We start from the raw sequence: 143,365 nt of genomic DNA on the forward strand, positions 1-143,365 counted from the left end.
GGGCCTTTCCGTCCTTTGGCTGTATCTGTCACTCCACTTCGCATTCTTTCAGCGCCTCGTCCCCGGGGCGCATGCCTTGTCCTCACGGCCCAAGGTGGCTGCTGGAACCTGGCCGTCGTGCTGAAATCCCAGCGCTGGCGGCGGAGGCAGGCAGTTGGGAGGATGTTCCCTCTGCAAGGAACGCCGACTCCCAGAAGCGGCACCTACCACTTACTGTCACGTCGCCTTGCGCAGGACTTAGCGACATGGTCACACCAGCTCCAGGGAGGCCGGGACGGGTGCCTGTGCTGGAGGGGCAGGTGCTGGCGCCGAGGATTTCTATGGGAGGGAGGGAGGCGAGGTACTGGGACATTCGGAGGCAGCGCGTGCCCCCCACGCTGTCCGCAGGAGGGACGCTGCTGCGTGGAGCAGTGGGGCAGGGAGAGGCTGGGACCCCGGCCTGCATGCCCCGTTAGTTATAAGGGTCCCCACAGCTGCAGGTGGAAGGCCTCTGGGGCCACCTGCTCCGGTGCCTTCCGCACCAGGGCGCCGTCAGCAGCTCTCCGGCCGTTGGGTGGCCGCCTCCTGTCTGAAGAGACCCTTGGGCCCTTCGACAGGTCCTCATTACCCTCCAAGGCGGCTGTCATCTCTCTGACTTAGGTGCTTCTTTTTAATTTTAAAAAATTTTTGGATTTCAGAGGGGAGAAGGGAGAGGGAGAGAGAGAAACATCAGTGATGAGTCATTGATGGGCCGCCTCCTGCACGCCCCAGGGGGATCGAGCCCGCAACCCGGGCATGCGCCCTGATGGGAATCAAAGGTGACCTCCTGGATCCTAGGGCGAAGCTCAACTGCTGAGCGACGCCGGTGGGGGCAGGAGTTCCTTCTTTAGCTTGAACTTAAACCTGCTCCCAACTTCTACCCAGGGATATGCAAACGGGAGCCAGGCGGGGGACACGGACCACCGGATTCCGACGTGTGCAGACTCTGACTGAGCTTGAGGGCACAGGAGTGTGCCATGGGCGAGCGGTCGGGCGCCCCGGGGAAGTGAGGGCAGGGCGAGGGCAGGAGATAAGCTAAGGCGCTGCGGCCTTGTCCCCAGGGCCACCACTAGTTTTCAAACACCTCTAGCAATAGATCCCTTTCCCAGCCTGAGTCACCCCAAGCAAGAGCCCAAGGTGGCAGCTCCTCTGTGAGGGGAGGGGCGCCGCAGGGCTCCCTCATCGCCTCCCTAGGCCCCCACACTGCTGTGGGCAGTGGGGATCCCCACACCCCCCGAATGACACGGCCCTTCTGCCACGGCCTGTCTACAGGCCAACCTGACAAAGGCCCAGGGGTCCGGACACCCCACTATCGCTGCCCAGAGGAGGGGGGCCAGCGGCAGGGCAGGCCACGTCCCCCAGCCAGGCCGCACCCCCGGGGTCAGGCGGCCTGCCTGCCCCCGGCTGGCTTTTTCCATATTTACTCCCAAGAGCTCCTTCAAACAATGCTGAGGAAACACTCGAGCCCCAGCTGGCAGGATACACGTGTCTGCGCCTTTCCAGGGCGGGGCCGCGCGGGCTGTCACGGGAAGGAAGCCCGGCCCGCACGGTCACGCAGCAGTAACGCGGCCGCTGGCTTCACACGGCTTCGAGACCCGCGCTGACCCTCCGGGCCGCACAACAGAGCGCTGCACTCACCCTTCCCCGACACCAGGATGCAGCGGTCTGGGGGCTGCGCCCCTCCACCCCCCAGCAAACCAGCCCGGAGAGGGCTGCCCGCCGGCCCTGCGAGGCCCCCGCGCTGACCCCTCGAACGCGCACAGCTCTGCTCAGGCCCACTTAGGGGCTCAGGCCCCTCGCCCGGGGACTGTTTTCCAGCCCAATTGCGAAGCAAGCCTGGATCAGCCTCGACCTTTCCCTCCACTGCCCGAGGGCCTCGCGGAAATTCACAAACCGCCCCGGAGCCCGGGGCGTCCCTGCGAAGCCCTGGTCTCTGTGCCCGTTTGCCAGGGCTGCCCAACAAAGCACCCCAGATTGGGCTGGGCTGGGCTGGCCCGTGGGCATCCTGAGCTCTCTTCTGTATCGAGAGTTGGTCTGCGGGAGGTGCAGCACCCCCGGGGCTTTATCCAGTATTCCTGAAACCCAGATCTCGTATGTGGTGCCCAGCACTCCAGGGAGAGCAGCAGGAAAATTACTCAAAGAGATGGTACGAGAGGCAGTCAGGATGCACCCAGGAGCTGAACCCCACCGCAGCTGAGCGGGTGCTGCACTGCAGTGTCCCTCCAAGGGCCCCATGCGGGGTGACTCACCAGCAGTTAGACAAGGGCGATCAGCAGGACAAGCAGAAGAATTGGGAGAACAGGGTCCCGGGACCCAGGCCTGGTGGCTTAGCTGGCTCAGCCCTGTCCTGCAAACATGGCCAGGCTGAGCAGAGGGGCGGGGCTGGTCTTGGCTCCCCACAGCCACGGAGGCCCCATTGGACCCTTGAGCTGCGCTAAGCACCACCTTCCAGTCTGGGAGCTGGGCCTATCACGTTTGGCTTGCATCTTCCCTCTGATGGGCTGCTCACTACCTCTGGCTTCCCAGTTCCAGTGAAATCTCAGGTGTTAACTCCCAGAAAAGCTCAATTTGGGCAGTGACAACACAGGCCCAAACCCCAGGAGTCTGACTGTGGGTGGCAAAACTTATCAGATGAGGGGTTGGGATGTCTCCACAGTTTGAGGAATCTGACAAACTGGCATGACTAAGAGGGGTGAGCCTCCCGTCTCCTTCAGATGCATCACACTGGTGTCTAACACTGGCGTGGGCTTTGTTTTCCTTTCTCCTAACAATTACCTAATATCCACACTCATTGCTTCCCTGAGTGATAAAACTGCATCCACAGAGACCCACCAAGTGAGCACTGCCCCTGGAGCCGATGGGCGCTGACGGGCACAGGGAGGCATGCAGGAAGGGGCTGACCCAGGTGGGAGGGGGCAACCTGGGCTCACAGGATGGGAGCCGGGGATGTTCCTGAGGGGGCTTAGGAGAGAGGGGCCTGGCGCATGAGCTCGATGGGCAGAGCAAGGCAGGTAGAGACTGTCCGCAGGAGATGGGGCAGCGGCCCTCCCTGGTCACCTGCCTTGGCAGTCACTGCTCAGGCTGAGGACGGGCTCACGGGCTTCAGGCAGGCCATGGAGACAAGGGAAGCCCAGCCCCACCGTGGGGCACTGAGAACAGGGTGCTCCATAACCAACACCCAAAACCGTGGGAGCCGCTTGGGCACTGGGTAAGCAGGAGGTATTACGAGAGTTCTGAGGCGCACGCTAGGAAATGTGGGTGCTAAGGCGAGTCTGGGGAGAGCTCACAAAGGAAACAGGAGCTGAAGAACACGCCAGTCTCCTCGGAGAATCCCTAGGTACCCACGAACCCCTTAGCAGGAGCAGGGACGGTGAAGGCCATTCTGAGGTCTCCATGGAAACGGGGAGCATGTTGCTGGCCCCCGGAGGCCAGGTGGTCCGTGTGACACAGCCTCAAGGAACACGCTGGATTGTGTCTGTGGTCTAGTGTGTGGAAGGCAGAGCTCGGGGGCCATGAGTTCTGAGCAGAGCGCTGAACCAACGGCCTGGCTCTCCCGGTGAAACGCGAGAGAAATGATCTGAACACGGAATCGTTAAGCAAAGAGGAACCAGAACTTAAGGTCTGGAAATTTCTCAGCCTACCCATGTCGTGAAAAATGAAAAAAACACGGATGAAAGAGAACACTAAGAGTGTGGCCAAGCGGCCATTTGGTAAAAAGCGGACTAAGAAATTAAGGCAGATGGGGTCCTCTGGAATGTTCCTTCACGGGTGGAAGGAGGAGGGACTTCTCCAGGGGCTGGCTTTTGTTACGTTTTTGTTTCCGAGCTTTTTACGTGGTGGTGTGACTCAAACACATTGGGATCAAGCTCTGGGAGCAGCCACGGGTACCTGGGACTCCCAGCAAGGAGCTGGAGCTCTGGGCACAGCAGGTCTCCGGAGAACACGGCCTAGGGCGCCGAGGAACGCCCACGTTCAATGCGCAGCCTCCTGTGGTCAGAGCGTCTGTGGATGTGGCCAGCCGCCGATTCTCCAGGGGTCTCCACCTGTCCTCCAGCCACGGAGGGGCCTCCTGCTGCTTGGCCCTGGACCGGGGACCCACTGGGGGTGTGCTGCTGAGGAAAACCAGGTCCTGGCCTTGAGGACTGTGGCAAGACAGAGGAGCATGGCCCTCTGTGAACACGGAGGGCAGAGCTGGCTCCAAGGGGGCCCTTGTCCTCGGCGTCCACCTGACATCCCATCCAGTGACCCCTGAGGTTCAGAACGAGAACCTGGGGCCCAGCCACTTCTACTCCTAGACAGGACTCTTACTCTACTCGTCCAGGTGGAGCACGGAGCTGGCACGACCCATGGTCCGTGCTGGCAATGCTCAGGGAGCTTAGCAGGGACACCTGTTGGCGAGCCTGTGGGCAAGGCTGTGGCAACCAGAAGATGGGAAATGCCAGTGGCTAAGAAACAGCCTTTTCTCCCTCTCACCTAACGGCCTGTGAGGAGCCAGTCTGAGCTGGGAGGGGGCCCCCGTTCCTTCCACCCAGGGCTCTGCCGCTCCTCGGAGGCATGCTCGCAGCTGGGCCCCCACATCTGAACAATGTGATACACTTATCGTCACTGAACTGTGCACTTAAAAAATGGCAAAAGAGAGTAATCCCCTCTGTCCCCGCCCTTGAAGGGTCAGGCCATTTTTACTTATGTAAAGAATGGTGGTTTCAGCTGAGCAACGGCCCGGTTGCAGAGTGGACCCTGCTCAGCATGGGGCCAGTGTCTGGCTCAGGGCAGGCAGGTGCCACGATGGCGCAGAGGCTGGCCGGGCCCCCGTGGTGCCACTCCAGCTTTGTGTGTGCAGATCACGCAAGACGGGGACGGGAGGGAAATCCGACTGAGTCACCTGCAGGATGTGCAAATCTGGGAAGACCTGCACACTTGGCAACCGTGAAGGAAACAGGCTTCATTTTTTCAAGACTCTCAGTAACCAGACGCTCAGCTGGGACTCTTCTTCCTATTTCAGGAGTTTTCCACACAGTTGTGTGTGCAGGACCTTCACAAACACACATCCCGGGGAAGGAACCGGGAGGAGCAGGGCTTCTTGGGGCTGCTGGTCAACTCCCTCAGCTCCCAGTACTCAAGTGTTTTAGCAGGAGCACGGGAGCGGAGGATGACCGGGACAGGGAGGACAGCCGGGGACAGGGAGTGCTGGGGCTCTCGGGACTGTCCTCCTGCAGCTGAAAACAAGCGCAGGAGTGTGAGGCGAGAGGACTTCCGGGGCCTCCAGGCCCCCCTGCACTGAGGGAGAGGCGCGGGGCCTCCACGGGGCAGCCGCCTGGCTTTACGCCATGACTCGTGCTTCTGTCCCAGCCTAGACACAAACACACTTGCTGGTCCCCAAGGGGGCACCCACAGGGCCCTCCTTGAGGCCTGCCTTGGAGCATCCTGGGGGAGGGAGTAGGGGAGTATATTTCATCACACTACTCAGAATGGTACACAATGTAAAATGTATCATGTTTATTCCTGAAATTTTCCATTTAATATTTTTGGAACACAGTTGAGCTGCAGGTAAGTGAAACTGTGGATGGGGGGACAACCGTACTATGACCACAGCTCAGTTTTATACGGCCAACCACCACCAGGAGCTGGGGGTGCCAGGCACTGAGTGCAGTCCAGGCGGAGGGGCGCGCACCTGCAGAAGTGACGCCGTGGTAACAGCCAGCTGCGGGTGCGAGGCTACTGGTAAAGGTTCTTAATTACAACAGAAACCAGCAAAATAAAACGTACTGATTAGTGTGAGATTTGTAACCACGCCCTTCTACATTTTTCAAATAAACCTGTTGTCATGGCAACCCTCTTAAAACGAGTCACAACCTGGCTGAAAGACCCTGAGAACTAATTACGACAGTGCTTTATACTTAGCTGCACTTTCTTCTGAGGGGGTTTAATGGACCTCACTCATTAGGCTCTACAAACATCTTCTGAAGTCTTTAGGGGACAGAGATTATTAAACCCATTTTACAGACAGAGACACCGAGGCACGGATGGGTTAAATGACTTGGCCACTGACGGCAGCTCAGCCACAAGCAAGTCTGGGCCAGACCAGGCCTGCTCCTGTTTCCTTCTGTTGTTTCCACTCATGAGATTCCATCTGGTTCTGAGAGTCCTTTATTCTGAAAGGCTCCGTTTCCCACAGTGCACTCTGGGCCCCAGCTTCTGCAGCCATCTGTATGCAGAAAAGGCTGCCAGGCTGGGAAGCTGCAGGGGTGAGTGGAGGGAAGAGAGGCGAGAAGGCACCCACTGGAGGCCCAGAGGGTGTGACCTGCGGCTCTGGGTGGACTCAGCCCGCAAAGTCAACCCCCACGGCCCCCTTCACTCCCGATTCCCAGCCCTCACAGTCCTTATCACCTTCACCGTTTGTTAGATGGGGTCTGCCTCCCCCATGGAAACGTGAGCCTCATGAAGACAGGGCCCTTGGCTCAGTCACCTGCACTGATCAATAAACATGGGCCAGAACCACGATCTGACTTTGTCACTTGGTGAAGGGTGAGGAGGAACAAGTGTCTGAGGGCCGGGCACAGCCCACAATTTCTGTTTGGGGCACGTGGAACTTGCTTCCGTGGGCCTCTTAGACAGAGGGAAGGTACAAAGGCCGTTTGGGAGGTGGCTCTGGAACACGGGGTGATGGTGGTGGTGGTGACACTAGGTAAGGAAGAGGAATGAAAGATTTAAAGAAGAAATCCTGGTGGACATCAACATCTGCGTGAGTGGGAGGTGAGCAGCCAGCAGCAAGATCCAGGAGGCCAAAGGTAAGACCATGTCCACCATGACCAAGGACTAGAGCAGGGTTGGAAAAGTCTGGTCTCAGAGGTGGCCAAGTTGGGAGATGAGCTTCTCACCTGAGAGCCACAGTATACGAGGGTGTAGGGGGGTGGGTGCCCCAGGGAAGGGGGCTGTGCAGGGGAGATGGAGACAGGGATTGGGGCCACAAGGAGAAGACACTCACCAGGCTCCGCAGAAACCCAGAAGACAGAGGAGGAGTGGGGAGCGAGGCTTCGGCTCCCCACATTGTAAGTCCCAGTTGGAGCGCCCAAAGCGGGAGGAGAAGGCCCCTTGCCAGCTGGGTGCGAGCAGAAGCGGAGTGAGTTCAAAGGGATGGGACGGAAATCCCATCAGGCAGGTGTCCTGCCAGCTGAACTGAAGACCCCCAGGACTCAGGATTCCGTCCTGGATCTGAAAGAATCCCAAGGCTACTAGAGAAACACAGTTGGCCTCCCTCCCGCCCAACAGGAAAGCGCTTAGCCCTACAACTTTGAAGTCCCACCTGGGTTTACAGTCAGGGAGTCTGGAAGCCACCATGGCAGAGTAGCCACTTCCTCCTCCATGGAAGTGTGTGTGTGGGACTCTCACCCAGCAGGAAACCTGCAGCTGAGGGGGTGTTTCCACCCCCACAGAGAGCTAGGCACCAGGAGCCCACACAGGCCCCAGTGCGCTGTGACTCTCCAGGCTCTAGGCCACCATAACTTTAAGGGCAAGGACAGAACATTCTCTAATACATTTCCATTCACCTGTATGTGTACATGGGGATGGTTACATGTTTGAGTGGAAGGCGGCACCCCGACTCCCAAAACCATTCATTCAAATGTAAACAGGTAGGCTTTTTCATGGCACTAATTAATTCTGTAAAGTTTACAAGTCGATAAAAAATAAATTTTAAGACTAAAAATGATTAGGATTGGAAATTTCCCTGCATGTTCAGAAAGACGTGGTGTCCTACATGAAGCTACTATAATATATGCCCAAACATAAGGAAACTCTAAGTAGAAGGCAATTCATATTTCCCCAAGGAGAAAAAAGTAATTTATGCCAACTTGGATATACAAACTTTTGGGGGATGTCGAAGAAATGACCCAGTATCTACTTATAGTATTTATTTGTACATATACTTTTTTTAATACTTTGCTGTCCTCTTTCAAAGTTTTGAGTAGAATTCAGCCACTCTGAGACCCAACACACTGATTTACTTTGGACTTTTCTTGAAACAGAATCTACCTCTCGGACCACAGAAGTGGAAGTGGGACCCACGCTGTCCCCCAATTGGTGGAGCCAGTCTGACAGAAGAACAGACAGGCTGGGAGGTCAGGGAAAGAGAGAGAAGGACCGACGCTGCGCCAGGAGGAAGGGAAGAAAGGACGGACAGGACAGAATCCTGAGCCAGTCCTGTCTTCAGATTCAGATGGCCCCAGGCAGTCACAGGTTCCACAGCCAGGTTATGTTAATTAACACATTCACAGCCTTTCAAGTTCGATTCTATCATTTACAAGCCAAAGAGTTACCATTCCAGTGGTACAAAATCAGAGTAATACCTGAAAAACTAAGGAAACCAAAGTTAATTTTCAAATTAACTCAAGGAATGGGTCTTCTCAAAGGAGCTATTCAAATGAAAGTATTTATTTTTATAAATGTTTTCTCCAGTATGTTTATCTATGCCTTGGGAAACAGAAAAAAGTCTGTACTTAATCTTATGTTGAGTATAAATAATACCCAGTAGCTCTGATCTCTTGTTTGAGGTTATTACCATTAATTTATATTCTCTTGGTATAAAAATATTTAAAAAAAAAAATCCCAAACTGACACACAGACCAGCAGCACACCTACCAGCACACTTACACACACACACATACACACGGACACAAGTGCACGCACACACATGCACATACAACTGAGGCTGCACAGGAGCTGAGACACAGGGTGCTTCTGGGTGGTCCACTCGTGAGTGGTGGCGCCCCGGAACAGAAAGCTCCTGGAATGTGATCAACCTGTTTTGGACGCAGGCGACCCCCCATGTCATGGTACACATTTCCCAATGTTAAGAAACGACCACCTGGTCTACTTGATTAAAACGGGGGAAAGGACGACGTTTAGGGGGAGGGGCAACATCTTTTGCAACCTGGGGATGACGTTCTGACCCGGAAGGCGCAGGGACAAGCTGCTAGATCTTAACCTCTGGAGACATGTCAGGAACTCACGGGGAAGTCCGACATGTGTGCTCCCCATCTGCGTTCAACGTGCTCTAGTGATGACCTGCTTGCAGGAGGCAAGCTCCCTCTGAATCACGTGTTGGGGTCACATCCAGACTTAGTGAAAGGGCCGTCCTCGCTTGTGTCTGGACTTCAGGTGAGCAGCAGGGCGACGCAGGGCTTTCCTTTCCTGTCGGTGCAGTTTCTCAGCCTCCTGTTGCTTCTTCTGCTGTTCAGACTTTTTAAAAGAGAAAATTAAATGAGAGGGAAAGAGATTTGGTAATCTTCAGAATGCCAACAGCACAGACCACCAATCACAGCCCTGCTGCAGGACAAAGCGGCCCATAGGACCCAGGGTACACGGTCTGGCACCTGGCCTCTGCCCTGACCAACGCTGCCTGGCAGCAGCTGCCGCCGCAGCACCAGGACAAGGGCTCACTGTCACTGTCACACAAGAAACTCTACACCCCTGGGCAGGACAAGTACCCTGACAGAGCAGTCAGAACCACCACACAATGCTGCCAGGACGCTCCAAATGGATGGTCCCTCAGAAAAGAGCCAACTCCGAAGACACTAGTGCTCACAAAATGTCATCAACTTCTTAGAGACTATCTTTTATTTATAAGCCAGAACCACTGGTTTATTCACACTGTCTTAAAAACAAAAAAATACTCATGTGCATTAAAGTGTATTATAACCCACCCACGACTAAGCACCGCATTCACCAGAACTGGTTCCAAAGAATTTTTGGCTGTTTTTGAAAAATAAAACTCCCCTTGAAACCCAGAGATCTGCTCCCATCAGACACTGATAGCAGTTCGGCAGATAAGCCACAAGTTGCTGGCTGGCTGCTGAGAAGGCATTTTCTCAACACTCATTTGCTCAGGCCCGCTCCAAACTCTTCACTACTCTCAGCAAAAATTCTTAGAAGAGAATCAACACAGAATCCACGGGAAGGTAACAGCTGAGCAGTTTTACAAACACATCTGATGGTTTTCACAATATATTTTTTGAGCTGGTAGAATTGCAATGAGCTGAGAAAACACTGTCAGGGACACAAGTTTCAAAAGTTGGAAGAAAAGCCTTACAGAGCCCTATGGTGCCTGCTGGACATTGACCAATATTTGCTCTAAATGCAGACAGCTGGACCTGAAAAACTTCTTATACTTGGAATAAAATAATTCTCATGGAGGTGGAGGGAGGGGAACAGGAGGAAGGTGGTCAACAGTACAAACTCTGATTACAAGATAACAGGCCCGAGAGTGCCACGTGCCGTGTGACGGCCACCGCCGCTGCAGGGCGTACGCGGGAGTTGTTGAGAGTGAACCCTAACCGTTCTCACCACCAAGAAAAAGGTTTTGTTTTTTTGCCTTTTCTTTTTATTATACATATATGAGATGAATGCTAACTAAAAAAAAAAAAGTTCTTATCATTTGGCAAGCCTGATGCCATCAGAGAGGACTGCCGAAGAATCAGAGGTAAATGGGCAGAGGAAGTGAACAATATACACATAGCCAATAAGCACATACAAAGATGCTCCACATCACCAGTCATTAGGGAGATGCAAATCAAAACCACAGTGAGATGCCACTTCACAGCTACTAGAGTGACTGCAATGAAACAGACGGACAACAAGTGTTAGTGAGGGTGTGGAAAAAATGGAAGCTTCGTACACTCTGCGGGGAATGTACAGCAGTGCACTTTGGAAAAGTCTGGCAGCTCCTGAAAAAGTTATGACATGACTCAGCAATTCCACTCCTGGGTGTACCCCCAAGAGAAATGAAAACACATGTCCACGCAACACCACATACCTGAAGTTTCACAGCAGCACTATCCATAATAGACAAAAAAGGGGAAACCCAAATATCCATTAATGGGTGGATAAGCAACATGCGGCATTATCCACAGGAAGTATGACTCAGTCATCAGGAGGAAGGAAGTTCTGATCCATGCTACAACGTGGATTAACCTTGAAAATTCCGTGAAATGGAAGAGGCCAGTCGCAAAAGAAAAAACTATATGATTCCATTTATAGGAAATGTCCAAATAGGCAGATCCACAGAGACAGGAAGTAGACTAGTGGTTGCCCAGGGCTGGGAAAATGGGGGTATGGGGTGACTGCCAAGGGTTATGGGGTTTCCTTCTGGGGTGACAAGGATGTTCTAGAATTAGATAATGGTGATGATTAACTTAAATCATGAATTGTATCTTTAAAAGGGTGAATTCTATGGTATGAACTACATCTCAATTTAAAAAAAATCTGAGGTAGAACCTTGGCCATTCTTTCCCACCTGGTAACAATATATATTCAGGGAGATCCACTGAATGAGAAGAATGTTTTTGAAAAATAAAACCATTAGTTTTACTCATTAGTTAATAGCAAATGTTTAAACAGCCTGTCTCTCCTATAACGTGTGCCAGGCCTTAATAAAGCTGGCTAAAGAAATGACTTATAAACCAGTTGCAACAGGACCTACACTGGCAGAGTAATTCGCCTTCTGGACTAGAGATCCCTAGGCAAGCTGCACGTCGCTGCCACGAATGTATCAGACTCACCAGTTCTTTAAAGTCCACATAAGCTTTAGTATTCTCTTGAGGCCTTAGATGGCCAGGACTTCGGCTTTACAAGGCTAACTCTCAGGTGGCCCAGTGACCCAGAAACCAACAGTGACAAATCCTGGGTCATAAGGACACCAGAAAAACGCCTGGCTCTGCCAAACCAAACAGTGTGCTCTCAGCTCATGAAGGGCTCTCTGTCTGCTGGGAAAACGCTCCAACAGGCACAGTTGCCTCAAGAGAAGAGCTTCGGAAGCAGCTTGAGGTCAGACACTCACAGCACTGCCGGAAGCCGAGTTTTGGTTAGTGAATTAAAAAAATAACATTAAAAATCAACTTACCCTCTTTAACGTGAATGTCAACTGCTTGCTGCCAACTGTGGTGTCTGATACACTCAATGTCCCATTTTTTGCCTCAAGTTTCAACCGATCTTCTAGGGTTTTACTGTAAGAAATTTAAGAAAAGGTAAAGTAATTAGCATTATGTCTTGATTCACCATTTGAAACAAGTTTTAATTAGGATTGATGGCACAAAGAAAAACCCTTTACACATGTACATGTAGTGAAGACAGGAAATGGATTCACTTGACACATCGGTGGGAAGAGCTGGGAGCCATTTCTCCTGCTCAATAAGTACACAGTAAAAAAAAAACAAGGGCTGTCCCGAACACCCACTAATTTAATTTTTTTTTTCTTCAAATATATCTTTATTGATTTCAGAGAGAGGAAACGAGAAGGGGAGAGAGAGAGAGAGAAACATCAGTGATGAGAGAGTCACTGATCGAGCCCGCAACCCAGGCATGTGCCCTGACCGGGAATTGTACCCCGATAGCCTGGATCCCAGGCCAACGCTCAATCGCTGAGCCACGCCCAGCCGGGCTAATTTATTTATTTTTTAATATGTCTTTATTGATTTCAGAGAGAGGAAGGTGGAGAGAGAGAGAGGGAGAGAGAGAGAGAAACATCAATGATGAGAGAGTCGTCATTATTGGCTGCCTCCTGCACGCCTCCGACTGGGGATCGAGTCCGCAACCCAGGCATGTCCCCTGACTGGGAATTGAACCGCAATCTCCTGGATCCTAGGTCGATGCTCAACCGCTGAGCCACGCCCAGTCGGGCACTAATTTAACATTTTAAGTGGTGGTTCCAAATATTTCAGTGGTTGCTACTTATCTTACTAAATCATATTTCTGAAGCCTGTAATTTAGCGCCATGGTCAATGGCCCTTATGCCACTGAAGCATTTTGTATCTAAACCAGGCACGAGTTTGGGGTGTGAGTGTTCAGTACCTCATTCCCCTTCCACAAAGGGTGAACACAAACTAAGTCCTGCAGGTCAAGCCACAGAGCAGTGCTAGAATTCTGACTCTCCCTCTCCTGGTCTTAGCCGGGGCCACACTCACCACCCACAGCATGAACAACCTGAACCATGAATTCCATTTATACAGAGAAGCAACTATGCCGACTGTATGCCCCACCCCATTCAGCCCTGGTCACTGCACTTCTCAGGTGCCTTTCACCTTCTCACTTGAATGACCTCCTGACACACTTTACCCCAAACTTAAAGCTCATTCCATTTCCTTATCATGTTCCCCAAACTTCTCTAGGGTCTCTCTGTGTGATCTGTGTCCCTGTTATGGTTTGCTGTGCCCTGCAGTTCACTGTCATCTGCTTAATTAACACCTTCCCATCACCTCTTCACAATCTAGGTTAAATGTGAATTCTATACCAATTATGTAACACTGCATTGCATGCTGTTATAATGTTTTATTGGAAAATCAAAACACTGGCCCTTTTTGTTAACTTGGTTTAGAGGGAGAAAATGGAAATAAACCTAAAGATAGACACTTTGAGTAATTTTTAACATCAGCACGAACCTGTCTGGAAAAGGCTGAAGCAACACCCTCATACCCTGTGATGAAACTGGGAGAGAGGGGAAAAAATGAAAGAATGTGATTCTGTCTTCTATTCTGCTCCCATCTCAAAATAGAGAAAATACACTTCCCTCCTCAACCCTCCTACGAATTTAAAGCTGAACGTACCCTTTTAAAGTTAATCCTGAAAAACTAGACTGAATAAAAAGGGGGTGATTTGTGTGAAAGAGCCTCATTTTTCCTGGAGTCTGACCTCTGACTAATCACTGAGTACAACTCAGCTCCTGAAAGGCCCCTCAGCTGCTCCTCGGACCGTCGAGGCTGGCGTTTGATGTCCGCCCCGTGAGAGTGCTCTCCAGTTTATGGCAACTGTAAGGCACTAAACACACCTCCTTATATAATTTGAGACATAAAGTGGCTCTCTTTTCCAAGCAATAATGTTATTAAGAAGCACTTTTAAAGTACTTTTCATCTTTAAAGTTCTTCACAGACTAACTAATTAATCCTTTCAACATCCCTGAGACAGAAGTATTTATCCTTTACAGATGGCAAAGGGGAGGTAAGACATTAGATGACTTGCCCTGGGCGACACAGGAAGACCCGGATTCAGTGTAAGAACTTCTGGCCTCCAGGCATGTGTCAGACCACACTTGTTTTATCAGTTTTGTTCAGGAAATGTGTCCATTAAGGATTCTAAATGACAAGTTTCCACACGACAACCTGCATGAAATTAAGACTCACTTTGGCTTTTTTAAACCAAGAATTCAAACGTGAGATGCAAAGGGACGCGCCCTGCGTGTGAATTGTCAGCCTAAGCAGATTCCTCGACCTGCTCACTTCCTTTCTGTTCCCTTCAGAGCCATAAACCCTGGAGTTTTAAAGTTAACAGGGATGGTGAATAACTGTGGAGCCACGGAGACAAGGTGGCACACAGAAGACACTAATTTGGGAAGAAAAAGACTTTTAAAGTAAATTGTGGGAAATTACTACTCTTTTAAAAATGACCTACTTCCTCCATGGCAGGCACATAAACCCTGGGTCTCTCTGCGTATTTGGATGCGCACCTGTAAGAACTTGTTCTGTCTGGGCCGCGGGGAGAGACCGACTATGCAGGAGCTGTGGCAGGAGATCAGACACGGGCCGAGTGTGGAGCCTGCTACATGAAAGCCGGTTAGTTCCACTTCCCTCCCTTTGAAAGTCAGTTTACAGATGGGGCTGCTACCAGCAGTTCTGAAGCCTGCTGCTTCAGTGTGAGCCTGGCCAGAGATGACTGGGAAGTAGACAGGCCCCCAAAACTGTCTACTGGAGCAGAATGGAAGAGAACAGAGTGCTGAGAGCCGCCTGCCGGCCTGGCAGAGGACAGTGTCCCCTGCCTTCCCCTCCTGCCTGCCTGCCTGGGTCTGGGTCTGCTGGCCGTGGGCTCCTCTGCAGCTGACAGTAAAGAATTTAGGGAACAATCTCACTGTCACAAGATACACAAAAAACCGCCCAAATTTGTGGGGATTGCCAAGAAGATAGAGACGGGATTCAGAGGGTGGAAAGTGAGAAGAATTACTCAGGACAGGCTGGAGCGGGCATAGGGAAGAACCTACACTCTCAGCAGGGCTGTACTAAAAGAAAAGATTAAAAACGGGCACAAACGACAAGGGAAAAACCCAAGTTAGATACTGACCAGAGGCCCAGGACAGTGCAATGGTTTGCCTGCTTGAGTCTGTACAGCAAACACACTAATATTTAATTAAAACTATCTGATTAACAATAATGCTCAACTGAGAGTCTTTTAAATCACTGCATGAAAATGGACCAGGGGAGTGAAGATTTAGTCTGGCATTTAGAAAGGTGAAATTAACTCAAAATAAAGGAATCACCCTCCATAGTCTACATCACAGGGAATGGAGAAATGGAATCCACAGATATATGGTGAATTTTAAGTATTTGAAAATTTAAGTCCTTGATTTAGATACAGTGTAATGCTGACAGATATTTATATGTGCTGTAAAATCAGTGGCTGCAGTTTGCACACATTGCTTCGAAACCCCCATCTCATAAATCTGACAGCCTGCTGATCAGCGCAGTTAAATCTCTGAAAGATTCCTAATACCCACTGCTCTTGCAAGTGTGGGGAACAGGCCTCTTGTCAGAGTGCCAAGTGCTCCAAGACCTCTAGGAGGGCAATTTGCCCTTACCTATCACACACCCTTCTGACCCAGGAAATTCCATCTCTAGGTAATATATTCTAAAGGAAATTCTAAAAAAAAACACCCAAAGAGGCCCCAAATGGGGCTTGTGCTAAGCCCCACCAAGACTTAACATTTTGGGCCTTACACCTGCTCTCCACTGTGCTCTTCATCTCGATGGCAACACTGCCAGACATTTCAACCTCACCCGGCTACTCCTCTGTCTTCTGATGTGAAATTGGTGAGTGAAGAATGTTGTGGTGGGAGCCTGTTTTCCGTTCCTGTTCTACAGTGAATGCGATGGATCTAAGTTCTTCTCTTCCTCTACCCCATAGTTCAGGCTTTGTCGCTTCCCACCGGGACTAGTGTATGGTTTGTCAGCTCCTCTCAGGTGTCTAGTGGCTCCCTGCATTTTCTCTCTAAAACTGAGATTTCTCATGAACAGTTTCTGGGAAATATGGACTTTTTATGCCTATGTGTTTTTGTTTTTATTTTCTACAACAAACGTGTACTGCTTTTATTATCAAAGTATTTACACAATGGGGGAGGGGTTTCATTACCTTAATTTTGGCTTAAAACACTCCCCTGGCTCTCCAGTGCCTGGGTGGGGCCCAGCATGCCTTTCTGGCCTCATCTGCGGGGGCTGGCTCCATGTCGCCTTGCTCTCGCTGCACAAAAACAGCTGTCCCCTCAACTGTCACACCACTGCCGCTGCCTAAGACGCCACCCCCCCACCCTGCTTTCAGTGCCCATCTTTTTCATCTGTTGAAAGACCAGCTCCAACGCAGCCTCTCTTACGGACTTCCCTAAACCTCCACTGAAGTCCCTTCCTCTCTGGCGCCCCGTTTGCCTGGCTGTTACAGCTCATGAGGATCAGCTAGACCAGGACGGCCGCTGGCGTGTGGGCTGTGCTCCCCTTCCAGCCCTGGATCTCGAGCACTCTGCTCACACCAGGCACTGCGCCAATGCCGGGCTGATGAATGGGGTGGGAGGCTGACAGTGGATGCATGAGCTCACCAGTACCGCAGAGCATACCGTAAGGTAAATAAGTGTGCTGACAGACACATATGTTCATCTAAAGCCATGTTACTAAGCAAAGCAGAGAAGAGAGCTCACTTGAGTATGCATTACAATTCACTATTCACTGTTCCTTTACAGAAGTAGTTTAAAGCTGGGCAAGTCCAAGTGAACATCTAAATATAATACACTCAATTCTGACGTGATTTATTAATTGCCGGTGGTAACTCCCAGAATAAACATAAGGAGCCACTTTAGGTCCCTGGAGGATAATGGGTCACTGCTTGAGTAAATGATATTAAAATACTACAAGTTCAAGATTTGCCACAATAATCTGGTCAAGACTAGAACTCAATAGCAGTTTGTGCCAAGATGCCAGCAAACTGCAGGCTGTCCATACCAAAGGGTAATAACAACGGGATTTTCTTTTAAGCTCATATAAGTATTATTACTTACATAGCTCCTCTTCTCAAAAAATGTTTAATTTATGATGTTTAACTTAGTAAGAAGTTTAAGTGCAGTGTATTAACTTAGCTATTATTTATTCACTAACTACTAAACTTTCATCCCCTTTGCTTTTTACAGTATATCCTGCTAAATCCACAGGCAGAAAAAGAATGTCAGTGAGATCAGCCATGCCCCCTCCCCCAAATCACAGCCCCGTTACCATGGTTACACTACAAACAACTGCTCCCAGATTTCCCCAGTCAATGGGTTGGGGGCAAATAAGTTCCTTTCCAGCAGATACTGAAAAGGGCAACTTCCTGAGCAGGTTGATGTTTGGCCAAGGCCTAGAGGACTCACGCTTTCACAAGACTGACCATGTGCCTGCTCCTGGGTAGGCCCCGACTCAGGAGCCGGGGATGAAGTGAAGGAAGCAGGACGGGAACAGCAGGTAACCTAACAGACTCAACCCACAGCCAGAGTCCCAGGAACAAGCCCTGGACAGGGCTCCAAACAAACGACGGAAGAGTATCGGCCACATGAGGAGCGAGCTGCACACGCTGCTGGTGGGAACGGAGAATGGAGCAGCCCCCTTGGAAAGCAGTTTGGCAGTTTCTCAAAAGGTTAAAATGACGTTCCTGTGTGACCAGCAGCGCTTTCTATCGACCTCTCTCTGTGCCTGGCTGCTCCAGAATGCCACTCGCTCTTACCTCTCAATTCTCCTGCAGGCTTAGCATTGCTGGCAAATTTCCCAAGTGGCCTTTTCAATAACCAGGTAAACTGAGATGGGGGTACACATAACTGAAATTCTAATTGTTAAAAATAACTTGTTGTTAAGAGGCAAAGAATGTTACCTCAGTTGCGACTCTACAGGAGACTACAGGTCTGTAGAGCAGGGAATCTGCAGGCTGGGGGGCCCGGTGGGGAAAACACAAGGACAACACGAGAGTGTGGTTTTGCAGTGTAAATGTGTCCTAAGATACACTCGCCAACACTCAGGCTACACCTTGCATCGTGCTGTACGCAAACACGCTAACTCCACAGACCAGACTGAGGCAAGGCAAGGCCCTGGCACTGAAGGGCGTGTCACTCACTTCATAAGCCTCTGCTTGGTGGCAGAATCTTTGAAGCTCCTGAATTCTTCGCCTGCTTTGATCTCATAAAACTGGGGTTTGAGGACCGTCTGCTGGTCCTCCCTGAGCTGCTGCTGCCGCTTCACTCTTTCTTCCTGCTGCAGGAGTCTGCGCTGCTTCCTGACCTCTTCAACCCAGCCTTTTTCGTCGTCTGAACTCTCAGAACTTTCTGCATCACTTGGTTTTCCTTCCGGTTCTTCCTCCTCTTCCTGAAAATAAAAATAGTGAGACGCAGCTCCTTTCCCCAACCAATCACTGGCCCATTATTTTCTCTTAAATAGCATTAGCCCATGAGACTACGTGACATCGCACGCATCGGGGAAAGTGTCCAGGACTGAACAAGATACACTCCTGAGCTAAAGGCCAAACAAACTCACCTCAGCTCTACTCAAAGGCTCTTCTCACTCAGAGAAGATGTTACACTAAAGAAACAGCAGCAAATTCTGCAGGATAAACAGTACTTACCTTTTCACGATGTTCTTGCTGCTCTAAGAGTCTTAGTTTCTTCTTTCTTTTTTCACTAATTTTTGAAACAAGTGGATTCAAAAGCCTAAATTCTTCACTCTCTTCGTCTACTTGGAAGTCAGGGTTCTCAAACATAACTTTAAATCGATCATCAGTGAGAATATTAGGAAGGCTCTGTAAAAAGAACGTGAAAATTTAAAGTTAACATCTGAATAAAATCTGAGAAGACGGCTTTAAAATGTCTCACTCAATTATAAATTAATAAACTGCATAAGGCGTAGTGCATCAAATTATTATGGCTTTTTTAGAATTAGTTTTCAGAACGTTCTCACTGCCCCAGCCCTATCTCCTGCCTGCACACAAGTTCCATTACTCGGTTTCATAGGTGACAGGCATTACATGGCCAGTACACATAGAAGCTCAGAGCAAGCCTTTCTGGTTAACTCTACACTTAATACATCAGAATTTTCTTCAATAACATTTTTAATGCAAAACCACTTCTCAAGGAAATACATGTTTTTGGAAATGGCTTTTTAAGTGTATAGCTACTGTCCTGAATTAAGTTAGTGAGTCTTTCGACTTCATGTTCCAAAACTGGAAGAGGAAGCAACACTGACAGTAAGTCAAGAGTTAGCCTGGTGGGAGCTGGTGGTGGGAGGTTACTGACTCCAGCTGAGCTACCTGGAAACAGGAATATTTCCATCCCTTCTAGAATAGCCTCACCATTTTCCCTGGCCATTTAATTGTTCTCAAGGATACAGCAGAAGAGTCATTTTGACACAGTAAAACTTTCCTATTGAGACCCATCCGGATAGCACAGAACTGACACTAAATTCCTTTCTATTTGTACAGTTTCTGAACAGAAAGTTTACTAGAATGTGTCGTGAACTTGTACGTTCATGCTAACAGATGGCAATCTCACACCCTCGGGGTTCTGTACTCCTCCTTATCTGCCACAGGCTTGGAAACATGATAAATCAACCTACTTACCATGGTTTATAAGCAGCCTGCCGCACAGGTTGGAAAGGCTCACCTGTGTGGAGGGACTCTAGCTCTACTGGGTGGGCTTTACTTTACTGACTGTTCCTCCACTATTGAGTAAATAAGGCTGTGAGTAGCTGAGCTCTGAATACTGTACTTGCGCAGCACAGCCACACACACACAAACTACTAAATCCCAAGGCATTAAGGAACTTGGGCTGTTTATTACTCCTAGGTACTTGAAATCTGAGAAATCCTTACCTAAAATTCCTATATACTGAATGTATGTTCAAGACCTATCAAACAACGACTAAATATCATTTCCGAGTCAGGTTTAGGTTCAAGGAAGAAACAAAGATAGGTAAGATCTAGTCCTGACCCCAGGGTGCTCACCCACAGTCTAATGGAAAGAAAAGGATCCGAGGTGCCTTATGAAGGAGGCTAAACTCGCCGAGTGCTCTAGGGGCAGAGGTAAAGTAACCCTAACAAGAGATAGCTCAGAAGGGCTCATGGGGATGTGGCATCTGGGGGAAGGCTTGAAACGCGAGTAGGTTTCAGGAGATAGAAATGTGAAGGGCATTTCCAGCCCACGGAGGAGTGAAGAGTCTGATGATGTAAGAACAAGGGCAAAATCTGAAAAAGCATTTTTTTGATGGGACATGACTATAAAGGATTGCAAACACCATGACTTCCATTCTGCAGGTGAGGGATGGAGCAGGGAGAAGAGCACGAGGGGGACGAGCAGGGGACTGAGCCTCAAGACCCAGAAGGTCAGGAGAACTCCGCCTTGAGTCTCGAGCAGCACGTGACGGGCCGGGAGGGAGAAGCCAGGCTCACGGGGAAGACTAAGCGGACCCTGGGAAACCGAGAGAAGAGGAGGGCCCTGGGGATGTAAGGGTGGGAGCCACACGGAGAGGATTAGTAAGGTACGTTTCTAAGTCAGAGTGGATAGATACAGCTGTGGAGGAGACGCGAGGGACAGGAGCAGAAAACGGTTAGAGATTTCTCTCAAGTGTTCAGCTTAAGTGACTAGAAGGCTGGTGATACTGTGAGCTGGGCACCGACACTGGAGATCATCAGAAAAGGAGGTGTGGACTGAAGTGAAGGGCAAGAAACGATGTCCTACGAAAACAAGCTGTCTTCCAGTAAGTGAGTAGATAAGTAAACTGTGGTCCATACAGACCATGGAGTATTATTCAGTGCTAGAAAGAAATAAGCTATCAGGCCACAAAAAGACACGAAGAACCTTGAATGTATATGACTCAGTGAAAGAAGCCCACCTGGAAGGCTACATTCTGTATGAGTCCAACTCTATGAAACTGAGGAAAAGGTAAAACTACCGAGACAGTAAAGAAGAGAGCAGTGGCTGCCAGGGGTTGGGTGGGCCGAGAGATGAACAGGCAGAGCACAGAGGATTTTTTGGGCAGTGAAATGACTGTATGACACTGTCATGGTGGACACATGCCATTATACATTTGTCCCAACCTGTAGAATGTACAGCACCAAGAGTGAGCCCTGATGTAAACTACAGACTTTGGGTGATGATATGTCGATGCAGGTTCACCTCTGGTGGGGGTGTGAAAAGTGAGGGGCTGTACGTGTGTGTGGGGACGGGGGTTACGTGGGAAATCACTGGACCTTCCCCTCAATTTTGCTATGAACCAAGAAGTCCTCTAAAAGATTAAGTCTTTAAAAAAAAATTCAGTGAATGGGAAAAATTAACAAACAAAACTGATATTATGCTCCACTGAAGGCTGGCTACGTCTAGCGTGACGACTCACACACGTCACCTGGATTCTGAGGGATACGGCACCAGGCTCATGCCAAGGGGAGGGGTCAAGTGTGTACATTTTGGACTTATCTGTAAATACAGGATAGGTGGTACTGTCAAAGATCCAAATATTTTCAAACAGCTATTAACCTATTACATATTTTCAGGTAAAAAAAATAAACAGCACCGAAGGGAAATTTTTTCCTTTTCATCTTACTGTATTTATTAAATAACAATATTTAATAAATAACAGAGAAATGTGTTTAAAAGAATATATGTTGCCAGTACTCTTAAGATTTTTTTTCTTCCTTTAAAACAAATAAATTGCTTTGCCTAAAGACAAGCAGGAGTCGGAGGAACAACTATAAAATACTCTTCTGACCCAGCTGTAAAAATATTTCCTGAGGTTTTTCCTAGTCTAGTTGTTTGTTTCCACAGCTGTCTTTTTTTTTTTTTTTTTAAAGTAGGTGAGATGTAGCCAGTGATGTTCTACAGTAGTTTACAAGCGTCTGGCTGGTGATCGCCTATAAATACTCACGTACATATGCTAAACACTTGCCATTCAGATTTGGGAACATCTCTAAGTACTGTTTATATCACAGCCCCACCTCAAAGAAGCATATCTGTAGATCTGAGTAGGATGCTCATTAATATTTTCTCCTGACATAGTAACACACAGGAGGAATGTTTGACATTTAGAACAAGTTAATTCTTCCAGTGCTGTGACAGCTGGGAAATTACGGTGATGCAGGCTGCTGAGTAAAGATGGTGGTTTGAACACAGCATCCCTCCTAATCTCTGCTAAAGCCCTACTCACTAAACAACAGAAAGGAGACTTTCTGAAGCTGCAAACCCGTAAGGACGAAGAAGCCAGGAAAGGGAACAGGAGCAAAGAGATTTTGGGAGCAAGAAAGGAAGCCTAGCACCCGACTCTCCAGCCAGAGGCATCGTCTCTGACGAGGAGGTATAGTCTGGGCTGCAGCAGCCCGAAGGCAAGGGGAGCAGCTGGCATGGAGGGGTGCCACCCGCCCGCACCCTTGCAGTCCTCTAGACTCTAGGGCTTACTTCTTGGGACGCTGGCAGCCAGCTGTCATTATCTAAGCAAGAGCATCTCACCAACCAGAAGAAAGGCCACAGAGAATGCTCTCTGCAGCTTCCCCAGCTTGGTCAGGTCTCCACAGTGATGAGCCAGTGCCATCTGGATGTATCCACTCGGCTCTCTATCCTTCACTCTTAAATATGAACATGACCATGGGTCACAGCAGAAACTACTTCAATTTTTTTCTCCCCAATACAATTTCCCAGCTGAAGAACCTGAGCTCCTGGACTGAAAGGGCTCCCATGGCTGGCACGTCCCCAGACTCTTCCTCCTTCCTGCTCATTCTTGGATTTTGGAGAAAGTCCTAAGGAGCTCCCTGAGGAAAAGAGCATGTGCAGGTAGCTTGGTGTTGTGCAGACATGCAGGTGTGACAGCTCTTCACTCTCCCCTGACTCCACCTGATGCATGTGAGGGCTAGAAACCCCATCCCAGTAGGACACCATGGTCCTCACAGTTCTGTAACCACCACGGGGTGCGGGGAGGGACCCCAGGACAGTGGCTGTGGACCGGGATTCTCAGATGCCCTGGCAGGTGGAGAAGGGCAGGAAGATGCAGAGGAGGCTTCTGGAAAATAAAATTAATCTAACAACTCACCTTCCCATAAACATCTTGAGATGCAATTGAGACAACGGGCAAAGAATTGAGAGCTAAGTAGTGATGACTACAGAGAAACAAACAAGAAATCCATTATTAAGTCCAGGGAAGAGAAGCTGCGCAGGAAGTGTGATCAGGAAGGGTGACTCCCACTGGCCATGATGAACATTTGCATGGTCACAACCACGAAAATGCCAAATACTGACTTACTCAGTGTTACAAAAGAACCTTATTGGGGGGTAAGGTTGTCAGAAGACAATGCCTGACATTAACAGTTACAAAGCAGCACTATGAAGAGACACTGAGGTTTTACGCCAACAGAATCAGCTAAAAAGGCAAAAGGGTTTATCTCAGGAGAGGTGAATATGGGGGTGGAGGAGGGAGGGGGGAGGGGAAGAGGGGGAAGAAAGGGGAAGGGGAGGAGGGACAGGACAGAGGGATGGCCAATGTTCTTAAAAAACCTTGGAGAAATATTTAGGTTTTAAAAATATGTGAGTACTACTGTAATGAAAAAACAAAAACAATTTAAAAATATATATATCTTTATTGATTTCAGACAGGAAGGGAGAGAGAGAGAGAGATAGAAACATCAATGATGAGAGAGTCATTGATTGGCTGCCCCCTGCACACCCCAACTTGAGTCCGCAACCCGGGCATGTGCCCTGACCAGGAATTGAACTGTGATCTCCTGGATCCTAGGCTGACGCTCAACCACTGAGCCATACCCAGCCGGGCAAAAACAATTCTTAATTGGTACTAAAAGACTTTTAAAAATAACATTTTGGATGTTAGAATTAATCTGATGCAACGCAGTGTCTATGCAGGATTATACCTTTTCCCTAGAGAGATGAATTACTCCTTTAACATAAACTCTTAATGAAGATGCCTCTTGCATGATCTCCACGCCACAGGATCACTGGGCTGAGAGGTCATGCATGACAACACCTGACTGAGCTGCTGCAGAATCCGAGAGAAGTACATTCATACAGACCTGAAGGCAACAGCAAAACATGGCAGAAAAGGCAGACAGGAAGAGAATGGTACTTGTAAGAAAAATGGTTCTAACCAAACTCAAATCCTCACAAAACACATGGATGGTGGGAGCTGTGCCCTTCTAGCTGCGTGTGCACACGGAGCTCGGCACACATTTGCTGAAAGGACAGATGAACATTTTTACTAGAACTACCACCACCACACGTCTGTTTGGACAAGGTCCAGTTAATGCTTCATGACATTGTGCGGTGGGTCACTTTCCACAGTAGGTCCAACGTCACCTGACACAAACCTCTCATTAGACTTTCTGTTATCAGTGGCGGCACATTTGAGAACATAGTTCACTGTCTGCCCCTATGAATTTCGGTTGGAGCCAGAGAAGAGCAGACCCACACCTCCCTGACTCTCAAATCAGGAGTTATCAGAGCCAGTAAAGCTCCTGAGGGTTTGAAGAGCCGAGTTCAAAGGCAAGACTAATGAACTGCTGATGGATTTAACAATTCTTTCAAGTATTCTTTACAGTTATAATGAAGGATTCTTCCCTTCGTTCAGGAATGGTTTTAAGGTCTTCATTTCAATTAGATAAGCCTTAAACAACAAATCACACAAGCTTTGTCTAACAGCAGCCTCAGGCTTTCAGAAGGCTCTAAGTATTTCTGAAAAGAAATTGAGCTCTGACAATGGCCTGATTTGGGTCAGCAAGCCACAAAAAGCAAACTAGGGGCACATTTTACAAATCCCACTTTCTGGCAGAAGTCAATCAGGTGACAGCTACAAAGACAATTCCAGCTCCCAGCACCCCGAGAGGAACCGCTGTTTGATGGAGGTAAGGCTGTCTAAGGCTCTTCCTCACACTTGCAGGAGAAAGTACAGAGCCCGGTGCTTCTTACAGGAGGAGCCTATTAATGTTTTAACAAAACATTTTAAAGGCACAGGCAGCCATGCTTTTCCCCACCGATCACCTTGCATGTTCCTAGCTCCCATGCACCCATGCACATAAGGATGACCCTCCTGTGTTATCAATCCCAGGGCTGCCCCAACTTCAAGTCTGTGACAGAATGGTGGAAGATGGGAAAGGGGGCTTTCCACATAAATTCGTAAGCACAAGGGGCTTTTAAAACAGCTCTTGAACTGTGTACCATGCTGCACAAAGGATCAAAACAAATTTTAATTTACGTGTCCTACCCTCTCTAACATTCAATGTAATAAGGACTCCTAAGCATAAAATGCAGCTAGGAATGAGACACTTGCAGCCTAAGTCAGCTCCACTCTTTTCCTACTGAAGCTTCAGGGCCTGGAGATCCAAAAATCACTTCCACTTAGCTTGTAAAATGGCATTAAGGAGCGGAACAGTTACCTCCCTAACCGTCCCAGACAGGGCTAACGAGAAAACCAGCGCGCATCCCGGAGGAGAGTCAGCACGGCAGGAAGCACGGTAAGACGCACACGCATTTCATGCCCTGATGCGAACTGGGGAGGGGCATGGCCACAGCACAGAGAAGTAACTGTTTCAACACTGGTATATTATTCACATAATGACAAGGAAACATAAAAGCCACCTATGTATTTACTTACGGAAACTTCTAGAAATTAAGATTTAAATAATATATTAAAAGAACATAGACCAGGAGGAGAGGCTGCAGAAAGGGTGAGGAAGCGGAAGGAGCAGCGTGTGAATCCACTTAGAAATCACAGCACCAAGAATGCCCCTCTCCGGTCTTATCCTTGCACCTTATGGAAGAAATAACCAAGCCCCCCCAAGCTGAAGGTCACCGGCGACAGCACACTAGTAAGTAAGCAAGGGGACCAAGATCCTCAGTGGCAGTTCCTTGGCATCGCCAAAGAGGGTGGAACAAACATAAACACAGGAAGAGCTCACTTATTTCACGTTCCCTCACCTGGTTAACGACGAGAGAGAACAGAGAGTAAACAAGCAAACAAACCCTGAGCACTCAGCACAGCTGCTCAAAGCCACAGGGCCAGGCCCTTCACTCAGGCACAGGCCCTGCCCCGCAGGCTCCTGCGGAGGGAACGACCTTTACAACTCCTAGTATAAGCGAGCTGGGGTCCCACCGCCTGATCTGCAGATGAGAAAAGAGCACTGGGAGGAAGTCTTCATATAGCTGGGAAATGAGAAAAGCCCCCTCCTGTCTTGACAATATCAGCTAAATAAAGCACTAAATTTGATGACTGGCTTTGTCTATTTTCACATTAGTAAAGGAAGGTGGGCACAGTTAAAGGATAGCGTGCATACGCCCAATATGCCAAGTCTAAAAATTGGCTACTTCTGCAATTATGACCAAACCTAGCTAGTACATTTAAACATTTAACAATCTAAAAATTCAACAATAAAAAGATTAACTACAATACACCCACAACATAGAATATACAGCTCTTCAAAATATTTACAAAGAAATTTTAATAAAATTGGAAGCCACTTGTGTTATTTTATAGAACCAGGACAAAAATTTTATAAATACAATAGTATCTTGCTAGTACAGTTTGTAATTTTAAGAGAAACAAGACAGGAAAGAAACTCACTAAAATATTAATGACGCTTTCCTCTGGGGAGAATGAAATGGGTGACTCTCTCATATTTTCTGTTTTACAAACTTCCCGTCCTGAGCACATACTACCTTACAAGCAGGGGAGGGGAACAAAACACTAAATGTATTTTTAAAGTAAAAATAAACAAGCTTTAAGCTACTATCAAGACAGTGGAGAAGCAGTGTATCAGCATTCTCTCTGCCTTATAACACTGTACCTTAACTTTCTTTTTCCACGTAGACTGTTGCCGCTCCTCCTCCTCCTCGATTAATTTAAGTGCCAGCTCTTTGTTCACTTTTGGCAATTTCTATAGAGGAAAAGACAATCTGCATTAAAATGCCTACATTTTGGCTTTAAAGGTTAAAGCAGAGAGCTGAACAGAAGCATCTCCCCCCCCGCCCCGCCACTGCGCTCTCACTACTCTTCAACACGGGACAGACGACCCGGGGAAAGGAAAACGCAGTCTTTGTACTGAAGGGGGGAGAGGGAGAGGGAGAGAGAGAGAGAGAGAGAGAGAGTGTGTGTGTGCGTGCGTGCGTGCGTGCGTGTGTATATTAACCCGTGTCCAGTGAGGAAGGACTATCCTGCGGTGGGATAACCGTAATTAAGAGGGGCTGCTAGGGGGCCTGGAAGGCAGGAGGGGGGACGGGGCTTGCTCGTCACTGCCTGCTTCTTGCTGAGTTGGCATCACACGACGACACCTCACCATGACAGCAACAGGTGGTTCCAGGAGAGCGGGGGATTCCAGTGTGAAGCTTTCTGATGCTCCCAGTAGCACCTCCTCAGAGGCCTGTTGCCCAGCCCTGGAGTGTTAGCTCCATAAGTAACTCTTCCTGCACCACCGACTTCTCTTATCAATACCTAGTGTTTTTGTATTTTCAGTTCTCAATTACCTGGTTAACCATTCTTTACATTAAAGTCCCTCTATTAATATAACCAGTGGGGTCTGATTGCTATCTGGACCCTGAAATGATCTAATGTCTATTTCCTGTGATCCAAACAGCTAGCCTGAGACTCAGCCTAATGCCAGTAAGAAGCAGAGATTAGCAAAGGCCCAGCACTCTAAAATTTGAATACCCACTGGAAACACCATTGATTTTCTTAGTAGGGCTGACAGTACCAGTCCACCTGGCATTATTTCCCACGATACCATTGCTATAGAGTCCATAATGATAAAACTGTAGAGCATCTACCCTCATGACAAATAAAATATACCAAAGATATTAAAAGATGGAAAATCTCAGAAATGGATGACAGGATTCTTTGGAACAACAAAATGAAAATTAAGTACTTTTCTCTAGTAAAGTCAATGGTGAGCTCAACATTTACCTTTAATTGGACTCTCTGTGCCCGTGTTTCTTCTATCTTCTGTCGGATCTTATCTTTCCTATATTCTTCATAAGCAAATGGATTTACCATCAACTTCACCTTTTCAAAGTAAAAAAAAAATTAAAGAATTGTATTTAGCAGCACGTTTCATATACACCATGACTATTGTGTCAGAGAACAGACAGGTCTCTCACAAATCCTAAGTATGTTTCATGAAAACGTAAGTCAGTAGAGAAGAAATGGCTACAGACTGCTCATTAGTAACAGCACTTCTGTATTTACCTTGTGATAGAGTCTGATGTCCATGAAAAATCCATGCATATATGCCCGGAGAAAAGGTGATCCAATGAGATGTGTGAGCCCTGGGGAAAGTCAATTGGAAGAGGGCAGGTCCTTAGCGAACCTCTTACAACAGTAATTCACATTCACCTAGTATGTTTAGACACTGTACTGAGTACTTTTCAGGCATTATCTGTTCCAGTCGCCAAACAAGTCTAGGGTAGATGCCATTATTATTGCCATTCTACAGATGATGAAATCAAGGCATACTGAGGTTAAGTACATTGGCCAAAGCCATAGTAGAGGTGGGATATGGACCCCTGCCAGTCTGTCTCCAATGCTCACTGCCTTCTTGACAGAAATTTTTTCTAAATATACGTAGCATGCTAAAAAAAGTATTCCTTATTTAAGAACCAAAAAGCTCCAGTAGGTTGAACTTGTTTGAACCTTTCTCTAAGCACAGATTACTCATGTGACAATATACACTATGCTTAGTATCTGATTTGGCAGAGGATAAGACTTGGAAAATCAGATGAATGTGACTCCACCGCTTCTAAAATGTTCAAATCTGCCCCCCAAAACAAAGGAGAACAAACATAATTTTATAATCATTTTATCCTAGTTTCTTTTCTTACCTAAATTCTCAAGGTCTTTCTTGGTGACGAATTTGTAATCATCATAAACAGTGCTCTCTGGGTTCTCCTCCAGCTCCTCCGTCAAGTTGTCTAAGAAGGAGCACCACCTGGGCGCAGGGCCCAACACCTGCCGGGTAGACGGAAAGTTAGCAAATGGACATTCTCACATGTCAACTGAGTTAGTTATGTTACAACCAGACTTCCTTAAATATAGTTTTTAAGCCCTTCATTCTATCCGAAGTACTGAAAATACCTGCAACGTGCAGTCAACAAGCATATAATGGGAGAGAGCGAAAACGGGGGACCAGGCTTGTCAGGAAACCTTTTAGGTTGGGACCGAAGATATTAATGATATTCTCACATCAGACTACAGAAACAGAAACAACTCAGGCACTTATAATAACATCCATCCATTTATCTATCACCTCTTTCATTCAAAACAATACTAGAATCTACAAAAATACATTTGGTATAGCAGATTTTTAAAGTTTGTCATTCACAAAAGAGAAAGGTCCAAAATGAGAATTACCTTTTTCAAGGGTTTTCAACTAATTACTTGATAATTATATCTGCTCTTATATGATCTATTTCATTTAATTCATTAAAAATTAAAACTCTGTATATAAAATTTATCATACTTAACCTAAATTGGGATGCCAGGATCCATGAATTAATCCCAATGAAAGGTTGAGGAACAAAGGACTGAACAGAATTTATAATCAACTAATAAGATCTGAGTAGTCCTTCAGTTTGCAATCCATAAACTACTGATTGCCTTTTGCTTTTGGATCTGATACAGACGCCGCACCCACCGAGGAGAGGCCGAGCCCAGAGGAAACTCCAGTTCAGTGGGAAGCTATGCTGTTGAAATCCTCTCTGAAGTGGGGGCTTTCAGGAGAGAGAACACTGCCTCTGACAAACAGAACTTCCACTGACTACCTGCCTGTGAATTCTGACAGTAATCAATCAATCAGGAAAAAAACAAATCATAACAGAAATGATGAAATCTAGCTTAAACTGTTTGGAGAAGGGAAGGTGGGGAGGAAGAGAGTTATAACAAAGAAAAGTGGCCCCTAATGCCCTCTTCAATAAAAAAAGGATATCAGATATAGCCATATTAATATATATTTTGCCTGATTTGAAAGGATGACTCCACCCCTACCGCCGAAGGCCATGAACATGAAAAACAACTCTCAGTGAGCACAGGAGTCCTATCAAGAAGTTTCATATTACTACAGTCTGTACAATTTTTGAAAACAAGATTATATACATGAAGTGGTTTGACTGTAACCCTAGAAGACAAACTTTCAAGAAATGCAAAGCATCTTTTAAACATTCAATGAAGAACACTTTTTAAAGAAACTGCTAAGATTTTAAGCAATTTTAGGATAGTCGTTGTAGTCACAAGTATTGATACCAAACACTGCCACATTTAAAGCACTGTGCTACATCAGTCCCTGCCCGTGATCTCCCTGAAGGAGCATCAAGTCAGCTGGAGCAGAGAGGCGCGCGCACGCCTGCACACAAGCAGCCGTTTAACGCAATGCACTGAGACTGCGCGGAGTCCACAGGGAAGATAGGCGAGAGCTGCAGAAAACAGGGCTGGCTGGACACTGAGTGAGTATATCCGAAAGGATTTCAAGGTGGAATGAACACATGAGCAAGCTGGGAAACCACGGGGCACCTTCTGAGAGTGAGAGTTCAGGCACCTGCCACTACAGGGGGACCTGCTTCCCATCAGCCTTAAGTCTCCCATGGAAAGCTCCACCCCACGGCGGGTACAACCCGAGAGAGCCATCGTTTCTCAGACAGGAAGGAAGTACCACTATCACTTCTCTAGAATGTAAGGTCCAAGCTCCTACTCTCGGAAGAGCAGGAACTTCATGTGTTTTAAATAGTGAATTGCCAGTACCTAGGACATTACCTGCCAAGCAGCAACTGTTCAATAAATATTTCTTACAAAAATCTACTCAAACACAAAACATGTCCAAATGCATTCATGACTTTCATGTGCATAAGGTACTAAGACTTAAAAGGTCCCATTTGATAATTTTTTTAAATTGTCTAATTGTCCTTATTCAGATAAAAATACTCAGATGCCTCACTATAAAACCACTGGATATGAGAACACTTTTTGGTAAAGTCAGATGGACACTGGTTACTAAAAGACCTCATAATAAAGCAGTTTCACCTCTGAACCTTAAATCAGTCAGACACACGGCTGAAATATCAAAACAGCAGACCAGATCTGATTCACTTTCCCAGTCCTTTTCATAATGTTCCACAACGTGCTTTTTGATCAGTTATCTGGTCCTAATGGAATTGTTTCAAATTGCCTCTCAGGGACAGGTCTGGTTATGGTAAATAACCTCTGCAATCAAATTCATGGTCATTAAATTTTATAGGAGGAAATAGTTCCATCAAAAACAAAATGAAATCTAATGGGCTGATTTTATTAACCACGTTTCCCTAGTTCCTTTTCAGAGAAAATAACACAGAACAACCATAACAAAGTTCAAATGACTGATTTAAGAGGTATTAAACCTCAGGTTTTAACCACAGTAGAGCTTTCCTCAAAGGTCTACCATTAAGGTGCCCAAACAGTGGCCGCTTAGCCAGTAAGGAGGGGCTTACCCATGTGCACGCACCCTGCTGGACCTAGAATGAACCCAACATTAACTAACTGGTAAAAATCCCTGCTGTCTTCATTCATAAAATATATTAAACCTCCAACTAATCCTTTAAAATATATTAACTTATTTCCTAAATTTCAGGCTTTACAACTTCAAGAAAGCATTCTTTAACCAGTGGTATACTATTACTACTATATCAAAAGTTTCTGGGTTTTTCTGTATTGTCATTATATTCCTATATTTATACTTCAGTCAAAACTGATTATTACTTGTTTATCTACATTTTTATGCACCCTAAGAGTTCTGTTTCAGAAAAAGGGTGAGGACTGCTCTATTTAAAACTTCTATTAGCTGTTAATGACCTTCCACTTTTTATTTATAAAAATTTCCTAAAGTCACAAGTCAGTAAAAGTAGTGAACTGGAAACTGATCCATTAAGCTGCTATAAAGGGATATTGTGGGTCCCTTAGCAACTTCCCTATCTTGTCAAGCAATCTAAATGGAAACACTTGCGCCTCCAAAATAGGAAAGACTCTTTATTGACATGTTATGGGAAGGCCTCAACTCAAAGGCAGCCAAGTATCTGCTGGTTCTAACCCATGAGGTGGAAGAACCAATTTTAAAGTACATAAAACTACATGCCACGTGCCCAAGATCACCTGCCTTGATGACTACAATCTGCCTTTAAAATGTTAATTACATGTTTAATTTTAAAACTCAAAATTCTCATAGATTCTGGTAATGCACAAAAATGACTACGGGTGGGGAGGAAAGAGGGTGAATATTAAAATTCTCAGGGAGCTGACAGGGAAGGGTGGCCCTCCCCACTCTACTTCTGAAGAACTACTGTGCCTCAGGAGACTAGGCTGAGGACATTAGATAGATAGTCTTAACAGGTCAAGGGTGATTAAAATAACAACAAAGAAAAGTATTGTTAATGTTATTGGAGACAAAGACCCAAACTATACTAATTTAGTGTAAATGGCTCCATTTTTCCAGTTACTTATAATGTTACTGAGTATGACAAAATAATTTTATTTTCCTATTATTAATATGAAAGAAAATAATAATATAGAACAGCAATTAAATTTGACATTGTCTTGTATTTCTAATGATTAAAAAAAACAATTTAAAAACCTTTAGCAACTAAGAAAATTCTTAATTACTCCAGTAGAACCATACCAACAGACAATAAGTAGCTTAGCACAAAAATGGGCTTATGCATGGGAAAGTTTAACTGAAATACAATTACATCAGAACACACAGAAGCATATAATACATCCAAGTACATGCAGCTGAGTTTTAAAAATCTTCTTCTAAAAAATTTTCAAAATGTATTGCAGCATAGTGTGAAGTGGGACCTATGTTTGAATAACTGGAAAGAGAATGGTGATAGCATCAGAGAGTGTAACTCACACGGCAGAAGGACTTATTTTAAGTTCAGACAATAAAACTTGACCCATTAAATGTAAGGAGGTAGATTTTCAATCATCACATATTTACTGAGTTTATTATGTTCCAGGTACAGTATACTCTATAAAATTAGGTAGCAGAATGAAATCTAACAGGAAAAGAGTTGTTTCACATACAGCAATATATGTGTGGAAGGATTAGAAGATTCTTAATTTTCTTAACTTCACTGTATTCATTCAAAAGCTTAAGTGAGCATTTACTAAAAGCTAAGTGCTAATGATGAAATATAAGTAAAACAAGTTTGGGAAACAATCAAGTGCAATACATTGTGATTAGTGCCACAGAAGAGAAATTTTTAAATGGTTCTGGCAGCCCATTACCTGCTGAGGCAGGAAACTGAGGGAGCATTGAAGGAGACACACTATTATCTTGAAACACTCTAAGAGGTCATGATTTTATACTCAGTAAAACATAGCTGCCACAGTTAGAATTTAATGCCACATAAAATTAATATATATTTTACTCATTAATTATAGAGAAGATGCCTGATTAGAAGAATTGTCAATTTTACCTTTTAGTGATCTAATATTACTATAATGTGAGAAACTCAATTTAAACATTATTTATATTATGGCACCACTGAACAGATAAAGAACTGTACTTAATGACAAGTAACAATGAACAGTTTGACTATAAAATCATTTTACCACCTTGCAACCATGTAAATCATTAAATATTTTGTTAGCAGAAGTGTTTTTTGGGGCAGCCTAAAAGTAGATATTTATATCAGTTCTGGAACTGGAGCAATAACAACAATAAAAATAGCAAAAATATTAGTAGCAATAGCAAAAAAATAATAAAACACTCTAAAAGGTAAGATTTTAACCCTCTATAAGAATTTTAACCCACAGCCAACAGAGATCTGTCACTCTTACTATAAGGCCTTAACTCTATCAGAAACTACTGGGGCCGAAAGGCTTTGAAACTCAGGATTTTTTTTGCATTTTAAAAGGCAAGACAGTCTGTATACTGTGTATTACATAAACTCTCCCGAGGGGTCTAGGTTGGTGGTCCATAATCAAACACATTAGTACCAGTGATCTGGGATAAATACAGCCTAGAAAAGCCTCATCATCATGCTAATGAGCAGGTCAGGTTAGGTTCTGCCACCAATGAGTTACATAAAATTGTTCAGGGCTTTTGGATTTCAGAAGTGCAGATCAGAGACGAGGAAGGCATATTATACTGTAAATGCCACTATTATGATAAATGATAATTTTCCTAATTGCACAGCCTGCAATCTCCAGTAGGATTTTGCCAACTAAGAAAACCATCTCTGCAATATGTACACTCAAAGGAAATTTTCCTTTGCAAATGTTTCCTCCATTATTAACTGAAAGGCATCACCAGCACCAGCATGTATTTTCTGACAGCTGGGGCTTAATAATAACTGATCATAAACCTAAGAGAAGAGAGACAGCTGGGTGAGCCGAGGGCGTGGCCATGCACTTAAGCATGTAATTGCACTGGCCACATAACGAGCTGCCTGATTGCATGCCCACATTTATGTGCATTTCGTGAGTAATTATGAGTCATTTAAAGGTACTCTACTTGTAGTGCTTTGTTCTCTCATTCCTAAAAATCAGATTAGCAGAGAAGCAATTTAATTTCACATTTATTTTAAGAAGGAGAAAAATTAATACCTACTATGATTTCAATTTTTCAGATGAAAAGTAGTTTAGGCACTGAAATGAAATGATAAAAATATAAGGCTAAGTGAAAGAAAAGTAAGATTGCTTATGCCACTATCAGTGAAACTGATAGTTAACCTACGTGGTGGGGCCTCTGTGAGTACAAGCAAGCCTAAGATGGAGTGCCTGCACTAAGGGTCGGGGAGACAGGACACCCCAAGCAAATACTTAAATACAAAAATAAAACTGACAGTGACAACTGTAGAGAATGTTCAGTTAATAATGCCACACTATGTATTTCTGTCTCTTCTCTGTCTCAAGCCTAGTTAAAATGACAGTAAATGAATACAAAAAGGTATTAACCTTTAAGAGCAAAAAGAACAGGAGAAAACACAGTGGTTAAGGAGTTTAAAGGTCGTGTTGGGGGCTCACAGAGGTGAATGAAGAGAAAGGAGAGCACGTTCCTCTTCCTCAGAGTCTTTGAGACCCAGCACCTGCAGGCTCCATGCATCGGGGAAGATGGGCCTGAATAGAGAGGAGCTGATGGCACTGATGAGTACTCAAGTTCCCAGCACCCTAGGAGACCAGAGCATAGCTGGAGAAAGTGGAGGACAGCTGTTCCACACGAGTGTGGGGCTGAAATTAGCACAATTAAACGGCAGTTTACATATCAAACTGTGTGCCCCTTGGCTCTTTTTCTTAGCTCCTAGAATGCCAGAAACCAAGCATATGCTGCTGTGCGTCCACTCCTGCCAGCCTAAACTCCCATAATTCCAGAAAGAAACTGGGGGATTCTCTGCAGGAAACAAAAGATCCCCGAAGACAGACTTCCACGTGTGATATCTGAGAATCCTCCAATAGTCACTAGTTGAAGAGTTAGCATGAAAACGGTAGTAGACAAAACCATCACATACAAAGAATTCCCAACAGGCATTTGAGTGCCTCATTCTTAAGTAAGAAGAGATTGTCCAAGGTCACCATTCACTCACTCATCGGTTATTGTCCAGCAGCTTTCTCTTCACTATACAGACAGCAGTGAAGAAGACGGACAAGCACCTCTACCTTTACAGAGCTTCCCTTCCAGGGAGGAGAGCAATAAGCAAGCTAAGGAAAGACAGTGGAGAGGAGGACAGATGGCGGTAATTTCTGATCTATGGGGAAAATAAAGCTATGAGGGTGATGGAGAACGGGGTACAGGGGAGGAGGAGCGGACAGGGAAGTCCATGCTAAGGTGACAACCGAATAGAGACCTGGAGGAGAGAAAGGGAAGAACCAGGAGAGTATCTGGCAACTGGAGGCCTTGAGGTCAGAATTGCTTGGCATGTTTGGGGATCAGCAAAACCCCCCACCTGGTATGGCTGAAACAGAGGAGTGAGGGAGGGTAGAGGGCTATATCATGTAGGGTCCTGTAGACCATTACAGGACTTTACCTTTTCCTCTGAGTGAGATGGAAGCCACTGGAAGGTTCTGAGCAGGAATGACATGATCTGACTTGTATTTACAGGGGTCACTCTGTAAAGGCTGGGAGACTTACTGGTTCCAGGCATTTAAGGAAATCTCTGTTCAATCATCAGCTGACAATTCCGTGAACCAAGCAGAGACTTTGGTGCTTACAGTTAACAAAGAAATCAGATTTTACAGACTTAGTCCAGGAGAGCCATCAAACAAACACAGCAACAATAACAATGACCCCCTCCGCCTTCCTGGCAGTTCTATAACTGCCAAATTATATTATCTAAAAGTTTTCAACAAAAAATTACAAGACATGAAAGAAAACATGGCCCAAACACCAGCAGTGGGGGGTGGTAGGGGTGAGCAGTCCACAGAACCTATTTTTTGAGCACTGAACTTACAGGCACATACTTTAAATCAGCTATTATAGATAGGCATAAAGAACTAAAAAGAAACCATGTCTAAAGAAATAAAAGAAAGTATAAGAACAAATGTCTCATCGAAAAGAATATCAATAAAGGGACAAACATTATAAAAAAAGAACTAAATAAAAAGTTCTAGAGTTAAAAAAACACAAATGAAATTAAAAATTCAATCGAAGGGCTCAATAACATATATAAATTGGCAGAAGAAAAAATCAGCAAACTTGAAAATGGGTAAATTGAGATGATCTAGTCTGAGAGACAGACAGAAAGAAAAGTGAACAGAGCCTGAGAGCTGTGGGGTGTCATTAAAGAGACCAACACACACATCATAGGAGTCCCAGAAGAAGAGAAACAAAGGGGCAGGAAGACTACCTGAAGAAATAATGGCCAAAATGCCTCAAAATTGGTAATAATAATAATGATAATATGCACATCCAAGAAGCTATACACACATCATAGTCCAACTGTAAAAAAAAGACAGAGATAACCTTGAAAGCATCAGGAGAAAAATGACACCTGATGTAGAAGGAATTCTTAGTAAGACTAGCAGGTGATTTCCCATCGTGTCAAAAACAACTCCATATGCAATAATTATAAATCTAAGTTGATAGGCATACAATGTTTAAAGATATAATTTGAAGCAATAAATGTATAAAATAGGAGGGAAATGACGCTATATAGGAATAAAGTTTTTGTAAAATATTGAAATTAAATTGGTATTAATCTGAACTAAACTGCTATAAATTAAGATGTCAATTTATCCCAGGGCAACCACTAAGAAAATAACTCAAAAAATATAGTAAAACAAACAAAAAGGAATTAAAATGGTATGCTAGAAAATATCTATGTAACACTAAAGCCTGTAATGAAGGAGTTGAGGAACAAAAATGACATAACACATTTAGAAAACAAACAGCAAAAAAAGCAGATATAAATCCTATTTTATCAGTAATGACATTAAATTTAAATGGATCAAAAATGCATGATCCAACTACATACTGTTTACAAGAGACACAGTTTATTTATTTATTTATTTATTTATTTATTTATTTATTTATTTATTTATTTATTTTAATCATATCTTTATTGATTTCAGAGAGATGAAAGGAGGGGGAGAGAGAGAGAGATAGAAACATCAATGATGAGAGAGTCATCGATTGGCTGCCTAGCCTGCAACCCGGGTATGTGCCCTGACGGGGAATAGAACCCTGATCTCCTGGATCCTGGGTCCATGCTCAACCGCTGAGCCATGCTAGTCTGGGCACGAGATACACATTTTAAATTCAATGACACTAACAGGTTGAAAGTAAAAATATATAAGATGAAAAAAACATATACTATGCAAACTACAGTAGCCAAAAGAGAGCAGGAGCGCCTATAATAAGAGTAGACAAAATAGATTTATGATAAAAACTGTTACTAGAGAAAAAAATATTTGATAACATTAAAAGGATGAACCCATCAAGAAGATATGACAATTACAAACATATATGTACCTAAGAGCCCCAAAATACATGCAGCAAAAACTGAGTAAAAGTGAGAAACAGACCACTCAACAATACTGGAGACTTCAATATCCCACTTTCAATAATAAACAGAACTAGACAGAAGACAGCAAAGACACAGAAGACCTGAACAACTGTAACTAGATCTAACAGACATCTAAAGAACCCTCCACAAAGTAAGAGCAGATACACATGCTCCTCAAGTGCACATGGAACACTCTCTAGGACAGACACATGCCAGGCTACAAAACAAGTCTCAGTAAATTTAAAAGGACAGAGATCAAACAAGGTATGTCCTCTGATCACAATTAAATAAAATTAGAAACCAGTAACAGAAGGAAATTTGGAGAATTTATAAATATCCTTTATGTGTATCACAGAAAATCAAACCCAGTAGCACATAAAAAGGATCACCCACAATTTCCAAGTGGGAAAGGCTGGTCCACATATGAATATCAATACAGTACCCCATATAAACAGGATAGAGAGCAAAGCCCACATCATCTCAGAGGCACAGAAAACGTGTTTGACAAAATCCAACCTTGACCTACGATAAAAACATTTAACAAAATAGAAAAGAATGTAATTCTAAAAAAAAAAAAAAAAAAAAAAAAAATCTATGAAAAACCCACCGCCAACACTGTAGTTAATGGTGAAAGACTGAATGCTTTTCCCCTAAAATGACATTTCTGTCTGCTTTTCATGAAAATGACAAATGATGCCATAAAAAGCATGAAAAGACCCTCAGCTTCCATTTTCCTTCAATTCTCAGGGAAAAAGAAAGAGCACCATGCTCGGCCGGGCATGGCTCAGCGGCTGAGCATCGACCTGGGATCCAGGAGATCGAGGTTCGATTCCCGGTCAGGGCACATGCCCGGGTTGTGGACTCAGTCAATGACTCTCTCACCATTGATGTTTCTCTCTCTCTCTCCCTTCCTTTCTCTGAAATCAATAAAGATATATTTTAAAAATAAATAAAGTGATTTGAAGAAAAAAAAAGAGTATCTTAAGATGGCCCCCATCTTTTGCACAGTCCACTGCTAAGTAGGGAAAACACATTTCTTTCAAGGTCTCCCATTCCTTCCTTCCTGAAGAGCCTGGCCTTGAACCTCTGCTACAAATCCCATTTGGTGTTTATCACCATGTTACACTTGAAATCCTATGCAGTTTCCTAGAGGTCGCACCCAGGGTCCACAGTTACAGTAACTCCAAGCAGTGGTAACCTCCTCTCCTTTCAGTCCTTTCCTCTCCCAATGTCCCAACTATGCTAAAAATGCTCAACCTTGACGGCTATGCCTGCACACAGCCCCAAATTCAAAGAAACTACCCCAGGGGGCTAAAGGCGCAAGGCCAATTTTATCACGAGAAAAGTATTTATCTTTTTGATCACACACCTGGCAATGAGCACTCTCCAGGACCTTGTTTTGTCATTTTATTCCTGCCAAGAGTGAAACAGATGGTTCGGTGTGTCATCCTGGTTACCACATCAGTAGTTTCCTGGCCCTAGCCTACTTCCTTGCAGGCAAAGGAATTTACTAATAATTTTTCAGCATATCCTTATGCCTCCTAATTTTTAATTCTGAAGTCTATGTAAAAACTAAGGGTATCCTAATGCAGTATTTAAAAATATCCAGAGATGGGAACTTGGCAGAAACAGAGGAAGAATAAACTGCTTTTAAATGTATGTATACTTTTCCCTCAAGGCCGTGCACCTTAGCAGTGCTCTCCTAGGGGGATCAAAGACATTCAGCAACTCCTGCTTATCTGCAGGGCACCATGCATGGAACTAGGAAATCCTGAAGGATACATTTTAAATTCAAGCAAAATAAGATTCGCCACGGGTTTCCAAAGGCAGCCGAGGCGAGCATTACTGGCTGAGCAAAAGAAGAGGGTCAAGGAACCCAATTTTGACTCACAGCAAATGAAATGTAGCCAACCACTAACTGTTTAAGCGGCTTTCTACAACCCTAGGTAGCATGTCATTTCAGAGCCTTCCCACGGGGGTAAAAGCGTCCTCGTACATGACCATACGTTGTCCTAGGAAGGCACATAATAAGTGCACGCAGGGCTGTGAGGGGCAGTAGTGTGCACAGTACTAATCTGCTCTTGGAGGTGTTTGAGGGCGGATTCCAAACACTTCATGTAAAATCTAACCATTTTCAAAAAGAGAAGAAACACTACATACATAATAAAATCTTTAAATTCAGAATGACTGGAAAGCTGTGTAGTCTGGTGGGAGAAGTGGTGAGAGGTAAAAGACCACCTGCTATGGTTGAACCAAAAATTTAACTCTGGGCTTTCTGGCAGCCAAGGTCAAAAGAGATGTACAGTAAGGTAGAAAGACATTATTTACTTGATAAAGGGAAGTATACAAATATGTCTGAAAGAGAAACTCCTGGAATTAACCTCAAGAAGTACATCACAGATCTTTCTTTAAGGGACTCCAACACTGAGCAGTGTTTCTTTAAAAGAGCTTTATGAAAGAAATGTCACATAACTGTTAAACATCAGAGAAACGCTGTCAAACTGCAATCTATGAAGACCAAAGTAATGAGGTCCAAGAAAGGAGCCCAATGATCTGACTTGGCTCTGGCACAGTTAGAGCTGCACAGTCCAATAAAGCAGATACTAGGCACATGTGGCCATTTAAATTTAAATAAAATAAAATTTAAAACTCAGTTCCTTAGGTGCATTCCAAGTGCTCAACAGTCACACATGGCCATGGCTACCATATCGACAGCAGATCTAGAATGTTCTCATCATCACAGAGAGTTCCATCAACAGCGCTAGCTTACAGAATTCAAAGAAATGGTGATAAACATCCTCGAAGAGAATTCTAGGTAAGCGAATCATGACGTATGCACGTAAAAAAACACTATGCAACAACATGCCTATTATAGTGCCTGAAATACAAAACACAGCACAAATGCTGACCATGGTGTGGCGGACAGGACTCCCCCTCCACACTGCTGCTGGGAACGCACAGCGCTTTGGAAGACAGCCTGGCATTTCTCACAAAACTAAACACACTTATATGACCCAGCAACTGTGCTCCTTGCTATTTACCCAAAGGAGCTGAAAACTTACGTCCACACAAAAACCTGCACAGAACGTTTAACTGCCCAAACGTGAAGCAACACAATACCCTTCAATTGGTGAACAAATAAACAAATTGTGATATTTCCAGACAGTGGAGCAGTACTTAGCAATAAGGAGAAATGAGCTATCGAGCCACAGAAAGCCACAGAGGAACTCAAAGATATGTTACTAAGTGAAAGCCAACCTGAGAAGGCAACAAACTGTGATTCCAAATACATGCCATTCTGGAAAAGGCAAAACAATGGAGACAGTAAAGATCAGTGGTTGCAGGGCCTTGGTGGGAGAGGAAGGGAGGGATGAACAGGTAGAGCACGGAGGATTTTTAGGGCAGTGAAACTATTCTGTACAACACATAATGGTGGATCCATGTCATTATACATTTGTCCAAGCCCACAGAATGTGCAACAGGAATCCTACTGACCCTGCGTGACAATGAGGTGCTGATATAGGTTCATGGAGTGTAACAAATGTACCACTCTGGCGCAGAAAGAATGTGGACGGTAAAGCAGGGTGTGTGTGTGTTGTAAGGAGTATGTGAGAACTCTATATATTCCACTCAGTTGTGTGCTGAACCTAAGTGTCTTCTAAAAAATAGTCAACTGAGTGAGTGAATGTGTGAAACTTTGTGCAGACATGTCAACGATACAGACAGGCAGCTCACTTTCAATATTCCTCACTACCATCACTCATACATTGTTCCTCAGGGTCAATGTATAACCTAATCAAAGGCCTGTGCCAATGTGAAGATCAAGTACTCATTCCCGTTAAACTATTTTCAACAACTACCTTCTCGAACAATTTAAAGTGCTAGTAATATAAGCCTATCCCACCTCCAACCTTCCAAAAAGCATGGGGGGAGAAGCTGATAATATAATACTGAAGTGAAGAGATGGGAAGAAGGGGGTTCATTGTCTTTCTCTTTACTTTTATGTATATTTGAGAATTCTCTGAAAGTTTTTAAAAATGAAGTATAATAATATTCACTCCTTTGAATCAGCATGTATTCAGTGAGAGCCCACGAAGTACCAGACACTGTTTAGGCACCAGGACATGACAAGTGAAACAGGGGTCCTGCCCTCATGGGGCACTCACCCGAGCTTGTGGGCACCAGAGGCAGACGAGCTTTCTTGGAATCTGAGAACATGGAATCAGGTAAAGGCAGTGCAAGTCCAGAACTTTACTATTACTTTTCGGTATAAGTTGGGCCTTTTAAAAGAATGTGGCCCTAGTTTCTTACCTATTTGTATAACCCACATTCTATTTTTAAGGAAAAGACAAAACACAAACAAAAAACCCGAGGAGGCCAGGGCCTATTTATCCACGAATCTGTCACATGAGTCAAGCAGGTAGGCCCACTCTGAAGCTAAAACCCACCCTGGCTGTGAACACTCTGTCCTGCCACCACCTATGTGCACCATTAGAGCACCGGAACACCAGACTTCCCCTCCAGTCGACAGGAAGGAGACCAACACGGCGAGCACCACGATGAAGGGGGCAGCCAGAGCGGGGAGACAGGACCCTGGTCAAAAACGCATTCAAACAGAGTAACTAGAATCAGAACTGAAAGTCATTTATTTTCAAGAAGATGGGCATGCCAGATGTGTAACTGTTTAAACAAAACAAGCATCATCTGATAAATTATAAATGTCATATGCACATCAAACATTTTCATAGGGAAATTACATGTATTTTTACCCAGGCAGAGCTAAATTAACTTCTGAAAATGTGACAGGATGCTCAGAAAATTACTTCCTGAGTGTCACACGTTAATGCTTTCTCTATGTCTGCTATTTTTGTGACCCAATAAACTGTCATGGGAAATGGAGAGGATTTCCTTTGTTGAGAAAAAACACCACGGATACCATGTTGCTGCCTAAAGGTGTTTAAATGAAAATAGGAAGCTCACATTTCCCCTTTCTAAAGACATAAACAACTTGTTTGTATTAGAACAGAATGCTTTATTAGCCACCTGACTTGGGTGCCTTACTTCCCATTTGATAATGATGAATATGTAACTGAAAAATTACAAATAGAACACCAAGCCTTATAAAGCAACTTCACACATAGATAAAATTCAACTACAGCAGATTTGCTGAGCCTGGGTTAGAAAGGAGACTCATAAAAGAAACGCAGTACCCCTCCGCATCAGCTTTGCTCACCATTAGAAAAAGGTGATGGAAATACACCAAGCGTGGAATCTAACTCTTGCACTACCTGCCACACTCTGCCTATAAGTAACTCACATTTTTTCCCTCCATAAATTGGGTCTTCTACCTTTTATAAGATGTCTTATCCTTTCAGATCTTTCTTATAGGCTTGGCTTGATCTTGAAGATTTTTTTTTGGAGAACAAAATTAAGCATATGTCCCATTTGCATTACTGTGAATCAAGACATCTAAGAAATACGCACCTTTGAGCTCAAAGTTGAACTCAATTTAAAATGAATTGTGGTTTTCATTTAAATGTCCTTTTCTTCCTTTCAGGAGTTCTGAAACATCAGTCCTTCCCTCACTCCCACTTCCCGACAGCTCCTCCTGCATCTTCAGTAACGCCAGTTTCCTCCTTCAGCCCAGCGCCCCGGCATTTCCTTCACCTTACATCGGGCGCCTTTCTCTCATGATCTTACTCTTTCCCTATTCTAAAAACACGCCTTCTCAGACGGTGCCTGGTATCATGATTCCTGAACTGTTTTCTGAGCTGTCTCAGACCCTCACCATAGAAAGTATTTCTCAAAGAACATTTACCATGTTAACAGCCCCACGGTCACCCCTCATGGCACCTTGGCCTTCCCCACCCCCACTCACATGTGGCATCACTGCTGCCATTCTGCTTAAAGTTCATGCCTCGCTGAATAAAGCTCACAGACCTTCTTTTCACAGACGCTGCTGTTCAGCCCTAACTCGCTAGCTGTATTTTTAATATTTTCCCCTCCCCTACTCTATCCACTGCAATGAATACTTCTGAAGTTTAATTTCATTGCTTTTTTATATAAAGATCAGGTTCAAAGTCAAGCAGGTAAGACTTAACCACTCCAGGTGCCCTTCAGTGGGTCAAAAGGAGACCATTTTCCTCAGGTGTTGGAACAGGGCCAGGCACAGTGTGTGACCTCCATCTAGTGGCCTTGTCACACCAAAAACTCCAGATCGTAAATGATCAAAACCACACTCACTGTAGTAACACTATGAGAGGTACTGGGTCCAAACACCTTTTGAAGGAAAAAACAGATTCAAGCAGCCTTTTTCAAATGGCGTTCCTCCTCTCAGCCACATAACACAAATAATAAATGAGCGCTTTCTCAGTTTCCCAAGAATGACACATAATAAACCTTCCTGAAGGCAAAGGGGAGAAGGTAACTGGTCACATATAGGTGAAGTGAGGCTTTAGGGAACTGGGACTGATTCTCTTCGTTAGGAAAGGCTCTTCCTCAATTTTAGTCTGTGACATATGCCCACCAAGCGGAATGGGTAGCTGCCTAACTGAAACTGCTCTCATTCTCTTTCCCCCCCAACTTGAAGGGCTTAAAAGTCACTACAATACCAAGAATTACCTAAATACCAAGAAAGTATAACAAAAACATTAGCAAGAATGTCTGACTAGTAAGACTATATAGTTGTTTTATCTCCTTTCCAATATTTAAACATTTAAAACAATAACTATATGTTACTTTTACATTCATGTACAAAACCACTTTTTAATGATCTCCAAGAGTCACAATAACATGGACAACATTAATTGAGTGGGGGAAAAAGCAAGATATGAATGATGTTTCTGATTAAAATGATGAAAAAATATAGCTAAATGTCAATGTGCTTGCCTTTGGGTGGTGGAAAGGTACTCAAGTTTTCTTCTATGTATCTTTATTTGCCATTTTCTATAGTGTGTGCTCTGATGACAATGGGGGAAACGAACTTCACTTTTAAAAGTTTCTTATTTTAGTAATCAGACTGCATCATTGCTTCCAGTCTCAATAATTAACAGCAAACCCAATGGCTTTCAATGGTTCTTTCTCAACCTGTATTTATATGATTTGTAAAAGATTAAACAAACCCATGTTGCATTTCTGAAAGCATTTTCCTTGCTCACACTTAGGATTTTTGTCAGAACCTTTCAGCATATCTTTGTCTTGCTCAGTATCACATTCTCTCTAAAAACTACATAAAGGCTCATGTCCACATAACGCTAAATACTCTTTGCCACTAGAACCCTTAAAATGTGCTCACTGCAAGAAGTATGACAGCAATAATCAGCTGAACATCTGCCATGGATCAGGCACCACGATAACTGATGACAAGGTACATCTACTGCGCACAGCTGCCTAACATCATTCCCCTTTTGTAGTTCCAAGAAACTAAAGCTCAGACAGGGTAAGTAGCTCATTCAAGGTCACAAAATTTGTAGGTGCCAAAGCTGATATTCAAACTCAGGTCAGACTAATTCCAAGATTTAAGCTATTTCCACTGTGCAACGTGGAAGGAAGAAATGTCCTAGATCCAGCTCAGCCACCAACTGATCATTTGACCTTGGACAAATAATTGATTCCTCGGCTATAAATTAAGGGGGTGGACCAGATGACCTCAAATGTCCCCTCCTGCTCTGTGTTTCGAAAGCTTCCCCTGTTCTTTACAGCAGGCTGGGAAATCCTTTAGTGTGGAAACATTTTAGCAACTGGTTATTCTGTTTGTGTTCTGTCTTGTACATCCTCTGTATGCTGCGAAATTCCCCAGGGGGCAGTTTTCTTTGCATCTGGCACCACCTCCCTACACCAGGAGAGTATGTTGCTACAGGCACTGTAACAAAATCTAACAAAATCACTCTGTCACTGTGTCTAACAGCTCTCAGCTTAAACGAGCGTTTTAGATAAAAATGTGATCACCACTCTTAGGGTTCTACATGGATACTAATATATTCAGGGCCATTTCAACATACACTAGTGGGCCAAAGAGCTCTCATATCTGGGGAACTACGCGAATATCAAATTAGTAAATGTATGTGAGCCTTCAGTATTGGCTTTTAAATGAAATGTACCCACCACTGGGTCAATTATGGTCCAGATCAAAACCCAGATCTCAGGAAGGAGCATATACAGTGTTTCCAGCAGCTCCCGCTTAGAAGCACGGTACACACACGGAGAAAAACAAGGAAGTCCTAGGTGCAAAGCCAACTTTTGGACACACTTTAAAGATGATCCAACAAAAGTTAAATGTCCTTACTTTACACTCTCCTTCTGTGTTTTCCTCCGGAAGAGTCTGGCCTCCTAATCATCACCATGAAATCTCCTAGACCAGGCCCTGCTCTGAGAAACCCGTCCGCATTCCCCACACGATGACTGCATCACACCAGGTCCTCAATCCGGCCGATCAGAATGCATTGTCAGAGCACAGGACCTGATCCTTGGCCTACTGTATAAGAATTACCTGCTGGCATGTATGCTATCAGGCAGGCAATCAACTACCCGGTAACAAGTGGCTTCAGGAGCTGGCGGATAAGTGGGGGGCTTGGCTCTTGGAACATTTCCAGCAGAAACTATGCCAACTGTCCTGGCTGGGTTTGGGGTGGGTGCCAAGGGAGACTTGGAGTCCCTCTGGAGTCCACACAGTTGCCAAAGGTGCTAATTATAAAGAACCAACCTTAGATTAAATTACATTTCAGGGGAAAACCAAACTTGAAAAACAATTTCTGGCATTAAGTCTCAGGCTGCAGTTGAATTAGGCCCTAGAATTTAAAAAGCAAACAAACATGTTAACGAATCCTGGTCTTTGAGGAGGCAAAAGAGGAGAATGACTGAGAAAATGGGGGAAAGACCGGAGAAAATCCACTTGAGATCATAAGAGACCAGCTAGCTAGTGGGACAGGTAAGTGACCCCATAAGAGAGTAAGAGAGTAAACCAGGAATTGCATTCAATCTACAAAGAGTTCAAGTATTCAAGAAAGATGGTATCAGACAGAAAGGCAAAAATTAAAACAAGCAAGAAGAACATTAGGTTGTCTTCATTCTTAGCATAACCCCAAAGGGAGGACGTTTCCATAGCTGATATCAACAAAAATCGCAGTCCAAACCTATGCTTGGCATGGATCACGTACGCAATGTCTCTCTGTTCTGTGGGTCTCAAATAAACTTTTGTGCCAAACATCAGCTTGGTAAGTTTGATAAAATCTTATGAAAATGGCAGGCTTTCAGGCCCCTGGGCACTCCTGCTTTGAAGAAGGGTTACTGGTTCCAAGTAAAGGCAGTGGCACTATAGAACCTCTCAGTGCAAGGAGCAGGCTGAAAAGGTAGGTCAGGAAGGAACCCTTGAGGACAAGTTTCAGCACAAAGCTTAGCTAAGCAAGAATAACTATGCTTGCACCGTCCCCACATGCACAGTAGCCTGGGAGTCATCTCTGGATTTTTTTCACAGCTTCCCGTTAAATCTGAGTTAGAAAGTTGAAATTAAAGTCTTATAAGATAAGCTAACACTTGCCAAGAAAGCAGTTTCTCACCGCCTGGCTAGCATCCGGCCCCTCTCACGCATGCTAATGAGGGTCCCCACTACCTGGAACATAAAACCCACCCTGAGAAATAGACCCAGAGAGTGGGAAGTGAAGAACTCCTAGAGTTCTCAGACTCTGTGATGGACACCACTAAACACATCTTAAGTAATTTTAATACCTTACAATATTTCTACAAATACAAACTTTTATATAAACTCTGACTTTGCACCCATAACATTATAACCATAACTGAAAGAGAGTACATCCAAATACTACAGTGCTTACAATATCAAGGGGGAAAGAGTGGCTATTATTTTCTACTTTGTAACACGTGGAATAAATAGGAATATACATACACTGTGGCATAATAAAAAAAGCCGTATGTTTGTTGCATTTAAAGGTCATTTCATAAGAGGTGGAACGTGATGGAGAAGGGAAAGTAATTTGTACTTTCTCTCCCGGACTCGGGGACGCCTTCCTCATCCACATGCTTACCGGGCACGAACCGGGCTGCCACCTTCGGTTCCTCCCTCTTCCTTACTTCCCACATCTGATCGGTTACCAGGCCTATCTCACAACCTTAACAGTCCTTCCAATTCTATCCACACCGCTACCACCTTAGCACAAGCCGGTCAGATGGCCGCACTGCTAAAGCACTCAGGGCTGCCCCGCACCCCAGGGGCTCTCACTGTCAGGCAGCCCCCCAGGGCAGCCCTCGCGCTCTACCTTAGGCTGCGTCGACCTTCCCGCTGGCTGACTGGCCTGCCTTTGACATGGGGAAGGCTCCACACTGAAGACACTGGCTCACGGGCAGTGGCTGAAGATCTAAACACAGTAAGCACTCCGGAGAAGAGGGTGAAGAGACCTCCCCCAGGGCGAGGGGCGTGGGTCAGGGCCACACTGACTTACGCTGCCTCTACTGACAGCGCTCCCACAGGGGCTGACCAGTGAGAAGACCCTGAAATGCTGGGTGAGGGAAGGCAGTCCTGTCGTCTATGCTGGCCCCATCGATGAACACCTTGGGAGTGTGCCAACTGGTCACTCAAGGACAGCGAGCCTCTGAAATTACCACCTTCTCTTAAATTGTACCAGAGCCCCAGGAGCTCCAACTCCCCAAATGGGAGGCCTGGCCCAGGTAATGCAGGTCCCATCACCTGCCAAAGGAGGGCTGCAGCCTGTTCTTGTTGCTTCCGGACGAGATCCTATCTAACCCCTTCTCCTGGTGGCACAGCCAAAGTAGCCTCCCAAATGTAAATCTGATCCTGCCACTCCCACCTGCACCTTTTCCAGGACTGTGTGCCCAGTATCGCCACACCTGGCTTTCCAGAGCTTGGCGACCTGACTGTGAGCGTCTCTTTAGCCTCAGATCTCACCCCATCCCCATTGCTCTCATGCTCAGCCATGTGGACTCCTTCCTCTCTGACTCTGCACACAGTCCCCTCTACTTCCAAGACCTTGCTCCCACTCTGCACCCGCCCTCCCCATCCAGTTCACACAGCCATCCTCAGGTCTCTCCGGAGCAGTCAACTCCTCTGGAAGGTTCCTCTGAGTATCCTCCACACTTCCACCAGTTCCCAGCCCCATCCTGGGCTATGCCTCACCTCTTGGAGGAATGAACCCCTGGATGAAAGGGGAAGTACCCTATTCAGTCATACCACCAGCATATAGCACTGTGCCTGACACAGTTGACGCCATCAATAAACACTGAACAGATGAAGACAAGGAAAGACGATAAACTGACAGGAATGCGAAAGATGCGTCTGTGAGAGTTCAGGCAAAAAGAACAAATAACCTAGGAAAATGGAAAAGCCACTGTTTGAATGGCCTTCATTCTACTAACAACTAAAAGGACCACTGCAAGGTGCTTTCAACAACAAACTGGTTTCCTAAAACCACAGAAAGTCACAGCGACCAGCAAACTTTGTTTTGGAAGTGCACACATGGTTGCGCCATTATAAAAGGCCCACAATAAACATGAAGAATTTTCATAAATGGAGGCTGACTGTGGCTCTAGAGAGCTCACCACTCTAGTTCTGATCTTCAACACCCCTCACCCCTCTCTCTCCTCCCCAAATCTCAGAAATGGGAGGTGTCTGCCAACCATAATCTAACACCAACTTTGTACTATGCGGTGTTCTATTTACGATCGCATTTCCCAAGTTTCTTTCCTATTATAAACTCAAAGGTAAAGGGGTGGGAAAGCTTCCAGCACATGTAGGAGAAAAATTCTTTAAGAAACAAACAAAAGGACAGGACTGCAAACTGCATGTCATTGTTGCTCATGGCAATCTAGAAGTTTCTTTATATGCAACTTATTTTTAAAAGAAACAAATTACAGTGAGGTGACTGGAACAGTACTAGACTTTTATTTCAGAATTTGACCTTGATCACTAATAGCTTAAAGTTTAAGATTATGGCCCAGCCGGGCGTGGCTCAGCGGTTGAGCATCGACCTAGGATCCAGGAGATCAGGGTTCAATTCCCAGTCAAGGCACATGCCCGGGTTGCGGGCTGTAGTGGATCAACGACTCTCTTATCATTGATGTTTCTATCTCTCTCTCTCCCTCTCCCTTCCTCTCTCTGAAATCAATAAAGATAATTAAAAAAAAAAAAGTTCAAGATTATGAATACCTGAAAACAAAAAAACAAATGTAAATATGATGAATACAGACTAATTCCTACTGTCCATTTCAGTGGGATATTAAGCAGCTTCCCATAAAGGAATGGCAAAGCATTGTTTTACTGGCTCCAGGGAGCAAAGTGAACCACAGTGTGTGACTGACATGGTCGCACGCAGACCCAAAGTCCCTCAATCTGTCCAGTTTAAAATAAAGTACCTTTGCATGTCCTATTTTTAGCTTCACTCCTTTTCATACTACTTACTGGAATGTAATAGATGCCCATCTTGGGGGTTTCATTGGCAGTAAGAAGCATTCCTAAAAAAAAAAACCACAATGAGAAGGTAAATACATGGGAAAAGAAACTTGTTTTCTACTTGTTTTCCAGAACACAGTGCACAGCAGCTGGCACCCTAAGCCAGGGCACCCTGAATCAGGGTACCCTGAGTCAGGTCATGGGCTTCTGGACCTGACCATCCCCGATGGGGCTCCTCAAGGCTGAGAGAGAGCACCTGCACTAGCTGGGGAAAGGAGCACTCCCCCATAAAGTGCTCAGGTTGACATACAGTTGCCATCATTTTTAAGGGGAAAGTTTTAAACTTCAGACAGACACACAGGTGAAATGTAGTTTCAATATACTATTCCTTATAAATAAAAATGAGGGAGTTAAGAAGAAAGGCTTCTTTCTGTCAATCAGGAATCAAAGAACTGATGTAAAGTATTCCCCACAAAATGTCACAGCAAAGTCGTTCCTAATATTTCAGGTAAAGTTCACCTAAATGAAAACAAAACCACCTAAGGGGAATGCTATGTGTAGCTACACCTGAAAAGGCCAATATGGAATCTAATAGCCCTATCTGCACACTACCCTTGCCCAGAATATTTAACCTACAGTGCATCGTGCCATTAGATCCAACTTCTATTTTAGAAAAAAAGCACAGGAGCTGGAGGAGCAAGTTTAACATTTGAGACCTTGAAAAACATCACATGAATCTGGGGCAAGGGCCAGTCCACAAAACACTGACCAGATCCTGGAAAAGCCAGTGTCATGGAGAAAGAAAAAAAGATGAGTGCACCACTCTAGACTGAAAGAAACTAAAGACGCACAACCACCGAAGCAATTCACACTCTGACAATATCCTAGTTTTTAACAGAGGGCTGAACAGGCATCTGGGGGACAACTGGGGAAACCTGAAGTGGACCAGATGTGAGATGATACGGAAGCGACATGTGAGGTGGGCCAGCGCACTCCGACTACAGGAAGCACAGAGCAGCTCTCCTCCGACGAGGCCTGTGGGCACTCAGCGGAGGAAGCACCGCCACGCCCGCAGCCGACTTCCAACACCTCGCACCCAATCAGCATCCTCGCTGTTAGGGATGTCTAGGTCTAGACCACCACTGCCCTACACAAATACCACGCAAGGCACGCAGTGATTTTAACATGTTATTAGCCTAGTAAGTCCAAAACATTTTCCTTTTAACATGTAATTGACATAAAAATTAATGATCTTCGCATTCCTTTTTTTATACAATGTCTTTAAAATCTGGTGTCCATTTTACACTTAGAGCCCACCTCAACTCAGAGTAGTACTGCAAGTCCTCAGTGGCCACATGTGGCTGGTGGCACCCAAAAGGACAGTGCCAGTCTACAATTTTCGCATCACTGTCTGCCATTCTCAGACTCTCCTTTAGTCCAGCTAAACCTGTGCATCACCTTTGTTCCACCTTCATTTCCACCTGGTTTTGCTCATCTGAAGACCTACCCAGACCCCATTTTGGACCATTCAACACTGACTAGGACCCCAGCACCCTCATCTGCAGTTTATTCCTGAATCGATCAGAATCTGTCTCGCCCCCCACTATCAGAACAAAATCCTCTGACTACCACAGATGAAAAGCTAACCACAAAGACCCAGCGTTTCTCATCTTTCTCAAGAGTAGCATGTAACTAGAAAGGGCTGGGCTCCAGAATCAGGAAAGGTTGGCTTCACCAAAGCTCTGCCACACACCTGGGTGTGACCAACCCTGGGCAAATCACCCCATTTTCCTTACCTACAGAGATGTAAGAAAGATGGACAGATGGACAGAAAGAGAAGAGAAAAAAACAAAAACTGTGTGCCATTAACTACACAGGGTTTTACAAAGATTAAATACTCAGAAACCTAAGCATATACGTTCTTTTTTACAGGCAAAAGGAAAGAAACCATTATTTGTACAGTTGATCCTGGAAAATATATAGAGTTTGTATGATGCTGTCTTTTAAATGCCGTCTTTTAAACATTAAATGATGAATGAATGTGACAGCACTCAGACTGGTAGCACACGAGCATCTAATAAGTCTCAGCTTTCCATCCTGCCTCAACTTCGGTTACACTTAGGCCTTGCTGGGCAATGCCCACCGAATCGCTCCTAAGCTCCTATTCTACTTCAAAAACCTGGCTCTTTCACTGTCATTCTGCCATAAGAGGTCCTGTTCTCTTCCTGTCTCTCCATCTTCCCAACATTGGCAATCTCACGCACTCCCACTTCTTCTGGGATAACCTCTATGTACGTGTCTTGAAAATGTGCATCTGCACACCTGCTCATCTCAAGACCACACTTTCTCCTGTGACCTGGACGTGGATCCCCATCCAAGGGTGTGGCAGCTGCACCATCACGTGGGAAGCATGTTAAAAACACACATTGCTGGGCCTCCACCCTGGACACTCTCGAGTCAGTACACCTGGGACGGGGCCGAGGAATCTACTTTTTAAAAAGCTCCCCAGGTGATATTGACGGGCAGCCAGGTTTGAGACCCGCTGTCAGACACTGCCACTGTCCCAGCTCGTCCTAATATTCAAACGTTCAAAAAAGAATAATCTTTCTCTCCCAAACTTGTTCTTTCTCTGTGCTCCCAATCTCAGCTCAGAATATCACTTCCTACTCAAATTAGTTCAAAACAGATCTACCCTCCACACGATGGACAGGACTGCCTTCTGAAAGCAGTCTGAGCAGGTCCAGACCACAGAGCCTAAACCTTCCAGCACATCTTCCTGGACCTCCACCACCTGTCCGCCTCCCGCCTTCCAACTTCATTCCTCCTAGGGCCACCACACCCTGGAAAGAGGTGCCTCGCCTTCCCCAAATGGGCCCCAATGTCAAGTCATACTGTATGGTATCATGTCGTAGCATAGCCCATTCTACCCTCCCTTGCCTGACCTGACCCGACCCGACCAAGCCCTAGCCTATGCTCCCCCCCCTCCCCTCCCGTATCCTCACTCATCACTGCACACTCAATGCAGATAAACATCTCCATGCTCTCCTCTAGCTGCCCTGCTGAGTCTCTCTCTAACCCGTTGTCCAAGTGCTATCTACACACAATAGAACTTTGCCTGCTCTGCCTGTATCCCTCTATCAAAATTACCTGTATGTCTGTCCTCAGAGTACAATACTGCTTGAGAAAGGGATCTGTTCTCATTTTCTTTCATACCTCCAAATTCTTCACAAACTGGCCCTGAAGGTATTGTTAGATCCTGAAATCTACCTTGTAATTTGCATACAACACACCAAAACTCTCGGTTTCATAGCCATGTGTATTATCAGGCAACCCTGGCCCTCTCCTAATCCCTAACCTAGATTGCCACACACTATTACTCATCACATAAGAAAGCTGAAGAGCTCAGTAAAGCAGCATCTCACCTGCCACCTGCCTACGTCCTGTTACCAGTTTCTGCTACCAGCCAGGCTGGCTGAGGACTGAGTCACCGAGAGGCTACTTTCTGAATCACCCACACCACTTCCTGCTCTTGATCCTTCAAGTACGTACAGTATCCAAGAACTGTCCTGACGAAGCCAAACCCCGTCTTAGGAAACAAAATTAGTGTAAAACCCAATAGAGCATAGCTTGGATTTGTCTCCCTGCATGGCCCGTGGTCACATGCTGCATACCTGAGTTGGGATAGAGGCAGACATCATTAATGTCATGTTCTGGCTCCAGGGAAGTAAATACTTTTCCCTAAGAGAGTAAGCAAAAAGGAATCATTAAAACAGTTAAAAGAAGACAGCTTTTAGCAATCTCATGTAAAGAAAATATACTGGAGATATAACTCAACCACACACTGGTATGTGAAGAAACAAAATCTCCTAATTGGAATCACAGAATTTAAGTTTAAAAAACATCTTAGAGAATTCATTTGATCAATTTATCAAATGCTTTTCATTTTAGAGACAAAGAAACTGAGGCACAGGGGGGGAGAGGTGAATTATCCAAGAAAATAAATACAAAGTTTTAAAGATAATGTCTAACCAATGTCAGCCCAATAAATTTAATAAATGAATAAATAAATAAATTAAATAAAGATAATGTCTACACAACAGGAAAGGGTAAAGTTTAAAATGAAGTTGCATATCAACGTAAAAAAACTTCTCATAATCTGGAAAATACCCGTTCAACTTGGTGATCAGGGAAACCAAAGGTGGAGAGGTGGTCAGCACAGTAGTAGGAGGACACTACCTGCTGCACCTATGCCACAGGCTCTGAGGGGGACTGACTCAGACAATGGATATAAAATAACTTACAAAATACATACAGCGAGGTTATTACATAGTTAAGCCTAAGACATTTTTATTGTAAATGTGAGGGGAAATGTGCTCTTTTTAAAATATGAAGAGAAAGGAAGCAAGACAAAGAGAGAAGATAAGATGGGTATGGAGAAAGGTGATGAGACACATACACAAGGAAAGCCAGTCAAGCAAAACCAAGACGTCTGGGTGTTGGTCCAGAGGGTGTACTTAGTCATAACAACAATGCCAAAATAAAACTGACTGTAGCAACTACAGCACAATGATGTCAGGAGCTGATGCTGAAAAACTCTGCCAGCTCCTGCATGTTACCTCATCAGCAGAGGCTTCCATGACGGGGCATGTGGGGGGTAAACTGTGGGAAAGTTGGGTATTCCGTGCTCAGTGAAAAACAGCCACCAAGTTCTAATTTAAGACAGTAAAATTCAAACAGCTACCTCCCTTTCCTCTCAAATTCCCACTGAAACAGGAAGGAAAGGGAAGAAAAGGAGGGGAAAGAGAACTTTTAACGGCACGGAACAAGAAAGACAGGAATCCCGCATTAGGGAAAACAAGGCTGCAGGTAATGGGTCTGGGAGGGCACGTCCGAACTGACAACAGTTGTTGCCTTGAACTGGAAATGGAAGCCAGATAAAGGGTAATTTCTACTTGCCTAGTGTCCGATGAATTTTAAAAAATAAAAGGTCTGTATTTGTAGTATTAAAGATAAATACTGTTTTAAAGTACATTAGTTTGGATTACCAGAAAAAGGGCAGAGAAAATTCCACCCTATTACGCCACAAAACTTCCCAAGAAAGCCCTCAAAAGCCTCCCAACTCCAAGCCAAGAAATGTAAGCAGCCTAGTTGGTTCCAGTTGATCTTCAGGTGATCCTTCCAGGAACTGAGACAAGCTGGAAGCCCTTCCTCTCTCCCTAATGTAAGCCGAGTCATAGGAGCTTAGCAGACACCAGGGCCTGAGAGCAGAACACATCCTGGAGGTAACTCTGAATTTCCACACAGATCCAAAGGGAAGAGAGTAAGCTCAGGAAGGTCAATGCTTTGGGGACTAACAAAATGAAAAATTGATGCTTGCCCTCCAGAAACTGATCCTGAGGCTGCTGGACCTCCACCCACTTCATCTCAAACATGAATTAAAAGGGGGGGGGGGGGGGGGGGGGAAGAGTGACATTTTTTGATTAAAGATGCTAAGCTTGTATTAAATGCAAAGAATGCTTAAAAGCAATTGCTATACTGAATGAATGTTTTCCTATTTAGTTGATGAACTAACCTTCCACTTCTCTCAGAATACTTGGGTTTTAAAATGAAAAGCAAAAGGCAGATTAAAACCAGCAATAGAGGATTTTGTTACTTTTTAAATGGTACTTGAGCTGAAGGGACAGAACATCAAATATATATATTTTTAATCCTCACCTGAGGATATTTTTTTCCATTGCTTTTCAGAGAAAGTGGGGGGGGGGGAGAAACATCGATGTGAGAGAGAGACATGGATTGGTTGCCTCCCGCATGCACCCCAACCAGGGCCGGGGATTGAGCCTGCAATCGAGGCACGTGCCCTTGGCCGGAATCAAACCCAGGATCCTTCAGTCGGAGGGCCTATGCTCTAACCACTGAGAAAAACTGACTAGGGAGAAATAGTCTTAAGAAAACAGTTTTTAATAGAAATTTCAACAAAAACATACATACTGAGTTCTTATTCCACATTTTGATAATCCGAGAGTCTGCAGACAAAACCAAATCTAAAGAATCCTGGAAATGGACCGACTTGATGGGTAGCCCATATTGGTGATCCTTAACCAGCAGTGGCTTATCCGAGCGAAGGTCATATAATAAAACCTACAAGGAAAAAAACAAGTTATTTCTGTTTAAACAAACTAAATGTCTTATCTTAAAAAAAAAACAAACTTTTAAGACTTACATTTGCTTCACTGCCTTTTTATGAGCAAAATGAACACCCTCACCCAGGGTACAAAGATCCCAAAGCCAGCCAGCAAATGCTCTAGAAAAACTTCTTAAATGATCTTAGAGAACATGGCTTTATGAGTTAACAACGAGAGTGATTTTTAAGCACACTAAGATTGAGAACCACTGGGCTATACTGAGAAAGGAACAAAAATGGAAGCCCATAAGAATTTGTGTCATTTGGGAATTCAACAAATATAAACACTTAGGGCCTACTGTGTTCCAGGCACTGTCACAGTAAGTGACAGAAACAAGCATGACAGGCATAAAAAAGACAGTTCAGGGAGATTCGAAACAGGTGGTGGCGGCAAGGCTATGACTGAGCCGTAGGGGTCTCTTCTGAGCCCTGTCATTAGAGGACAGAAGCCTGGGGAAGCTCAATCTTTGTCCCAGGTGACAGGTCCTCTCCAGACCACGATGGCAGAGGTAGTAAATGTCCTGGAAGCACGGTCTCGGGCCTTTTCTGGGGGAGAGCAAACTGGCACGTGTGGGCTCTGCCCTGAAGGGAGGAGAGGGATGAAAGCCCTGCAGCTGCTTCACTGGTGCTCCGCAGACTAGCAGATGCGGAGCTGTGTCCCTGGGTACCCACTGCAGGGGATCTGGTGAATGGTGCTAACTGGAAGACAGGTGCCTGCGACAAACACATTTTGGAAATACTTATTCAACACATTTCTTGTCCACAGAAATTCTCAGAGCCTTCAATATGTATTTAAATACACTATGAATCTGCAAGAGTGGGAATCTGGCAGAACTGCAAACTGTTTCGACCACAGAATTCTGTTCCAGATACTCTGAGAAATACAGCTTTAAACCACAGTGCAGAGGACATACCCCACTGCAGTTCTGGCTCAAGAGCCTCTCAGACCAACCACTAAGGACAGAACCGAAGTTTCTCAAGGTGCTGAAAGAATGTATCACTCTGGAGCACTCTCTCCACTCTGGCTAAAACATACAGGGTGGGGCAAAAGTAGGTTTACGGTTCATATGGAAAATAATACAATAATTAATAAATAATAATACAAAAATAAACTGGGTTTTGAGTACTCACACTGTAAACCTACCCCGTTTGCCCCACCCTGTGTAACGCCTCACTTTGTTTCCACAGTGAAAATATGTGGCTGTTTCTCAAGATACATACGTGTATCTGGAACACTAAAGTGTGATGTTTCCAACTTAAACATACTTACCTGCCCCGTGGATGTTCCAACTGCCATGGTCAAGGCACCGTTAAATTTTAAAGCAGAAATTGTTGGTAAACTGTTTATCCTGAAAGGCAAAATATTCATGTTCCATGTAACAAATTCACTATTAATCTTTACTTCAATTCTAATAGGGAAAATAATTTCTCTCGCCTTTTTTTTTTTTAAAAAAATATCTTTATTGATTTCAGAGAGAGAAAAGGGAGAGAGAGAGAAACATCAATGATGAAAGAGTCATTGATCGGCTGCCTCCTGCACGCCTCCAACTGGGGATCGAGCCCACAACCCGGGCATGTGCCCTGACTGGGAATCAAACCCTGATCGCCTGGATCGTAGGTGGATGTTCAACCGCTGAGCCACGCCTGGCCGGGCTCTCATCTTCTTTTGAATAAGTGAATTGCATCCAAACTTTCTTAGTCAAAACAAAAAAATAAGTTCTACATATAAATGTAATCTACCTTTAAAAATCTGTAGATTATCTTCAAAAACTGTAAGAAATATTCTTAAAGTAGCTACACACAGAAACTTCTGAAAATATAAAAGCAGTTAAAAAGATTCAGTATGACACTATCTCTCACTTTAACAGCCAGGATAAGGTATTTACAGAAGCATCCCCTTTTGCTTAAAAGGAAACCATTTAATATTCAGGCGTGGGTATACCCATTTCCCTTTTTAACGTTAGCCATGTCAAGCTAAAATAAAAGACTAGGGTGCAAATGGGGACCCCACAATCTCTAAAAGTAACAAAGAATGATGAGTAGCTATGGCCATGAATCTGGAACATCCTTCTCACTCAGCAACCAAGAGTATCAGCAGCAAAAGCAATGATCTGTGGGGGAAAAGGTGCTGGACTACTAGTCAGAAGCAAACAATGGTCCTAATTTCACTACTTATTGTCTGTGTGGCCTTGGACCAGGCAGCTGGCTGCTGGCATCCTTGCGTCTCTTACGCCACCTAGAGCCTCAGCCCAAAACTACAATGAGCGTCGGAAACCTTGAGGCCGCTCATCCACGTCATTCAGCCGGTTACTCTTCAAAAAGAACCTCCAACCAACACGCAGTAATATGTTCTTTTTCTTCACTTTTCCCACTTTTCTGTTTCCTAATAAAACTGTCATCTTCTTCAGATAGGTGCTTAACTTCATCTCTCAGTGTTTTACAATTTTTGTTGTTATGAATGCAAATTTTTTTCTATTTGTATCTAACTGGATATTGCTGATAAATAGCAAACTGATTTTGTACATTTATTTTGTAACCAATTTACTTAACTCTCATATGAGCTCCTACAGTTTTCCAATGGATTCTACCGGGTCTTCCAGGCAGACAATTACATCTTCTGCAGATACTGAGGGCCTGTCCTCCCTACCCAATGTCTACACTCATCTCTTTCTCTTACTGTATCAGCCCCACCTTCCAGAACTCTACTCCTGTCAAATAACAGAGGCAACAGCTTATAACATTTGTGTAGGAAAAAATTAAATTAAGCTAAGCATAAAAAAATAAAACCACCCGAAACTGAGTCAGCAAACAAAACCACTTTTAACATTTTGGTTCACATCCAGATTTCACCCCTATGATGTGTTGTTTTCTCACAAAAATGTGGTAATACCCATAGGCAAGTGTATGATTCGCTTTACCACTTCAGGGTATATTTGGAACATCTTTCCCTAGAAATAAGTATGCTTTTGCAACATAACTCTTACTGTCTAACATATGCCATTGGTGATATTTCCTCATCTGTAAAATACATAACAGTACCTATATCAAAGGTGGTTGTTGTATTAAGTCAATATAGTATATAAAGAACTTAGAACAACAGAAAGTACTATCTGTTAGCTATTATTTCTACCAAGCTGTATTCAATCAATATCCTCGGGTTCTTTTTGATTGCAGCAAATAATCCCATGTCAAGGATCTGATCAAGAGAGTGACAGGTCTGCATATGTGTTAATACACACATAGAAAAATGTTGGACAATATACGTACCAAACATGCAATAACAATACTCTGGAGAGTAGGAAAGAACAGGGGCTCACATTTCTAACTAATTCAAGTTTCTAGAGGCTCTCATCCTCCAAGGGTGCCAAAGAGGAACAAGATTGTATCAAACACGCTTACTTAGCATTCTAAGTGCCTCTTTTTGCTTGTTAACTGCAGTGTGGACTCCTGGCTCTATCCTAGACCCTACTCTCCGTATTTTAGAGAGGAATTCTATCTGACTTACACACTTAGTGAGCCTTCACAGGAAAGGATTTCTACATAATCATCACAAAAACTACCACCTCAGACATATGTCTAAAGAAGTGCATCCTTTAGTAACTGATTTTTTTAATTTTTATTTTATATATCTTTATTGATTTCAGAGAGAGGAAGGGAGAGGGACAGAGAGAGAGACAGAAACATCAATGATGAGAGAGGCATTGATCGAGCCCGCAACCCGGGCATGTGCCTTGACTGGGAATAGAACCCTGATCGCCTGGATCCCAGGTCGACACTCAACTGCTAAGCCACGCCCGGCCAGGCAAGTAACTGATTTTAATTTAATATTGATACATCTGTAATCAGAAGCGGATATTTAAGCTACAAATTTATTTCTACTTACTCTGAATCTGCTGTGACGCTACTCAACGCACAGTCCAAGAGGCCAACCCTGCTTCGAACTCGTGGGTCCCAGCATTCCACTCGACCCTAAATGAACAGAAACCAGCAACTTCAAATAATAGCTGCTACTAGTAAATATTTAGATACCAAAAAAAAGTCCTAATGATAAAAAATATAAACACACACAAAGATTGGTTTACAATATTAACCATCTTAAAAGCAAGACGTTGAATATACGTGGAAGGCTTGACCTCATTAAGTCATTTACTATTATTACTAATGTGTCTCACAAAGATTTAAAGCAGTGATTTTCAACCCATGTGCAGCAAGAGGCATAGAGTTATGTCTCAAGAATTTTTAAAACATGCAGTACCTGACTATTTAGTCAGAGGCACTGATCTCTTTTCCCTTAGAATGTCAAATTTAAAAAATGACAACAGCCAACACAGCAATAGCTGTCCTGTGTGAATGAATAAAAATTATACCTCTTTTTTTGTCAGATTGGCAAAAAATATATTTTTGGTGTGCTGCATTTTTGGAATTAGTTTATGTGCCATGAGATGAAACAGGCTGAAAATCGCTGACTTAAGTAAAGGAAATCTCATAAACATGCAGCAGGGAACTCCAAGGTCTGGCCTTTTACGTCTCTTCAAAATGAGTTAACAGACTTTACAGACAAAAAAAAGTCACATTTCTAACCACAACGATTTTGTGGCCTGTGACTATTTCTATTGCTAACCTCACAAAGTACAGAACGCAAGCCCTCACTGTCTTATTTTGCCAACAATAACAAATAATATTATAGTAACTGACACAGAAGAAATAAAAATTCAACACATCTTCAAAATTAATGTAAACATGAACTGTTAAGTCTGGGCTGACTATGCAAATCAAATCCTGAGCCCAACAATCAAGGAATTTCAGGAGCCCCAGTCTTTGGGCTGGAGGGTCTGTTCCCCCTCACTGTGTCTCAGGGCTGGTCTGTGTAGCCTGCCTCAATATATAACTTCCTTTCAGAGCATTTTCCTGATATTAGCCTACACTGCTCTGTAAAGACTCTATTTAAAAACAATTTTTTCAGCCCGTCTGGGCATGGTTCAGCGGTTGAGCACTGACCTAGGATCCAGGAGATCGCGCTTCAATTACCAGTCAGGGCACATGCCCGGGTTGTGGGCTCCATCCCCAGTCGGGGGTGTGCAGGAGGCAGTCGATCAATGACAACTCTCATCATTGATGTTTCAATTCTCTCTCTCCCTCTCCCTTCCTCTCTCTGAAATCAATAAAGATATATTTTAAAAAACCTATTTTAAAAAAAAACTATTTAAAAACTTCCCCTTGGTAATCTCAAGGAAAGTAATTATCAACAGTATGCCTCACTGGCCTGATTTAGGCATAACACTATTAACATACTCAATATAGTTTTACGTATTTCCACTAAATCAACATCATGTGCCCCATTTCAATTCCTAATCTCCTAACATAAGAATAACTTGAGTAAAGACCTAACTTTCATCCATGTAGGATTAATTTAATAAACGACAGAACATTCAAACAATGGAATCTGCCCATCCATTTACAAATATTAGTTTTGTATTGTAAGTAATTTTAAGTACCAATGTATAAAAATGCACATTTATATACCATCACGTTAAAAAAAAAAAAAAAGCAAATGGAGAACCACAAATTTCATTTTTGTAAAAAACTTTGAAAAACGTATTACTGACACATATGTGTACCTGCACATACACAGGAGAAACACTGAAGGGGTAATACTGCAAGTCACTAACGAGTCCCCTCTGGGTGTGCAGTTTGGTGACTGAAAGGCACAGAGGATACTTTTTAAACTTCTTGACAAGTATGAAGGACACAGATTCAGAGGTACAGCAGTTTGAAAGGAAGTGTTGTATGGTACTATTGAATGGTACTATCCAGGACACACAAACCACAATCCCATCTGCCTTTCCAGTCCATAATATTTTTTTCATACAGATGCTTCACTGACTCTCACTAGCACATTTATAAAGTTGGCAAGGTAAGGATTATTATCTCCATTTAACCAATAAGGAAATAGCCTCAGAAGTAATTCAGTCATCAAACTAACAAGCAGCAGAGCGCTGGGGCTCCATGACACAGTGTCCTGTTACAAACAAGGATGACTGTCACATAGCTCTCCAGAAGCTAGGATCCAGCAGTGACTGCCCATCGAGCTCCAGAAAGTCAATGTCAAAGCGTGGGCATCAAATGCATGGTGGGGCAGGGCAGCCTGTGGCAACCATAACAACATTCCATATAAAAAGTGCAACAGTGGCTCGTTGCTTCATTAGCACCGATCTTAGGAACCAAGCAACTCTGTCCTTAAGTAAAAGTTTGGTCACTATCAAATGTAGAACAAATACTTAAAAAAAATCAAGCCAGTTACACTTACCTCTACTGTTCCTGCGGCAAACAAGCCATGCACGGCATTTACGTCACAAACGTTACTCTCCCTAGAACAGTGAAGTGGTGAGGGGGAGCACGTTAGCGTCGACTTTAGGAGAAGGGTACCCAGTTAACTTCCTCAGTAACCAAATACCATGGAGAAAGAAGACACAGGCTTTCTCGCTTACCTGCCTGTGAAAAACACCGAGGCATGAAAGGGTTAAGTGTCTGGCACAAGCGACCACAGTGTCTGACCCCTGGGGAGATGCTCGGTCTCCCAGGGGATGAGACAGGGAGTACTTCCTGCTGAAATACTAATCCAGGGCCATGACAATAAAAGGGTCATTCTGCTTTCTCCCAAGGCAAAAACGCAGGCTGTACCTGTGCCAGCCCTGAGACCTGACTAGCTCATGTCGGGGGTACAGCTCTAGGCCTCATTTCTTTGTCTGTAGAATGGATACGTCACCTACCTCATTTAGTTGTTGGGAGGGTTAAATGGAAAAATTACAGACTATTCAACACAGCGTCCAGAGCTTACAAGACACTCAATAATAATGGCTATTATAAACAGAAGATTGTGCAGCTAAAGAGCAGATAACTTTTTATTATTCAACAACGCACCATGAAGTGACTATCATTTTAAAAATAAGAGCATTTCAAGTCAATGTGAAAAGAAATACTGAGAATTTAACCTGATTTTTATCACTACATGTTCTTCCAACCCTTAAAAACCCTTTTAAAGCAATAAGGAAAACCCAACAAGCTCTTTATATACATATATGTAACCCAGCTTCCATCCTTTACTAGCTGTGTGACTTGGACAAGCTACTTACCCTCTCTGAGCCTCAGCAGCCCTATCTGTAGAATGGAGCTAATAATAGCACCTACCATAAAAATTTGGTACTTAACATGAGTTACTATATATAAAACACTGAATACTGCCTGACATAGTAAGCCCCTTCACTATTATTGTTGTTACTATTACTCAATATAATTATTATTATGACATTCATTTTTTTTTTTTTAAACATATCTTTATTGATTTCAGAGAGAGGAAGGGAGAGAGAGAGATGGAAACATCAATGATGAGAGAGTCATTGATTGGCTGCCTAGCCCGCAACCCGGGCATGTGCCCTGACCGGGAATCGAACCCTGATCTCCTGGATCCTAGGTCGATGCTCAACCGCTGAGCCACGCCCAGCTGGGCATGACATTCATTCTTAAAGGACCTCTCTTTAAATAAAACAAGTGTAGACAATAATGTATGATAAAAGGAAAATGAAAAAGCCTTAAACTTCTGCTAGCAAAAACATAAAAAATAAAACATTTTAAATGTTACACCAAGTTAATTCAAAATTTCTCCGCAAGATATCATAAAACAAAATCATGAATGAAAATTTAAAGAACACTACAAAAAATAAACTGAAAAATTTAGTGAGTTTTAAATCTTGAGTATATTTTTTAAAAATTAAAAATTCTGAGAAATCACCAGGACTTTTAGTGATTTCTTTAAAGAAAAAACTTAATGCTACTCCTTTTAATTAAGTTGCCCAGAGTATTGCTTAAATGCAATACATTGTTTGATAATAACTTGAGCATCTGGCTCCATCTCCTGGCCAAAATAAATACCGCAGGGTTCTTAAAACAAAATACTCACGCAGCATCCATCTGTAAAGGATTTAGGTACCGTCCTTGTTCTAAGTTTAATCTATAAACTTCAGAGCTGCAAAGTAATACACAAAGTTTAAAATATGGTAAACTACAATAAATGTTTCTTCAAATAAACAATTTTTAGAACTATATATATACAGGGGTGGGCAAAAGTAGGTTTACAGCTGTGAGTACACAAAATTTATTCTTGCATTATTTACTAATTGTATTATTTTCTATATGAACTGTATGTGTACTCACAACTGTGAAACTACTTGTGTGTGTATGTGTGTGTATCACTCATAAGGCATCACTTCCTTTTGTGAAATACAAAAGTGGACTCTAAACCTAAAAAATAATCACTTTATGTGTGTGTTTGTTCCAGTACAAAAGTGATTTAAACCACCGATGTGCCAAGGAAATATTACGAAGTCAACAGGTAGACTATTATTTATAAACACCATGGGGAATGCTAGATCCAAAATGTATCTGGATGGGTATATAAGACAAGACTAGAAGGAGATACAATAAAAGACTCATGAGGGTTTCCTCTGGAAGGTATGAGTGATTTTTTCTTCTTTATGCTTTTTTATATTTTCCAATTTTCTAAAATGGATATGTATTATTTTTATAATCACAAAGAAGGCAGCATTTAAGGATAAAAGCTTTTAAATACCACGCAATGGTGTTAATAAACTGACTTCCCCACTAATATGACCCCATTAGGCTCCCCACATCTCTCTCTAGATTTAGAGTGCCACGCTAATGAGTCAAGGATGCAGTTCCTACAAGAGCCAGTCACTTTGGAGCTACACTGTGAGCAAATGAAAGGCAGGGATCATGGCGTATTCTTTCAATTCCTCTCCTCAACTCAACAGAGTCATCTGGGGAAATGAGAAAACAAAGGGTGTTAGACCCAATACCTTGCGCCAACGAAGTATAAGTCACAGCTTGGATAATGGTAAGAGAAATCTCTCCCAAACTTTGGAATTCTGGTTTTGTAGTAAAACCCTGATTGGGAATGGAATTCAATGTATCTGTCATTATGTAAGAAGACAATCTGAAAATGAAACAAGAAAATCTGTTTGCTTAGGATCCAGGTAAAGTGTTTATTTCAGCGCTAAAACTAGCAAAGCAAGAAAACCTCTGATCCCCCTTACCCTCCTTCTTTCTCTCTGTAAACACACATGTATATACACACAACTTTCCATCATGATTAAAAATTGTGATTAAGAACCAAACCTCTCCAGTGGGCACCAAATGCCGTCCTGCATCTTAGGCAGTTTTTCTGCAAACCTTACCTTGTAAATGAAAGGCCTAAAACAAACGCCCTTCGCTTATGTGGCAACAACACTTTATAACACAGAGCACTGCTCAGTAACCTCAATGAGTAATTTCCCATTTTAATAATCTCACCATAGGGTTTGATAAATTTGTATAAACTCAACTTTAATGTATTACAAAGTTATCTTTAAAATCTGCAGGTAGTATTTAAAAGCAAATTATGAATATCTAGACGAAATACATCATAAAATTACATGTCCCCAAATACACGACAAATGGCTGCCACAGGCAAATGGGTAAACTGTACACCAGTTTCCAGAACTGAGCACAATACGTATGTAGCCATGTCAGCCCAGAAAACTCAATTTCCTTTAAGAAAACATCTGACATCATTAAACGTTTTTCATTAAAATTAAATAAGGCAAGGAAAGAAAAAAATGTATATAGGTGGCTGTTCTGACCTGTCTCAGAATATGCCATATCACTTATTTGCAGGGTTAATAAAATTAAACATACAACACTGCTATTTTACTTTTCACATATGAATATGAAAGCAACCTGGCAAATAACACTAGTTTTAATGCAATAATGAAATGACATACCTAGACTCTAAGATGGTCTACAAAACATGACTGCTACCAATTCTTAAAAATACAGATTAAGGCCCGGCTGGGCATGGCTCAGCGGTTGAGCATTGACCTAGCATCTAGGCAATCGGGGTTCGATTTCCGGTTGGGCCACATGCCCGGGTTGCGGGCCCGATCCCCAGTCAGGGGTGTGCAGGAGGCAGCCGATCAATGACTCTCTCATCATTGATATTTCCATCTCTCTCTCTCTCCCTCTCCCTTCCTCTCTCTGAAATCAATTAAGATATATCTAAAAAATATATATAGACAGATTAAGGTTTCATATTTTTTATATTAGACTGGACAAAAGCTATCTCTTTCACTGTTTTAAAAGATACTATATATTACACATGTGACAAACTAAAAATATATTAATAGAAAATGAAAGGTTTTACTACACAGTCATTTTTAACTATTCTTATCATAGAAATAAGTCCCACCCACCCAAGCCTTGAGGATAGCCAGTGCAAACCAGTCGAGCATACCTTTGAATAGTCATCAGACAGTGTTTCGAAGGTGACAACTGAAAAATAAGAAATAGTAGGAAAAAAACAATCATCAATTCTCAAGTTTTTTAATAAAAATGCAAACTTAATGCAATGATTCTAATTCAACACAAAAATTATATACAAATGCTGGGCTTTTTTTCCGTTTTTGCACCCACATAAAACAAGAACAAAGTTGCCATATTATATTGCTCCCATAACACCAAGAGTTTAAAGCTTTACCATTTCTCAGTACTGATCAACTAGATTTTCTGCAGAATTGAAGGCAATTAAAAATAGATAATTCACAAAACATAATGACTTTCTAAATTTTCCCACAGTTTTTCTGAGATGTTCAAAATAAAATAGACATTAAAGAACATTCAAAAATTGTTGCTTAAAAAGATAACAGTAATCTTTTATTCATTCACAGTATATCTGGTAAACAAAAATAAGGAGTGAAAACAGTTGTTATTAGCAGCACACGGAGTTTGTATTGGGTGGAACAAGTTAGGAGGATACATATCCCACCCTTTTCCCTCAATCTGAGGGAAAACATGAGGCCACCTGATAAAAAATACCTGAAATTTCCCATTTTAGGCCACCCTCTGTGCTAGGCAGAATGGCCCCCCACTGACTCCCTGTATACAGTTCCCTTTCCTGGAGAGTGTGGATGAAACCTGTGAATGTGATGAGACACCACTCCTGTGATTAAGTCATATTATAAGGCAAAAGGGAGACTTATAATCACATGAGCCCTTTAAAAGCAGAGTTTTCTCCCGCCTGCAGCAGAAGGGGAAGTGAGAAGGAGAACAAGAGGATCCAGTGAGCCGTAGCTGGTTCGAAGATGGAGGGGACCAGGTGACGAGGAATGTCGGCAGCCTCTAAAAGCTGAGAGTGGCCCCAGGCTGACAGCCAGCAGGAAACAGGACCCAAGTCCTACAAATGCAACAAACTGCACCCTGCCACCCTGAAAGTATGGAGGTGGATTCTCACCCAGAGCCTCTGGATAAGAGTTCGACCTGGCCGACTGCGGCAAAGTCTTGATGGACTTCACCCACAGAACTGTGAGCTAGTAAGTGGATGTTTAGGCAATTTGTTACACAGCAAAGAAAACTAATACACAACCCATTCCCATCTTAACAAGCAGAAAAGCAGCCAAATATAAAAAGCTATTTTCATGAATTCAAATTTAACTTCCTACTTACCTTCCGAATCTAAACACCTTTCAAACTTCAAGGATAATTGATAGGTGTCATAGCATCGAACTCGAGGTTTATATGTTCCTATAAAAAAATTAATGTGAGGTAAAACCTAAAGAACATACTTTTCATTCTCAATATCCTGCAGTATGTTGAGTAGACTTTGCTCAGAGGTAAGTAGGATTCACTATAACCATATCAAAGGAAAATAATTTAGAAGCAGCCCTCCCCAACGTCCCAAGGGGAAATGAACAAGAATATAAACAAGCAAGTTACAGAAAATGAAATACAAATAATTAACACACCTCACGAATAATCTAACGCAGTAGACTAAACACTGAAATCGCTGTCCATCAGAATGGCAGAGGTGAAAAGACGGCTAACACGGTGCTGGTGCGGGTGTTAAAGAAAGTGCTTTCACACTCTGTTGGTGATTACTACAAACTGTTGGAGGAATGTGCACAATGCAAGGCTAGGGCCCTTCACATTTTATCTTATGTGCTTCCGCAGTGCTTGCGTTTTACATGTTTATCATGTTTGCAATCAAAAAGAAAGATCTTTAAAAACCAATAAAGATATTTCAAAAAGAAAAGAATGTGGCAGTCCCACGTTTACTGGCATGTATCAAAGCCCAAGGTCTCACTTTAAAATAGTACAATGTATAAATATATATACACACACATAGTATATAGTTACATGCCACTCAACAATGGTGACACGTTCTGAGAAATGCATCGTTAGGCGATTTCATCACTGTGGGAACAGCGCAGGGTGCACTCACACAGACCTAGCTGGTACAGCCCACGACTATAATTGTACGTGCTGTACTTTTACACGACTGACAGCACAGTACAGTTTATTCCAGCCTCACCACAAACGTGAGCAATGTGTTGTGCTATGATGTTACAATGGCTAAGACATCACTAGGTGATAGGAATTTGTCAGCTCCATTTTAATCTAATGGGACCATGTATACATAGCCTGTCATTGACCAAAACATCATTATGAAACACATGACTGTATGTAGTATACTGTTACATATATAATATATAGTATACATGTTACATATACAATATAAAGTACATATAATATATAATATGCAGTGTGTATATTGTATGTAATTACTTACATACATAAAACTATGTTAGCTAAACATGAAACTGGAGGCTAAGAAATGTGGACAGTGTTACTACTGAGACAACCATTACACAGAACAAAGAGATAAGCATGTAGCTGTATAAAGTTCTGTCAAATAAGAAAGTGGTTGAAAAAGGGACATAAATGGATGATGTTAGGCCGCAAAAAAATGTGTGTGGACAATACACAGGATATATATACAAAAATCAAACCAAAAATGGTTGGGTAATGTTGCTCTAAATTATAATACATTAAATGTTCCCATATTCATGGCTCTTTGATACTGATGAATAATGCTAACATAAAATCTTAGTGACATAAAAATGTTAAGTATGTGACAGAAAATTATGTTAAGAGTGACCTTTCTGGGTGGGAATGTAACATGACCTGACCACTTTGGAAAAATGTCTGGTGTCTTTTTATTAAACTCAACACATGCCTACCCTTATGACCTAGCAATGTCCTCAAAATAGACTGCACATAGTGCTTTATCAGTAAAAGCCAAAAGAGGAAATAGGCCAGGTATCCACCCAGTGCACAAGGATAGTAAAACGTGGTAAAGTCCTATGAGGAAATGCTGTTTGCTAATAAAACAGGTCAAAATACTGGTACATGTAACAACATGTGAATCTCAAATACGAAATCCAAGGGGAAAGAGTCTTACAGAAAGAGAACACATAGTGTATGACTGCATTTATATAAAGTTCTAAAACAGGCTAAGCTTGTAAAATAAAAATAAAAATCAGAGCAGAGGTTGCCTGTGCACAGGTGGAGCAGGGTCAACTGTAAGGGGTGTGAAGGAAGCTTCTAGGTAAAAGGAATGTTCTAAACCTTGACAGGGGTTTGAGCTACACAGGTGTCCCATTTGTCAAAACTCATCCAGTGGTATGCATTTCACTGTATGTGAATTTACCTTAAAAAGCCATAAATAAATACCGAACTTGAGTTAATGATATACACGCTTAGGTATTTAGGAGTGGAGTATACTGGTATCTGCAACTTGCTCTGAAATGCATTCAAAACCAGGATGGGGGATGGATGGACAGAAAAACATATAATGAAGCAAATATGGCAAACTACTGAAGACTCCAGGGGGTGGGTAAATGGATGGTCACTGTATAATTTTTTCAATATTTTTATATGTTTTAAATTTTTTTATAATAAAGTGTTAGAGTAATTTAAAAAGTGACCTATGCCATCACAATTATTTCCTGATATGAAATTTACATAAATCATTACCAAAAAGATGCTTACCAGTTGCTAAAATATATTGCCCATCTTTTGAAACCTTAATAGTGGTACAAACAGTAGGCATTTCAAAATCCTGAATAAGTTCGATTCTCCTCCGGACATCTACGAAGAGAGAAAATACGCAGCTGATCTAATTATCACATGATTACTCTATATCACAGGAAGACACAGCCTGCAGAGCCGTCACTACAGCCAGGTCTGCAAGATCACACATTCCAAGCCTTGGGAAAACCCACAAATGTAGCACACCACTACACAGCAAGGTTTCTTCTCAGCTCATACATTATTTTTCTAAGCTAAGTATCTTATTTTAATTTTTCAAAAGAAAAAGTATCATCACTAATTGAAAAACATTTGGTTTTAAGACCTGGATAATGGGGCAACAGAATAAACATCAAACCGCTATCATTACTCAATCATGACTAAGACAAAAATTTTACCATTTTTTTTCCTCCTAAATAATAACAATTTTAAACTTTCAAAATCCTAAGTTTATATAAGAAATGGCTACCAAGTTGCCCCTGTTGGCAGCACTGATCTACAGCCAAGAGGATTCAAGCTAGAAGAAGACTTGGAGAGCTCTCTGAACCAAAACCCTAACAGACTCACAAAAACTGGTTCTCTCCTACAAGAAGTGTGGACTCTTGCTGGTTGCTATCATAATAATGTGCCCATTATAAGGACTATTTATGACTCTATGGCCCAGTACTACCTTGTCTATTAAATACAAATATAAGATTCAGCCCACTCAATCTGGAAGACATGATAGTTTTGAGATGGGTTGGCAGAAATGTCAGTGAGCCATTTTCCCCCCTGAGTAATCTGAATCTATTTTCTTACATACTAGAACACTTGACTAGAAGGAGAGAATTAGAAAAAATCAGAACCAGTAAACATTACCAAAGCAGCAATTTTTGTACTCCTTCGATGTAAAGTTTGAATTTTCGAACTTTAGTACTATATAAAGCCCAGTCTTCCAAGATGCCTGCCTTGGGGTATTTATTAAACATCCAGAAAAACCCTTTAATATAGGTCTTTGATTTTTAGAGAATAACAAATAAAACATATGGGAATATAAGTCATGTGTCATTTATGACAAACTACAACAGAGAAAATATAATGAAAATTTGTCCAAAATAATTTGAGTTAAAAACTGATCTTACATGCCTATCTTCCCTGCTGCCATAACTTAAAGAATCAAAATCTTCTGCAATGATCTTTTATTGCTCATGTTCACATGTCCTGTATGTAAAATTACTTTATTCAGAAGAAAATGTTAATTGTCTCTATATTGCAAATACTGCAAATGGATTTAACAAATGGTAAAAGATTTTGACACACTGGAGAACAAAGCAATTGTGGAACTGTTAGGAAACAATCCCCCTTGGGTCTCTGACATTCCTATACATCTTGTTGGGTATGGCAGGACAGCCAGACCCTGGCCACTCCTTTACCTGAGCCATTTCTCAGGGTTATATATGAAGCTGGGAACCTTGACAGGTACAATAACATGTCTCCTCTAGACAAAGAGCAGGTTTTCTTACTGCTTGCTATAAAAGCAGTGGGCTTCCCAGACTTGGTGTTCCTCAGTTGCAACACAAACCCACTGCATAAAGACATCCATCAGGGTCATACCCAGTGCCCCATGGGGCTTAAGGGGAAGTAGGAATGACAGATATGCTGACATGCGTACTATATGCTATGTCATGTGAGAAATGGAGTCCTTGTCTCTGGCCCAGGAATATCACATCTTCTGCTATTATCCATGAAACAGTAAAAGGCTAACTTATTAGCTTTTAAGCAGTTAAAATCAAATTCCACACTCACCAGGAACATTCCAACCACAAAAAAGATTTCTTAAGAAGGGAAAGGGCAAAAAGTTTGTCTTCCACTGCGTATTTGTAAACCTTCACGTAAGTATAGTAACAATAAATGAGTGAAAGGTTTACAACATGGATTATGAATGTAGCTGAAGTAGGAAAAACAATACTCACCAACATCTTTCTTCTGCAGTGCTCGCTTCTTCCTGTCAGAAAGCCACTAGAGAGAATGAAGAGACTTTATTTTAAAATATATTTACCCGAATTGTTTTTCTGCTGACAAAAATAACACATGCTCACATTAAAAAAATTTAAAACCTTGTGTGAATATGTAATATAGAAAATAAAAATATTCTGCAATCCTAACCCTACTGTTAACATATCCTCTGGATTTTTTTCCTTGTACATATGTACAACTACCATGTTTTACACAAGAGAAAACTAATTCACTTAAAGAAAAAACAGCAAGCCTCAAATATTATGGGTTATAATTAATACATAGAACAACTCCATCTGTTTAAGTGAAATTTTAAAAAGCAAGCCATTAGAAGGGGTGCTTGAGTACTCAACCTATGATCCAGGAGATGGAGGTTGGATTCCGGGTCAGAGCACATGTCCAGATGGCAGGCTAGACCCCCAGTAGGGGGCGTGCAGGAGGCATCCGATCAATGACCCTTCCCCATCATTGATGTCTCTCTCTCTCTCCCTTCCTCTCTCTTAAATCAATAAAGACATTATTTTTTTAATAATATATATTTTTTACAAAGAACAAAAGTACATAAATAACTGACTAAACAGCTGACATTCAATAATAAAGCAATGATACTTTTGAAAGTCATAGTTACCGGATTAGCGGACTTTGTTCTGTAATTAATGTCCCCCAGTCTGGCGGCAGCAGTAATGACGCTGCACGGACGTGAGGAAGCATTCATCACCCGCCCCCATCCTCCCCGCTCGCTGAGCCTCTGTCCTGCACACCTGGGCTCCTGCTTCTCCGACAGGCCAAGTGCATCCCCACAGTGGAGCACTGGCACCTCCCGTTCCCCCGGCACAGAGACTCCTCCCCAGGCCTCCACAGGACCGGCTCTTCCCATGACCCACGTTCCTGCTCAAACACCACCTCCTGCAAAGAGGCCTTCCCCGAAGGCTTCAACCACCACCCTTCGCCCACAGCGCCCCTCTTCCAGCCACTCCTCGCTCAGAGCACTTACCCTTACGGGGCGTTTCCTTCCGGGTTGCTCACTCAGTAACCTTTCTCCCAACGGGGAACCTCACCTAGCGGGTACCCCAAAACTTAGAACAGGGCTCCCCGCGCATCGCCGCTTCTCAACAAACGCGTAGGACGAGCAAGACCAGAAAGGTCATGTGTGAAGGACAGTTGGAAGACGAGCAATTATTTAACCCGAATTCTGAGAGGGAAGGAGGGAAGGATCCAATCCCCGGCTCCAAGTCTTTCAGGGGTGGACGCGCGGAGACGAGCTCTGCCGAGCCTGACTTCCAAGGGCAGCGAGCACCACGCTACCGGGCGGCACGTTTTTTAAAACCCCGCCCCAACGAGTCTTCTGAAAACGTAAACGTTTCCTCTCCCTGGCAGCGCCCGCCCGGGAAGAAACCCGGCCATCACTTAGAAGCAACAAAACCCAAAGTTCAGCGCTTGCGCGCGCGGCCCTGGAGCGGTGACCTCTCCGGATCCGCTGCATAACTGAAACGTGGGAAGGCCGTCAGAGAGCCGCTGATGTCCCCTGATGGTCTCCTCTGATGTCCGAGGACTCAACGAAATCAGGTTACGTTCAGCAAGTTTCAGAAATACTACCCCCCGCCCCCCGCACAAACTCTGCAACGCCGCGTCCGCAGGCGCCTTGCTAACAGGATTTCCAAAACTCGGCGAATAACGGGCACTCGGCAAACACCCGCTAACGCGGCACGGACACGAGGGAGACGGGCCTGTCCATGGCCGTCCCCGTTGCCCCCTCGGCGCGACGGCGGCGGCGAGCACCCTTCCCCAGGAGCCCGAGGGGGCGCGTCCTCTGTCCTCCAGGACCTGACGAAAGTCCCCTCAGAGCTCTCCGGCCCTGCTCGCCCCTCGGCGCGGTGACAGGAGTGTCCCCGTCCACCGGCACCGACAACTCCCGCGACCCCGTCTCCGGCCGGGACCTCCCCGAGGGGGGCGACGACGGGCCAGCGACAACAAGCCGGGGGCCGGGCCGAGGAGCGGGGCGGCTGCCCCACGGGGAGGACCGGGGGCGACTCACCTCGGGAAGGGACTTGCCGCAGCTGAGGCTGTAGATCTTCACCTCGTTGAGGCTGGACACCTGCATGGTGGCGCCGCGAGCGGCGGCCGCGCGGGCTCCGCGTCGCTCTCCCCGCCGGCGCACGCGAGCGGCAGCTCCCAGGGCCCCGGCGGCGCGCGGCGCTGGCTGATGACGCACTTCCGGCGCCGGAAACGAGCCGGGTCCCGGAAGAGGCCGAGCCGCGTGGGAGGGACGGGGAGTGGCCGGACGGCGGAGCCCGGAGACCAGCTGGGCTGCGGGAGACCAGGAGGCGGGGAGGACGAGCGAGGGTCCGGCGGGGCTGCCGGCGACCCGGGGGCGGGGAGGACGAGCGAGGGTCCCTCGGGGCGGCCCGCGACCCGGGGGCGGGGAGGACGAGCGAGGGTCCGGCGGGGCGGCCGCGACCCCGGCCCGGGGAGGGTCAGGAGCGGCTCTCCCTCCGCGCGGCGTCCTGAGCGGCACGGTGGCCTTAGCGTCGCCTCCCCGGCCGGAGAGTCGCCGTCCCGGGCAGGGGGCGGGCGGCGGGCGGCTGACCCCAGGCCCTGCGGGCTCCGCGGAGGGAATTCGGGGTGGAAGTGTGTTTTCTCTCCACTGTTTCTGCAACATTACATTACAAATAAATGCAATTTAAAAATCGGTGTCTTTAAAAAATGTTATTTTGGTCTGGATTTGTTAGACATTCATCCGTTAAAGAAGGAAATAAAAGAAAAAGCATTAAAAAAAAAGTAGTAGAAGAAAGTGGAGATCAGGGGAGAGGTGACTTAAGCCTGATGTCCTCTGAGTCGCGAGCGTGGCCGCGGCAGCCACAGCCCCTCGCGCGCGCCGTTTTCCCAAAGCTCGCAGGCTCTGGCGGGCCCCCCCCCCCCCCCCGTTCCCGGGGCAGCGCTTCCTGCGGCCGGGGCTCGGGCTCTCTGGGCTCGGATGAAAACCCGAGAGTGCGGGTTAACCGTGCCGAGGGCCCCTCGGCAGCTGGAGCGTGACCCTCCCTCCCCTCCGCCGGTGACCAGGGCGGGCCGCTTGGAGCACAGGCTGTATTAGTTCGTGGCAAGAAAGGCTTTCTGGGCTCAGCAGCTAGTTCGTGTCGTACCTGTCAAAGCCCCAGCCCCCGTTCTACCTTCTGCCTGAGAGTCTGCGGAACCGCGCAGGACGGCCGTCCTCCCCTGGGAGGCAGTGTGGCACGAGCGGGCAGATCACGGGCTTCCGAGTGGTAATAAAGCAGGCCTTTTAAGCAGGTCATAAACATAGAGAACACTGATTTTCCAAAACATGCAGGATGACTTTCAAGAAATCTTGAATAATTTTATGCACAATATTTTTTATTATTGTCAAGAATGTACTGTAAAAGTACATTGCCTAAAACAATAGTATCACTTACTAAGGGCTATGTATTAGATATAAGGTATATAGACAGGCCCTACTCCTCACTTTAATAATTAAGGGCCCTAGACCAAATATTTCACTTTATTCAACCCTATTTCCCACTGACCCCCTAGATTTGCCTTCGGTATCATTAGCATCAGGTTCATTATCCTGAATTTGAATCTTTGCCCTCAGAGAAATCTTAAAAATATTGCATCAGATAGTATCACACCCCTGCTTAAATCCACGCCCCTGCACGCATGTTTACACCCAAACTCCCTCCTGATGCTGAAAAGAGCCTACAAGACCTGCTTCAGCCTCTCTCTCTCTCTGACCTTCTCTGAGAGTGCTTTTCAGTGACTGCAGCCACAGTGTTTTCTTGCTTTTCTGGCCCCAGGGTCTTTGCACTTGCTGTTCTCTCTGCCTGGAATGCTCTGATCTCAGCTTTTCCATGGTTGGCTACTTTGTACCATCCAGATCTCAGCTGAAATGTCACCCCCTCCAAGGTTCTGTCTCTGACCTGGGGGGGCTCCTCCTTCACCCCAGCAGCCTGGCCCATATCCACAATCATATCCACATGCTCTTTTACAGTGGCTCCTCCTCCCCAGCAGCCTCGATCTCATCCACAGGCTGTATTGATTATCTTGATCATATTTACTATCTGAAATGACTTTGCTCCTTGACACATCAACTTTTTTGTACTCTGATTCCTATATGCTCACTAGAGTGGAAGCCCCATGAGAAGGGGACCTTATCCATCTGGCTGCTGCATATGTAATTATATGCAATGCCAAGAATAAAACATATAAATATTTGTTGAATGAATGAAAGAGGAAGATGCTACTCTAAGTGATCATCAAAGACTGTGCTTCTGCCCTTCAGACTCTCAGTGATCTCGTGGTCGTCTTCTTGCCTGTCTGAGCCGTCTGTCTGCTGTGTCTGAGTTTCCCAGGATTGCTGAAGTGCTGATGGCTAGCCAAGCCTTTCCCAGTCCAGGATACTAAGCCCTCCCATCTCCCTATATCTCTCAACCATCCCTTAGCTTGTGCATAATCTGTGGAGGAATTGTCCATACCTTAAGAATGCCATTAAAGCCCGGCCGGCATGGCTCAGTGGTTGAGCATTGACCCATGAACCAGGAGGTCACAGTTCGGTTCCCAGTCAGGGCTCATGGCCAGGTTTTGGGCTCCATCCCCAGAAGGGTGTACAGGAGGCAGCTGACCGATAACTCTCATCATTGATGTTTCTATCTCTCTTCCTTTCCATTCCTCTCTCTGAAATCAATAAAAAGATTTAAAAAAATACTGTTAACAGCTGGATTCGTTTTCTATTGCTGTATAACAAATCACCACAAACTTGGTGGCTTAAAACAACTTAAATATTGTCCTGGCCTGGTTTGCTGAGTGGTTAGAGCATCAGCCTGCGTGACTGAAGGGTCCTGGGTTTGATTCCAACCAAGGGCACGTACTTTCGTTGCAGGCTCGATCTGGGTCAGAGCATATGTGGGAGGCATGTGTCTCTCTCATATCGATGTTCCTCTCTCTCACCCTTCCACTCTCTGAAAAGTAATGGAAAAAATATCCTCAAGTGAGGATTAAAAAAACAAACCCACAACAACCTAAAGATTGGCTCACAGTTCTTTCCTATTTTGGGCAGATTTCAGTCTTCTGCAGTTGTAAGACTGAGATCCCTTGTTTTTTTGTTTTTGCTTTTTTCTTTGCTAGCTGTCAGCTGGGACCACGCTCAGCTCCCAGGGGCCAGCCGCAGGTCCTTCCCAGGTGCTCCCCATCAGCACTCACTATAAGGATGCTTGCTTTCTTCCAGGCCGGCCAGAGTGTGTATTAGATGATGTTAATATTTTCAGGGATGCATATATGGTTTGCACGTTGGTGCCAATCTTTACTTTTACATGACCTTATGTTATGCCTTTTGTTCATTTTACGTCTTGAGCAGGAAAGAGAAACATACAGTTAATATTTTTACAGCTAAAAAGACTGATTTAATCCACAAATGGCCAATGATAAACTCCAAATTTTTAATCATGGAAATTTACTCCCTGGTTATGACACATAATAGGGCACTCAATGCCTGTTGAATGAATAAATGAATGGATAACAATTAAAGATAGTTAAAGTTATATACATGTTATAAGAAAAAAAATTTCATAAACACTATAGATATAAATTTATTATTGCTTTCGTTAGTATTACTAATATGATCGGTTCTTTAATGTCTTAAACGAACCGGAATGAGTTATTATCTACATTAGGGATGAAGTGAAGCTGGACTTTGGCTGCAGTAAGATTGCTTTTGGTTGCTTGCCTGCTTTAGGTGGTAGAGGCAGGACGTAATGTTAGTTACCTCATTTCCACAGGATAGTAGAATCCAGCCCTGACATCTCTCTTCTGTTTCCCTCGCTCTTTCCTCTTTTCCTTTCGTTCACTGGCCAAACATTCATTGGACCAGTTGCCAGGCCTTGTGCATATGAGGAATAAAAGGCTGCATGGGACACAGCCCACCGTCCCAGGGAGTTCTGGAAGGGGAGAGCTCCAGCCGGGGAAGCTGAGCATAAGGCAAACTGAAAGGCCTGCTGGACTGGACCATGAAGATGCTCCCTCGGGCCCGGGCCCGGGCCCGGGCCCCAAACCAAAGGGCGGGAAACACCTACGCCCGGCGGCAGACAGTGGGACGCTGCCTCCTGCCTGTCTCCTCCTTCAACCACACACGCTTTGTGTACATAATACCCACTGCAAGCATGCATGCGTTTCCAGGGGATTTGGGAGGAGACTTTTGGGAGCGTTTAACCTACAGAAGGCTTTGAACAAGAGCAGTTGTTTACCAAGAACGAGCGCAGGTTAATCCCACGCCACAGAACGCCGGCAGGCTGCGAGGTGACCTCCGTGGCGAAAGCTCCTGCAGCCTCTGCCTGTGGCAGGGGGTCGCTGGCCGGCCCTCCGGCGGCGCTGGAGCTCGCGTGCCCCCATCACAGCGGGTCTCACCCAGTCATTTGTTGACCGCTTTCAGAACTGAGTCACTAGACTATAATACCAGTGAATGTTCTACCTTCTAAGAGCGTTTAAAATGAGCAGGTTATGGCAAAAAACAAAGTCAGTGACTTTGGAAGAAAGAGACTCATTTCACGGATGACTCGCCTGGGCTCTCCAGAGCTCGCAGGCTGCCTGCGCCATAGAAACAAAGACAGTGAGCGTGGACGTGCAAAGGACCAGCGCAGCGCACAGGGCCCGTCGGCAGGAAGGCCGCGCACCTGGTTAGCGTTCTGCCGTCACCATCTGGAAGTTCTTAATCAGTCCTGAATAAGGCTCTGCACACCGCGTAGCCAGCTCCACGGACAGGGCATAGTGGTCACAGCGGGACGGGCTGGAGAGGCTCCCGGAGGGAGGAAGGGACAGGGAATATCTGGAGATGCAGCTGAAAAGGCAGGAAAGGGCCAGATCATGAACATGGCGAAGTTCAAGTTAAGGCGACTGGACTCATCCTGAAGCTAACGGGCTTCCAGGCAGAGCGGCAGGCTTGGGTGGGCCCGAGCGGTCTTCCCCAGGCCCCTGCACAGGTACGTTTGCGGGGTCTGGCTAGCTAAGCAGCGATCGTAATGATCTGGGAGAGTCGAGAGGAAGACCCGAATTAGCCTAGTGCGAGTGGAAACAAAGAGTGACACTGGACCCAGGAAATGTTTAGGGAGAAATTCAACAGTCCTCGATGAGCGTTAGGGCCGAGGGAAAGGGCAAAGTCAAGGCAGCCTCCCAATTTCAGAATCAGGCAAGACGGTAGCTAGTGGTGGGGCTGGGAGAGGAGCGGGCTAGACGATGAAATAATTCAGGATGAGATTTATTGTTAGGTTGTCCATTCTCACCGCATTAGCCTATAGCTACAACACAATCCCAATCAAAATCCCAGCAGGCTTTATTTTTATTTGTTATCCTTTTGGTAGACATTGGTAAGCTGATTCTAGAATGTGTAAAAACGGAAAGCGGTGTTTCCCCTCCCCCCCCAAACTACTTGGGGGAACTCAAAGTTAGAGGACCTAACACTGCTTGATTTTGAGACATACTGTAAAGTCACGGTAACCAAAATAGTGTGATTCTGGAGTAAGAATCGACACACAGATCAGGGAAGACAATAAAAAGCCCAGGAGTAGACTCCATTTAGTGTAATAATCTGATTTTCAACGAAGGTACCAAAGCAACCCAATGCTTTCAACAAGCGATGCCGGGAAAAGTGGATATCCATATGGGGAAAAATGGAGCTTGAGTCCTGTTTCACACCATACAAAAAACATGATTCAAAATAGATCATAAACCTGAACATCAAAGTCAAAACCATAAAGCTTTTCTAAAGAAACAGGAGAATATTTTATGACTTGGGGGATAGACAAAGTTTTCTTAAATCACGAAAAGCCATAATTGTAAAAAAAAAAAAAAAAAAAGGCATTTTAGTCTTCATCAAAATTAGAAACTTCTGATCATCAAAAAACACAGTTAAGAAAATGAAGAGATAAAATACAGACTGGGAGAAAATATTCACAAAATATATTCACAAAACGTATCTGACCAAGGACTGGTAGCCAGGATATATAAAGAACTCTTGCAACTCAATCATGAAAAGAAAATCCCATAAAATATATATGAGTATATTAGTGACCAATAAGCACATGAAAATGTCCTCTACATAATTCATTACCAGGGAAATGCAAATTAAAACCCCCACACTGTTTTCCCAGTTGCTCTCAGTCTCATTACCCCTTTTTTCATAGAACTGTCAATTTCTCACTTTTATTTACCTATTTACTTGTGTTGGGAAGGGGAAAAATTCCGTTCGTCCTCTGGTTCTTTTGGACGGTTGAATAATCAGATCGGCAGGAGACAGATTTACAAGAGAAAATCAAACTTAACTTTGTGCTCACGAGAACCCCATAGACATGAGAGTCAGAGACCCCGTGTACACGAGCGGCTCCAAGGCAGAAACGGAAAATGGGGCACATATGATGTCCTGAGCTAGGGACCAGGGAAGGTGCCGTGGGGGCTTCCAGGGGCCGGTGCAGGACCGTCAGAAGAGCAGACATTCAGTACGGAGCAGTTGGCCCTGCCCCGTCAACAGAGCAAAGGAGTTATTTTTGATAACCTCTTACTATGGGCCAGGCCCCTCGCTCAAATGTCTCCAGGTCATTAAAGAAGGTGGGAGGTAGAAGTGTCTCTTGACCCCTCAGGGTCTCGGTTGCCTTTAGCTCAGGTAACCCACATACCACTGAGGCACATCTCGGGGTGGCGCGCTCCGAACCCCACGCTCGCCTGTGACCTGCTTTCCACCCCGAGAGCCCCACAGACATGAGAATCAGAGAGCTTCCTGAGGTAGGTGGCCTTGCCTGCCGTGGCCCCCCTGGTTACCCCAGCAATGAGCACACAGTAGGGCCTCCATTGTCGGGTGAACCCACGTGTGCGTGCGTGGCAGTCAGGACCCGAAGACTGTCGGGGGGCCTCCCATTTGGGAAGGAGAGAGGTCAGGTGGCGGGTGGGGGACTCAGAGACCAAGGAGGAGCGTTTTAAGAAGACAGCGAGCTTGTGCGCGAGCTGAGGGAGGGATGGAAACAATGACAGCGTGTGATAAAGGAAAGGGGCGGGGGGTTCGAGGAGTTGGGGTGCGCACAGGAGGTGGCCTCGGAGAGGGGACCCGTCACATCCTCTGAGGCAAGAAGAGAAGTGGGGACGAGGGCATGCAGGGTGATGAAGTCATGGGTGGCGGAATCAGAAGGGGTAGGAGGTATCACTTTTCCTGAAGACTGGGAAGGTCAAGGAGCCGCGAGGCCGAACCAGCTGCAGCACCTGGACGGTTGTTTCTCTGCTACCGGGTCCCCACCGGCGGGTAGGTTCCCCAAGGTCAGGGGCCTGGCCCGCCCTGCTGACCGCTCACCTCCCAGCTCGCTGAGCAGTCCCGGCTCAGGGCACGTTTGTTGATGTGTGAACCGGGGAGAGAGCCGAGCGAAGGGACCTCCGGACAGGGAAGGTCGTGGGTCAAGGGCAGTGCCGGTCGGCGCTCGCGGGGCCCTTTCTGGGGCGGCGTAGCTGCCGGGACGCAGGCGGAGGGGACATTTTAGAATTGATCGAGGTTGGGGTTTTGCTGGAACAGGTGGGAGGTTTGTGGGAAGAGGAGGGGCCGGGGAGCCAAAGGTGCCGATGAGCAATGAGCAGGAAGTTCAGGCGGAAAGGAGCCGCGTCAGGAGGAAGAGACGGGCGAGAGAGCAGAGGCCGGCAGGCGTGTGCGTGTGTGTGCAGGTGCACCACGGGGCTTAGGCCTGAGAGTGGGAAGGACCGCAGGCTGTGGTAAGAGAGTGGGATATTGGTATTTAAGCTTTCACAGGTGGAGCAGTTTCAGGTGATGACAAAGTACAGGGTGTGGCCACAGGAGTGGGCAGCTGAAAGGACAAGCAAGGGACGGTCCTTGGCTCAGAGGAGATCCAGGTGCTTAGAGGCAGGGGTGGATGTTGTCATGGGGACACGCAGGCCACCGCTGCTGGAGCCGGGGAAAAATACTGCACCAAAGCCAGACGCCCGAGCCTTCACTGAGGAAGGGGGAGTGACCGGATGATGCCTTTTCACTCATTTGTTGGTTCATTCATTCATTCATTCATTCATTCATTCATTCATTCATTCATTCATTCATTCCTGATTGTTGATCAGTGAACTCTGCCGCGAACCAGGCAGACACGGGTGTTTCCCTGGTGGGTCTTGTCATCTTCGAGGCCCTATTATCATGGACACGTCTCTGCTTTCTCTGTCCCTTTCCAGGAGGAGCAGAGGGCAACCGGTCAGCTGGATGGTAGGAGCCTCAGGGGCAGGGCTTCTCCACGGTCATGGAGGCACCAGCTGTTTCCACGGGTGTCCGCAGGGGAGGCCTGGCGGGAAGCCAAGGGAAGGTGACCGCTGCAAGTCGGCTTGGCCTGGGAGATGCTCCAAGGAGCCCTGAGGGTTCAGGGTCAGGAGAAGAACCCGGAGGACTCTGGGAAGAGGAGTCGGAGGACTTTGAGAGTGAGGACAGCAGGGCAGGAGCGAGCAGGGGCCTGGGAATGCGCAGGATGGGACAGGCCTCTCGTGCTCGCAGACACCTGGGCAGGGTCGCCCAGACCTGTGGGCCCTTGGAGCCATCTGAGCCCTGAGCCTGCCTGACGCCTGCAAGCCCCGCTCCGTGTGTCACTGTCCACACCCCGCTTCCCCCGCCTCGGGCTCTGTGAAGCAGCCTTCGGGAAATTCACGCTGCTCCTCGTGGCCCGTGTGTGTTGAGAACCAGCGCTCCTTTAGGATCTTCTCGTGCAAATTCCCCAGGAGCGTAGCGCTCACTTTTCAAATGGAAAAATAACAATAGCGTGCCTGGCAGGGGGCAGCCGATCAATGATTCTCTGTCTCATTGCTGTTTCTATCTCCCTCTCCTTCTCCCTTCCTCTCTATCTAAAAATCAATAGAAACATATTTAAAAAAGAAAAACAACAACGGCGAGCTAAAAAAGATGCGGCGTTGGTCCACTCTCTCATCTTATTTCATCTATCAGGGTGTCCCTCCTGCCACACCGACCCCCGGGGAGGGGGCAGGGGACACACAGATGAACACAGCAGCTCACAGATGCCGCCCACAGTTCTGAAAGGCAGCCTTCACCCTCTGTAAGAAAATGCTGAGCAGGAGCCTCGTTTGTACCCGAGGGAACCACCCAGACTGTCCTCCCCGGTGCTGGGGCGAAAGGGTGTGGCTGTCCCGAGCTGGCAACAGGCTCTCAATGGAATGAAGGGAGGGGGAGTGAAAGGACCGGCCACGTCCCCTGTCACTGTCACCTGTGCTTTCCCTCCTTCACCTGCAAACTTCCTCCTGCTGGCCTGCCGGCCAAGAGCAGGTCTCCTCGGCCAGGCCGGGTGGAATGACCCGGGGCCCAAGCCTTTCCCCAGGACCCGCTTCCTGTGGACACTGAGCCCACTCCGGGGGCCAGTGATGACTCAGAGATGGGAGCAGGACGACCTGGTTTATCAACAGAGATGGCCTCAGGCTGAGAGCCAAGGCTGGGGGGGGGTCGAGGGCAAGGCCCAGCCACCCCAGCCACCTACACAGTGGCTTCCCCAAAATGTTGGCTGCGTGGTGTTGAGATCTAAATAGAGGTCAAGTGTTCAGAGAACCTGACATTCTCGACCTCTGACGCTGCTGAGCACGGCGTGGTTCTCAGAATCTGAGTTTCAGCAACGCTTACCAGCTGTTTATGCACCAAGATATATTATTCATGGCCATGAATAACACATATTTACCAAATAATTAAATGTATATGTACTCAATATCATAATATTCATCAAGTTGAGAATTCACTTACCTAACAAACATTTACTGGCAGCCTGCCGGGCACTGTGCTGAGTGCTGGTGATTCAGGGAAGTGAGGTGGGATTCCTGCCCTCGATCTAATGGGTTGTCCAGCGATGGGACAGACGAGTAGCTTGTGGCAGCTTTCTTTTTGTTAAACAGCTGTATTGAGATTTAATTCACATACTATACAGTTCACCAGTTAAACTGTACCATTCACTGGATACTTTGTCAGCCCGCAAAGGGAGGTTTTCCTTTTTATGGGTAAATCTTTATTTTAATATAATTTCAAAATTACAGAAAAATTACAAGAACGTCCACAGATGTGGATATACAGATATATGGTGAGATTATACATTTACAGAAAAACATGCTATTATTATTTTGAACAGTTTGAGAATAAGTTGAAGACATTATGTCCTTTTACTGCTCCCTATTTCAGCCCTAGGACCACCCAGTTCTCCAAGGAGCCCCCAGTTCCTGTGAGTGGACAATGGTATTTAGAAATCGAGGTACCATCGATTCTCGGCCCTTTGGCTAAGATCAAGCGTAGCACCTGTTTTTATCAGTTTAATATCTTATATGTCCTAAACCCGAGGACAATATATTAAATGGATTTTTGGAATTAGGGGATGTAATAGGAACTTGCTCTGTCCACTCCAATCATCAACTTGGTATTGCAGTACTTCCAGGAACGGTGTACCCCCTTCAGGGGAAAAAAATGAAAAGAAATCAAGGTGTGGACTATTGATGTATTTGGTGCTACTGGTAAATCATTGCTTCCAGGCTCTCTCAATTAACAGAGCAAGGAAATGATTTATCTTTCTGTCTATCATCTATCTATCCATCCACCCACCCACCCACCCACTCATCCGTCCACCCACCCACCCACCCACCCATCCATCCACCCACCCACCCACCCACCCACCCATCCATCTATCCATTCATTACTGTCACCTCTAGTTCCAGTCCAGCAACTCAGGGTTCATTCTAGTTTCCCTTTTTCTGTATTTGTAACTTTATTCCCTCATGTGAGAAATCTGGCTTCCATACTCACTTGCTCAATCTAGGATATCCCAGGGCTGTTAATCATACTACTGTGAAAAGTAAACTATTAACTAGTGTTCAGCAATAACCTCTTTTAACATCTTTTTTAAAAAATATGTTTTTATTGATTTTAGAAAGAGAGGAAGGAAGAGGGAGAGAGAGAGAGAAACATCGATGAGAGAGAAACATCAATCAACTGCCTCCTGCACGCCTCCTACTGGGGATCAAGCCCAAAACCCAGGCATGTGCCCTGACCAAGAATTGGAATCAAACCAACCTTCTGGGGCATGGGAAGACAACCAACGAACTGAGCCACACTGGCCAGGACTCTCTTAACATCTTGGTACAGTCCTTTTAAGATCTAAATTATGTATTATATTTATATATTATTTCTTTACAAAATTGGAATCTTAATTTTGGGTTTCCACTTAAAATTTTGTGATCATTTCCTATGTCATTTAATATTCCTCTGAAACATTTTTAATGACAGCGTGGTTATACCATTGTTTATTTGTCCAATCCCCTTTTGCTGGGCATATATGTTGTCTCCAATTTTTAAAATTTGTTTTTAGTCTTATTAACATAAATGAATGATTACGGATGTCACTCATGTTTAAACATAAATACCAATGCTTAAATACACAATGTTATATCTTTGTGACCTTTTCAAACCATTTAAAACTTCTCAAACAGAATAGATTTAAGAAGAGCAAAAAAAATTCTCACTCAGCTTCTCTTGATTCTCCAGGCAGCCTCCAGCACTTAAGCTCCTTGCTTTAGGTGATCCAAAAAAATATTCACTGAGCATCTACTCAGCATTAAGAACCTGACAGTGAAGCAGATGTGGTCCTTACCTTCCTGAAGCCTGTGATCCAGAGTGAAAAGGCCAGCATCCCGGGACCAGGCACGTCTGGGCATTCTGTAAAAGTTATCTCCTTCCATTTTCACCAGACTCTCTAACTAGACCTTGATGTCCCATTTCAAGGTGAGGACACTGGAGAACAGAGAGGTTGGGCACATCTAACAAATGATGGAAATGGGACTTGAGATCGGATCCTCTCTGCTCCAAAGCCAGAACTCAAGACCCTTGCGGGGGCTCTTTGCTGTACCCCAAAGGCTCTTCCCAGAAGCCTTTGCTCTACTCTACTTCCTACCAGGTGAACGGCATCAAAGACATGTGTGAAGTGATATTAAATGCTCAGGTGACACATGGAGCATAGGTTTGTCACAAGGCAGAAGCAGTGTCTTCCAGAAGGGCCTTGTGAGACAGAAAAGGAACTTGGAAACCAGAAACAAAAGGAGAGAATGAAGCAGAGTGGAGCGGGCTTTTAAGGTAGCTGATGCTCAAGGCATACCTGGGCCGAGTGCTCGGCGTGGCCAGGGCACTGTGGCGTGTCATCTAAGCCCCAGCAGAACCTTGTAAGACAGGCCCTGTGACTCCCCCGCTCCATAGCCCACTGAAGCCAGGTGACTGATGCCAGTGCCCTCAGCAGGTGAGGGGGAGGGCCAGGAATTTTATGAAAGAGTCTGGATCTTCGCACAGGGCAGCAGAGGAGTAGTTTAGATCTGATTGTGCAATATGCAGACAGAGGGCGAAGAATGAAGTTAAGTCCCGGATGTACCGGCAACAGCGCTCTTCATCAGATTATTCGGTCTCCTTGGGCCTGTTTCCTCATCTGGGAAGCTCGGGTCATGGAATTTCTTGAATGTTTATACCTCCTTTTATGCCTGCATCGCCCCCTGCCCTGTGTTCTGTATCATACCTTAGTGGGATTGCTCAAATTTCTGTTTCCCATGCTTGCTTTGCTCTACCACTAGTCTGAAAACTCTGGCTTATTTTTACAAACCTCACACTACCTTGCAGATACTGAGAAAAAAAACCAACAACACAAAAAACTCGTTAAATGAGGAAATGACCAGAAGACCCTCTTCCTTAATGGTATACCTTTGGGCAAAAATAATGAAAATTCCCAGTCTTACTTTCTCCAACAAAAACCTGAAACCCATCATGACGTCTGGGTATTGGCTCAATGAGGAAACGTAGATCAAAGTATGAGGGGCCCTTGAAGAGAGAAGCTGTTGATATCAAGGCATCCTAATGAGCCACTCTTAGTGTGTAAAACCCTAAAGACTGCCCCGGCTGTTGTGGCTCAATGGATAAAGCGTCAGCCTGCACACCAAAGGGTCGTGGGTTCAACTCCCCATCAAGGGCAGTCGAGGGCATGTACTGGGTTTCAGGTTTGATCCCTGGCGCTGGTCCGGGTGTGTCGTGGCAACCAATCACACATCGATTTTTCTCCCTCTCTCTCTCTCTTTCTCTCTCTCTCCCTCCCTCTCTCTCTAAAAATCAAAGGAAAAAATATTCTCAGGTGAGAATTAACAAACAAACAAACAATACCCTGAAGACCAACTAAGAAAGAAGAGGCTGTGAGAAGTGTAAGGAGCATTTGCTGAGCAGAGAGGTTCTCCGGCTACATCTTGGGTGCCTCCGATATTATTCTCTGTTCTTTATCAGCCGCAGAACAAGCTGGAAGGTGGGCCCTCTGTTTTCAGATAGGTGATCGGCCCTCGGCGAGGTTAACCAGAGTACCCGATGGTCTATGTCAAAGCCTAACCTGTTTCTTCAACACCACGCAGCCTTGCAGGGGGCAATTCCTCTCCCATTTTCTCCTCTGGGGAGTTCTCCCTCCGGAAACTCTGCCCTGGGTTCTCCTCAGCAAAGCCTAGAAAAATTCACTGGAGCTGATTGTAGGTGGAAGCATGCGTCTGTGCTGATTGGGACAGAGCATCCTCTGAGGGCTGTCTCCCATGAGGCAATAGCTAAGGAGGTCCAGAAGGGTGCCATCTGGGAGAGGCTCCAGAAAAACAGACCAGCTCACTCGGCCTTGTTCTTCTGGTTCCCAAACCTGAAGAACTGTTTGATCTTGCACAGACGTCAGCTGGCTCAATGGGTGACCACTGCCAACTGCAGAGACATCTCAGGCCTCTCGAGCCAAAGCCAGATTCACAACAAGCACTAGATGATCCGAGGCCAATGGCATTTCCTGCTCAGCCTTTCTCTTTGGGAAGAGAGAGTCTTCAGGACCTGGGTTCTTCAGGGCTGCGCATGTGGAGCACCTTTCACGACCCGGGGGTGTTTGAACATCAGTGGTTGAGGCCCACACACTGGCAATCACTTGGCTGCATGTTTTCGAGCCCTTGGGAGTGGGGGGGACTTGGGGGATGGAAAAGGGGTTGTGAAATGCTGCTTCTGGCTTTCCTTCAACGGTGGGAATGATTGTTGATATTCTCCTAATACACCAAGGGACCAGGCCTCACGACTTTTTCGGCTGATTTCTGTGTGTTAGAGGCTGAGCTCACTTCCTGGGGAACCCTGAAGGGATAACGTAAGTCACCTCAAAACTGATGGATATCTGTGTGGTTGCCTTTGGAAACAGCAAATCAAAAAACCCAAGTTAGTGTGGTTTTTAACTCTCCCTCTCTCTCTCTCTCACTTTTTATTTCAAGATGTAGGTGATCTAACAAGATCTTTATTTGAAATCAAATGTCTCTGACTCAGGTTCTGAGCTGTGGTAAACTGTAAACTGCTGATGACACTGGGTTAAACTTCACTGATAAGATAGATTTGATAAAATTTTTTGATCTTTAAAAAGCAATCAACAGCAGGATGCCAAACTTTATGTAAAGTATATGCATAATCTCACTCATGCCAAAAAGTTTTTATCTGTTTATATGAATATGCATTAAAAAGTAACAAAGGTCATTTGAATGTTAATGGTGGCTATTTTCAGATCATGGAAACACAGGTGATATTTTTACTTTCTTCTTCATGCTTTTCTGTGTTTCCCTAGCTCTTTAGACGAGGCGCAGAATTACCTTTATAAGCAGGGGGGAAAAAGGTATTTGAAAACAGCCAAGCTACCCCTACAGCAGTAGTCACCCACTATTACAAAATTCCAATATTTAACAAGACGCTTAATATGTGAAAAATTGGAAAGATTTCTTTTGAATAGAGGGATTTTCAGTAAAACAAGGAACGCCGTAGGTCCTTATTATTTTCTTAATCAGACGTCCAGGCCCCCTCTGACTCCTCTCTTATTTCATGAAACAAGCCAGTTAGAGAAAACCATATTTATAGAAAGCATGGTGCCACACAGAAGCCTGGGACTTCTAAATGTGTCACCCCACCTCCAGAAGCCAGGTCAATGGTCCTGAAGGTTGAGGCTGGGAAAACACTGACCGAAATGAAAACCGGGGGCCCTCTAGCAGGGTCACCACCCCGTCCTGCAGGCTTGTGGGAGCATCTGAACAGACACAAGAGGCGGGTCAGAGGTCCCAGTTCTGCTCACAGCTGTGCCATTAACCACCTGGGCCATCCCCAGGCGTGCGCACGACCCCTGTGCGCCTGCCTCCCCGCACCTGTCCCTAGATGACGTCGGCTCCAGCTCTAGGGTCCTGTTTTCCCCGGGGCTGGAAAGAACGGCGCGACCAGGTTTAAAGCGCACCATTGGAGACCCATTGTCCCTATCCAACCAGGCCACGCCTTCCCGGGAATTGCCACTTAGCCTCCCGCACACAGCAGGTTTCCTCACCCCTGGGTTTCAGGTGTCCTCCCTCGGGAAGGTGTTGCAAGGCCTGACTAATGCACACGAGCGTCCCAGTTAGGGCGCCGCGCGGCGCGGGCGCGGGGAGCTCCAGCCGCCCCCGGAGGGCCGCGCGCTCGCGGGGGGCGCGGGGCCGCCCTCCAGCGCCGGGGGCGGGGCGCGCCGGGCTCCTGGGCACGGGGCGCGCGCACGGCGAGTCCGCGGGCGTCCCCGAGTCCGGGAGCCCGCGCTGCAGGCGGCAGCCGCGCCTTCCTCGCCGCCCCCGCGCGCGAAGACTAACCCAGAGGTGTTTGTAGCAAACCCTTCCCGGAGAGCCCCCAAACCCCCGAGCCCAGGGAGAGCGGCACTGACGCGCCCTCCTTTCCTCGGGGAAAACGAGCTCTCAGTTTTCCTTCCCTCGTGTCCAACACTCGCGCGTTCGCGTCCGGGGTTTTCCCGGACAGCACGGGTGGCGCGCTGGCCCCGCGGCCCTGGACGGTGCGGTGGACCTCGGCCCCTCCCGCGCGCGGGGCCCCGGGGTGGGGGGACTCCGAAGGGGGGCCTCCAGCGGGGGGGGGGCTCCTGGACAGCAGGGCGAGCTCTGCGCACGGCCAGGGGACGGCCCGCCCCGCCCAGGCGTGCTCCCAGCCAGTGGCGCTGGCGCGTCGCTCCCCCGGCCAGCCCTGCGTCCCGGCGACTGTCCCCGGATCCTCGCGCCTGCCCCGGGGAGCTGCGGAGCGCGGAGCGCGCACCGCCCCCGAGCCCCGCCCCGCGCCGCCCGGCCACCTTCCCGCCCCGTGCGCTCCGCGACGTCGTGGGTCCCGTGGCCCCGTCCGAGCTCCCGGCCCCCGCGGGGAGGGGCTGGCGGGTTTTTTCCGCGACTCGCAGGGCGGCGCCCCCTTCCCTCGGTCCTACCCGACGGCCCCGGGGCCCCCGGCCCGGCCACAGCGGGAGGCGGCCGGCTATGCAAATACCCGGCGGGCGGGCGCCGCCTCTCGCTGGATAAAAGCTCCGCGCGGGGCGCCGCGCAGAAGCCGCCGCCTCCCGGGAGCCGGCCGTGCGCTCCGGCCCCGCGCGCGCCCGCCCGCAGCCCGCAGCCCGCCCCCGCCCGCGCGGCTCGCCCGCTCCCGGTAAGGACGCGCGGGATCGGGGCCCGAGGCGGCGCGGGGAGAGGCGCGCGCGCCGTCCGGGGCCGCGCTCTGTCGGTGGGAACCGGGGAACCGGCCTCGGCGGCGCCCTCCCCGGGGCCAGGCAGGTGGCGTCGCCCCAGGTCGCGCGCTGCGCCAGGCGGTGCCCGGGCCCCAGGGCAGAGAGGGGCCGCGTTCGGTGTGCGCTGGGTCGGGAGGGACTAAGCGTACCGTGGAGGGCGAGGAGATGGGTGTCTGGCTGTGCCCTGTTTTCCCCTAGCCGCCCGGAGACGCTTTTGGGGAGGCCATGGGAGGGAGAGACAATGAGGGGAGAAAGGTGGGTGTGTACGTGTTCGAAGGAGCAGAACTAATGGACTTTAGAGGCCGCAGACACTGGACAGAAACTGCCAGGCCCAGCAAGTTACCCAGTCTGCAGGGTGGACACTAGTAGTCTCTGCCCCCACACTTCCCCCCCCCTTAATTTATAAAAAAGACGAGTCCTTATGAAGTCTATTTAAAAACCCCACAACTGATTGATTTGAGAGAGAGAGAGGAAGGGGGGGAGAGACAGACAGAAAGGGAGAGAGAAACATCAACTCTTATATGTGCCCTGAAGGGGATTCACACCCAAAGCCTTGGTGTATCCGGATGATGCTCTAACCTTCTGAGCCACCCCACCAGGGCCTGAAGTCTATGTTTAAAGCTGGTGCCCATCGCAAGGCTGGTGAGTTAAGATCTGGGGTTTGCCCAGGTGGCCTATTGTGAAAACGCCTCCCTGTCTCATATCTGCCTCCACCCCAACCTGCATCCCGGAAGATGCAGCGTGGAAGGGAGAAAATATCATTCCAGACGGGCCCGAGCCCAGGGTACTGCCCCCCTGCTTTATGATGTCAGGTAGGGTCTTGCACTGGACTGGGGAGAGCGGAAGGAAAGGGGAGCACGCCCTCCCCTCTTTCCCCCTCCTGGAAACCAGCCAGAGCCACCTGGGAAAGGAGAACCTTTGGGAATCTCTGTGAAGACCTGAGGGCTTTTCAGGGGGAGATAAGAACACTGCAGACCAGCTTGTGCTCGTGGGTGTCCCTGCAACTACGGAATCTGAACTGCAAGGAAGGTCAAGGGCGCCGAGAATGGGAAACAGGAAAAGTGACAGATCCCGAGAGCATTACTTCCCGGGGAAGGGAGTGGTGGAGAAACAGAGGCATTGACACTTGTCCCCTCCTTTTTCTGTTTGTGTGCCTGGCTGTGGTTCTGGTCCGTAACTGGATTAACAGAAGACTGGAACCATGTCAGAGTTTTGGTTGATTTCTGCCCCTGGCGACAAGGAGAATTTGCAAGCTCTGGAAAGAATGAACACGGTGACGTCCAAGTCCAACCTGTCCTATAACACCAAGTTCGCCATCCCCGACTTCAAGGTACAGCTCCTGGGGAGGGGGAGGGAGGCGGCTGGGTGGAGGAGGTATTTTTGGGAAGCCCAGAAGGAAATCGGGGCCACGGCAGCGACGCTGACCATCAGCCTGGGGGTGGGACAGGGCAGTCAGTGGTCTGGGTGGGACTTCATGCCATAGCCCCGAATGAGTCGCGGGCACCTGTGGACTTAAGGCCACAGGATGGAACGAACTGGGGGAGAGGGTGTGGGGAGCAGTGTCTTCAAAAAGTGGGAGAGGCATCTTACCCACTTGAGTTCCTGTGAGGTGCTTTCAGATTCTTCCTGCTTCGCCTTCAACATCTACGGAGTCTGAGGACGCCGTTTAGATGTGCGGGCTTGGAGTTTCAGCCTTGACTGTGCTCTGGAGCCAGGGCCAGGGCGGGAAACCCAGGATCCCCTGGTCCTGTCGGAGAGGCAGGCAAGGGGGTTCAGGTGGCAGAAAGGGATTTGACAGTTGCAGGAGTGTCCACGGGCTCTTGCATTGGAGAACAAAGTTGGGTTGAAACAAACATGGCAGAGAAAGGCAGGCACAGTCTTCTCACTTCCAAGAGAGGGGACTGTCTGCAGTGCTTCCTAAGGTCGTAGGTTTCCAAGGGGAAGGGGCCCCTGAGAGTGCTGGAGGGACACGGCGCGCCCCGCAAGAGGTGGCTCTGCCAGCACCCCGCCACACACACCTTTTTGGAGCCTCAGCGTGCCTCTTGCCAGAAGAGCTGCACCGTTAGCTGCCATAGTCGGTGATGCTACTGCGTTTGCTAGCATGTGTCCAGCGGTTTGCTGGGGGTCAGGCCCTTTAAACTATCATCTCGAATCTTCGCCAGTCCCACATTCTAGATCAGCGCGGCCTGGGAAGGGGCCCCAGGCTCATAGAGCTGGTAAGTGGCAGCTCTGGGTTCTGAACCCAGATCTTGCCGACTTGTCACACCTGCCACTGTGTTTGTCCAGTGACAGATGCTGTGACGGTGAGTAAATTCAGCACCACCCACTCGTCCTTGACTCTGTGAGGCACTGCGCTAGACTGGAGGGAACAGAGAGAAAAAGACAGGACCCCTGCCCAAAGTTGCTTAAAATCAGGTTTCTTGAAAAGAGACAGCTTCGCTTACTAGGGAATTCAGGCTTCATAATTTCCTAGTTACTTTTTTTTTTAAAAAAAATGTTTTTCTTGATTTTAGAGAGAGAGGAAGGGAGAGAGGGAGAGAGAGATAGAAACATCAATGATGAGAGAGGAACATGGATCGGCTGCCTCCTGCAGGCCCCCGCCTGGGGATCCAGCCGGAAACCCAGCCATGTGCCCTGACTGGGAATGGAACCCACGACCCTTCCGTCCGCAAGCCAACGCGCTAACCGCTGAGCCATGCCTGCCAGGGCCCTAGTTACTCTTTAATGTCCGATTGGTGGTTGGTAATGTGACAACAGAGGTTTTCCTTCCGATTCTGCGGATAGACCTTTAAATACAATTTTGGACTCTAATGATTTCCACACTGAGGAGCACATTGCTGTGTTTGGAAAGGAAAGGACCTCCATGAATGGTGAGGTGGGAGGAAACAGCTGGCCCCTGCCCCAGCAAGGTCACTATTAATAACCTCAAAGAAAGACAGAGAAAGGGATGGGCTGGACTCTCTTGGAGAGGAAAATTTTTAGAAACGGTAATTTCCTTAATTTGCTTTCTAGTATGTCTCCTCCTCGGATGTGGGGATTAACCCATGACCAGCAGGCCACCATTCCGACAGGAAAAGCAGCCGCGGGCAGGCCCCGGCAGCACAGTCGCTTCTTCCTATGGCAGAAATATGACCATTTATCCTATGGGCAAAATATATATATATATTTTTTTAAATTTCCATATCCACTGATTTCCCTTAAGAGCTCTTCCCAGTTCCCAAGTTGGCTGTTGACCAAGGACAGCTAACTGAAGGTGGAAGGTAGAGAACCCCCTGCACTGGATGAAAAGACAGCCTCGCTTCCCTGCCACCAAACCTGAGCCTCTGACTTCTTTGTGATCTTTCTAGGTGGGGACCTTGGACTCCCTTGTTGGCCTCTCCGATGAGTTGGGGAAACTCGATACCTTTGCTGAAAGGTAAACTGTTTCTTATTTACTACATACAAGTGAGAGTGGGACATTGTTATCAGTCACATGGGGCTCTTGCTTTGGCCGAGCCCATACTCACCTAAACCAGGTTCTGGACGTCACAGGAAGCGCCCGGTAGGTCTGGGGAGGGGGCTGGGCCAACAGCAGGTGGCAGGGTCCACTGCAGGGTTTTGTTTGCTGGAGGCAGCCTTTTTTTTTAAATTTATTTTTTTAAGGTGGCTGCCTCTAACATGAAGAGAACCATGGCTTAAGGTGCTGACTCTTAGAGAGATAATGGGTGCAGTTTTCCCCCAAGGCCTTTCAAGTGTTTTGTTTGGGTTTGTTTTTGTAGTAACAGATGCACGTAGTAAAAAATTCAACAGTACAGTCGGAAAGCTATCCAGTGAGAACTGCTTTCCTCTGACCTGCTTTCCTCTCTCCTTCCCCCTCATTTCTCCTCTGTTAAGGCAACGTGGTTATAATTTTCTAGGCGAGCCTTCCAGAGACAGCCAGCACACGTACAAGTGCCTGTGAATATATTCTTAACAATAATTTCATACAAATAATAGCATGCCTTCTCCAACTCGCTTTGTTCACTTAATCACGTAATTAGAGATAGGCCAGTCCATAGGGCACGTTCTTTTTACTGGCTGCATTACCTTGAATAGGCATTGCCTTAATTTATTCGAATTTCCCTGTTGATGGACATTTACATTTCCTAGTCTTTTGCTTTACAAACGATCGATGATGACCGTTCTTGTCTGTGCTTCTCTGGGCACGTGTGGGAGTGAGATGCCCGAGAAACCTGGGTGGGACTATGTGCCTGAGAAATGGTACAGATCTGTCCGCATTACCCTCCGAGAAGCTGGTCCTACCAACACTCCCGCCAAACGTGTGTGAGGATATTTTAGAGCCTGAAAATCATTTGCTGTCTAAAAAAACCTTTGTAGACCTGGTACAAAATCATTGAAAATATGTATAAGTCACAGAAAAGCATGAAAAAGAAAATACAAACCACCCATAATTGTGCCGTCCAGAGATAACCATTACTATACTTGCAGTACACACACCCACTTTTCCTACATAAATATTATTTATGCGCGCATGTATTAATACCCACCGTAGGCATATCCACCTATTAATAGAGGGGGCATCATTTTATACACATTTGTAACTTGATTTTCATACCTTGTTCTTCGGGTCTCACCATTAACTATTCTACTGTAATATTACGCCACATGGATTTGCCATAATTTATTAGGTGGTTTTAGGGTAATAATCCCTTGTTTTGATGAAGATGAAAATCCATTCAACAAGGGATTTTTAAGAAACGCAGATGGGGTCCATGAGAAAATGGCTTTCAAGGGCCAGGCCACGCCCCTCCTGAATGACCCCGGGTGCGATGACTCGCCCTCGCTGCCTCCGGGGAGGGTCTCGGGTTTTCGGGGCCTGTGGACACGTGCTACTTGTTCTCGGCGGAACGCAGATGGGGCCGCTGCTGCCTTTTCTAATGCATTGTTGGGGGAACGTATACGTAGGAGTTCTAGGGGCCACACTTTGCGGGCGTCTCACCTTCAGAATTGGTGCCCTGGGCCAGGAATTTGGTCCTCTGGGTGCAGTTGCTGCTCTCGCACCCGTTGCCTAAGAATACAGACTCCTTTGTCACTCACCCTGGCCCCGCGCGGGTGTCCGGCTCACCACGTCACGGGGTCCTCGCCTCCGGGCCCCGCGTGGGTGTCGGGCTCACCACCTTACAGGGTCCTCGCCCCTGGGCCCCGCGTGGGTGTCGGGCTCACGACCTTACAGGGTCCTCGCCTCCGGGCCCCGCGTGGGTGTCCGGCTCACCACCTTACAGGGTCCTCGCCTCCGGGCCCCGCGCGGGTGTCGGGCTCACCACCTTACAGGGTCCTCGCCCCTGGGCCCCGCGTGGGTGTCGGGCTCACGACCTTACAGGGTCCTCGCCTCTGGGCCCCGCGTGGGTGTCGGGCTCACCACGTCACGGGGTCCTCGCCTCCGGGCCCCGCGTGGGTGTCGGGCTCACGACCTTACAGGGTCCTCGCCTCTGGGCCCCGCGTGGGTGTCGGGCTCACCACGTTACAGGGTCCTCGCCCCTGGGCCCCGCGTGGGTGTCGGGCTCACGACCTTACAGGGTCCTCGCCTCTGGGCCCCGCGTGGGTGTCAGGCTCACCACGTTACAGGGTCCTCACCTCCGAGATGCTCGCAGCTCCTGTCTTTGAGGAAGAAAACTAGGCTTTGGCTTCTTATCTGTAAAATGGGATAATAGCCAGCATCTGTGTGCCTCAGGGAAGGGCGAAGGGGAGTAAAATCGTGTTAAGTCGAGTGTTATCAAACCCCAGGACATGCCCTGTGACAGATTAACACCCAAGAAAAAGCCGTTTGATCCCTAACTACCAGGTGCCTTCTCGGGCTGCTCTGCACGGTGGGATGGGTCTGAGGACACCCGGGAAACCAGCCCACCGCCCTGGGCGGGGATCGCCTGCGGGTTTCTTGCCCCGACAGACCTCAGCGTGGGGACGTGCAGCAGGTGCGGCGGGGCTGGCTTAGCTGCGAACTGCTCGCAGGCCTGCTGCCGCTCCGCAGCGAGCTCTCCTTCTAGGCCTTTCTAGGCCCGTCGAGGCTACCAATTTCCTTCCCTGGTGCACGTCCTTGAACCTCTCTCCTGTTCACCAAAGCCCCCTCTAGCTCTAAAGCTCGGGGATCCCGGGTTATTCTTACTTCCATCTTTGTTTTGTTGTTGCTGTTGTTGGTTTCAGCAAGCGTTAGTGTTTTGTTCTTTGCCTGTTTGTTCCACAAGTTGCTTGTGATGGTGGGATGGCACTTGTTTAAGAAATAATATGAATGGAGGGGATAGCCCAGCCCGGCGTGGCTCAGCAGTTGAGCATCGACCCAGGATCCAGGAGATTGCAGTTTGATTCTCGGTCAGGGCACATGCCCGGGTTTTGGGCTCGATCCCCAGCATGGGGTGTGCAGGAGGCAGCCGATCAATGACTCTCTCTCATCATTGATGTTTCTCTCTGTCTCTCTCCCTCTCCCTTTCTCTCTCTGAAATCAATAATGATATATTTTTTAAAAATAGAGGGGATAAATGGTGATGGGAAAAATAAAATATAAAGAAAAAAATAAAGAAATAGTATGAAAATGTGTGAACAAGCAAAGTTGAGGCGATACTTGTGAAACAGATAGGACTTTTATGAATTAAAGTGGGGTTTTTGTTTGTTTGTTTGTTTTCCAAAAAACAGGCTAGTTGTGGTAAGCATGAAAATCACTGTGCTTTGTTTTACTTGTGGGTATATATTCCCAAGAGCCTTCCTGTCGGGGAAGAGAAAATGCTGTGGCCTGAGACCCCACAATTATTGCTGGCATGTGTCCAGTCCAGCGAGCAGGTGCCTTGTCTTCAGGGTTAATCCTGGAGCTTGGGGTAGGATCATGGGATCCATGGAATCTGGCTTCAGGCCTTTGAAATGCCTGATCCGGTTTTCTGAAAAGCACTCCAGTGTTATTAGATAAATAAATGCTCGCCACCCGGCAGCCTGAACCCGCCAGTGCTGCTTCTGGCCGGGAGCACAGAGGAGGGACAGTTTTCAAGGCGTATTGTTTCCACATCCTTTTATTATTTATTTACTCGGGGCGCCGGAGTGTTTTTCCATGTGGCCGGGAGGCGGGGTTTGCTTACTGGATGGAGCTTCCCCTTTATTTCTGATTTACTGCCCCATTCTGCCTTTGTCCGCTTAGTATTGAGACTGTAATTCATGAACATTTGAGAAACCAAACAGTTTTGTCTTTTAAAAAGCTACCCCGGCCCCCCCCCCTTTTTTTTTTTTCAATGTTTGAGTCCCTCACAGTATCTTAGCCCGTTTTGTCGAGCTGGTTGAAATATTACGTTTCCCAGACACTTGGCGTTCGGACATACCTGGTGGGCTTCTGTGGCACCTTGTGACTGTCACCAGCACTGTGACTGTCACCAGCACTGGGGCACATTTCCTGGATGGTGGAGTAGCAGGTGACTTTTCTTCACCCATGTGGTTCCATGCAGGTGACAGAGGGTCGGCTGACCAGAGAGTGGACGTCGGCCTAGGGGTGCAGACCTCAGGGGGTTCGTGCTCCTAAGGGGCAACCTAGAGAGAAGCAAAGTGGAAGTTAAAAAATTGCCCAAACTTCTCTTCTCCGTCACTGCAAGAATATCAGATGGAGACTGTCTGCGTGACATTTCTTCGATGCTTCTGTCTGCTGCATGGTTTCTAGGTCCTCAGAGCTGCCTGGCAGTTAGTCCTACTGCATGCATTCTCTATTCTTCCACTCTCTCCAAAGCCTGTTCCAGACCTTCCCTACGCCCTGTTCACCCCCATTCTCATCTGCTCCCCCTGCTTCGCTCCCCCAGACTTTCCCGCTTCAGATCTTCTGATTTACCCTCTTCTGTGACACCCTGGAGCACCCGCTCTTCCCAGCCCTCGCCAGCGTGGACTTGAACAGCCTCTGTGGGATTGTCTGATTAATATCTGTTTTCCCAGCCAGACTCTAAGTCCCACAACGCCAGTCATTGGCACAGTTACATCCCCAGAATGTAGAACACCGTAGACTCCCAGCCACCAGCAGAATAAGCAGTTAGAAGAAAGATCCCTGGAATAGGAGAGCTGCACAGGCCTTTGGGGATCCCGTCTAACCCCTTCATGTTCCAAATGAGGGGAGAGGCTCCTAGAAAGAGCTGGGTGGGCTGCTGGCCACCGGGGAATAGGCCCTTGACCCAGATCCCCCGACTTACCCATTAATGCCCGTCTCTGCCTCTGGCTGGTTGAGGGGTTTTGGTGGTGTCCCTCATTTCTAATTCTATTGCTTTGTTGTTGGGGAATGAAGTAAGTGCCGACGATATTTTTTCCATTGATTTTTTTTAGAAAGAGTGGAAGGGAGAGAGAGAGACAGAGGGAGAAACATCAGTGTGAGAGAGACACATCAATTGACTGCCTCCCGCACGCGCCCCGACTGGGGGCTGGGGATCAAACCTGCAACCCTTCAGGGCTCAGGCTGACGCTCTAACCACTGAGCCCACGGGTCAGGGCAGTAAGTGCTGTTTCCGCCTGGGGAACGTGAGGTTTCCTTTGTGGCCTGGTAGAGCGCTGGGTTTCCCACGTGTTCCGTGGTACCCGGGCCGGTGTCTTCTCCCGGCTTCACGGTGTGTTGCTAGGCCTGCCGGAGTGGCCCGGTCAACCACCTTCCGTCCGCTGCGCCCCTGTGTGTATACTTGGTGCCCTTTGCTGTCGCTCCTGCTGTGCCACGCTCCGGGCGGTTCCGTGTTGCCACGCGGTGCTCTCGGCGCCTCTCTTGCTGTGTTCTGTCTTGACCTCCATGCCCTCCCTCGGTGGCTGTCACATCCGTGTCGGTAACCGCTGTTCGTTGTTTGCACCTGGCGTGCCGGGCACTGTCTCTCCGGCGCCTCCTGACACCTGACCACAGCCCTGCGCGTGGCTGTGTGTTCCACCCTGTAGATGGGAACACGCACGTCCACAGGCTTGAGGCCCGTGGCTGGGCAAGGTCGCACAGCTGGTGTGAGTCCGGCCTTCGCCCTCCACCTGCTTCTCCCCTGCCCTTGGTCACAGGCCCTTGGCTCCTGGCCCTTAGCTGCTCCCAGCCCCCCCTTCACCCCCTCCTCCAGGCGCTGCTGGGACGGCCTCCGCTCTGCCTTAGGGGACCGGTCGCTGACAGGCCGCCTCCCCCACTCCCCTCCCCGTAACTCCCAGGCGCTCTCACCAAACCAGAAGTCGGGGAGGAAGGAATGCCGGCTGGCCAGGGAAGGGACAGCCCGAGGCGACGTTGTGAAACGCGCAGAGCCATTCCTCGGAGATTAAGTTTCACATGCGGCATGTCCGGCTTAGACTGTGGCCAGCTCCTGGTACCCGTGGCTCCTCCGTGCCAGCTCTCCGTGCCTTCGGGAGGCTGCAGCCGCACGGACTGCCCTTCTTTTCACAAGGGCAACTTTCGGTGGCCCTTCTTTGCGGGGCTTCATGTCCTAAACCAGTCCCCTTCTCAACAGACAGCTCACCTGGACACGTTCTCCCCGTAGGCGGCCTTTTCAAGGCTCCCTGGCCCCGCACCTGGTGCTCCAGCAAACAGTCGGGCACCTTCTTCCTGACCGTCCACGTGAGACTCCAGGGGGGACCGAGCCCTGTGGGCGCCCCCTCCAAACCTGTCCCAAACCTGCCCGCTTCTCAGCCCCGCCTCCCCCCGCACCAGCTTCGTCTCCTTCCTGTATTTTTACACCAAACTCCTAACCCATCTCCTGATTTTTCTCTTCCTTACTCTCCACGCAGCAGCCAAAGTTCTTTTTTAAAAATAAAAAGCCATCACATGACTTTCTTGCTAGAACCTCTCCCGTGGCTTTTCAGTGCCCTCGATATAAAGTCTGTGCCCTTGACCCTGGCTCTGGATCCCTCAGTGGTCGGGCCCCAGGTGTCCTCCTTGACGGCCACTGGCCCGCTCACTTCCCAGCCCCGGGCTCCATCCGGTCCTGTGTTGCGTGCACCCCTCCGGCCTGAAAACCCCACCTCCCACCCCACCCTGCAGGCAGGCTCCTTGTCACCCAATCTCAGTCTTAATGGCACCTCCTTCAGAGCCTTCTCCAGACCAGCAGCCTGGTCCCTCTAGGGCGCCCTGTTTTGATTCTCTGTGTTCCACCTGCCACAATTTTGTATTTTCCTAGTTTGTTTTTGTCTGCCTGTCGTAAAGCATAAGCCGTAGGAACACAGGGACCGTATTTCCATGCCCAGCTCCTAGAACGGGCCCCCCGGCTCACTCGGGTGCTGAAGAAATATTCGCTGAGCACATGCCCACCCCCTGCTCCTGGGGAACTTGAGAAGCAGAAGAGGGACACTGACTGTGAAGGTCTGGGGAGGGGTCGGCGAGGCTCATTGTCAGTGGGGCGGGTGGAGTGAGACTTTGAGGCACCCTGCTGTTACTAATCCTAACACATTTTGGGAAGCTGATCCCAAAGCCAGGGATTCTAAATGTGCATGAAGTCTCTTTTCTTTCTGAACAGGTAGCCTGTTCACTCCCATCAAAGATCAGAACAAGACAAAAAGCTGTCCAACGAAAACAGTCTCCCACCCAACCCTCCTGGGCCCCGCGTAGCAAACGGCTTTTATGAGCTGCTTGGATATGTATCTGGCGCTTCTTTATGCAAACACAAGACAATCCCAGTGGATATTTGTATTTTCCCCCTTTTACAGACAAAGTAGTAACCACTGCGCTCCTGGACATCTTGCTGCTTTTTCATTTAACAGTATAGCCTGGGAGACGTCTCCCGTTGGCACGCAGCGGGCTTCCGGCTGCGAAGCGTTCCACGGGGGGAGTGCCTCGTGCGCGAAGCGGCCCGGGGATAGACGCTTGGCTTTCTGGCTTTCATGGGGCAGAGGCCTGCTACCGAGCCCGCTGCAGCGTGTAATCTTGCGCCTGCGTTGTGTCAGCAGGGGTGTCTGCGGGGTGAATTCTCAGAACCGAATTGCCGGGTGCAGGGCTCATGCATCTTTGTAACGTTGACAGATGAATGTCCCAGATTTCTCTGGGCTGAAACCATTTCCCATTTCCTCCAGCCATGAAGGAGAGTCCCCCTTCCCTATAACCTTCTAATGAAGTGTGTTGTTCAGTTTGGGGGGGTTTTATGAACCCAATAGGTAAGAAATGATACCTCAGTGTAGTGTAGGCTTTTAAAAATGCCTTTATTTAAATATAAATAACATGCAATAAAAGGCAAATTTTAAAGTGTACACTTGGATGAGTTTTGACATGGGGCAAAAGTAGGTTTACAGTTGTTTGTATGGAAAATAATACAATAATTAATAAATAATAAAACCACAATAAACTGTGTTTCCCTTACTCACAACTGTAAACCTACTTTTCCCCACTGTGTATACACATAAACCATCACCACGGGCGAGAGAATCAACACACCCATCACCCCTAACAGTTATTTCCCTGTGCACCTTTGTGATGAGTTTCTTCCTGCACCTTACCTAACAGATTGACTTTCTGTCACTAAGATTGTGTGCGTTTTTAGAATTCTTATATAAATGGAAGGGCATCATGTATGTGCTTGTTTTTTGGTCTTTTTCCCTCATTCTGCATCATTATTTGAGATTTATCCATGTCGTAGTGTGTTTATGAAGTCTTTTTTACTGCTGCATAGTATTCCATTTGGGGCTGAGCCACAGTTTTTTATCCAGTCACCTACAGGGGGACATTTACCTGGCTCGTAGTTTGGGGCTGTGAAGAATAAAGCTGTTACAGACATTCATGCGCAATCTTTGTACTGACAGTGAGGGTCCTGGGTACCTTAAGTGTCAGTCCACACATCCGCTTGCACCCTCCAATCTTTGCGTGGCCTCCTGGTGCTCTGGGGTCGACGTTCTGGCCTCTGCCCATTCATCCCCGCGGCCGGCTGCCAGCTACACAGCACTGGGCCGCCTTCACCTTGTGTACCCAGGGGCCGGCTCATGTGAGCGGGGCCCCTGGCCCCTGCAGTTGGGCACGGTGACGCCGCTGCTTGGTGGGTTGCCTTGCTGGCCAGCTGGCCAGGACTTAAGCGAGTGTGTGCTGCTCTTTTCCTTTCAAATCTGGATGTGTAGGGGAATGCCCAGTTATTCCCAAAAGTCTGCAGGACCCTAGAGCTCTTAAGCAGTACTTAGGAACAAGGAGCCTGCCCCGCCTGTGTCCCCTCTGGGGGCACATTTTCTCCAAGGGCGCACTGGCTTTTAAAGAGAACCAAGAATGACCGTGCCACGATGTGGGTGAATCAAGCTGTAAAATACCAACTTGGCCAACGCGAGTTCTGTTTTGCATGACAAGGGTAATTTTGCAGGGTAGCTCCCCATATAGTATGCAGAGGGGGACCCCTCTAAAGGGAGGAATGTCAGCTATTATTGCAAGGCCAGAGTCTCTGTGGCCAGCGTTGCTCTCCGGTCACATTTTCCTGATGACTTGGCTGCAAGGCACGTTGATTTCATTGTCCGTTGGCCCAGACAAGCCAGAGACAAAGGATCAGGGTGAGCTGTCCGGGGCTCCCTGAGTCGCCAGCCGTGTGGATGCTTCTGGGCCTCGTGTGGTCTCGGGGTTCCTGTGTGGCTGCAGAGGGAGGCTGGGCCTGTTGTGGCCCCTCCATGGAGATGGGGGACAGTTGGCACTGTGGGGCACTCTGGGCATGCTTGGGGTTTTGGTTATCCAGAGGGGGACACCTTAGCCCTGGTGTGCGGAGGGCTGGTTTATTCCAGTAGTTACTCTTTTTTTTTTTAAAGTGATTTCAGAGAGAGGAAGGGAGAGGGAGAGAGAGAGAAAAACATCAATGATGCGAATCATTGATCAGCTGCCTCCTGCACACCCCCTATTGGGTATGAAGCCCGCAGCCTGGGCATGTGCCCTGACCGGGAATTGAACCGCAACCTCCTGGTTCACAGGTCGACACTCAACCACTGAGCCACGCTGGCTGGGCTCCATTAGTGACTCTTTAGCAGCTTATCCTACACGCCTTCCCGCACAAGTGGGCAAAACACGGGTATCCGTGCAGCCCCGTCGAGGTAGGAACGGTGTGATGTGCGGCACCGGGCGGAACGAGGGGGCTGCGCTCTGCCAGGAGCAGTGTCCCCAGTAAACCGCGGAGTGAGCAAAGGAAACGCGAAACTGCGCCCAGACTGTTGGGTTCCTCCCAGCGAGGACGTTCTGGCTCAGCGACACCGCGACTCGCGCTGACTGTAGTTAATGATCACAGAGAAGCCGGGGCTGTTCGTTCACGTGCAGCGAGGGATTTTTCCGGCAGTTAAGCTTCACTGGACCGTGCTATTCTGAGACGTCCCGGGGTGGTGGACGTGCCTGAGGGCAGCAGTTAGAAACTTCACAGAGACTAGAATTGGGAGCAGCAGAGCGATCAGCAAAGGATGGTTCTGCCTCTAGATCGGTTCGGGAGGAAGCCCGCACGCTCCTCTGTGGGCTGCGGAGCGTCCGAGTTCATTTATTCACTCAACGGACGTTTGCCGAGCAGCGGTTGTGTCCCAGGCGCTGAGTTACTAACACCTCCGTGTAAACGGATCATCGGTCAGAGTATTACGGAGGACGTGGTGATAAGAGACAGCGCCTCGCACGCGTCGTCACCGTGACACTGCAAAAGGGAACCGCTGACAGCATTTTGGTGGGAGCGCCCCGAGAGCGGGACTGTGTTCTGTTCGTAGCGCGATGAACAGTGCTTGGCACAAAGCTGCTTGATCGATGGCATTTGCCGAAAGGATTAGTGAGTGAACGAACGAACTTGTCGGCTCGGTCCTAAGGGTAACGGAAGGCACGCTCACTAGGGGCATTCAAGGAGGATTTGTTTATAAAGGGACGTGCAGCTGTGGGGCTGTGGGAGGAGCGATGCGGGAACCCAGGCCGATGCAGAGGCCCTGCCACACAGCCAGGCTGCAGGGGAAGAGAGGAAAGAGGCTGCTGGAACGGGGGGGAACCAGACTCCAACCCCCCCATCTCCTGTCTAATCTACCCGTGGACCAGAGGGTGCAGAGCCCGGATGCAATCCTCCAGGCCACAGAGGGCACATCTGAAGATGCCAGTCTCCCAGGGCCTGGCACTTAGCATGCATTGCACCAAGTTCCACAGGTAACCCTGTGAGGTGAGCAGCGTCACGCCCATTTTATAGCCGGGGAAACAGAATGAGGTGAATTAGGGAACTCGCTCACGTTACAGTTAGTAAGGTGCAGAACTGCTGTTCTAAGAAATGCCAGCACATCGGTGGAGACCTACTCCCAGGATGGGCCATCGTGACTGGAAAGACAGCAGTGTGGCTGTCTCCAGAGTCTACCAGGGGACTGGATGGTTGGGGGGACAACTGACTTCTCTGGGCCTCAGTCTTCCCATCTGGAAAATGGGGTCATAGCCATCTTCGAGGAGTTTTGCACGGATTGAATGAGATCATGACTATGGCACGTTTGGCACTTTGGGGACTCCACTGAGTGGTAGGTAGGTGTTAGCAAGAGAAAACCTCAATCGCATGTGCCGTAGAAGGGTTCAGTGTTTGGAAATATGCCAATATAGTAAACAAGCGGCTTCTCTCCCTCCCTCTGTTCCTCTTCCCCGGGGCCTCCCAGTGCCCTCCCTGCCTGGCCCCGGCCTCCACGCTCTGTGCGGCCAGCATGGCCCGTGCCTGCGTCAGCAGAAGACCGTGTTCTCCATTTGGAAATCAGTGACCTGGTCCGGCTCCCTGCAGACACCACCTCCCTCTCGGAGCCTGGAGAACCTGGAGAGTGGGCCTAATGCTTTCAGACTTTGATCCTGGTTTGGCATGTTTTCCAACTGAAGTTCTGATTGATCAGCTTCTAGGAGCAGACACTCCCTGCTACTACACACTCGGTGCCCGATCAGTTATATTAATATTTATCATCATCCTGCAGAATGGGCCTAACCCACATTTTACACGTAAGAGAACTGAGGCCCAAAGAGATTAAATAAATTTGGCCCAGATCATACGCTTGGTAGCTGGCAGAGCCGTGCAAAGCTGAGTCCTCCTGCCTCCAAATACTTTCCGAAGCCCTGAAGATGCTTTCTGGAGACTTAAAAAGTTTTAATTTTCTAATTATAGAAGGGATGCCAGATTAGCATAGAAAATAGCTAAGACAGGAGGAACATTTCTGCATAGCTGCACCCACACTTCCTGTATTAGCTTGAGTCTTGTTTGGTTTCCACGCCACGTGATCACATGCCTCGCTCCACGATAGCAGGAATTCCTCGTGAACCCCGTTTCCCGCGGCTGCCCGATATCCCTCCACGGCGTGCACCGTCCTCCCTCACACAATCCCCCATTGTGGAGGCTGCCTGGTTTCCGTTCCTCGCCGTCAGCTACTCTGCTGTGAAGAACACCTTTCTATTCAGAAAGCCTTTTCTGTTTGTCCGGTTTCCTTAAGTCAGTTTCCCAGAAGTGGAAAGACTGGTTCAAAGGCCACTAGCGTGTGCAGCCTCCTGCCTGTTGCCAAACGATTCCTCCAAAGGGCGGCACCCGCTCTGTCTCCCACCACCAGAGCCCGAGAGGATCCCCCGGGCACTTCCCCGCTCTGACCCGCCTTTTGCTCTGTCCCCACAGCCTCATAAAGCGAATGGCCCAGAGCGTGGTGGAGGTCATGGAGGACGCCAAGGGTAAGGTCCAGGAGAACCTGCTGGCCAACGGAGGTAGGTCACCCCTGGTTGTCACTGCAGCGCTTTCCCGGCTTGTGCTGGCCCATCGGCAGCCCAGGTGTGGCCACGCAGTAGAGACCCAAACGATACGGCCCACCCCCACCCCAACCCCCGCGACAGACACTGCACTCAACAGCCCCTTTGCCAGTTTACCGTCCCCTGTCCCGTTTTCCCCTGTAGCTAAAACCCTCTATGAAATTTGAAGAGGAAGCGAGTTCAGCGGGGCCCGGTGGTGGTTTGGCCCTTCCCACCTTCTCCATCAGCCTCCGCTCTCTCCGGCCTGGAAAGCTCCATCCTGTGCCCCTTCCCGCAACCGATTTACCCCTTTCCCCGAAACAGGCTGCAGGCGCCTCCAAGTGCTGAGCAATTTGAATTCCTCAAACCAAAATCTCAGCTTGTGCCCAGTAAAGAGAGAGTCAGACCAAAAATGTTCTAGTCCATTAATTGCGCCCCTAGAATTGGAGTGCACTCGGGACTTTGGAAACTTTAGAATTCAGTGCTTAAATAGCCGTAGAGCTGATTAAACCCGACTCTGTGCAGGAATCTGTTCCGAAAAGGAGTGGATAGATGCTGTATTTAACATCGATGTCGTTGGTTACACAGAAATTCATAGTTTTCCCTCCTGTCAACCTTATAAAGCTTTTTATTTGCTTGTTTCAATTGACAAATGGAAACGTCCACCCTCCCCGACCGACCTTGGCTTTGCGCTCGAATGCAGTTGAATAATGAATGACTCCTTTTCCGTTGCAGGTCTGAAGGAAAAGATGAAATGTTTAAAGAGTAGGTTGTGCGTGGTTTGCGTGTGTTTGGTGTGCTGCCTGCATGCCCCTGAGGGGGAGAGTGGGGTCTCAGTCTGGTTGTAGGGGAACGGTGACCAGGTACGACGGTTTCCCGGGTGACAGCCTCGCTCTTGGTCACTGTACCCACACGACCCAGATAGCAACTGTCTCGTTCCCTCCCGCTTCCTCGGGTCTCCCCGGCCACCCCAGCAGCTCTGCCTGCCTCCTGCAGCGGGGGTGCTCTGACTCCGGGGTCCCAGGTGGACTTCGGCACCTTGGCCTTGCCGCCCGCTTCCTGCCTTGGTGGCTGTCCTCGGTGTCCTCCCGCCTGCTCTCGGAGGCTGGCTGTTGTGTGCCCTCCAGCATCTTAAATGCCAGGCTTAGCTCTGCGCGGCCTCGATGGGCAAGGAGCCCGCTTCTCGAACCTCCTGGGGAAGTCCCTGTGCCCAAACAGGCCGTTCCTGGCTTCCGCAATTGAAGGAGCCATTTGCTTTGGGATTTCTCCCACCTGCTCAAACCAGTGGAACTAATGCCAGCAAATCCTTTTAGGACCAATACAGATCCGTACAAATTGGAAGTTACCAAAATGCCTTCCCAAATGCAACCTGTTGTCACACTGAGATTTCTTGCCGATGTAATAAAAAGATTATTTTGTTAAAAAGATCAGCCGATCTTGCCCTGGCCGGTTTGGCTCAGTGGTTAGAGTGTCGGCCCTCAGACTGAAGGATCCTGGGTTCGATTCCGTCCAAGGGCACGTACCTCGGTTGTGGGCTCTATCCCTGGCCCTGGTTGGGGCACATGCAGGAGGCAACCAATCAGCGTGTCTTTCTCACATCAGTGTAAGGCTCTGAAAAGGGCTGCAGCCAAGTGACCTTTCCACATTTGATTCGGCTCAGGCTTTCCTGATACTCTTTGGGTGGGGAATCTTTTTCTTCTACAGACCACGGGTGACTGACGGGACTCCCAGGAGGAACTCAGTATAGCCCAGAAGGTGGGGTTTTAATCCAGTCTCCTCCTGAGCACACCCTGGAATTCAGGTTGGGTGTGGGGCCAGCATTGCCAGCCAAGGAGTTGTCAGACCTGGTCCTGCCACGTAATGTACTTTGTGGCCTTGGCAGGTCACCTTGAGTCTTGGTTTTCTCACCTGTGAATGACTCGTTCCTGTGAAGGCTTTTAGCTTTGCCTGGGCATCTTCTGCTTTTGTTTGCTCTTGCCCTGAGCTCTCTTCAGGCGTGGACGGGCACAGATGCGCTGGATTTCCACAGAAGCTGAGCAAGCGCACGGTGTCGGCCCTGGGCCCTAGGATGTGCACAGACATCATCCACAGCGGATGGTCCCTCTGGCTGGCGGCTGCAGCCCGAGGGGTCACCGGTCCTCGTCCCGTTGTCTGCAGGGCAGGCCTTGCTCTGGTTCTCAGAGCCGTGGCCTGGCTCATGGTCTGACCTCCGGGGCCATCAGTCCAGGCCCCGCGTGGCTCCCAGGAGACCAGGCTTCGCCAACCTCAGTCAGGGGAGGGAGGGGAGGCTGGCTCTTCCCTGAGCGGGCAGAGAGGCGGCCACAGTCCTGGATGCGCTGGAAAGCCGAAGGAGGACTGTCCCCAGACCCTGTTCTCTCTGCGAGGACAGGGCGCAGCCGCCCCCTTGGATGAGTGAGCTGGGGCAGTGGTTGGTGTCTGCAGCTGGAGCCGGTGCCCCGGACGTGGGGGCGGGGAGGAGGGGAGCAGGAGGGCACCGTTGCAGACTAGAGGCTTCTGCAGGGAGGCCTGCACGTCCCCTCATCCAGCCTCGCCTGCTGCCCTCGGCAGACACGCCTGCCTGCTGCTAGGTACCGCGCACGGTGCCGACTGCTGGGCATCCAGAGACGGCTGCCCTCAGAGCTGCCGGCCCGGGGCAGACGCCCAGCGCCACCCCTGCTGGGATGAGCTGGAGCCCAGGGCTTGGGAGCCAGCACGGGGGTGGGCTGAGCCGTAAAGGGTTATGGTCCTAGTGGAGACGGGGGACCCCTCCTCTGGTCTGACTGCCACGGCGACCTTGCTTTGTGAACAAGCGTGGAGACGAGAGGCTGGTCTGAAATGCATCTCTAAGCAACCCAGACAGTGAGAGTTAGAACAACACCCGGGGTCACTGGGAGATTCGTGAACGGGGCCCTTGCTCTGTGCCGGGCACTGTGACAGGCTCTGGAGACACAGGGACAGTAATGTGTCCTCAGGGATTCCCACAGAGCAGGAGAATCCGGGGCGTCCAGGCAGCGTCCTCGGTGTCGTGGGACAGGCCTCAGGAGGGACGGTCGGCGGGCTTTCCGAGGCGCTGGTCTCCGTCCTGATGGCGAAGGACCAGAGAAGTCGTGCGGGAGAGCGGGAGGGGTCGAGGGTGGCTGGGCCTCGGTGGTGGCGTGTGGACCAGGTGCAGGAGGTGGCAGAGAGGGGAGGGGAAGGCAGAGGGACTCCAAAGCACACACCTGTCCGGCACCTTCTGTCCGGGGCTTCCTGTCCCCTGGCCCGTGGGGTGGGCGACGGTCCCCGCCTCAGTGTGACTGGCATGGGGTGCTTGTAGGGCTCGGTGAGTGGGATCAGGGACTCTGGTGCCACCAGAGGAGCCCTTCACGACCTTTCGGTTCCTCCTTACCTTTGACCACACCCCATGTTATTATCTAGACATTGATTCAGTTCCTCCCTGGGTCCTTCCTATAAGGTCACTTCCCCGCCGTAGTGTCGCAATACCCAGATCCACACTAATACCCAACTAATACCCACATCCGCCCTAATCTGCTCCGGCTGCCGTAACAAAATGCTGCAGACCCGGGGCTTAAAGGCCAGACATTTAACTCTCAGTTCTGGGGGCCGGATCAGGTCAAGGTGCCGGCGGGTGTGGCTCCTGGTGAGAACCCGCTCCCTCCGCTGTGTCTGCACCTGGGCCGTTCCGGGGGCGAGCCCACGGGTGTCTCTAATGATAAGGACATTTTATATAAAAACGAAGGACACACACTAGAAAATGCACATCCCCACCAGATACTAAAAACCGCACTCACCAGTTCCAGCACTTTGCTGATGTTTGAAGTGCCCTCTTTAAACAGACGCAGGGAATTGAAATCATCTGTCCAGGGCTGGGACACAGGAGGCGGGAAGGCAGCTTGTGCGAGCAGGTGGCACCCAGGACGGCTGCGTGTCTTCGGGGGCTGACTGGTGCTCTCTGGCCTTCAGGGTACCTGGAATAGGAAAGATAACCCAGCAGGGGCGTGTGGCCCAAGCAACTGGGAAAGGCAGGGAATCAGCCTGGTGCCCTCAGAAATCTCCCCTGGCCTTGCTCCCGTCTCCTGGCAAAGCGAACGTCCTGGACGCAGGGCTCTGGGGCAGCCGCCTGGCCTGGAGGCCGGGACACAGGGCGCACCGTAACAGTGTCCTTGCGGCTGGTGCTGTGTTTCACGGAGGGTTTGGGGCGCTGCCGACGGCCGGGCAGCTGGCTCAGCACTGCTTCCGCCGGGAGCCTTCGCCTGCCGGGGTCCCTGCACCTGTCCTCTGGGCTCGCTCATTGCTTCCTTGGTGTGAGCGGGACACCCGGCTGGGGCTGGACGGCTGGCTCACTGTCTAGAGCCTGGCTCACGTGCTGACATGTGCTTGTGTCCTTCCAGTTGACCTAACGTCCTTTGTGACCCACTTCGAATGGGACATGGCCAAGTACCCCGCGAAGCAGCCGCTGCCGAGTGTGGTGGACACCCTCGCGAAGGTAAGGGAGGGTTCCCTCAGGGGACGCCTACCCTCTGCGACCGGGGACATGGAGCTGTTTGAAGCAGATCGCCATGGCGTCTGGACCCTGGCAAAGCAGAGAGGGATTTGCTGGGAGGCCGGAGGCAGGAGGCTGGGCTCTAGCCCTGCTGGGTGACCCTGGGTGGGGCCCGTCCCCGCCTGCCTCCTCTCAGTCCTGAGCCGGCCCTGGGGGTGTCTGAGGTTGTGACCTTCCACACCCTGTAGGTGCCCTGGAAATGGGACGGGCGACCCCCTGTCTGCCCTCCACCTCCTCTAGCCCTGCTACCTGGCCGGGTGGCTGTGTCTGTCTCACAGGACAGTCCCCTCGACTGACGACTGATGGGCTCCCTGAGCCTCCAGTGTCTGACCCGGACCCCCTGCCCATTCACTGCCCCCTCACCTCTTTTTTTTTTTTTTTTTTTTAAATATCTTTACTGATTTCAGAGAGAGAAAGAGAGAGAGAGAGAAAAACGTTAATGATGAGAGTCATTGATTGGCTGCCTCCTGCACACCCCCTCCTGGGGATGGAGCCTGCAACCTGGGCGATCTCCTGGAGCCTAGGTCGATGCTCAGCCACTGAGCCACACCTCTTTTTAAAAGGTATCGATGGAGGGTGGTCCACTCACACCCACACCCGCTCTTGAACATGACCCCACACACCTAGGGTGATTATTTACTTGCCAAAAACTCTGCTTCTGCGAAGAGTTTGGCTTGGGAGCCCTAACTCCTGGGACGTTCCCCGGGGGCCCTGCCCCTCATCTGAGGGGCCTGTGGCAGTTGGGAGGCCAGTAGGCACTGCCCCGTGGTTCCACCGCCTCAGCCAGCAGTGGCCTCAGCTTCTGCCGCGTGCCTGAAAGCACCAGGGCTCTGGGGACACGGGGGTCGTGCAGCCGTGCTGACTCCTGCTTGTCCCCCTGGGGGTGTCCCCTCTCCCTCCGCCACACGTGGGGCCCTTGTAGGTCACGGCTCCCGCTGGCCTGAGTGGCTGGGAGCGTCAGCCCGGCCAGAACAGAGCCCTCCTGTTGTCTCCTCGGAGTGGCAGAGCCGCCTGGGCGTGGCCGGGCTGGCGAGAGGAAGCGATGGCCGCTGGGACTGTCCCCGTGCAGCCTGGCTATGTCCTCGCGCCAGGCTGTGTCTCTGGGAACACGGGTGGGGCCAGAAGGCTCGGGAATGTGGGTGCGGCTCCATGGGCACCCCTTACGTCACAGACATCCCAGCCCCTCCTGGGACAGTTGGCAGTGATTCCGGGAGGCCCTGGCGAGGAGGGACTGCCTGGCACCTGCGCCAGGTGCGGTCTCCAGGAGGCCATCCCTGGTCAATGGCAGGGTTCATGTTGTTTTGTTAAGGGCACCAGGAGCAATTTGTAAGTTTGAAAAGTTTGGCCAATGCCTTAAAGTCTTCTGCTTTCCCCAACAGCAACTGGCACAGATCGAGACAGACCTGAAGTCCCGCACGGCCGCCTACAACACCCTGAAGACCAACCTGGAGAACCTAGAAAAGAAGTCCAGGTGGGTGCCAGCCTGCGCTCCTCCCCGCTCGCCACCTTCGGCCTGGCGGGCAGGATCCCGGCCTGGTGCATGTGTGCGATGCCCAGACCCTAGGGTGACTGGCGTCTGTGTCTGTGAGAGGGAGTAAGACAGACAGACACTGAGGCACTTGTGACTCTCAGGAGCGCGCTGGGCGGTGGGCCCAGGCAGGGGCTGAGGGCACCTCCCCGCCTGTGCTCAGGGAGGAGTCTGATGCTGGAAGGTGCCTGACCCCTGCCAGGTAGTGAAGCACGCCTGGGGTGCGCCCCAGGATTCTCCCCCGTGGAAGCTTCACAGGGCCCCTCCTCACATGGGCAGCAGGAGCCCGGCTGTCAGACCCGGGCCTTTTGTGAGGACCAGCAGAGGGCAGTGGGCTCTGTGGCTAGAGCAGAGCAGCCTCAGGGACTCAGGTGCCTTCTCCGCCCACCTGAAGGACCGCCGTGTGGGAGAGGGGCGGACTGCTTGGCCCAGCAGACACAGCTCGTCTCCAAGGTGGTGGGAGGTATCGGGAGAAGAGCATAAGGCTGGTGTCGTGTTGGCTGTAACTGTCTTGTGAGGTGAGCTCCCTGTTGTTGGAGGCATGTAAGAAGAAGCCCCGTGAGCTCCTGCTGGGGGGCTGGAAGGTGATCGTGAATAGGGCCGAGTTGGCACAGACGATCCTTACAGTCTCCCCAGGTTCTGGATCGGACTCTGTTGACTGTTCTCTGAAGATGCTCCAGAGAAAGGAAGTGACTAGGGGGAGCTCAGGGCCAGCTGTCCCCCTTGGATGGCCATCCTCTGATTGGCTCGCCACTGTGAACAAAGAAAAAATCACCAGGGGGGTCCCTCCTGCTTCCAGTTCTTTCTTCTGATGGTCCCTCGGCTGGTTGTCTTTTTTTGAAAAAAACACATGGTACATTCCTGGGAAATTTAAAACCAGAGAGAAAGAAGCACTTCAACTGGAAACTGTCCTTGGTTGCCCGACTTTGCATCAGAACTAAATGGGCACCCGGTGAGTTTCGCCTCACCCTTGGCCCGACCAGGGAGGAGTGACCAGAAGGGCAGGGCGCCAAGGGCAGAGAGCCCGAAATGGTGACCTTGGAGTAGATCTGTTGTGGTTTTGACCTGTGGGCCAGGGGGCCACTTGCCTGTGGGGCCATCCACGTGCACCCCCAACCGTGGACCTAAGAATGGTTTGGGACTTGAGCAAACACGTGGTCCAACCTCCAGTGAGCTGGTAAAGAAATTCCTCGTTGACTCATGGTGACACTGACTCATCTATTGCTCGAGTACTTGGAGGGAGGGAGGGAGGGGGCGAAGGGGGAGAAACAGCCCGCCCCCCCTCCCCCGCTGTTCTTTTCTTCACCTGGCAAACGTTTATGAAGCACCTACTGTACACTCAGGCCTTGTGCTGGGCCCTAAAGATACAAAGCTGAATAACATGAAATTTCTGCTCTTGGAGAGCTCACAATCATTCATTCAACAAATGTTTAGGGAAAGTCTCCTGTGCGCAGGGGTTACAGGCATAGACCAGGCAGGTGAGGTCTGACGGGGTAAGGAAACGCCACCGGGCTGTGCCCTTGGAAAGGGGCCCTCAGGGTGACAGTGTAGGAGGTGGAGGAGAGAGGTGAGGCTCCCTGGGCAGGCTGGAGAGCCTGTGGATGGCATTTTACCTAAACCTCCGGCCTCAGCTAAGCGCCTGACAGCTATTTTTTCGGGGAGCACTGCTCGATAATGAAGACGTTAGCTAACAGCAGGGCCTGTGTGCCAATGGTACAGGCCGTCTCGTTAGCTGGATCTGGGCCCATTTGCTGGCACAGCGGCCTTGATCCGTTTGCTAAAAATACCACGACCTCGGTGCAGACCAGGTTCCGCTGGGCAGGTAGGGAGCTATCTCAGGTGTGTGTCCCCTGGCTGATGGGCCCGTGAGGCGTGGAAAGTGAAATGGAGCTCTCTCTGGGCCGCTCTCTGCCCAGCACAGCCCGGCACAGCCCAGCACAGCCCAGCCCGGCACTGCCCAGCCCAGCCCAGCACAGCCCGGCACAGCCCGGCACAGCCCGGCACTGCCCAGCACAGCCCAGCACTGCCCAGCACAGCCCAGCACTGCCCAGCACAGCCCAGCCCAGCACAGCCCAGCCCGGCACTGCCCGGCACTGCCCGGCACAGCCCGGCCCAGCCCAGCACAGCCCAGCACTGCCCGGCACAGCCCGGCACAGCCCGGCACAGCCCGGCACAGCCCGGCACTGCCCGGCACAGCCCAGCCCAGCCCGGCACAGCCCAGCCCGGCACAGCCCAGCCCGGCACTGCCCGGCACAGCCCGGCCCAGCCCAGCACAGCCCAGCACTGCCCGGCACAGCCCGGCACAGCCCGGCACAGCCCGGCACTGCCCGGCACAGCCCAGCCCAGCCCAGCACAGCCCAGCCCGGCACTGCCCGGCACTGCCCGGCACAGCCCGGCACAGCCCGGCACAGCCCAGCCCAGCCCGGCACTGCCCGGCACTGCCCGGCACTGCCCGGCACAGCCCGGCACAGCCCAGCCCAGCACTGCCCAGCACTGCCCAGCACAGCCCAGCCCAGCACTGCCCAGCCCAGCCCAGCGCTGCCCAGGCTGCTTTGGGAGCCAGCCGGCCGCTGTGTGCACACTTGAGTAACTTAAACTGTCTGCCGCCAGCGGTCCCCTCCCAGCAGCGGCGGCTTACACAGGGCGGCACAGGTGACCGAGGTGTTGGATGCAGTGGCCCCTCGGGCAACTGGTGACAGCGCCTGAGGCCTCCCAGGCAGAGCTGGGGGCCCACTGAGGCCCGGGCCCCGCCCCTCCCCAGGGCACCCCGATTCCCCCCCTTGCCCTGCCTGCCCCCATCCCTCCCCCTGTGCTGTGGGTGTGCAGGGTCCACGCTGCTCCACGTGCCCTTCTGCTGACCACACCCCCTCTGTCCCGCACGATTCAGGGGAAACCTTTTCACCCGAACGCTGAGCGACATTGTGAGCAGGGAAGACTTCGTGCTGGATTCCGAGTACCTGGTCACACTTCTGGTCATTGTCCCCAAGTAAGTGGGCAGGAAGGTGGGCAGTTGGGGTATCAACCTGCGTCAGTCATCACGGAAGGAGACTGGCCCTGCCCACGGAGAGGAAGGGGCGCAGCCCACGGCCGGGCCCCAGGCCCTGAGTAAAGCTGTGTGGTGGTAGACAGGCCGCAATGCTCGCGGTGGTCACAGAAGTGACAGGAGCAGCCGTTTCGTGAGCACCTGCTATGTGCCGGATGTGACAGGTTCATTTCACTCCCAGCAAGCCTGGGGGTGGGTGGCTGTGGCCGGGTGTCTTGCCCAAGGCCATGCAGGGCCAGGCTTAGACAGCTCAGGTGCTCTCGACCTCACAGGGAGGCTGGGCTCAGGATCGGGCTGCGGAGGGGGCTCCCAGAGCCCATGCAGGGCCTCGGAGGGGGTCTGGGCTCTCTCTGGCCTCAGTCCTGCTCACCTCAGTCCCTCAGGGAAGGCGGCGTGCAGGTTCCTAGACACTCGGGACACCCACAGCCTTTCCTGCAGAAATCACTGACCTATTGTGTGTTCTTGCAGACCAAACTATGCACAATGGCAGAAAACCTACGAATCCCTCTCAGACATGGTGGTCCCTCGGTCAACCAAGTAAGTGAGACCCCACCGTGATCGCGGGGTCCCTGGGAAGCATGTGTGGGCTCTCTGGGGCACCCAACCACCGAACACTTGTGCCCATAAGAGTCCCTTGACCTGGGGTTCCTTCACGGCCACACACCCAGCCACATGCCAGACTCCCTCCATCTTTTGGAACTTTGCTTCCCTGCCCCCTCCACCAGGAAGCCCTCCTTGGCTACATTCCTTGGCTGCGCTCTGCTCTGCCTTTTCAGCTCGGTATGGATTCTTCCCCACCTGAAGATCAAGCAACGGCCTGGTCATGGTGGCCACAGAGTGGGGGAGGGACAGAAAACAGTCTCAGCATGTGGCCTGCTGGGGTCCGAGCAGGAGTGGGCAGTGAGGGCTGGGCAATTTACAGAAGAAGGGATGGACAAATACATTCATACCGTGAACATCAGTCACAGAGCTGGGAAAGCCAACGTCGAGTTGCCTGCAGCAGCTCGCTAGGTCTCACTACATGATGTTGAGCGAGCTGCGGAAGGCACAGCACAGAGCCCTGTGGTTCAGGTCTAACAATGTATGAACTAACCTCATGTGACTTGGGCACGTGCAGGCGCGAAGTAGAATTCTGGGGGTGTTTGGGATGAGAAATGCCAAGCTCAGCACGGTGGGGACCTGGGGGTAGGGAGCAGGATGAGGCTGGGAGGGTTTCTACGGAATGAGAATTGATGTCTTAAGCTGGGCGGCAGGCACATAGGTCCTTGTAATTCTCGGTGCCTTTTCCTATGTCTGAAATAGCTTGTAATTTTAAAAGATTTGACAGTGAGGCCCATTCATCTGCCTCCCAGAACTCAGAGCTCAGTCTACGGGCAGCCCTGCCCACTCCCATCCCAGCCCCGAGGCTAGAGGGCACCTGCCTGCCGCAAGGCTGGCCCTCCCCGGGTCACAGGCTCCAGGAGATAGCAATCAGGAGCTAAACTGAGGGGTGCAGGGGACAGGACAGTCACAGCCTGAGGTCACCCGGGAGGCTGGAGGAATGAGCCGGGGCAGCATGTCTGCAGGGGGAGGAGGGGAGCGCAGAGGGGCAGAGGGGCTGGCCCTGGCAGCTGGCCTGCTAGCAGGAGCGCTCGCTGCTCTCTGCCTCTGCCTCTCTCAGTGCCGGGGAGACCAGCCAGGAGAGCCCTGGCCTCAGACCAGAGCCCAGGCCCCGAGGGTCTGCAGGGGTGACTCTGGAAAGGTCTCTGGAGCCTGGGGTCAGCCTCTGGGGGTGTGGGCTCAAGAAACAGGAAAGGTGTAAGTTGACCTGTTTGTTCCAGTTCCATCATTCTGATTTAAAAAAAAAAAAAATCCTCACCTGAGGATAATTTTGCCATTGCTTTTCAGAGAGAATGGAAGGGAGAGGGGTGGGTGGGGGTGGGGAACATCAATGTGAGAGTTGCCTCGGGCGCTCGTCCTGACTGGGGCCAGGATCAAGCCTTCAACCAGGGTACATGCCCTTGGCTGGAATCAAACCCCGGACCCTTCAGTCCGAGGGCCGACGCTCTAACCACTGAGCCAAACCGGCCAGGGCAAGTTCTGTCATTCTGCATCCAGTGAAGCATATTGCATGAAAATGTAGACTTTGTGAGAAACTAGATTAAAGTATATACATCTACTCAGTAGGGTTTATAATTGTTTTGTGCAATATGATTCCTGCATCTTAAAATATTTTCAGAATAACAGCCATACTTTTTGAGAAAAACTTGTTCATAATTGCCAGGATGCTTGCAAAACTCTGCCTGGGTCCAAGGACGCTTCTTATTGAGTCATCTGGCCAGCAGGGCTCCAAGATGCTAGATTGCTGGCCCCAACGACCTCCATGCCCTTGGGGACAGCGGCCCCAGTGGTTTTACGTGGAGGGGGGCCGGGAGGCTGTGTCTAATTAGAACACTGCGACGCTGGACGTGAGATGGCCATTGTGAGATGGTTTCCGCCACCTGAAACCCCACCCTGCCTCAGTGTAGCTGCAGCGTCAGGGCCGGGGCACCTGTGCACACAGGTGACTAAGGCCCAGGCTTGATCTCTCAGGCATTTTATGAGCAGGAGCCAAACCCCAGGTCACTGCGAAACTAGACTCCTGTCCTTTCCTCCCTCCCAGGCCTGTGCTTAAATGGCCTGAAGGCCCCTGAGGCTTCAGCTTGGAGGGCGAGTGAAAGGGGAGGGAGAGGAAGGGGAGTAGCGGGGCCGCCAGGACCACAGAGCCAGGAGTTAGGAAGTAATAGGTGTGCCCTGGGTTCCCCGTCCTCGATGCTGTCGGGGCCCCTATGTGTAGGCCACCGGGTGGGTGGGGACAGAAGCCACCTCCCCAGTGACCTGCCTCCCGAGGGAGAGGACAGGCCCCTCGCAGCCCGGCTCCAGCAAGCAGGTGCTTCTCTCCAACAGACTGATCACCGAGGACAAGGAAGGTGGCCTCTTCACTGTGACCCTGTTTCGAAAAGTGATTGATGACTTCAAAACCAAAGCCAGAGAAAACAAGTAAGTGCCCGGTGGGCTTCTCGGGGGTCTCCGCCCCGACTGAGCTCCTTAGCGAAAGCCTCTCGTTTGCTTGTTTGAAGGTTCACTGTCCGTGAATTTTACTATGATGAGACAGAGATTAAGAGGGAACGGGAAGAGATGACCAGGTTGCTGTCCGATAAGAAGCAACAATATGTGAGTACAGGACGGGGGCCCGGACTTTCAGGCAGGGTGGGGACAGAAGGGCCCTGCCAGGTCCCCACCCCTGGGCACACGCCGCGCAGGAACATGTGCTCTCCTGGGGCAGTCGGAGCAGGGTCTCGGGGAGGTGACAAGCACCAGTAATTGTGGAGGTGGCGCCTGAGCCGTGAACTGTGGCGCTGGGTGCCTTCCGAGCAAGGTCTCACCAAGCCCTGGCACTGCCCCCGTTGTCGATGAGAAATCGAGGCTCAGGGGGTAATGAGCCCTGGCCCTGGGAGAGGACCCTGCCTAGTGCCCCTGACGCTGAGCAAGGCAGGCAGGGCCCCTGCCTCGGGGACTAAGGCCAACAGTCACACCACTGCCCTTGGCAGTGTGATTTCCAGGTATGATGTGACCTCCATCCCCAGCACCTGAGTTTACCTTCACTGTGCTCTTAGCAGAGTGGCTGCTTGCACTTGAGACTTCCGACAACAGCCACTCAGAAACTCTCCATGTGTGAGGGCAGCTGAGCTCGAGAGGGAGAAGACCCGACTTTGGTTTTTAAAATGGGAGTCACTCCACCACTCTGTAAAGTGGGCATATTCCGGACGCCAAGCCCTCCGGCTGCAGAGCAGGGCTAAGCCATGTGGCCTCCGTCTGGGTGGAGTGCTTTCGGGTCCCCTCCCCAGTCCCAGCAGGGAGGGTTCTGGAATCAAACCCAGGGGCTGGAATCGAACCCAGGACCCTTCAGTCCATGGGCTGACGCTCTAGGGAGGAAGACTGAGCAGAGTATACGGGCTCTCCGAGGAAGTCCGTGTATAAACACGGAGCTGTAAGTACGTGCTTGAGTGAAAAGCTAGAAGTGCCTCTCCCGCGGCTGAGTGCCCGGAGCCTTCCCGACGCTGGGCCGGGGACTCTGCACATCCGGCCTCACCTCCCTGGGTCAATGGCCTTTTCAGAGGGACTTCAGACGAGCCACCCCTCAGGAGTGACCGCCAGCCATGGGGCCCCCGAAACTGGGTTCTCAGAGCCCCACTGGGCTGGCCCATCCCCTGTGGGAGGTAACAGGAACTGATCATATAAAAGAGGCCCCCATGCATAGACACATGCACACGTGTGTACAGACGTGTGTGTTGAAGGCAGGCACACTTCTCAGATCCTCTGAGACAAAGGGCCCCAAGGCCTCAGACCCACCCACCCAGGCAGGAAAGGTGCTCACTGCAGAGCTGAAATCCAAAAGGTTCCCTCTGGACCTCAGACCCAGCACCTGGGACTGCTCCCAAGGTCTCCTTAGTGACCCCGGCTCCCCGCCGTGTGTCTGGACAGGAGCCATATAATGGCAGCTTCCACAAGTGTCCGGGCGGCAGCCTCTGCCCGGAGGACAGGTGGTCAGGTCCCCTGGCACCCACCCGTGCACTGGCACAGAACCCCTGAGGACCAAGGTGACACCTGAGCCCGACACCTGCCGCCTGGGTGTCAGGTTGCCAGCCAGTGCTTTTTTACACGGTGCCGACATCTGCACCCCCACGCTGCCCCTGGGAGCCCTGCTGGGCTCTCTCTTGGGGGAAATGCGGTTCGGAAGGGGTGACACTAACTCGGAAACACTTAGTCCCATTCGAGGCTCCCGCTGGGTGCCAGTGAGCGGGAAGGCTGGGGTCAGCCCCGCCCCGCCCTCTGGAGACTGACCTTAGCCTGTTTGGAGGTGGGGATGACTCGTATCCTGCGTCTTTCTGGTCGCAGGTGTCCTCAGTTCCCTGAGATCAGAGGGTGGGAGTTTCCCGAGCTTTCCACCTGCTCGAGAGAAAGACCATAAGGGGGGGGACATGTCCTGACAGCATGCCTGACGGGTTTCCTGCAGCGGCGTGCCCAAGTGCACCCTGGTCACCAGGGCGGCTGCCGTGGGCTGGACGCAGTGGAGACGCCTCGCCCGAGCCCAGCCAGCCGGCTCCGCAGGCAGAGCTGTGTCCTTGCCTCGCTGGAGGGGGAAGGTCCTGAGGCCAGGCAGAGGGAGGGGATGCAGACACCCCCCTGCCAGCGATTGGCTCTTTCCATGGAAGATGGAACCAGAAACTTCCACACCCCGGTGCACCGGCCACATCTCCAGTCCCAGAGGGCACAAGTCCCAAGGGTGGGCGGCATTCAGGAGCTTGCCTTCCCGTGCAGGAGATGAGAATTATTTCTGTGTTTCTGATGCATGTTTCCTGAAAGATTGATAAATCATTTCTGTGCCTTTAGCAAACTTCCTGTGTTGCTCTTAAAAAGGGATCATCCACCTTCCTGGACCGCAAGGTTAAGGTAACCCCGCTAGGTAACCCCGATAGGCCTGCTGCGGGGCACACCGACAGAGAGAGAGAGAGTGAGGGCGAGGGTGAGGTAAGCAACCCCCCGGCAGCCCTGGGGTTCCCTGGCTCGCATGTCCTCGCCAGCGCAGGTGTCTTCTGAAAAAACAAATCCTTGCATTTCTGTTATCTACTACGGCTTCTGACGTCTTCAAGGAGCCCAGGATGGTGCCTTCCTCTTAATCTGTAGAGCCTGTTTGGGGATGCCCCCGCCCCCCAACATGGACGGTGCTTATGGGCCTTGGTGCCTCTGCTCTGCCTGGAGGTGGCTGGAGCTGGTGATGGGCAGGTCTTGGCTGAGGAGGGCGTGGTTGGGCAGCTCCACTGACCTGCCCTGGCTGGACCCACCCCTGACCTTGGTGGGCAGTTGGAGGTATCAGGTGGAAGCTCAGAGCCTTTGCTGCAAGCCTTCGAACTCCCCCAGATGACCGGCCACACCAGCACTAGTCACAGCTGCCACCCCTGAGGGTTTGTGGTCATGTGAGGTGAGGCTGTGAGGAGCCCCCTGAACTCATGGCTGGTGGGTGATGCAGGGACCTGGCCAGAGCCTTTCAAGAAGGTGGGCCCTTTGACAGCAGTGTCAGCTGCCCGCTGAAAGCCCTGAGGTCAGGGGCTGCCCAGCCCAAGGTGTCCTCAGGTATGTGCCGGTGGCTGGCCCGCTGAACTTCCCTGCACCAGGTGCCCTGGAGAGCATGGTCCTGGGCCTTGCCCAGGCCCTGTGGGACCGACTTGCTGCTTCTGCTGGCCCCTGGGCGTTCCTCCTCTGCTCAGGGCTTGCTCTCTCAAACCCGCATCCTTCCTTGGCTTGGCTTCGGGTGGAGCCGCCAGGAGGGGTCACGGCTCTCCTGTCTCTGCAGGGCCCCCTGCTGCGCTGGCTCAAGGTGAACTTCAGCGAAGCCTTTATTGCCTGGGTCCACATCAAGGCACTGAGAGTGTTCGTGGAGTCCGTGCTCAGGTAGGTTGGAGGAGCCTGTGGCGGGGTGGCTGGGAGGGGCCACCTGGGCTCCCCTTCCCTCTGCAGGCCCCTCCAGCCTCCATCGGCCAAGGTGAAAGGAAGTGGCCTCAAGAGGCAGGGCTGTGGGAGGGCTGCTGAAGGGGGCCAGGGAGCTAGAGCATTGGCCTGGGTCCTGGGCGAGGTCTCCGTGGGGAGCAAATGTTAGGGAATCATCAGTGATGATTGATGAGTTCACCTCCCGAGTTCACAGTGGGGAGGTCACACCTCAGGGACCCCAGCATTGAAGGAGCAGGAAAAGGCAGAGACAGGAGGAGGGAGTGCTGGGAGCCCAAGGGAGCGGGAGGTTAAGGTTCTCTGTGTCCCTGGAGCGAGAAGTTAGTGTAAGGCCCAGGATGATTGAGTGACATAGGTCGCTGGTGACAGCACATTGCATACTGAAGTCTGGAACAAGAGTTCTAGGGATTTGAAGTTTTTATTTAGAACAGGGCATGATGGGATGTTAAAGGGCAGGGGACAGTAGAGAGAGGCTGGACCCTGCAGCGGCCAGGGTGGCTCGTGTTCAGTGTGGGGGTGCAAGGTGAGGCAGGCCCGACGCCTGATTCCACTGGAAGCAGCGACCAGCAGCCCACTTCCACGTTCACGTTCCCTTCGCCTTTCTGCAGCTCCAACAAATCTCAGTATTTCAGGGAACACTTTGCACCATTGGCCGTCATGAGGACTGGGGAAGTTTGGGAGCCAGGGGACACTGGGAAATAAAAACTAATCTTCACAGATTTCTGCTGATAGTGTAGTTAAAAAAAGTTGACAATCAGAAAGTGCATGTTTATTATTCATACAGTCCTCAGTTGTCTTTGAGTAACACCACAGATGTAGCTGCCAGGCAAGTGATTTTAAATGTACTTGGGCATGCAAAGTCCACGTAAAACCTCTTGTCCACCCAAAGACTCAGCAAAAGGCGCGAACAAGCTTGGTAAACCTGCTGGGTTTGAGACCAGTGCTTTGGGTCAGGTGAGTCCACCTGCCTCCATTCACCCTGAGCACTCACCATCTAATGACCACATACAGCTAGGGGACCTCTGCTCCACACTCAGGAACTATCGCTGTCAGAAGCCGGTTAGCATGTTCTGGAAGTTTTCCTATCCGGAAAGATCTGGTTAATTCGTTCCTCCCAACCCCAGACATTTTGTCTGAGTTATTTTCTCAAGCTGTGCTGGCTGCAGCTTCTCCTTAGAACCTGCTCTGTCGTGTCCAGCACACTGTACCCACTTGCGCTCGGAGGAGCTTACGGACATTTTCTCACCTGAGCAGGTACGGACTCCCGGTGAACTTCCAGGCTGTGCTCCTCCAGCCTCACAAGAAGTCATCCACCAAGCGTCTGAGAGAGGTTCTGAACTCCGTCTTCAGACACCTGGATGAAGTAGCAGCTGCAAGTATACTGGACGTAGGTACCTGACCCAGAAATAGTGCCTCTCCACAGCTACATACACTCCCAAAATGGTGCTTGCCAGGCTATTGTGAAAATCTACATTTCACAAATATGGAGGTATAGAGGCTGCGTGTGTGCACGTGTGTGGTGGGGACACTGTGACAGGGAGAATGTACGGTCAGTGTCTAGAGAGCTTCCTCAAAAAAAAAAAGTAAAAAAAAATAATTATATAAAAAGATAAAACTGCAAAGTAGTTATGCACTTGGAACACGATGTTTATCTTTTGCAGGCATCTGTGGATATCCCCGGATTGCAGCTCAGTAACCAGGACTATTTCCCTTACGTCTGCTTCCGCATCGACCTGAGTCTTCTGGACTAAGAGGCCGAGCAGGCACCACTAGGCCTTGTTCATGAGGACGGGACGACCACAAATGCTCTTTGCCTCAGCCAGACAATTCACGTCTCCTACAGAATTATAGATTTGTAGAGAAATTGCTAACGAAAGTTAGTCACAGTTGTATTTATTTTTTGTAAGTTACAATAAAGAAATGCTCGGTCCTTTCAGTTGGCTCTTCACTTATATGCTAACGTAATTCAGAACTTCCAATCTCCCGAATGTTTTACATAAACGGGGACGGCCTATCAGTGGGTGACCTGCGGCTGTATTTCTTGCTTAATGGACATTTGAGGACTTAGAGGAGCACTGAAAACCGTAAGCTAGCTGTAAAACCAGCTATGCTCCCCGGTGATGGCCCAGATGTGCTGGGCATAAGCAGCAGTTCTCAACCGACCGGCTTTTCCCCCTTCTACACAAACTTGCTTCCCGTTCCACATCCACAGGTGGACCTTGGCCTCGCAGGACATGCGTACATCTGTGCTGTGGCAGGCATCCACATGGTGTCGTTTCCATCACAGGTTCTTAGAAAGGAAAGACATCAGGGCCAGACCTTCATCATCATATTTTCTGGCTAAACATCAGACTCTCAATTTATGATGTGGACACTAATATCATACATTTGTTGGCATTGTCCAAAATATTGTTTTATTCTTTAATGGAAAAAGCCATTTATATTCAAATGAAAGGATCACATTAAAAAACTTATATAAGAAACAGCCTCCAAGGACACCCAAGCAGCAGTCAGAGGGAGGGGAAAAAAAGTATTTCAGCAGCCCAGCAGTTTTCTTCAAAATGTTACTTGACAGATACCACCCAATCCACTGGCTACAATTCATAGAATTTTTCATTGTTTTCTTGAGATGCAAAAGTTCCCTGTTGCAGTGTTTTCAGATGACCAATCACGTGCTACTTCTTGGTGAAAAAGGCCACTGGTAGACTCATCTGAGTAAAGAATGCTCCTTCACTGCTGGAAAAGTCTGCTCCCAAGAAAAGAAAACTGAAGTCTGTGCTGAGCCTCTCACAGCTCATCTCTCTCCAAGTCATCCAGCTCCACGTCGCTGAGGTCAATGTCATCTTCCACAGGAAGCTGTAAAACAGGACAGCATCATTAGTCCCGCAGGCCGACTGCAGCAGCAGACAGGGTGACCCCGAAAGCGCACAGTCTATCCAGGTATCTGACCACAAAACCAGCTTTGCCTGATCCAGGTCTAACACAGAGATGCTTGAAGGGTTGCGGACTTAAATGCAACAGGATTTTACGGACAGCTCTTTAACTTGTCCTTTCAAGGAGGACAGGGCAGAAGTGTACCAAAATAAATGCTCATTTCAAAGACATTATTTTACATTTCTGTGAGGCTAATACATGAATTCAAGGTTGAATGATCACTTGGGCTAATATCAGGAAAGCAGCCTAATTACTGATACATATCTTGGTTGTCTCTGTTAAGAACAGCAAATTCTGTGGAGCCCTTATTAATAGGGTGGGTGGGATGAAAGGTCTTGAGAAAGAACCTCCCAGAAGGCCCAAGGTTATGATAGTTCTGGGTCATGCCAAAGCTTAGGTCCAACGGGAAGAATTTGGTTCACAAGTAGCAAAGATGCACAGGATCGGGAAAGTAAAGATGAGAAAGACGAGCCTGGCCTTGCGTCCTGCGCACACAGCCGCCCGTCAGGTCCAGGGACTCACCTCACCATCCTGGCCGTCCCAAGGCTCTCTGGTGCTGATGGAGGGGAAAACTCCACCTCCGACAGGTGCTGTAGATCCTCGCCCAAAAGATAGCTCCCTGGGGAGAAAACGGCAAAACAAGCACAGGCATTACAGGGACGGCTGGTGCACATGAAAAAACTACTTGTAAAAGATGGTGTGCCTGCCATGTTTATGCAGACATTTCCCATGATGGCTCCTGAAAAATCTTCATGAACAGCACTCTTTTCATTCGGGGCAACAATATCACCGGGCACGAAATCCTAAGACCTGGGCATCAAGTAAAGCCAGTTACTACCAATAACTTAAAAAGCTAATGTATTTTGCTAAAATACAAATTATGTAAAAACTGTCAAAGTTGAGAGTTTAAGACCCCAGAAAGGCCTTTGAAAGACGGCACGGGAGAAGTAAAATTCCATTCCCTTCCTCAGCATTCTAAACAGCAAGCAGAGGCCCTGCCGTGAACAGAAGCCTGCAGACGGACAGTAGGAGCACTCCCCTCACTAGCTCAAGCTTCAGGGCAGACAGAGTCACATGGTGGGACAGCCTGTTAGGTCTTGCCTCTGGCAGGTATTGACAGAAAACACTTCACTGGGAAGAGGCGGGGCCACAGGCCCGAGAACAGGCATCTTTAAAGGAGCCCCCAAGTACCCTCTGGTGAAGGGTGCTTGGAATATGGGTAAAAGAGAAAACACCCAAACAGGGTATCATTAAGTTTCCTGTAGGCATTTAATAATAGTTCTCTGGTAATTCCTACTCTGCATTTTTTACAGTGAACATCAATGGTTTTTAAACGGGGCAATTTTTGCCCCCAGGGGACATCTGGCAATGTCTGGACAATTTTTAATTGTCACAACTTTGTGTGTGTGGGTGGGGGGGTGTCTACTGGCTCTAGAGGGGAGAGGCTAAGGATGCTGCTGAACATCTTACAATTCATACGGCAAAGAAAGAACTATCTGGTCGAAAATGTCAGGAGCACCAAGGTTGAGAAACCCCGGTGTACATGTATCAGTTAGTCAGAAAACTGTACATACACTCTAAAAACCCACTTCACTACCTCTCACTGAACTGTTAATTAGTGTAACACAGGACGGAAGGTTGACTACCTACTGGATGGATGGATGGATGGATGGATGGATGGATGGATGGATGGATGGATGGATGGGCAGACTAAAGGGGGTTCAGCAGAGTTAGCCAGACCCATCTCACTGAGCCTCTAAAATCGATGCTAGAATGGCTCAATTTACTAGCAAGGCTCAGGCCAATGCGAGCTCTGGCTTCTGTGGAAATACGAACCCATGCAAACAATGAAAAGAAAGCCAGACATTCTACATCGTACTAAGGCTATTTACCACCTCTGAACATCAGCCTCTTCACTGATAAATGGCTGAGATGAATATGCTACTGGACATTTGGTAGATGGGGATGGCACTCAGGAGGAAAAAAAAAAGGCAGCTTCCTACGTAATGTCAGCAGTGAGAGCAAACGACAAATGGAAAGATGCCAAACCTCCTTTAAATAGGAACAAAATCAAGAGGGAACAGTGCCTTCAGGGCAGAGTTCAATTGTTTAAAAACAGAAGTTTTTTAGTAGCTAATTCACGCTCTTCCCTGTGCCACCATTTTCTCTTAATCACCTGGAGAACCGTGGCCACAAACCGGTATTAAATGCAAGCCTTTTCTTCACTGTGGGTGCACAGGCACAATTACACACTTAGGCTTCCTGGCTGCTACTCCAAGAGGAACACAATATGACGTTTTCAAGGACAGATGCAGCAATCACTAATGTCTTAGGTTGACCATAGTTTTCAATTGCTGCTACTACACTTATAAATTGTTAAAGCTTCTATGTTTGACAAACTGCAGCAATGATGGTATTTTTCTTTGGTTTTCCAATTGCCAGGCTGTGGCAGTTCTGTGGTGGGTGCTGCCCAGCTCTCTGCCAGGCCCACTGCAGTCTGGTGGAAGCAGCCTGCTCGCTCACTGCACGCATTTCCCCTCCGAAAATAAGACTCATAGCTAGAAACAAGTACACTGCCACGTATTCTGTTTCCCTCCTGGTCATCACCATGTACCTTCTCCACTGGTGACCGGAGGCCCCTGAGGTGTTCTGCCACCTCCAAGACAAGAAGTCTGAAAGCCAGAGGCCTATTTAATCTCGAGCACAATTGTCTCAAGTTCACAACATGCTACTGTTCCCTGTACCTTTTCCATGATGCATTTACCTCCTTTGTACTAAAACTGGCTGAAAATAAATGGGAATAGAATCAAAGCTGGGGTCAAAATCTGCCATTTTCAGTAAGTTCAAAGGTGCAAACTCATTGTCACTTATCACTCTCACACATCTCCTGAAGACTGACACTGGAATTAGCTATTGAAAAGCATGAAGTACATTTTATAAACAGTCTCCCCATCAACGTGCTATGTCCTGTTAAACAATAATGTTCCCGAGGGCAGAGAAGTCTTTCCTAATTGAAACTGTTCCAGAGATGAAAATTCAACAATTCATTCACAAAATACTTACCAAGAGCTTATTCTGAGCCAGGCCCTAGAGTACTAGGTAGAGATAAAATTTTGTGTAAAAGAAATTCACCCTCATGGAACTCAGTTATGGGGAAGAAGCATTAATCAAATGACCACACATCTGAGAAAAAGTACAGCATCACAGCCTGTATGTGCCTAAGAGATGACCCAGTCAGTTTCAGGATGAGCTGAATAGCAGGGCAGCACAGAAAGCCCTACAAATTGGCTTCTGAGTTTGACAACTTGTGCTCAAGATTAAACAGGCCTCTGGCTCTCAAACTATCATGCTGTTGACCACTGTTGGAGTCACTTAAGTAAGTTAAGTTCACCCGTTTTCAGATAACCACACTCTAAAACCAATGCCCAGAAATGGAAACCATATCGTCTGAGGTTGAGGGTACAAAGCATGCTCAGGTGTGAATGGGGGAGGACAGGCTGCTTCTCCCCGTGAGTCCACCGTAAGAATTGGGAAGAGCCCAATACCAACGGCAGAGAATGACAAGGGGACCTGAAAACAGGAGAGGCTGAGCATCATTCGCTACTGCAGAATATTTCCATGAAAAACAGAACAAAGCACAGGAAGATTTAAAAGCTCAAATTTATAAACATCTAATTCTCCAGAATGTCAAATGCAAAATAATTCCATTTATTGCCTGGTCTATATAAACCTAATTTCAAACAAAAAAACCACAGCAGAACCAAACAGACAAAACAAAAATAATTTAAAAGAGCAAAAGAGTTACCTGAGAAACTCATTAATGCCTTGCTCACTGAAAGATCCTTTTAGAAGAGCAAACTTCATCTTGCGTGCGTTAATGGCTGCCATGGCGGGGTACCCAAATCCTCCAATCCCCAAAGCATTCTCGAGTTCGGACTGTGCTCCAGCTTCTGTCCACAGCCACCTAGAAAGGCAGAGTGGTTTCAGGACAAACACCCCTTTAAAATTCGTTAGAACATAACTAGCAGATCTTAAAGAACAAAATTACACTTCAAGTATTTTATGGATGAAATAGGTATAGAAGCAAACAAAAACAAAAAGTTTTTAAAAATAACGTATTCTAGATGTGCTCTTGAGTAAGTACAGTTCCTCTCTCATGTTCCCTAAACCCTAATTCCAGAAGTCCCCCAAAATGGATCGGTCTACCTATAAGACAGTTTCCCCCGGTCTAGAATACTGTCGACCAAGCCTCATGAATTTTCTGTCTTTGTTACCAGTATCATTTAGGTTATCACGTATGGTCTTTAAAAAGTGTACCAACTACCTTTTTAAAAGCTATGGATAGGTTACCATTATTCAACACACACAGACGCGTGCAACCAAATTTCTTAACTTCTCCAAAGGTGTAAAGAAACACTGCAGAAGGTGGCCTTCTGCAGGCACACGATAAAGGCTGTTGGACAGACGTGCAAAGCTATAGTGAGCAGAGTGACAGCAGGGGCCCGAGGCACCAGGACCGCAATGAAGGACGAGGGTGAGAAGCTAGAAGATAAACGGGGACAGAGGCAAACTTTGTTTCAAAATCTGCCTAGATCTGGCCGTCACTCAGGGAGGGTGGACAAAAAAATGCCTCTACTTCTTTTCTTTATCGAGCCTCCAGGCCGTACTAGAATTCAACTAGCTTACTAATTAAGCTTTTGCTTGCTGGCCTGAAACCCAACACCATTTAAACATCAGTCCCTAGGAGAAAAAGTATGCTGCGGTACGAATACGTGCCTTATGAGCACATAAGAGAGCTGCACTACTTCTTTCCTTCCTAAATGATGCAAACATAGGAACACATCCTACAGAGAACAAGGAGCCAGACACTCTCAAGCAGTACAATACTCTCCTGCCCAAATGGTACAGAGATACCAAGTTCAATAACTTACCCCCACATTTTCTTTTTGTATTTGTCTGCCAACTTCAGAAGAACTTCCAAATAAGAATTTCTGCCTGCAGCTCCTGAACACACAAAAATTTTAAAGATAAAAATAAAAAAGTCTGTGACATTAATTGATTTAGAAAGTGTTTTCAGAGCAGGCAGCACAGAACAATGAAAGGAAAGTGAGTTCCTGTTCACCGTACCAGTGTCAAGAATGTGGGGCAGGACGGCCACGACACAGAGCTGATGTTCCTCGCACGTCTTCTTGGCGATGTCCTCACTAATGATCTGTGGGACCCAGGAGACAGGGATGGAAAACAAAGACTTAGCACCATCACTTCCATTAAGGAGCAAAGCAAGAGAGGGAGGACTTCTCCCAACGACACTTCCTTGCACACATTCTAGAACCAAAACCACCACCAGCTCTCGTAGAATGTCCCACTATCATTCCCAAGCCCTCTTTCTGGGGTAGTGGTGAGGGACCTGCACACAGCCTCTGAAACCAGAATGCCGGGCACAGCCTGACACTTGATCGTTCGAACAGGTAGACAGACATATTTACGTGCATCATATATTATATGAATTTGAGGCTCTCTGTGCCTCAGTTTCCTCATATGTAAAATGAAGATTAAGAACAGTATTCACCACTAAGTGTTCATATGAGAATTAAGTGAGGAAAATCTACATAAAAGCAGAACAGTCCTTGTTACGTGGCCAGGTGCTCAGTAAATGTTAGGTATTCTTCTGAGAATGAGAAATGAAAGATGCAGTCTATTTTTGAGAGGCTTACGTATACTTTTCCTCTCAGTGCATTATCTTAGTGCTAAAGTTATGAAAAGCAGCAATTTATCAGACAGGTTTTGTCCATTTAAAAGTACAGAGACACTTGAGAGAGCATTTTAACGGAGATGGAGAAGAGCTTAATTTGAAGAGCTAGAGGCCAACTGCCCTACCACCCAAAGTCAGACTGGAGAGTGCGCCTTGCTGTGCGTGACTGGAGAGCTTTACCTCAAGTAGCTCAGGAGGTGGAGCGTTATCAGAAAACAAATCGAGGGCCCGGGAGACAATTTCAGATCTTGTCCGGCCCCCGTCATAATCCACAGGAGACTCGCCTTTCTGAAAGATCTTGATTGTAGGAAATCCCCGAATCTATTCAAAATCAACAAACCTTTAATAAGAAATAAGGTAATCTTCATGGTTTCTAAAACCACCTTCTAGGTAATTTAATGCAGCAAATATATTCTCCAGTATGCATCAATGTCCAAAGATGACACACAGGTTTGTCAGTCAGGGGGTTTAACAATCTGACTGGCAGGCGTGGCCAAGCCTTATCCAAACTCTGGAAATACACTTAATATTTATCTGCTCTAGAACAAATGGACCAACCTCAAAAGCCCTATGAGCAACTTGTAAAAGCTGAGAAAGCTATGGGCTCACAATAAGCACACAGAAATAGTGAAATATTGGGGAAAAATCCCCTAAACAACAGTCCTGACTTCCAGAATTACTACTTATTAGTTGTAACAATAAAGTGACTTAATTTTTTCATTACAAAACGACTAAACATCCCCCCTCCTACCTCGCAGGAGGCCTGGTGTACTGGATGAAGTAACAGTGAAAAACTGTATTTCACAAAGACAAGAGCCGTATGAACATACCCCGTATCGGCTGGCTAGCATCTGATTGACCGTGGCGTCCACAGCCGCTAGTTTCACCTTTCCTTTCGTCTGCTCTTTTACCTCGGTAGCTGCAGCGGCCCATTCTGGCTCTAGGCTACAAATAAATATCTTTATCTCAGCACAAGTACTTTAACTTATGTGTGCATATCTGCCCAACCCAGCTATGTCCCACTTGGGAAACATTTTCCATGTTGCGTTATGAAAGATACGATGCGCCTTTCACACTTGCTTCCCAGTCCTTTGTCACTCCCCCCAAATTTGGATGCTAGCTCCCTGTCAATCTTTGAAAATGACAGGGGAAACCCTTGGCACTAATGCCAACGTTTACAATGTGTTTCAAGTCAGAACTTTTTGGGAGGAGATGCTGGTTATACCTGTGATCTGATTCAGCTCTTTCAAAGGAAACTATATACACTCACTTATATGTGAAATAAAAAACAAAACAAAACAAAACCACACAAAACAACCACCATCAAGCTCCTAGATACAGAGAACAGACTAGTGGTTGCCATAGGCAGGGGGCAGGGTGGGCAAAATGGGTGAAGAGGGTTAAAAACAAAAACAAACAGAAAGCCTCACAGCAAACTAGATAATTGATTAGAAGCCCTATGACTTGGTTAAAAGCACTTACTTTTTGCAGTGTCCACACCAAGGAGCATAAAACTCAACCATCCAAACGTCTTCACTGTCAAGAACATTCTTATCAAAGCTGTCGTCTGTCAGCTCAATCACGTCTTTCTTACTTGAACTTTCGCTTCTACCCTGTCATTGTGACATTAAACGTTAAACTACAAAGTGGCCAAAAGAACAGGATTCCTTTTCTAAGTACACCAATAACAAAACTCGCCTCCACATTTTAAAGAAGTTTTTGTTTTCTTTTCAAGTGAAAACTACTTTATTCAAATTAGACATTGTATAATATTATTATTTTTGCCAGGTAATCAACATTTACTTTCAAACAATCCCCAGTACATTCAGTATAACACATAACATTTACCTAAATTCTGTCACTTGCTATTTTTAAGAGAAAGTTCAGCATGGCTCAAAGAATCACCTTAATAACATTATTCTAATTCAGACTCAAGCTCAGCTGCTGGTTATCCCAGGATGTTACACATCACTAGTTAATACCCTTTCATAAAGTCTCTACCAATCAAGAAAGCTAAAAGTAACACTTACCCATTTTTTCTCAAATACTTTTCTTCAGTACTGACCCTAAGTGACAGGACTATCTTACTTTCTATCACCTGGGCCCAAAGCCATGGAGCTAGGGGAGACGATCATGCTCATTAAACGTCTACGTCTGAAATCTGGGGAAGCCAAGGCTGTATAAAGAGCAAAGGGCCACCTTACCTACAAGCATTAGTAAGAATTCAATGCCTTTCCCAAGATCACAAGGATAACACAGTCAAACGTCACATTTCATACAGGACATCTAAAACACCAACCCTCAGAACAGGAATATCTTTCTCTTCTTCCTTATGCATTTATGTAGAATTGTCCATGGATTTGGGGCTCATTGCCACAGACTTAGGCCAAGAGGTCATCCAAATTTCCCCTGTTCACCCAGAGTCGATCTGGAGAGCTGGCCTCTCTTTCCACTCTGTAACCATGTGAAAAAGCAGCCTGGTGCTCTCTCCTTCTGCAGCTCAAACTCTATTTCAGCCCTGGGCTGAGGAAGCCTCTCTGGGGCCTGGCTCTTGGCCTGAGGTTTGGCAGGATGCCCTGGGACTGACCAGCTATAGTGATGGTAATTCTGAGGAAGCCAAATGAGCAGGTTGACTCCCTCTGGGGTCAGTTGACCCAACCTTCTATTATTTTTTAATTGAAAGGTCACCAATTTGCAATGTTAAAAAAAAAAAAAAAAAAATCTATCTCCTACAAGGGGTCCACATTCAGGCTTCAAAATCATCACACACTAAAAACTGGCCTACAAAGCCTTACTTGTTTTCCAGAACTATATCCCCTGCCCCCAAGGCGATCCTTGACGAGCTGGCGCAGGGCACTGAGGGCGGAATCCACGATGGCATCAGCAGTCCTGCCACCTGCAAGAAGACAATGGCCATCAGCTGAACAGTGGCAGACAGGCTGTGTGCCTATCGGTGCTCAGGCTCTGCAGCCAACAATAATGACAACAGCCTTTGGAAGTTTGCCAAAATCTACATGCTCAAGAAAGTCAGGAGGCTATTGACTGATTCAGCTGTAAGGATAACAACAGAGGCCGTAAGTGATCTTCACTCTAACGCCACACTCACAAAATCGCTTCAGAAAATTTCAGCTTGCTTTTTTCCTAGAGTTTTCTGACCAAATTGCTAGAGATAAAAACTGAGAACACCTCAGACCTGACATAAGAAAACACAGTCCAGCACCACCCAGAGTAAGTCCCGGTCGGCTGGTGCTACAACCATGGCTGAGGAGCCCAGCACCACCTCCTAGACAGAGGGCAGAAGCAACATGAAAACAGGCTTCTGCTCCATCCTCGGGCAGTGCCCCTGCCACCGATCTTTACCTGGAAACATACCAAGTCAAGGAACATACAAGCAAAAGAGGCAGAGAGGACTTTCTTACTCTAGACGAGGGGTGGGGAACCTTTTTTCTACAAGGGCCATTTAGATATTTGTAACACCATTCGTGGGCCACACAAAATTATCAACTTAAAAATTAGCTATGAAACAAGCTCCTAGATTTATTCCATTTTGAGTCCCACCGGCAGTTGCCTTGGCAGAGCTGGACCAAATGATTTCGATGGCCATATATATTGCCTGAGGGCTGGATGTTCCCCACTCCTGCCCCACACCAAGGGTTGGTGAAGTCTTATTTTATTCATGAAAACAGGCAGCAAGTCAAATGCAACCCCTACTCTAAAATTCGGTTTTTGCAAGTTAGTGAAACAAATTATTCTAAGGCAGAAAAGCAGGTGTTTAGTTAGAAAAATGAAACTGACCATTTTACGAAACCTCAGAGCTGGGAGTCTAGAAGAAAGGATGTGTGTACGGCCTTATCTCCAGGATTCTGACCCCCAGCTCAGTGACGTACCAACTACACTGTCTTTACAAAGTCACATGCTTTACATGTACTATTTCAGGGGTAAAATAGGTTTTCACACACCCAGAGAGTTAAGTATTCTGTTTAGTTATGAAGCCAGAGTATGATGAGGCCAGTAGTAGAGCCAGGCCGGCTATTATCCAAGTTCTCACTCTCCAGACCCCGCACTCCCTTCAAGTTCCCTTTCCTGAGAATGCTCTATCAACTGGACACAATGCAGGCCACCAAGCAGAGATGATACAATAACACTGTGTTACTGTGATGCTGATTCTCCTCCCCCAACCCTCAAACTTGTTTTTCTCACACAAAGCAAAACCGAAGATGTTTAACTCTAAGTTGTCGCTTATGTGGCCCATGTAATGAAATCTTTTAAAAAACTTATCAAATGAGCTATAATTTAAACTTTAAATACGTTATGCCCAATACTTTTTTTAGGACCATGAACATGGTCCAACCTAGCAATTCTGATTATATCTTAAACTTGATGATCTGTTTGTGGTATTTTAATTTTTCTTTCTTTCTTTTTTTTTTTTAAATATATCTTTATTGATTTCAGAGAGAGAAAAGAGAGGGAGAGAGAGATAGAAACATCAATGATGAGAGGGTCATTGATTGAGCCCACAACCCGGGCATGTAGCCCTGACCAGGAATCAAACCCCGATCACCTGGATCCTAGGTCGACGCTCAACCGCCGGGCACATTTGTGGTATTTTAAATGAAATAATATGACTGTTCTACAAAAGAATACCCAGGGTAACTAACTGACTTTCAAATTACAGGGCATTCTTCCTGCCACACTGCTATGCTAGACCCTTCTCCTACATAGAGCGAAGAGAGCTCACAGCAAGGAACATGTAAATCTTCATTCAGTATTAACTATAAAATATTTAGTAGTATTTTTCTAATTATAAAGAGAAAAACAAGGAGGAAGCATAGAACATCATTACTCTATCATTGCAAAGGCCGTGTGGGCTAAGCTAGTATGCATGATAATACAAAAACCTTTTATCTGTACGACGCATATTTAATCTCCAGAACTCAGAAGAGGTAGGCATCACCCTGTGCCATCATAGAGCTACGAGGTTTAGGCACAGAGAGGCTGAGAAACTTGTAGGCAGCAGGGCTCAAAGTTATAGAATCCTAATTTTCTCCTATTTTTTCCCACCTGCTCAAATGAAAATTCCAACCAGGGGAAGTAGTTAGCAAAGTCCTTACCCTGATAATCTTCTGGCCTGTTTTTGTTGGATCCAAAAATCTTGATGGTAGGGAATCCCTGCACCCCATACTGTCCTCCAAGGGACTGATGTTTATCTGCGTCAACTGCACCCACTTTTACAACATCCTGTGGAAATTTGAGAGAATTATCTACTTTCAACTGGAGAAGGTTCCATAAGAACCCACCATCTGATTCATGTCAAGATAACAAAATAACAAAGGGCTTTAAAACAGAACGAATGAGGGCTGTAGCCTGGGAAGCCATTCCTAGGTGGAACGATGAGTGAAACACAAATTAGCCCAGGAAACAGAAGTGACATAAATAAGCATAAAAGCTCAAATGTACATTATACCTTTGCTCCCTATATAATCTTGGCATCAAAACAAGGGTTTTGAGCTTCAATATGCAAATTCACTTCCTATTATACATTAAGTCATTTGCATAAACTGAAACATACACAAGTGAATGTAGACATCTCAAAAACTTACTTTTAATGCAGTTGCTACTTTCTTCCATTCTGGTGTTAACCTTTGGCAGTGGCCACACCTTTTAGGGGATAAAAACACAGAGTTTGAGGAAACTACATCCTATATTCTGACTATATATAATTGCACATCCAATTTCAACAGTAATTACATCTTCACCCCACAAGGGTTTTTTCCAACAATGAATGTAAGGCAAGAGGATAACTGTTAAATTAAACCAGGTTTTCTAATTACATATTTCTGGAAGCAACTCTCTTCAGGAAACAGAACGGAGTCAATACTGGCTCTTCCCTTTCCTTTGGCCAATATTCTTTCTTCATAAATCAGTTTCCCATCAGTCCCCATCCTACTTACCTCATCATAAGGATAAACCATCTTAAAATTATAAGGTTTTTTTTCCCCCTTTCTTCTTTCTTGCAACAATTAGCTACTTCATTTTTCCCCCCACTTGACTCAATCTCCATGACCTTTAATAAACAAGACCATGTGGACTCTCCCACTTCCCTCTACTTCTTTTAAATAAGGACTAGCCCAGCCAGCGTGGCGCAGCAGTTGAGCATTGACCTAGGATCCAGGAGATGGAGGTTCGATTCCCAGTCAGGGCACTGGGGAGGTTCAATCCCCAGTAGGGGGCATGCAGGAGGCAGCGGATCAATGACTCTCATCATTGATATTTCTCTCTCCCCCTCCCTCTCTCTGAAATCAATAAAAATATATCTATGTTTTAAAAATAATAAAAGTAAACAAGCTCTAAAGTAGGTAAACTAGATGGTCAAATAAAATCACATCTTTATATGGTATTTTTCTTTTTAAAGTACCATAAATGACTGACAACTATTTAATAATACTTACCATGGAGCAAAGAATTCTACAAGCCACAAGCTATTACTCTGAATAACTTCTTGGTTGAAATTTGATGGAGTTAACTCGATGACATCATCACTAGAGGAATACAACCCATTCACTGTTAGAAAGAAGGTACAGCTCACCAAACCTGGAGGAACAACCAAAAGCAGACCATTAACAGCAGGTTTGTGCTGAAAGGAAACCCAGGTGACCAGAGTCTTCTTCAGCTGACGAAGGCCCTCCATACTGGAGGATGGCTGGGCAAGGCCCCTCCTAACCTCATGCCCCTGCCCTCCCTACTGCTGTTGGAGCTCCTGGAATTTTATTCCCACTGATGTAGTGCCAAGCAAGAAGGGAACACAGTCCACACTCATCTCCTGGACTGCAGTATTTAAATATTATTCTTCTTAGTGCCTTCATTCTCTATAGCCACCCTATGAGGTAGCACTACTGTTGCCATTTTATGGCAAGGACACTGAAAGACTGGGAGGTTACATCTATCTGTGACCTTGGGTAATCCGTACAGTATTTATTTCTTGTGCTATTCAGTTGCAGTATTAGCACACCACCTTTATTAAAGCCATTTTTTTAAGAAAAAAATTCGTTTCCCCTACTAGACTGGGACTCTCTCAAGGGCCATGACTGTTTTAATAAATACTTTTATTTCTAATAACACTATCAATGGCACATCACCAGGCACTCACAATGTTGCAGGATGAGCTCACAAAGAATTTTCATGTAACTGATGTTATAAAGCAAATAATCTATTGTATTATAATGGCATAGTTAAGCTACACTGTGGACCAAGTGTATTTTTGTTAGCCACTCTAAGAACTTAAATGCAGTTTACAACATTTTAAAAAAACAAAAGTTCTGAACTGACTTACAAATATTTTAAGAACTCAAAAGTCTTTTGAATTGGTAATACTATCAAAATTTCATCTCTTCCTTTAAAACATATTAAAAGTGAGAGTGACCTGTCTCCCAAGGCAGTGTGTGTATATGCCACTGTAGGCAGATTTTCACATGCTTCGTTATAAACAGAATTTGGGAGATTTCAAATGGAACTTTTTTGAATAACGCAATGGTAAATTTCTTCTGGAAGGAGTGCACACCAATGTTAATCGTTCTATTGCTAACTATTCTACCTGATACTTACATAGCACTTTCCATTTTCAAACCACTTTAAAATATACCAGCACACCTGGTTTTTCACAGCATTACCAACTAGAGAGCAAGAATCATCTTTATTTTGTAAAAGGCAGAACGTGAGATCAGGGCCCATCTACAGCCATGCATGTAAATGGCAGAGGAGCTCTCTGACTTCTAGTTCCATGCTTTTCCCATTAAACCATGTTGCCTTTTTAGTGCTCAAGATAAAAAGGTTGTGTGCGCCAGGGGCATGAATAAACAATTGCACTGCTCAAGAATACTGCATTTGAATGACAGAGATTGCAAATGTAGGAGCTTACGAAATAAAACTGGACTTTACTAATGGTGATGTGAAGCCACTAAAGGCTTATCATGCGGAAGGAGAGGTGTCATAAGATTTCTTCCTAGAAAAAGTACCTGGCTGCTGTGTGGGCAGTGGATGGCTGAATGGGCAACAGTAACAAATGCTACTGGGAGCTCAAGTAGGAAAGACTGAAAACTGCACTGGATCAAAGGACAAAGAAATAACCGGGGGCCCTGGGAGCTGTGGTGTAGTGAAAATACACAGCAGGCATCTACAGAAGATCGGAGGAGAGAACAAGCTGGTGAAAACAATACAAATAACTTTTTAAACAAGTTTCATTATAAAGAGGAGGAGAGCACAAGCAAATGTGAAGTAGAAGGATGGTTTCTTTTTAAACTGAGTGTGAAAGGAAGAAATATGTAGCGTGGGAAAGGCTAAAGTACAGGGAATCATTAAACAAAATGCCCTGAGTCAGGAGGAGGGGAGGGAACACATAGCCTGTGATAGGATGGGCTCCTGTTCCATTTCAGGAGACAGGAAAGGGTAAGTGTGGATGACGGTCAGGCCACCCACAGTGGCTCCCGCGATAACTGTGCTGTCCAACATGGTAGCCATGAGCCGTACGTGGCTACCCCACAATGAGATGTGCTGTAGGTGTAAAAGGCACCCTGCATTTCAAAACACTTGGTAGGAAAGAAAAATTAAACTATCTCATTAATATTTTTTATATTGATTACATATTGAAATGGTCTTTTAGATATACTGGGTAAATAAATATATTAAAATGAATTTCACTCATTCTTTTGCCTTTTTAAATGTGGCTACTAGAAAATTTTTAATTACATAAGTCTGCATTACATTTCTATTGTATGGTGCTGCTCAATACTCTTTTCATTCCTGCAGGAAAAGTTAAATAGAGCTTGATCCAGTTAGTGAAGCAAGTAAATTAGGAACCTAAGCACAGGCAGTCTTAATTCTAAATAAGCTTGGAAGTAATATTGGTCCTAAAGAATCCTCCGAGACCTACTACATTTAAAGAAGTTTTTTTTGGTAAGGGTCGACATGCATTGATACTTGTTCAATACATTGAGTTCATTGTGAAATTTTAAAAAATGGAAAAGCAAAAGAAAAGCCATCAACAGTCTCCACTAGAACAAGCCATTCATATTTTGGTGAATACTCTTACTGACATCTGTATGCAACAGAGGTATCAAACTTTATTATTGTATATTCATATAAATGGGATATATATATTCCTTTCTGTAGCCATTTGCCACTCAAAATAAGTTACATTTTCTATATAAGTAATTAAGGATTACTTATTACCCCATGTAACCAATTTTAATGGCTGTACCATGTTGCCAACTCACTACTGACAAAACTTGATTATTTCCCATATTTCACTATTAACAGGCCAATGTTAAGAATGCTTACGACTCCCCCCTCCAATGGATATGGTCAGTTTAAGAGAAAATCTTCCGGGGGTACTGAGGGTATGGCTAACATTTTGATATATTTACCTGTCCAACTACTTACCCTCCAGAAATTGACATCTTACCTAAGAATAACACTTCTATGAGGCCATGTGCCAGGCATTGTTCTAAACATTTAAAATATATTAACTCATTTAAGAACTCTATGTGGTATGTACTATGATGTTCATTTTTTAGGCCAAAAAACGGAGACATTTACCTAAGGCCATATAATTACAAATATAACACAGTTATGTAACCCAAATTTTTAACCAAAGGTCTGGAGACTGCAGAAGTATAATCCCAAGGAGGGTCATTTAGGTAGATCATGGCAGGAGAATTAGGGTCTTTCATTTTTCTTGCCAATCAGAACAGCAGTCACCAAAGGGATGGTCCATGATTTTTACCTCAGGAGTATGCTCTCTTTCCATACAAAGATGGCCATGTCTACTGACCCTCAATATAACATGGACTTAGACTTTTTTTTTTTTCTAGTAGTGCTGTTGGACTTTTGTTTTTCTTTAAATTTTGCCTGGTTCTCACAAGAGCCTCCCCTCTTCTAAGTGGCTATCCAATGGAAATGCCTTGATGATAAAGCTTCGAGACCCAAACTTCTTAAAAGGCAGTATGACCTCGTAGGGTTAGAAGGAAATCAAGCATAATACTCAGGAAAACAGATTAAAAGATGTATAAGTTCCAACGGCAAAAATATTCCCAGTAACTACCCCACAAAAGTCCTCAACAAAAACAAAAAACTGTGGGCCCACTTAAGATGAAAAAAAATAGGTCAATGCTGGCTAACAATGTTCTGTTTCAAAAAATCACACGGCTGTTCCACTCTGTGATAATCAGCACCAGTGGGAACCTGGAACACCGCGTGTCTAGAGCCTATGTGAGCAGATGGTTTTGCCACCTGTGACTTGCCAGGATTCCTCCACAGGAGTTAAGGATGCTGCTATAAATCTACATCGGTGACATCCCCGTGCCACACCTGCTAGCAAGAGTCCCAAAGCAGTCATCCCGAAACCCACAGGGCTCCCAAAAAGGTTGACCACATTTGTTAAAATAATGAGTTAACGGAAAGAACCACAGACTCCTTCAGAGCTTAGTCTCAATTCGATTGTGGGCAATTTTTAAACAGAGACTAAACTCCCCCCGCCCCCCATCTATTCTCTCTGCAGTAATACAGCAAATATTTATATCCCGTTTCCTCTCTTTAGACATGTATTAATTCCTTAAGTGTCAAAATAACCCTATGGAGGTCTAGCCCAGAGCGGTTAAGTAACCTGCTCCCAGCCGCACAGCTCGTCCACGCGGGGGAGGGGCGGAGCTCAGACCCCGTGGTCCGCATCCGGTGCTCCGGCCCGGCGTTCCGGCCGGAACTGTGAGAGCGCCGGGGCCGGGACCCGAGGGGACGGGGAGCCGGCGTCCCGACTCCGCTCGCGCAGCCGACTCCGAAGCCCACTCCCACCGCTGGCGGGCGCCGGCTCCAGGCCCGTCCGAGTGCCCCGGCGCCGCGAGGCCTGCGTCCGGAAGGCGCTCCCGTTAAAGGCCGAATCTCGGGACTGGGTTTTGATATTTCAGTTTTTCTGAGAAGTAGACAACCCATTAAGCAAGTGGAGAGGAAAAGCAGCGGTGCGAGGGGCCCGAGACCCGCTCGAGGCCGAGGTTCCCTTTAGGTTGCGCCCCAACACCCAGCCCCCCTCAGGGACCCTCGCCCCGGCCGCCCCTGCACCCGGCGCTCCGACCCGGCTCGGGCTGTCCCCGGAGGCCCCCCGCCCCGGGATCCAGCCTCGGGGCGCTCCCCGCGCCGCCACGCTCACGCACACGCTCCCCCGGGGTGGGCTGCGGAGGCTCGGCCAAGGGCGCCCTCACCGTCCCACGCGCCCCGAGTCCGTTAGGGCCCCGCGCCTCCGGCCGAGGGCAGCCTCCAGCCCCCGGGGCTCCCCCATTGCCCCCCCCCCGGGCTCCAAGGCGTCCCCCACCGCGGCCCCGTCCCCCGAGCGGGACCGGCCAAGGCCGCGCGCCCGCCCTACCTCCCTCCCGCTCCCCGGCGGACCGCCGTGGGGCTCGGGGCCTTCGAGCCGCAGCCAGGACGAGGGGACGCGCCTACCGAGCACCAGGCGAGCCATGCCGAGCGTCGGGCCGCCGCGCACTCCAGCCGCTGCCTCAGCTCCGCCGCGCCGCGCCCCCGCCGCCCCACGTCCCGCCCTCGGCCCGCGAGGCACGCGCGGGGCTGCGCGGCGCGGCGGGGGCGGGCCGGAAGGCGCTCGCCAAGCCGTGGCCGCCGCTCATTGGTCCCCGAAGCCTTCGCTCAGTCGCATAGCCAATGGGAGGCGGCCGGGTAGAGGCTACGGGTCTGGTTTTTTTTTACGGGGGCGGGGCGAGCGGCGGAAGGAGGGGCCCGCGGGGGGCGAGGGGGTCGTACCTCCGCTTCCCGCGGCCCCGGCTCCGCGCGGCCGGCCCCCCTCCCCGGGCTTTCGGTCTTTCTTTCTCCGGGCCCAGGGTCTGTTTTCTTCTCTCCCGGGCCCTCCGCCGCTCCCACCCCCACCTTCGCTCTAACGGCCCCTTCCCAGCGGCGGCCCCTCGCGGCCGCCCCCCCCCTTTGTCCCCGGGAGGACTCTCCTTGGGCCCTGGGGCACCCGCGACCTCGCCAAATGGCATTGACGTCCTCGTTCCCGGCGAGCATCCCGGCAAAAACACTTGCTCAGCACGTGCTGCACGCAACACACGTACCGAGTATTTATTTTATTCAGTTACTTTATTTTTTATTTTGATTTTTTGGTGTATATTGATTTCAGGGAGGGGAAGGG

At 47.8% G+C, this 143,365-nt stretch overlaps 3 protein-coding genes and 1 non-coding gene across 6 annotated transcripts; 2 read left to right on the forward strand and 2 right to left on the reverse strand.

Moving 5' to 3' along the window:
* Positions 1–7,913: 7,913 nt before the first annotated feature.
* Positions 7,914–74,739, reverse strand: NOL10 (nucleolar protein 10). Its single transcript, XM_087823340.1, has 21 exons — positions 74,659–74,739; positions 72,581–72,626; positions 70,590–70,688; positions 68,205–68,282; positions 66,997–67,034; positions 65,525–65,661; positions 64,609–64,674; positions 62,959–63,019; positions 60,535–60,620; positions 57,922–58,000; positions 56,459–56,608; positions 54,142–54,208; positions 50,480–50,532; positions 28,909–29,035; positions 28,277–28,356; positions 27,995–28,093; positions 26,883–26,972; positions 18,682–18,855; positions 18,178–18,425; positions 11,915–12,017; positions 7,914–9,255 (listed from the first exon to the last, which is right to left on the reverse strand). Exons 1-21 carry the CDS (start codon positions 74,722–74,724, stop codon positions 9,136–9,138), a joined length of 2,067 nt encoding a protein of 688 aa, XP_087679466.1. The 5' UTR covers positions 74,725–74,739; the 3' UTR covers positions 7,914–9,135.
* A 10,158-nt stretch (positions 74,740–84,897) lies between these two features.
* On the forward strand, positions 84,898–85,088 carry LOC148091593 (U2 spliceosomal RNA). Its single transcript, XR_015715602.1, has one exon. It is a non-coding gene; the product is annotated as a U2 spliceosomal RNA (small nuclear RNA).
* Positions 85,089–92,420: 7,332 nt separating this feature from the next.
* ATP6V1C2 (ATPase H+ transporting V1 subunit C2) lies at positions 92,421–124,425 on the forward strand. Of its 3 annotated transcripts, XM_087823343.1 has the most exons (14): positions 92,421–92,549; positions 94,567–94,634; positions 106,750–106,835; positions 107,592–107,621; positions 111,248–111,342; positions 112,779–112,870; positions 115,815–115,913; positions 116,439–116,507; positions 118,896–118,988; positions 119,069–119,162; positions 121,383–121,520; positions 122,344–122,441; positions 123,750–123,882; positions 124,157–124,425. In XM_087823343.1, exons 1-14 carry the CDS (start codon positions 92,421–92,423, stop codon positions 124,244–124,246), a joined length of 1,314 nt encoding a protein of 437 aa, XP_087679469.1. In that variant the 3' UTR covers positions 124,247–124,425. The 3 variants fall into 3 exon arrangements, with proteins under 3 accessions (XP_087679469.1, XP_087679470.1, XP_016076586.1); XM_087823344.1 differs by lacking the exon at positions 107,592–107,621; XM_016221100.2 differs by lacking the exons at positions 107,592–107,621; positions 121,383–121,520.
* Positions 124,426–124,882: 457 nt separating this feature from the next.
* Positions 124,883–142,740, reverse strand: PDIA6 (protein disulfide isomerase family A member 6). The gene is made up of 13 exons (XM_087823341.1): positions 142,666–142,740; positions 137,631–137,772; positions 136,782–136,839; positions 136,293–136,419; positions 133,977–134,077; positions 132,664–132,794; positions 132,012–132,126; positions 131,362–131,502; positions 130,557–130,641; positions 130,361–130,433; positions 129,235–129,393; positions 125,952–126,048; positions 124,883–125,351 (listed from the first exon to the last, which is right to left on the reverse strand). The coding sequence occupies exons 1-13, from the start codon at positions 142,682–142,684 to the stop codon at positions 125,283–125,285; spliced, it is 1,317 nt and encodes a 438-aa protein (XP_087679467.1). The 5' UTR covers positions 142,685–142,740; the 3' UTR covers positions 124,883–125,282.
* Between the last annotated feature and the right edge of the window lie 625 nt (positions 142,741–143,365).

Source organism: Miniopterus natalensis, chromosome 13, assembly GCF_054644295.1.
Source record: "Miniopterus natalensis isolate mMinNat1 chromosome 13, mMinNat1.hap1, whole genome shotgun sequence".
In the NCBI taxonomy this organism is placed as follows: domain Eukaryota; kingdom Metazoa; phylum Chordata; class Mammalia; order Chiroptera; family Miniopteridae; genus Miniopterus; species Miniopterus natalensis.

Coding starts and splice junctions, on each gene's coding strand:
- ATP6V1C2 (XM_087823343.1), top strand. CDS start 92,421: ATGTCAGAGTTTTGGTTGATTTCTGCCCCTGGCGACAAGGAGAATTTG. Junction 116,508..118,895: donor GTGGTCCCTCGGTCAACCAA/GTAAGTGAGACC, acceptor TCTCTCCAACAG/ACTGATCACCGAGGACAAGG. Junction 118,989..119,068: donor ACCAAAGCCAGAGAAAACAA/GTAAGTGCCCGG, acceptor GCTTGTTTGAAG/GTTCACTGTCCGTGAATTTT.
- PDIA6 (XM_087823341.1), bottom strand. Junction 132,795..133,976: donor GATATAGTTCTGGAAAACAA/GTAAGGCTTTGT, acceptor TCACAATGACAG/GGTAGAAGCGAAAGTTCAAG. Junction 132,127..132,663: donor TGGTGTGGACACTGCAAAAA/GTAAGTGCTTTT, acceptor ATTTATTTGTAG/CCTAGAGCCAGAATGGGCCG.
- NOL10 (XM_087823340.1), bottom strand. CDS start 74,724: ATGCAGGTGTCCAGCCTCAACGAGGTGAAGATCTACAGCCTCAGCTGC. Junction 67,035..68,204: donor AAGGTGTTTAGATTCGGAAG/GTAAGTAGGAAG, acceptor CTTATTTTTCAG/TTGTCACCTTCGAAACACTG. Junction 28,094..28,276: donor ACATCAGACTCTATCACAAG/GTAAATACAGAA, acceptor TACTTTGAAAAG/GTGAAGTTGATGGTAAATCC.